At 37.0% G+C, this 131624-nt stretch overlaps 1 protein-coding gene across 1 annotated transcript; it reads left to right on the top strand.

The window, feature by feature from the left end:
• The first annotated feature begins 28223 nt into the window (after nt 1-28223).
• ADAM7 (ADAM metallopeptidase domain 7) lies at nt 28224-72146 on the top strand. The gene is made up of 21 exons (XM_007192792.2): nt 28224-28275; nt 29240-29343; nt 33501-33577; nt 39840-39918; nt 41279-41355; nt 42395-42587; nt 43876-43929; nt 47662-47730; nt 50657-50826; nt 53127-53211; nt 54640-54770; nt 55613-55787; nt 57226-57315; nt 58665-58860; nt 59267-59369; nt 60370-60556; nt 64728-64808; nt 65944-66022; nt 66548-66653; nt 67242-67341; nt 72144-72146. The coding sequence occupies exons 1-21, from the start codon at nt 28224-28226 to the stop codon at nt 72144-72146; spliced, it is 2211 nt and encodes a 736-aa protein (XP_007192854.2).
• Nucleotides 72147-131624: the final 59478 nt, after the last annotated feature.

Here is a 131624-nt window from a genome sequence, read left to right as displayed (position 1 = left end):
GCTTACTTCCCTGCAGGAGACTCTCTTCCAGGAAGGCTTTGGACAAGGAGCCGAGTTCCGGTGACAGGGAACAGACAGCAGATTTGCTCAGCCCAGCGGCCTTGGCGACACAGAGCAGGGTGGGAGGGGCTCTCCGAGGCCGGCTGATCGTCAGGACCTCCCGGGAGCAAGGACTTCTTGCCTTTCCCCATCTTTGCATCTCAGTCTAGTCCACTTTTCTCCCGCATCAGAGGGGCTGTGACCAGTGCACGTTGTTGAACAGAGTAGAGGACTCCAGGATCAGGGCGGGTGGACTTTACTCTGAAGTCTGGAAGCTTAGAGAGGGGCTCAGGCAGGGCCAGGACTTGTGGACTCAACGCCGGCTTTCGCAGTTGTGGACACTATTTAGGGTTTTACGCGCCCTCGTGTGGCCACAATATATATCGCAGCAGAGCCCAGGTCGAAATTCTCTGTTGACCTAGTAAATCCTCAGCGTTAACATGACCCTCAGAGAATGCCTTTACGACAGGCCTCGGAATGTGCTGGTGAAGTATATGTGACCATGCCACCGTGGCAGAGAGAAGAAACCCAGCTCCAAAGAGAATTACTTAGGACCTGTCCCTGACCTAAGTCCTACCTGTAGCCTTTACTACCGGTCCAATCTGCATTTCCTTCAAGTCATCTTAACAAAGTTGATCCCCTGGGGTTGAAAGCTGCACCCCTGGCCAAGCTTCATCCATTCAGTTCAATACAACAAACTGCTCTCTGGTTAACTGTTGAAATGAGGAAGTTGGTATCTTAGTTCTACTTTTGGTTTGAAACTGTACTGAGTTTTAAGAGTTTATAAGGACACTCTTCCTTATTCCCTTCAGATTTGACCAGTTTCCCACCTAAGAAGACTCTTTGAAGGAGCTCAGAGGACAGATGGGCATGCGTGCTCTGGAAATGGTCTCCTCCCAGCACTGCTAATGTACTGCACATACACAGATATTCACACACCAAGCTGACTGCACTGATTACCTGGGATAATTACCCACGGGGTTTACAGATTCCACGCAGCTGTCACTCAGAGCCTGGGCAGGGGGTATAAACCACAGGATTATTGTCCCTAGTCAGAAACACAAAAGGAAAGGTCAAATACTGAGGACACCCTGGTTTATTTCCCAGGGATACAAGGAAAAAAAAAAAAGAAACTAGATCAGAGGAAATCAGAGGTCTGAAGATTGTTCTGGCAGATTGCTTCTGCTCTGGCAGAGTGACATATGTCAGAGACTTCAAGCATTTGGGTTTCATTCCCAGACTCGCAGGCCCTAGAGGTAAGCTGGTTCATTCAGCCAAAAGGAACCCTGCTAAGCCCAGTTGGGCGGATGTTCCATTTAGTGAGCTTTCAGAAAGTTTAGGGCCAAGAGTAAACACTGAATCACTAGGATACATCCTCTATTCTGCCTAAGAATTAAAATTAGTCCAACCATGCTATCTCCTATCCAAGGGTTCATCAAACTTTTCCTTTCCCCTTCTACTCAAAAGGAAAGCTATCTTCTCATTAAATCCTACACAAGCTCCCTCCTTTCTCCTTAACCTTAGCCTAGAGACACAAGATGCAGGATGACCTGCTCCCTTGTTTTTCCTTGTTAATTCTACCTGGGACCTGAGACTTACCCCTCATTCCTTGCCTGTGGACCACAAATCTCTTGGATTATGGCTATCCATCTACTACCATTTTTGAGTGCTAATATTCTGGACACAAGTCCTTTGTCAGATATATGTATTACAAACATTCAGATAAGCCAGAATATGAATATATATATATATATATATATATATATATATATATCTCCCCATTGGGTATAGTGGAACTTGCCTTTTCATTATCTTAATGCTATCTTTCCAAGATTCAAAGTTTTTAATTTTAATGAAGGCTAATTTATGATTTTTTTAAATGTTTGTTGTTTACTCTACATTCGCACATCCTTCTTCCCTTAGGGTTGTTAAGATTTTCTCTTATGCTTTCTACCAGAATTTTTATTATTGTATTGATGGTTTTTACATTTAGCTCTATGATGAATTTCAAGTTAATTTTCATGCGTGGTGTTAGGTAAGGTCCAAAGTTCACTTTTTCCATATATATATATATGGCCTGTGGTTCCAGCACCATTTGTTGAAAAAAAAGTATCAGTTCCTCATTGAGTTTCCTTGATGCATTTGTAAAAACAAAAAGTCAATGGTTTTTATGTGAGAGCGTGTTTCTGGATTCTTTATTCTGTTTCATTGATCTATGTATCTAATCTATGACCTTGCTCAACTAAGTTATTCATTCTAACAGCTTTTTTTTTTTTTTTAAGATCAAATTTATAGAGAGAATGTTTTGCTTATCTCTTTTTAAATTTTATTTATTTATTTTATGGCTGTGTTAGGTCTTCGTTTCTGCACGAGGGCTTTCTCCAGTTGTGGCAAGTGGGGGCCCCTCTTCATCGCAGTGCGCGGGCCTCTCACTATCGCGGCCTCTCTTGTCGCGGAGCACAGGCCCCAGACGCACAGGCTCAGTAGTTGTGGCTCACGGGCCCAGCTGCTCCGCGGCATGTGGGATCTTTGGGACCAGGGCTCGAACCCGCGTCCCCTGCATTGGCAGGCGGACTCTCAACCACTGCACCACCAGGGAAGCCCCTAACAGCTTTTTATCCCCCCTAATTTAAATACTGCCTTTTCTTGTGGTATGTCGTCTAGAGGACTACAAATCCCAATGCTCTTCATTGATGTGTCACCTTATTTAGGATCTAGCAGCTATTCCTAAGTCAGTTTGTGCAGCCAGTTCAGTGACCGCCATTCAGTCTGGATGTGGCATGTGCGTTCTGTTCCACACCCTGGTGCCTCACTCTTTCCTAATGCTGCTATATGATGACTTCCTGTCCCGTACACATGCCCTCCCACCAAGAACCAGGCTGATACGACCATCACTCTGCCTTCCCCATCCTCCAAGTCAGTGGCATCATCTACATTTTGCTTTAGGCAACATTGCTAGCCCAGTAATTCAGAGACTGGAGATTCCAGCTTTTACCCTGGAGAGGGCTGTCTCCATGGGGGGGGGAAAAATCTCATATTCCATAATTGATAATTTAGGATTTGTATTTTTTTGCTTTATTTTTTTGTTGTCTATTTATTTGATTGTTTATGGCAATATTTCTTCCTTTTGTAGAATAAATAGAAGTACAGAAGAAATTGTAAATTTGAGGAAGATGGACTCATGTTTGGAATATGCCAGGATATTTTTCACAACTCAGCTACAAGAGGACATCTTTTTTGACCACAGTACATGTAGACCTCTTGTCTTACATAGGGATATCCACCCAAAAGGATGTGATGGTCTTCGCTAAAATGAGGGGCCCGGGATTGAGTGCAGAGATGTATTATATGAAAAACTAGGGGCTAATTTACTTTTTTTAAAAAAGGGAAATACAAACCAATATTCAATAGTAAAGTCTTCTCTAAGAATGTGAGCAAAGAAAGATAAAAGCTTCCGCTGAACACTGGGGGATAAAGTTTCTCATGGTCTGCTGCCAGGGTTGGGATGGTCATTGTGCGGAGATTGTTACCTGGCTTATTTTTCTTGTATTTATTGAACTCCTGTATTTATTGAACTCCTACTGTGGGCCAAGGGAAAAAAAAAAACAGCAGGCACTTGCTGCAGGCTCCTATTTCAGGCAGCAGAGAGACTTCTTTATTTCCCTCTTAACCACTCCAAAAATGCAAATGGAAAAGAGGGTACCACCTCCTGTGTCCATCAGCAAATACCAGGGCCCACCACCATCCTTCATCACCCCAGGCCCTGTGGCCTCGAAATTCTCAAAATTCTGATAATTTATAGCATCATGTTGTTTTCTTAAAGCATCAGCCAGCAGGTGTATTGACACTCGGTTGGCACCCTCCAGAATTAGGCTTTGCGCAAGGGAAACTGAACAGGGCAGATGTCTGGGAAACTGGGAAGCAGTGGCAGGGGTGTGAAACTCACCAGCCACTTGCAAATAGCATGTGGTTAGTGACCATACTTCCTTGGTGCTAAGGGTAACATCCTTTCACATTTTAACATTTATGAAGTTGGGATATTGCTTGTAGTATATATGGTTGTATATTTTTACACACGCACACGCACATTTGATGAGGTAGTGTTCTATTTTTCTCTTCAATAACTATAATTAAATCAATGCTGTAGTTTACCAGCATGTTACTTGCCAATGCGGGAATGCACTCATTACCATGTCAATTCTCACAATGTGTTAATGATACTAGTTGCCTGTATTTTAAAGCCATATGTCAAAGTGATTAGTGCCTTTCTCTTTTTCATTAAGAAAACTTACAGCATGCTTCTCTTTTATTAGGCAATTGTGACACCTGCTGTCAGAAACAAAGAACTTACTTTCCAATTCCTTGCTGGTCTTTCCTATGGAAAAGAGATAAATATTGCTAGAACATGAAAACTTCTAGGAGAAAATGAGCAAAGAACAGTTAATTTTTCCTGACCGTTGAAATTCCAGTATTAAGTAGGTAGCATTATGTGTTGAAATATTGTAAGCAGCCCAAAGCATGTCTCTGTGTCTCCCCCTTGTTTTTTCCTGAGGATCTGGTGATGAGTGATTTAGTGACCACCAGATGGACAAATATTTGCAGACATCTACCCATTCTTTGAGCAGGTAGATAGCACCCTTCTATAGTTTCTAGTTCCTTTTGTATGTTTGTTCCTATGTTTTGTTTTGAGCATTTTCTTTTCTTTTCTTTTAATTTTTATTGGAATTTAGTTTGCCCATGGGCTCTGTGGGTTAGGATTTCAACAGGGCACGGTGGGGAGAGCACTTTACCGTCTGGGGTCTCAGCTGGAAGTACTAGGAGTGACTAAATGCCTGGGTGTCAGAGCAATTGAGGCGATGTCACCCATGCATCTAGCGGTTGATGCTATGGGCAGAGACCTCTGTGCTCTATAGACTGGGACGCTTATCTGCTGCTTCCCCACAGCATGGTGAGTGAGCATTAGCACGCGGCAGGTCCTGGATCCAAAGGCAGCGTCCAGAACCAGGCAGAAGCTGCATGGCCTTTTCTGACACAGTCCCGGAGGTTGTATAGCACCACATGTGCTGTATTGTATTGCTTGCAAATGCACCCCTGTGGTCAGTCTAGATTCAAGAGGGGAGGTCCATGTTCAGAGAATCTGTGAACATGTTTTAAAACTATCGCATCTATTTAATTGTGTGCCCTGGCAGTTCATTTCTTAAAATCAATTAGTAGAGCACCATTGTATGGCTGTGCCATGCTTAGTGTAATCGATTTAACCTTTCATAGATATTTAGGTGGCTTCCAGTTTGTGGCTATTATGACTATAACTGCAATAAATATTTGTGTACAAGTCTTTCTACGGACATATATTTTTATTTCTCAGGAAAATACCGAGGATAAAATTACTAGGCCAGGGGCTTCCCTGGTGGCACAGTAGTTGAGAATCTGCCTGCTAATGCAGGGCACATGGGTTCGAGCCCTCGTCTGGGAAGATCCCACATGCCGCGGAGCAACTAGGCCCGTGAGCCACAATTACTGAGCCTGCGTCTGGAGCCTGTGCTCCGCAACAAGAGAGACCACGATAGTGAGAAGCCCGCGCACCGCGATGAAGAGTGGGCCCCGCTTGCCGCAACTAGAGAAAGCCCTCGCACAGAAACGAAGACCCAACACAGCCAAAAATAAATAAATAAATAAATAAAATTTAAAAGTGTTTAAAAAAAAATTACTAGGCCATATGGCAGTATATATTTAACACAAGAAAGTAACACAATGTTTTCTAGAATATTATGACTTTGTATCCCCATCAGTTTATATGTAAGAATTCAAGTTACTCCACATCTTCACCAACAGTTAGTATCATTCATCTTTTTAAATTTTAGCCATTCTGCTGCGTATGCAGCATTATCTCCATGTGATTTTAATTTGCATGTCCTTATTGACAAATGTTGTTGAACACATTTTTGTATGCTTATTGGCTATATCTATTTTTCTTGTGCAATGTGTGCGTTCAGATCACTTGTACATTTTTATTGTGTCGTGTATCCTATTATTGAGTGATAGTAATTCCTTATGTATCTGGACACAAGTTCTTTGTCAGATATACTTATTACAAATATTTCCTCCTAGGCTATCTATCTCTTGCCTTTTCATTTTCTTAAAGATTTATTTCCAAGATTAAAAGATTGTTGTTTTAGCATATATGTGAAACCTAGAAAAATGGTACAGATGAACTGGTTTGCAGGGCAAAAATAGAGACACAGATGTAGAGAACAAACGTATGGACACCAAGGGGGGAAAGTGGCGGGGTAGGGGTGGTGGTGTGATGAATTGGGAGACTGGGATTGACATATATACACTAATATGTATACAATGGATAACTAATAAGAACCTGCTGTATAAAAAAATAAATAAAATAAAATTCAAAAATTCAAAAAAAAAAGGATTGTTGTTTTACACTTGTGGTTGCCAAGGGGGACGGAGAGGCAGGGGAGGGCTGGACTGGGAGTTTGGGGTTAGCAGATACAAATTATATATAGGATAGATAAACAACAAGACCCTACTGTAGAGCACAGGGAACTTTATTCAATATCCTGTAATAAACCATAATGGAAAAGAATATGAAAAAGAATAGATATATATGTATAACTGAATCACTCTGCTGTATACCAGAAACCAACACAACATGCTAAATCAACTACACTTCAATAAAAAAAGGGTTTTATTTCTTTTTGTTTTTTTAAGAATTTATTTTTTAGAACAGTTTTAAGTTCTCAGCAAAATTGAGAGAAAGGGAGATTTCCGATATAGCCCCTGCCCCGACAGGCATATGCACATAGCCTCCTCAGTGTCCTAAACCAGAGTGGCATATCTGTTACAGCCGAGGAACCTACACTGACATGTCATTATCAACCAAAATCTACAGTTTACATTAGGGTTCAGTCTTGGTGCTGTACATTCTAAGGGTTTGGACAAATGTATAATGACATGTATCCATCATTATAGTATCTAACAGCATTTTCATTGCCTTAAAAATCCTCTGTGCTCTGCAGATCTTTTTCCTTCCTTGCCCCAACCCTTGATAACTACTGATCCTTTTAATTGTCTCCATAATTTTGCCTTGTTCAGAATATTGTATATAGAGTTAGAATCATATAGTAAGCACCCCTTTCAGGTTGGCTTCTTCACTTAGTAATATTCATTTAAGGTATTTTCATGTCTTGTCATGCTTGAGATCGCATTTCTTTTTAGCACTAAATAATATTCCATTGTCTGGATGTACCACAGTGTATTTATCCATTTACTACTAAAAAATAACTTGGTTGTTTCCAAGTTTTGGCAATTATGAATAAAAGAGCTATAAACACTCATGCATGTAGATTTTTGTGTGGACCTAAGTTTTCATCAACTTTGGGAAAGTAGTACAGAGGGCAAATGCTGTATTACATGGAAAGAGTATATTTAGTTTAGCAAGAAACCACCAAATCATCTTCTAAAGTGGTTGTACAATTTTGCATTCCCACCAACAATGAGTAACGGTTCCTGGCACTCCACATCCTCATCAGCACTTGGTATTCTCAGTGTTCTGGATTCTGGCCATTCTAATAGTTGTGCAGTGTTATCTCATTGTTGTTTTAACCTGTGTTTCCCTGATATATGGTATGGAGCATCTTTTCATATGCTTTTCTCCCATCTGTAGATAGTATTTGCTGAGGTGTCTGTGAAGGACTTTGGCCAATTTTTTAATTTGGTCATTTGTTTTCTTACTATTGAATTTTGAGTTCTTTGTATATTTTGGATAGCAGTCCTTTATCAGATGTGTCTTTTGCAAATATTTTTTCCCAGTCTGTGTCTTGTCTTCTCATTCTCTTTACATTGTCTTTTGCAAAACAGAAGTAAATTTTAATGAGGTCCAGCCTTACCTTAATACCTACATGTTGTTTAATGTCCACATATTTGGGGATTTTCTAGTTATCTTTCTGTTATTGATTTCTAGTGTGTGGTCCATGAGCAGATGTATGATTTCTATTCTGTTAAATTTGTTAAGGTGTGTTTTACAGCCCAGAATGCGGTCTATCTTGCTGAATGTTAGGCATGAGCTTGAGAAGAATGTATATTCTGCTGATGTTGGATGAAGTAGTCTATAGATGTCAACTCTATTTTGTTGATTGATAGTGCTGTTTATTTCAGCTATGTCTTAATTGGTTCTCTGCCTGCTGGATCTGTCCATTTCTGAGAGAGGAGTGTTGTGTCTCCAACTATCAACTATCAGGTGGATTTATCTATTTCTTCTTGCAGTTCTATCAGCCTTTGCAACACACTGTTGTTAGGTGCCTACACAGTAGGAATTGTATACCTTCTTGGAGAATTGACCCCTTTATCATAACGTAATACTCTTCTTTATCTGTGATAACGTTCATTGCTTTGAAGTCTGTTCTGTCTGAAATTAATATGGCTACTCCTACTTTCTTTTGATTAGTGTTAACATGGTATTTTTTCTCCATCCATTTACTTTTAAGCTATATATATCTTGTAGATGACAAGTGGATTTCTTGTAAATGACATATGCTTGGGTATTGTTTTTTGATCCGCTCTGACAATCTCAGTCTTTAAATTTTAATTGATAACATTTGGACCATTGACATTTTTTCCAGCTTTAATTTAACAAAATGACAAATAAAATTGTAATATATTTAAAATTCACAATGTGATGATATGATATACATATATATCATGAAATAATTCCCACAATCAAGTTAATTAGTACATCCATCACCTCACATAGGTACCTTTTTGTGTGGTGAGAATGCTTAAACCTACTCTCTTAGCAAATTTCAAGTAAATAATGCAGTATTATTAACAATAGTCACCATGCTGTACATTAGATCTTCAGAAATTATTCCTCTTATAATTGAGACATTTAAAATGATTATTGATATAGTTGGAATCATAGCTACCATACTTGTTTCTGGTTTTTCTTTTATTTTTTGCCATTGTTCTCTGTTCCTGTTTTTGTCTTCCATTCTTTTTCTGCCTTTTGAGATTTTTAATTGAGATTTTCATATAATTCCATTTTCTCTCCTTAGCACATTAGTTATATTACATTTCTTACTTTTTTTTTAGTCGTTGCCCTAGAATTTTTAATATACATATATAACTAATCCAGGTTCCCTTTTCACAAAACATTTTACCACTTCATAGGCAGTGTATTTTATAACAACAAAATAATTCTAATTTCTCACCAGTCCCATCCTGATTGCTACCATTCACTTCACACACAAACACACACACACACCATATATATATATATATATATCACACAACCATATATATGATATATACATAAGCATAACATAATTGAATACATTGTTGATAATATCATTTTGAACAAATTATTATCCACTAGATCAATTAAGAATAAGAACAATAAAACTTTTTATTTACCTTCAATTACTCCTCCTTCAATGCTCTTTCCTTATGTATATCTGAGTTTCTGACTTTATCATTTTCCTTCTTTCTGAAGAATTTCTTTTAACACATTTTGGAAGGCAGGTATACCAGCAAAAAAAGTCCTTCAGTTTTTTTTGTCTGAGAAAGTCTTTATTTCTTCTTCACTTTTAAAAAGTAATTATTCTGGGTATGGAATTCTAGGATAGTTGGTGTTTTCTCTCAATACTTTGAATATTTTACTCTACTCTTTTCTTTCTTGTATAATTTCTGAGGAGAAGTCAGATGTAATCTTATCTTTGCTCCTCTGTATGTAAAGGTGTTTTTCCTTTGGCTTCTTGAATTTTTTTTTTTTTTTTATCATTTCCACTTGCTTCAAGGTATTTTTTAAATTTTGTTTGTGATTTCTTATTTGATCATTGGTTGTTTAAGATTGTGTTGTTTAATTTTACTTTCCCTCTCTTTATGGGACTAAAATGATATACATATTAGAAATCTTGACCTTTTCCCATAAGTTGTTGAAATTTTGTTTATTTTTTTCAGTATTTGTACACTCTATGCTCCATTATAGACATTTTCTATTGTTATATCTTCAGGTTCACTGATCTTTCCCTTTCCATGCCTAATCTACTGTAAATCATAAGCAAAAATTTAAATTTTGAGACCAATTTTTTAATTTCTAATAATTCCTTTTTTGTACTCTTTATATAATTCATTTATCACTTCATTAACTTCGTTTTCTTTTAAATCTTTGAACATATTTCATATCAATGTTTTATTGTTCTAGTGGGCTAATTCCATTATTTCTGTGATTTCTAGTTCTTTTTTTATTGGTTGATCTTCTCCTGGTACTGGGTAATATTTTTCTCTATCATGTTTAGTAATTTTTATTGGATGCCAGGCATTTTCGATTTATACTGTTGAATTCTGGGCTTTGTTGTGTTCCTTTAAAGTGTACTGGGATTTTTTCCTTAATTTCTCTTTCTGATTGTTTGTTATTAGTGTATAGGAGTGCCAGAGATTTCTGTGCATTAATTTTGTATCCTGCAACCTTACCAAATTCATTGATTAGTTCTAGCAGTTTTCTAGTGACATCTTTAGGATTTTCTATGTATAATATCATGTCATAAGCAAACAGTGACAGTTTTACTTCTTCTTTTCCATTTTCCTCTCTGATTGCCGTGGTTAGGACTTCCAAAACTATGTTGAGTAAGAGTGACGAGAGTGGACATCCTTGTCTTCTTCCTGATCTTAGTGGAAATGCTTTCAGTTTTTCACCATTGAGAATGATGTTTGCTGTGGGTTTGTCATATATGGCCTTTATTATGTTGACGTAGGTTCCCTCTATATGCATTTTCTGGAGAGTTTTTATCATAAATGGGTGTTGAATTTTATCAAAAGCTTATTCTGCATCTATTCAGATGATCATATGGTTTTTATTCCTTAATTGGTTAATGTGATGTATCACATTAATTGACCTGCATATATTGAAGAATACTTGCATTCCTGGAATAAATCCCACTTGATCATGGTGTATGATCCTTTTAATGTGTTGTTGGATTCTGTTTGCTAGTATTTTGTTCAGGATTTTTGCATCTATGTTCATCAGTGATACAATACCTAGGAATAAACCTACCTAAGTAGGCAAAAGACTTTTACTCAGAAAACTAAAAACACTGATGAAAGAAATCAAAGATGACATAAACAAAAGAGAAATATACCATGTTCTTGGATTGGAAGAATCAATATTGTGAAAATGACTATACTACCCAGAGCAATCTACAGATTCAATGCAATCCTTATCAAACTACCAATGGCATTCTTCACAGAATTAGAAAAAAAAATTTACAATTTGTATGGAAACACAAAAGACCCCGAATAGACAAAGCAATCTTGAGAAAGAAAAAAGGAGCTGGAGGAATCAGGCTCCCTGACTTCAAACTGTATTACAAAGCTACAGTAATCAAGACAGTATGGTACTGGCACAAAAACAGAAATATAGATCAATGGTACAGGATAGAAAGCCAAGAGATAAATCCACACACATATGGTAACCTAATTTATGACAAAGGAAGCAAGAACATACAATGGAGAAAAGACAGCCTCTTCAATAAGTGGTATTGGGAAAACTGGACAGCTACATGTAAAAGAATGAAACTACCTAACACCATACACAAAAATAAACTCAAAATGGATTAAAGACCTAAATATAAGACTGGATACTATAAAACTCTTAGAGGAAAACATAGGAAAAACACTATTTGACATAAACCACAGCAAGATATTTTTTGACCCACCTCTTAGAGTAATGAAAGTAAAAACAAAAATGGGACCTAATGAAACGTAAAAGCTTTTGCACAGCAAAGGAAACCATAAACAGGACAAAAAGACAATGCTCAGAATGGGAGAAAATATTTGCAAATGAAGTAATGGACAAAGGATTAATCTCCAAAATACACAAACAGCTCATGGAGCTCAATATCAAAAAAGCAAACAACCCAATTAAAAAATGGTGGAAGACCTAAATAGACATTTCACCAAAGAAGACATACAGATGGCCAAGAAGCACATGAAAAGATGCTCAACATCACTCATTATTAGAGAAATGCAAATCAAAACTACAATGAGGTATCACCTCACACCAGTCAGAATGGCCATCATCAAAAAATCTACAAACAATAAATGCTGGAGAGGGTGTGGAGAAAAGGGAACCCTTTTGCACTGTTGGTGGGAACGTAAATTGATACAGACACTATGGAGAACAGTATGGAGGTTCCTTAAGAAACTAAAAATAGAGCTACCATATGACCCAGCAATCGCACTACTGGGCATATACCCTGAGAGAACCATAATTCAAAAGGACACATGTACCCCAATGTTCATTGCAGCACTATTTACAATAGCCAGGACATGGAAACAACCTAAATGTCCAATGATAGATGAATGGATAAAGAAGATGTGGTACATATATACAATGGAATATTACTCAACCATAAAAAGGAATGAAAGAGTGCCATTTGCAGAGACATGGATAGACCTAGAGTCTGTTATACAGAGTGAAGTAAGCCAGAAAGAGAAAAACAAATATCGTATATTAACGCATACGTGTGTAGAAAAATGGTGCAGATGAACATATTTGCAGGGCAGGAATAGAGATATAGATATAAAGAACGGACATGTGGACATGGGGGGGAAGGGGAGGGTGGGACGAATTGGGAGATTAGGTTTGACATAAATACACTACTATGTGTAAAATATATAGCTAGTGGGAACCCGCTGTATAGCTCAGGGAGCTCAGCTCGGTGCTCTGTGATGACCTAGGTGGGTGGGATGGCGGGTTGGGAGGGAGGTCCAAGAGGGAGGAGATGTGGGTGTGCATGTGGCTGATTCACTTCTTTGTGCAGCAGAAACTAACACAACATTGTAAAGCAATTTTACTCCAATAAAATAAATAAATAAATACAGTGTACTGGACTTCCCTCTGATAGTCTTTTCAGCATGGACTCTAGAACTTTTAGCATGGATCTAGAGTAGCCTTTTAGAGCATGAATCTAGCACTAGCTTAGCCTTACTACTAAGACGTGATCCCCTCTTACTCTACTGAATGTTCTGAGTGATGAACAAAGTCTCTCCATTCTGGTTCTGAATTTAGCTTTTAGAATTACTAGCTGAGCTTTTGTAATTGTTTGGTTTATTACTCCTCTGTAATTATTCTTTCTCCAGAAGTCGCTATTTTCCTGAATCACGAAGTTTTCTGTTACACACATGCACAAATCTTTGTTCATCCATACACTCAATGGACCCAATGTGCAGATTTCTGGAGCACTTTTTCTGCTACACTGATCTACAAATCCTATCTTCCTAAGGACTCTCCCACTCAATTGAACTCTCTCCTCAATTCAGCAGAACCATAGGCTATGTTTGTGTTTCCTCTTCTTGTGCTGCATTTCAGGTTGAAATCAAGGTTGCTGTGGGGCTTCCTTGTTTGTTTCCCTTATTTCAGGGAAGTCTGTTGTCTAATTTCTAAAAAAATCATTACATATAATTTGTCCTGTTTTCTGGTTGTCTATAGTATAAACCCAAATTTCAATACCCCCTAATGAGGAAATTGGAAATATTTGGACCTATTTTTTCTTATTCCATTCATCAGTTATCTGTGGATTTTGGAGAAAGGAACACCTAAGTTTAATTTGTCACCTTAACACCTATAGTTTCGAAACAGTGAAGAATAACATTTTAACCATAACATATGGATTTTGGATGCAGTTATCCTAACAAAACTTTGTTCTTATTGTAAAATATAAGAAAAATCCAATCCCTTTAAATAAACGCTAAATTCAAAGATAAAACGCATCATGAATTTATAAACATAAGTGTACCTCCCACTCACAGAAACTATTCCATGTATTCCATTTCTCATCACTAGATAAAAGGGCAGGAAGAAACTTATTTTAGAGCACTGTACATCGATCTCATGATTGAAATGCAATCATTTCCAGTTCTTGAAGTTCTTATTCAAACCAGAACTATATGTCTCTTTATTCACAGTGTTTTTCCATTCAATACAGGTATACTGCAAGTTCAGTTCCAGACCACTACAATAAAGTGAATATCAAAATAAAGCAAATCACATGAATTTTTTGATTTCCCAATGCATATAAAAGTTATGTTTACACTATACTGTAGTCTATTAAATGTGCAATAGCATTATATCCAAAAAAGTACATACCCTTATTAAAAATATTTTATTGCTGAAAAATGCTAACCATCATCTGAGACTTCAGTGAGTCATAGCAGTAACATCAAAGATCACTGACCACAGATCACCATAACAAATAGGATGAAAATGAAAAAGTTTGAAATATTGAGAGAATTACAAAATGTGACACAGAGACACGAAGTGAGCAAATGCTGTTGAAGAAATGGCACTGACAGACTTGCTTTATGCAGGATTGCCACAAACTTTCAATTTCTAAAAAAACACAATATCTATGAAGCACAATAAAATGAGGTATGCTTGTAAATATTTTTTGTTTGTTTTATGGGAATTCTACACGCCTGGTCTGCATGCCTTGGCCTGACCACTTATTCTTTCTAAACTTCACTATTCATAGCTTAAGACATAAGGATAATTTCTATTTTACTAACTTATGAGGTATGACCAGGATCACATGAGATAATCTATGAGGTGCCTATTTTTAGATGTACTGAGCTATAGATATGTCATACACACGTTTGTGAAGTCCCAATATCCTTGACATAAGCCATTATACTGTATGTGAGAATATTTATTTTACTAAGAAATTACTTTGATAGTGTACGTCCTGAGTCTCTTTTCCTGAAAAGCATTTGATTTTAACTATATGGAGAATTGGAACATTCACATGCATTTCATTAAGAAAATTAATGGGATCTCCAATTAGTATAGTCAAATATTTATTCATTATCCTCAGATTTAAATTAGATTTTTAAAAATCATATATCTCCCTTAATTGGTAACCCGCAGTAAAAAAAAAACCAAAAAAAAAAAAAACTAGTAAATATGAATATCAAAGCTTATTGCCTGGTCTCTCTCTCTCTTCTAATCTATCATCCTATCCATACCAACCTACTTATTCCTACACTGGGTAGTTAACAAAATTGTTAAGGTAACTAATAATGATACATAATACACAAAGATGAAAACATCAGTTTGAAGCAAGGAACAAAAAGTAAACCTCTGGGTTTTAAAATATTCATCTTTATTAATTTTGTCCTCAATGTGAATAAGAGGTGTTCTGGATCAGAGAGAGATTAGTTATTAGTATTTCCATAATAATAGCTGTATTGTTTCCTTTGCTCCACTCTTACCCCAAGACAATACAAAGAAAGCCAGATGGGAAAACTTATTTGAGTGGTCAGATACTCCCTAAGCAAGAAATGGAAAAAATTGGATTTTCTCAGCTGTCTCACGGCTGTCTTTCTCTCCAGTCCAAGAAGAAGACAGAAAAACCTTTGTTACTTAGAGACAGGATGGAAAAGTTTCTGAGTTCTTACTCTAATCTTCTGGAATATAAATATATCACTCCAAAGGCTAGAGATGCCCCAGACTTTCAGGCTTCGATGACCTATAGGTATATCTCCAAGGTCCCAGGTCTCATTTTCCATTGAAATGTTAACTCATACTTGTACCTATGGAATTAGATAAATGTCACTGGAGTTCTCTCACTCTCTATACTGGTGTATTATCTTCTCATGGCTTATTCTTAGGTCAGGGTACAAAATTTCTACAAGATTTATTCAGAAGATCCTTGATCTGCAGAAACACAAAAATATTTTCTCTATATTCCTCAGTCATACAATGGCAAGATCATAAAATTTATATGAACAGCAAAAGTAGGAGAAAGTAGCTCTAGGTTGAGTCCTTGAAATTTCTCTTTTAATAAATCCCAGAAATCAACTAATTTCCTAGTTAAGAGACTCTCTCTTTTGAGTAAAATACATATACATATAGTCCTGTGCATATACACACACAGAAGACAAGCAGAAAAAATCCATTATTTTCACTCAAAATAAGTGACTATATTTTGTTTTGTTTTTGTTTTACTTCCTCTTGGGAAATTAAAATAAGCTTCACAGAAATTAGAAAACCAAAATATTTTGTTGTAAAATAGAGAGAAAAACTCATTAGGTTGACTTAAATGCTCTTTTGATTTTACTTTTTCAGATAAAGGGCTTTTTGCCCAGGGCATGTTATTGAAGTCAGATTTCCTTATTAGGAACAGAGCATTTTAGAGCTAGAAGAACCCTTCAATATTTAACAACCCTAATGGATTCAGAGCTAATTTTAGAAAAAGTATGTCTAGGATACATATTGATTTGTAGTACTGACGAAGTTTGTGTTTCTTCAGAATTATATATTTCCAGTTACCTTTCTATGTTCTTATTATCCAGACGGGCTTTCTAACCGCTTTAAGTCATAAATCTTTTAAAATTATTATATCTTTTTAAAAATTTAATTTATTTTCTATTGGAGTATAGTTGATTTGCCATACTGTGTTAGTTTCACGTGTACAGCAAAGTGATTCAGCTATACATATATATATATATATATCTCCATTCTTTTTCAGATTTTTTTCCCATATAGATTATTACAGAATATTGAGTACAGTTCCCTGTGCTATACAGTAGGTCCTTGTTGATTATCTATTTTATATATAGTAGTGTGTATATGTTAATCCCAAACTCCTAATTATCCCTCCCCCCACCTTTCCCCTTTGGTAACCATAAGTTTGTTTTTGAAGCCTGTGAGTCTGTTTCTGTTTTGTAAATCATAAATGTTGACAGGAGGTAGATGCTTGGGATTTTTTAAAAAGGTATTGACCTTTATTAGAGTCAGTGTGATATCCTGAAAAGCACTGGCTTTCTAGAATATAGACTTGGTTGGAATCCTTACTCTGCCACTTACCATCTGTATGAAATTGGAAAGTGAGATTGGTTTACTCACCTATGAAATTACCCCCCATTAATAGATAAGGACACAGGATGTAGAGGCACTGGATGAAGTATGGTTACATGCTGCAAACTTCTGACAGTTTAACAGAGATATATAAATTGCTAGCTGTGTGTGTGAGACACAGTAAGCACTCAACCCATGGAAAATAATTTTAGATTTCTATAATAGAAATCATTTTTCCCTTTGTTCAATCTCAGATGGACCACCTAAACATCTCTGACTTTCCATAGCTCTATCTTCTTCAACAACAGGAGGGTAACTCAGGACACAGTTGGAAAACTTCTTGTGCATCTGAGGACTGCACTCTTTTGCATCACTTATACTGACATGATCATTTACACACTTTCAACAAAGAGTGGTGCCTTGGTGTCCAGGAAAAGAATGCCTAGAAACTTCATTATGAGATTAAATACTCTAAAAGACAAGTTTGGCTTTCTTTCAACAAAAAAGATAAAGTGTTATGTAACACAGTGAGCAAAACAAATTGTTCCATTTTTGTTTCTTCTTGCTTTTCTGTTTTTTACTATGTGTGTGTGTACATGTCTGTGTGTATTATGTGCAGTACTCTGTAACTTTGGCTATTTGAGAGGACTTCTATTCAACTCTTTTCTCCAGATTTCCATTTCAGTTCCTCTTAAGAGCTCTGATCAGTAAAATGTAATGCAGCAACCTCAATACTATTGAATATTTATCTCCTCAATGGTTCAAAACTTTAAAAACAAACAAAGGAAAAATACACTGACAAAAACAACATTGCCTAAGACAGGAGTTGGTATATATTTTCTGTAAGGGACTAGAAAGTAAGCAAGTATTTTAGGCTTTGTGGGTCATGTGGTCTCTGATGTAACAACTACTTCTCTGCAGTAGCCATAGACAATACATAAACAAATGGGTGTGGCTAAGTTTCAATAAAATTTTCTTTATAAAACTGGTGGCCCACAGACCATCATATCACAACCCCTGGCTCATAAAATACAATGGATGCAATTTTATTTCTTAATTTTGCAGAATATCACAGAGCAACCTTCCAAATAGTGGGTTACAAATCATTACATTTAATCTTCCACACTAAATACAGCTGGAATATCCTGTCTCTAGCAAGGAAAACTCCCAGGAATAAAATCCCTCCATCTGAGGGATAGGATTGAAACTTACCAATTTGACTGAAAACTAAATTAAGATAAAACTGATAAAATTCCTCTTCCTGATCAGTCAGAAGATCTAGTACAATCAACACCATTTTCTCCTTTCTCCACTACAATTCATCAAGCCAGATATCCTTATCATATGAGAAACAGGTCTGACAACATTTTTTCTGTGTTGAAAATTTTAACAGCTATTGTCTTCAGGATAAAGTATCATCCTGTTACTCTGGCAAACTGACCTCTTCATATTCCATCTTCAACCTACCTGGGAAGCCTTCTTTCATGGCACAATCCACCTCCCCAATCTCATTTAACATGTTCCATTGTTAACATCTCCATTGATCACCCAAATCAAAGGATCTGTCAGAGTTTTAGATATGAGTTGACTTCATCTAGATTGTTTTTAAACAATTTCATTTAATTTCATAGCAATACTCTCCTAGAGAGTTCATACCTTTGAGCAAGTCTCATTCCATTAATATCCAACTAATTTTTTTTTTTGTCCTGCTTAAAAGACTATTACAATTTCTACAAGAATGTATTACTCAGTTGAAGCAACTGAGAAAGTTCAACAAAGGAAATGGCAGAAGCAAAGATTAGAGGGGCTCAAACCATAACAACAAACAAAAGAGAAAAACATAACACAAAAACGAAACAAAAGCATACTTCCTCACTTCATAGGAAGAGAATGAGAGTAAATAGTTTTCTTGGGTGAATTCTTCTTAAGAATTAGGGAGAAATTAGTATGATTCTTAAAAGAAGAAACCAATGAAAAAAATTAAAACTCTCAATCTCAACTTTCTCTTCCTATTTCTGCTTCTAACCATGGATACTAGCAGGCAGCAGGACCATCACCAACAAAGCACTGTGGAAAGCAAAGGCTCAAAATACTCCCGACATATTTGCATGGCCCGTGACTGGAGTTTGAAACTGGAAGGGAATTTCAAACCTTATGCAGGGGCTGGTTACTTTGAAAGATTAAAAGAATTTTTTTTGAGATTATCACTACTGTAGGACTTCTCTGTTATGCTCAGAAGTGAGAGAGTAGGATAATGGGAACCTCACACATTGTCTAAGGGACTTGAGCATACACAAAGCTCCACCATTTGCTGATTATCCTTGAATGGGTGAATTTCCTTTTTGAGACTCAATTTTTTCATTTGTAAAATGGCTAAATTATTATTTAATTTAACTACCACATATTGTTAACACTGAACGAGCAAGTGACTGACAGAGTGAGTGCTCAGGGTATAAGTTTTACTTCACCAAGCCTTTAATTTCAAGGCTGAATCACGACTGTGCATTCTGAGTTAAGGAATATCCAGGTGCCAATATCCCTCCTTCCCTTAATGTTCTCTTTGTGAGGTGACAACTTTGGCCCCATGGGGAGCTTCTGGCACAGGTTTGAGGGCCATTCCCAGCCTCTGCTCCACGATTAATGAAGTGCTGCTGGTACAGGCACATCAAGATCAAGCTGTGCCAGAAGGTATTATTGTGGGTGAAAGCAATCTACAGAGTTTGAATGGGCAAACTGTAGAGATGGTATCACATTCTTTCCCATATTCAGAAGAAAGGCACGATCAATATCCAAGTTATTCAAAATATTACTATGACCCTGACTCCTAATACTTGATGGTCCATGAATAGCCCTTAGTCACAGGTGATTAGGGGGCTTTTAAGCAGCCTTAGGTTAGCTATACAGAGACCCAAAGAAGCTCAACTTTTCAGGAAAATGAGAATTATTGTGAAATTTTTGTTCAGTCCCAGTGAATCCACAATATTTATCATCTATTCTATAAAATGAGTGTAGCAATAATGTTATGATAAATTATAATCAACTTCTTACATTACTATTTATTGAGTACCAGCAACATGCAAGGTCTGGTACTGTTAGACTCCGCAGGTGACATGTGAATGCTCACCATGGTCTCTGTCTTCAAAGAGCGTGCACATATTTCAGAAGACAAAGTGAAAATTATAATAATAATTTCTATGACTGCAAATATTTGAGAGCAGTGATAGGCAGAGGGTAACTTCAGATATATCACTTTATTAAGATATAAACAAACAAACTTACTCAATACTGTGGATTCCACTATATCTAGTCTACCATAACAAGCAGAGAAGAAAGACTCACTCAAAGGTACTCACATACCAACATGCAGACTGTAGAGCAGAGCTAGGCAGAGTATTAGGAGTCAGGGGAAGGAAGGAGTAGTGCGTGCTATGGTGGGTAACAGGGGTAACAGAAGTTACATGAAGAATGTGGTACTAGATGTGTTGGGTTCAGGGAAGGTGGACAGGGGATGATGGCCCTTCACCACAGAGAGTGATTTATTATATTTGTCAAATTGGAGGTGAAGGGTGGCATGGAATGAAGCATATGATGAAGCCACAAAAGACTGACAAGTATACTCTGAGTTCTGTTTAATCAACCTTGAAAAAAGATGTTTCAGCTGAAATTGTAGGCAGATGAAAGGAGGGCCAACTGTGTAGGAGAACTCCCATAGGCGTGCTGATAAAAGGAGCAGGGGCACCAAGAACCGAACAGGACAACCAACCAAACGGTCACTTGGCTAAAAGTAAAGTCCTTACACCGTTTTGTTGATAATCTTAAAATATTGTGCAAACAGTGGCTAGATATGGTAACTTATGTCTCCTTACATTTGACCATCCATGCTACTAAGAAATCCTCTTCAGAAAGGCAGAAGAGGCCAGAATCTCAGTCATTCATTGGTAATATTCAGTTTCTTGAAAAGAAAATATAAGCTATATGGACAATATCCTGAAATAAATGGTTAATTTACACAAAAAGTTTATTGAGAGTCTGTTAAATGCAAGGAACAATCCTAAGCATTGGGGGTATAGTACCAAACAGAAAAAAAAAACTCTACATTACATTTTAGAACAGACAGAGGATGAAAAATAAATACATGAATAAAAGTCTTCATTTTACAGATACTAAGAAGCCTTCAGTCACCAAGTGGGAAGGGGGATACGGAGTGCTTAGATATTTGTTCAAAGAGGGGTGCAATCTAAACTAGAGTGAACAGAGAATGTCTTGGTGAAAAGGTACTGAGGAAAGAGCTAAAAGAGGTGAGGGAGGGAGCCATAGGGATGTTGCCTTGAAGTGACAATGGGCTAGCATGTCCATTCTGGGTACAGGGAGAAGGACAGAGTAGCGGAAGAGAGCTGAGGAGAAGAGCCAGTGATGAGGTCCAAGAGTAACAGGGCACCAGATCACGTAGGGACTTGTAAATCTCCACAGGGAATTTAGCTTCCACTCACCATTAGATGGCAAGCCACTGGAGGATACCAAAACAAAGGAATTCACATGGCATTGCTTCCATTTTAAGATGATCACTAGCTACTTTTGGAAAAGAGACTATGAGGGAGAGGCAAGGATAGAAATGGCGAAACCACTGGCCAGGAGGTTATTGTAATAACAGACGATTGTGGATTTGCTCAGAGTGGTAGCAGTGGAGGAGATGAGAAAAGATTAGATGCAGAGTATATTCTGAAAGAACAGCCACTGGGCTTCCTGAGAGATGGTGTATGGAATGTGAGAGAAAGAGAGGTGCCCAGGCCAACATCAAGGTCTTTGGCTTGAGTAGCTATTTTGATTGACAGCATTGTCATTTCCTGAGATGAGCGGGACGTGCGGAGGAGCAGTTTTGGGGATGAAAATCAGGAGTTTTGTTTCTGTGTATATTAAATTTGTTATGCTCACTAGACATTCGATACCAAACGGACAACTGGAGTCAAGGAAACAATTCTGGGACCTATGAATTTGGCAATCAACAGCAGCGCAATAGTTTTTAAGACATGTGATTTGTTGAGATCTCCAAGGGAATAAGTACAGACAGAAAAGAGAATAAGTTCAAAGAGTGAGCCCTGAGACCCTCCAATGTTTAAAGGTCTGGGATGTGTGGAGAAATGAGTGAATCAAAGTAAAAAAAAAAAAAAAGCATCTAATGAGAGAGAAAAAGCAGGGCTTCCTTTCCAGTAAGGATAGTGTATCAAAAAAAAAAAAAGAGAAAGAGGGTCAAATGACAAATCGAATATGACCAAGAAATGAAATTGGACTGAAAATTAACCACAAATTTAAAATATGGAGATCATTGGTGACCTTGATGAGTAATTTCAGTAGAGTAGTGGGTACAAAAGAGATTGTCTCTTGTCCCTGACTGGAGTGGCTTAAAGAGAGAATGAAGAACTAAGAACAGTGATTATAGATAACTCCTTGAGTGGATTTTGTTATAAAGGGATCAGAAAAATATCAAGGTTGCTGGAAGGGCATGAGAGATCAAGAGAGTTACTATAATTTGTTTAAAAATGAAAATTACAGCTTGTTGAGGAATGAAGGTGTGACATAGTTCTGTAGGAATTGGACTTATGGATAGGATCATGAATGCTACCACTTATGCAACTGGAGAAAATCTAATTGCATTTCATTTCATACCCTGTCACCACTTGGCTTTAAGTCTATGTTGTTTAAACATTTTGACCTTACCGAAGTTAGTGTATTCCCTAAAGCTCTTATGAAACGGTTAAATTGAAAGTGAGAAATAATGTCAACCCTTCAACAAAATTGAGTCGTATATATATTATGCACTATTCATTAATCTTATTAATCTACACAGTGATCTTGTGTAGGAAGCACTATTATCTTTAATTTGTCAAGAGGAAACCAAAACTCTAGGAATATTAAGTAATTTGTTCAATGTCACTAGTTAAGTAATGTGATTATCAGAATTAAGAGATGAAATTTCTATGCACTCTTTTTACTCCGGGTCTGCCATTCCCCAGGAATAACCTTGTCCTTTTGGGTAGCAGAGTGAGTCAATTTTTTTATGACTCTTGTTGCATTTATAACATGACATTTACTATGCATATTAATTTGTGGAAAGTAGCATAATGATAAAAATAAAACTCCAAACTTGTCATTATTCTATCAAGTCAAAATTTCTACTTACAGTGAAGAGGTCTTGGAAAAGGAGAAAAAAATTCAGTAAAAGCATGGAAACATAGCATCCTGATGTTAAAAAAAAATCTTAAATATCAAATAATCTGATATTCCCAATTTATAAATAAGGCACTGGGGCCCAGAAAATAAGTGATTTGTCAGAGGTAGCAAAATTAGTTACAGATGAACATAGAGTTCCTGATTTTGAATCTAGTGTTCTTTTCAATGCACTTAAAACACAATTAATGGGCTGAAACTAGCTTCTACAAAAAGAATTGCAAGTTCCCCTTAATGTGGTTTTGGAGTACTTTATAATGATATTTCTTTTAAAGTCAGACAGAAAATGCTAATCTTTATTCCAGTATTTCTGTGTGAAGTTTTTGCCATTTCTATTGTAATTTGAATAAGATTTTTTTTTATTCACTTCATTCTCTTCATTCACTTGAATTTACTGCCCCTTTTCTTCATGTTTCTCTTGGCAAAGGACATACAAGAATAAGCATTTTGAGTCTGCAGAGTGGGCCGCCTCTCGTTTCTGACTTAGAATATATTCTTTATCATCTGTCATGCTTCCTGGGCCTCCACTATTGTGAATTCACTCTGTTAAGTCCTTAAAAAGGGGTGAGGGATTGCTCTCTAAGTTGCTGGCTAGGAGAGAGGGAGCAGGATTGAGGGAAAGAAAGAGAGAAGGAAGCTCAGGAGGGCAAGCCTGAAGGGGTACCTGGATTGTGAGGGAGGTCAAAGGGAGAAAGTGGACATGCGCTTCACAAAGCTGGGAAGCCCCCAAGACACATACTCCTGCTTCACTACTTGTTAAAGGGTGATCCTAGTAATGATAAGGATTGGACACAAGAATCTACAACCTCCAAACCCCTCACTGAAACCAAGATGGCATTAGATTGGAGAACCTCCTACGAGAGGTTGCTTCACTAATTTGCAGGTAAGATATGAGGGGACAGAACATTCTCATATTTGTCTAATTTTTAAAATCTGCTTTTGTCTGATAAGCAGACTTCCCAGAGCCACTTTGACTGAAATCTGCTTCAGGGATCATTGTTTGTTTGTTTGTTTGTTTCTAAAGCTTTATATACTTTAGTGATGATGTTAATTTAAACACAGAAAGCTGTGACCTGAGAGTGAGAATAAATTATAAACTAGTTATAATATTGCACTATTCCACACTAGTCACTTGATAGAGTTTTATGAGAAAAAATAAAGTTTCTCTTCCCCTCAAAAAAAGCACTAGTGTATAATAAGAACATAGAGCCAAGCAGAAATTTTATTTTAATGTCTGCTTTTCACTTATTGATTATGGGTCATGAGTAAGTTCCAAAAATTTTTCTTCTTTGAAAGTTCTTGGCTGTTTCACCTGGATTAGCCATGGATAATGTCACATCTCTAATCTTATAGACATGCTAGAAAGTTAGCTCAGCCATAACTAAAGGCTCAGACAAATGTCTTTAAGCCTTATCATTTAACATGACACCATAAATAATTGGGATTCCACAATTGGTATTTTAAACATTATTTATTCTAGTTTCCACAATTTAGACTGTAATAAAGGCAAGCTCAATAATTGCAACCTATCACCCAATTTAAAATGCTCTCTTTAACTGTCACTGTGAATGAAGCTGCTAAGTTCCATTTGATATGGGGATGAGTATTTGTTTGGTGACGGGTCAGATATACTGAGTACGCCCATCAGTCTTCAACTATCTCTTGTAATGACCTGAAAGATTATCAGAAACTCTACTGGTAGAGATGATCATTTGGATTAAAGTTGTTTCAATTACGTTCAAAATTTTTAGAAACACACGTGGATGTAGCCAGATAATAATCATGTTGCAAATTAGGTTTATTTCATTCAACAAATTTATAATGAATACAGTGTGTATATGCAAGGCACTGCTAGATTTGTGGTACCAGAGTATGAAAAAGCCATTAGTTTGGTTGAGAACCACCTTGTTAGTGACTGTATATAACATTCCAAGAATCGAGCTCTGGGGATATGAGGTATTTAGATACTGGGGAGGGAAGGATGATGCAACAAATGAGACTAAGAAGAAGCAGTGAATAAGCATGGAGGAGATCCACAAATGAGCTAAACTCTTCAAAAGGTGAAAGTCATCAACAGTGTCAAAGATTGTAAAAGGTCAAGTTAGTGAAGATTGAGAATTGACCACTGGATTTGGCAAAGGTGCAGATCATCGGTAACACTGACAAGAAGTGTTTCATTGAGTAAAGGGTAAAAAGTCTGTTTGGAGTAATTTCAAGAGCAAATGGGGAGAGAGGAACTGTACATTCATCTTTCAAGAAGCTGTGCTATTAAAAGAAGTCAGGAATGGAGTAGTAGCTGGGTGGAAGGTAGGGTGATGTAAAAGAAGAAATGCTTTTTGAAAAGATATAAAAATGGCAGCATATTTGTATATATACTAATTGAGAGTATTCAGTCTCGAGAAAGAACTTGCCAGAATGATGATATTGGGGCTAGGGGACAAGAAGAAATGGAATCCAATATAGTAATGGTGGGTAGACCTTAGAGGAATGGGCAGTACATTTATAGAAACAAGAGAGAACTAGTCTCTTCTCTCTCTACATCTTGACGGTAATGTACATGTGATCATTGGAGAAGGTGAGATTTTTTTCTTCTGATGGCTTCTTTTTTCTCAACGAAGTAGAAAGAAAGCATGGTGATCAGCTGATACTAAGGGGAGATTTAGGGATTTGAGGTGAGAAGAAAGAGTATAAAATAGTCAGCTATGAACTGGAGAGTGAATAAACCAGGGAATGTAAGGTTGCCTGTCAGCACAGATTCATTTAATACGCACACCATCCCTATGAGGTACATGTTATTGATAATATTATACCTATTTTACAGACGAGAAAAAACAGAAGTAGAGAAATGTTTCATGTTTTGCCCAAAGCCACAGAGTTAAAAGGTGGAAGGCAATTTACCTTCTGAGGCTTTAAAGCCAAGTGAGTCTTACTCCTAGCACCAATAAAAAAAAATGACATGATCAGATTTGCATTTTGAAAAGATCACGCTTGTTGGAATATAGCCAAAGCAGTCTATGATATCCTGGACTAGGATGGAGACAGAAAAGTTGGAGAAAAGTGGATGGGATTTTTTAGAAGGTAAAATAAACATAGTTAGTGATGGACTGATTATGAGGGATAACCATGATGACTACTGGGTTTCAGACTTGCAATGAGGAATGGATGATGACATCATTAACTAAGAGAACAGGTTGGGGGAGCAGCACTTTAAGTTTTGTATCTATTGAGTTTGTAGGGGCTTTGAGCACTTCCAATGAAGGTGTTGAGTAGAGAGTTGGCTGTAAAGGTCTATCGCTCAGATGACTGGAAATATAAAGTGTGAGGCATACTGTAGAGAATTAAACCATAACTGAAGATGAGACGGATTTGGAACAAGTGTACAGTTAAGGGAAAAGAAGATACAGGATAATACCTTGAGGAACTCCATAATTTAAAGGTTGGGTAAAAGATACAACACTCAAGTTGCCAGAGAGCTAGAAAGAAATTAAGAAGATTATGCGTCAAGGTACTTCAATAGAATATTTCAAGGGGGAGGGTATGGTCAACAATGCCGAGAGGGCAAGTAGATGAGGAACCAAAGTATCCATTGGCTATAGAAATTGTGAAATCATCAGAGATATTAGTTAGCTATATCAGTAGAATAATAAAGGCAGTGCAAGTGGGATGTGTTAGGATGAGTTGGAGGTGAGGAAATTGGCACAAGAAATATAGATCAACTTTGTGAGAAGTTTAACTGAAAAGGGAATGAAAGAGGGTGATGGTGGAGGTATGTGGAATATAGGATTAAGAGTAGGATTTTGTGAAAGGGAGAGATTTTAGATTATTTAAATATCAAAAGAAAGCTTCCCATTATGGTAGATTGATTCCATTCATGGGAATATTATAGGGATAATCAATAATGTGAGATGGGGGAGGGGATAAAATCCCAGATAAGGGATTGTATTGCAAAGGGATCTCTCTTCTAATATAACAAGAGAACACATGCATATAGATAGGTTTGTACAGGTCTTCTGCACATTTGCCCATTAATGTTTTCTTTTTGTATTGATTTGAAAGAGCTCTATATTATAAGGATATGTGCCCTTACATTTTATTATATATGTTGCATACATTTCTGGAGTTTTTATTTGTCTTTTAATTGTAATTAATTTGTGATTTATGGCATAAATAAGTTTTCATAAATAAGTTTGGATGAAAGTGGTCAAAAGGTGCAAACTCCCAGTTATAATATAAATAAGTACTAGGGACGGAATGTACAACATGATGACTGTAGTGAACAGGGTTGTCTGGTATATCTGAAAGTTGTTAAGACAGCAGATCTTAAGAGCTCTCATCACAAGGAAAAATATTTTTTTTGGTATCTGTATGAGATGAATCATTTCATAACATATGATGTCAAATCATTATAATGTACACCTTAATCTTATACAGTGCTGTAGTCAATTACATCTCAATAAAACTTGGAAGAAAAAAAAGGAAGTTATTTCCCTTCATTTCCCCCTCTTGCCCCAGTGACTCTCTGGGTTCTTTTATCAGGATGGGGGGTGAAATATTCATTTTGATTGTGTTTCATTCAGTACTCTAAAGACCATTATCCTCATGTTCCTGGCCCAGGCCTTTATCTAGCTAGGAAAAAAAGTTCTCAATATTTCTGTCTAGTTTTTTTATCAAATTTTCCTTAACAGTTCTTACAAGTGCCTTTCAGCATAGAAAGACCTGCTTCAACCAAAGTTTATATAAAGATTCTTCAATAATTTTTTCCAAGTCATAGGTGATTTTTTTCACTTTTGAATTTTTAATACATCTGGAATCATATTTATATTAGGCATAAAGTAGGGATCTCTGCCCAGCCCACCTCCTCCACCACCACCATCTCAGTGGTTGCCTTTAATTAGTACATGACGTCCACTTTCTCGGTTTTAGCCTCAAGCACCTCACAAATTGTGAAACATGATCAAGGAACACTTCCTAGTGCTGGATCAAAACTGCCTGTCTATCTGCTAGGGTCTTCATCCTCACTGCGGAAGCAAGGACCAAAAACTGTGCATGTCTCTTCTCAAGCACATGTGCCCCACTTTTGCCAGAATCATTCAGAATGTTTCCCGGGAGTTTATTCTTCACAATTTTACTCATTTCTCAGATTAAAGGTATGTCATAATCTTTTTATGAGGGTTTTCTTATTATGCTATGAGGTAATGTCTCTCTCATCATTAAGTTTAAATTGTAAATGATAAAAACATTAATATCCATTGATGATTTTGCTGAGAACATAGCATAGGATTTGGACTAGATTATGGCTAATCTTGAGATTCTACAAGTCTATGAAATGCAGTATCACTCTTAAATACTCTGATGGACCATGAGAAGGAGGAAGGAGTGGATTTTACTGAATATCTGCAAGGCAGCAGACACTGTTAGCCATCAGCCACTTTGTATATTAGCATGCTTAAAATTCTATGTTATTATCTCCACTTCACAGGTAAAGAAATTGAGACTAATATCTACAGATCAGGAAGATTAGATATGCTACTTACAGTCATACTGCTAATAAACTAGTAAAACTTTGGTTCAAATAAGAGCAGATTCCAAAATCCTATACTCTTTTCTCTATACCTCTCTGTAGTGGGGTTGACAGGGCTCACCTGACAGATGACTACCAATTTGATAGGTAAAGCATAGAAGATTATCTCAGTATCTAAAATCCCTTTCACAGGGGAAAGCCTTGTATTAGCTATGAGAGTTAAGACTTCAAATGCAAATGTCCCATGGAGTTGAAATCACTAATTTACATTGAAACAGTCCAATCCAGTGGCTGGCTTGGACAGGTGGCAGAATCCAGAGACAGGCATGAGAAGAGTAAGATGACAAAGGTGACACCTGCAGAGCAAGGTGAAAAGACAGAAGAAGCTGAAGGACCCTACTTTCCAATTTTGCTTGTATTTTCCTAATTTAGAAATATCAGTCTCAATTTCCATATCCATAAGGTGGGGATGCTCTTGTCCATGACTGCTAACTGGGAGCAAGTGAACTCTGTGAGAATAATTCTGTTATCCAATTACTGTGGGTGAATGTTAATACCAAATATATTTCTGCCATTATGTTTCCTTTTAGAAAAGGTCATCCTTGGAGTAGAGGGTCAAGAACTGGTTTATCCTAAAAGGCTTCCTCTGATACAGAAGCAAGATATTTGGCACACCCATGAGGATGACATACAGGTACAGGCTTTGATTTAATAAAAAGATGCATTACTTTCACAGGCATAAAGAAAGCAACCTGTCTCCAATCAGAAGCAAACAAGGGAGGTGTCTTGATTTTTCTGAGGACTCTTATTCAGCTTACTGCCTGTGCTTGGTGGGTGGGAAATAGAGGTTGGGGGAGAAAGTAATCCCTTGACAGATTAGGAAACAACAAAGAATAAAGCTCAGGTTTTGTGGGGGGGACACATTTAAATTCTTCCAGTGTATGTGAGGAGTTCCACTAACAGCCTTCCAGGCTGATCTAAGGCAACCTCATTTGTTCTGAGCTGGTGCCAGTGGAATGTAATCTCCGAGCATTTTGCTTTCCCAGTGATCTAATATGCAGATTTATTTACCTCACAAATTCTACAGCAAACTTGGACAACTTTCACAGGAACACAAAGGCCTACTTAGCCTGTTGCTCAGAAGAGTGTTTGTTCAGGTGTTAAAATTTAAATACATTTAAAATTCATTCCAAAAATAATAAATATTTATGTAGAAAATATACAATACACCTAATGGGGAGGAAGCTTCAAAATTAGGTTCTTTTCAATGCCCACAATTATAAAAGACATTCAATGACTGTTTTTAGACAATTATTGTCAGGCATTTCCATTTTGAGCTTTAGGATTTTAATTTGGCCCACGGAGCATCCTGACTGTTGCTTTGCCCCAGCACTCCTTGAGAAAGCAGACCTTTCCCAATGGAATGACCTGTCTTCCCCCTACCATGAGAGGAGACAGCCTTCCAGGCTTTCACTTTTTAGGTTTCTCAGTCACAAGTAAGACACATTTCAACTTTCCAAATGGGAAACCTGAGGGACCAGTGGGACCACTGAGGCCTTTTTCCCATGGCTTGTGATGATAAACAAGCAAGTCTCCATCTACTGCCATTTGGAAATAATGTCTAACCATTTTTTCTCTAATGATCTCCTTGCAAATAGTTTGTCTCTTGATCTTCAATTCTTTTCTCACATTCTCAAACCTTTCACTGGTTGGACGTTGGTACTCAGCTAAGAGGTCAAAACCAAATCTCTATCACCCACTGTCCAAAGCTGATGGGTTCTTCTGGCCTCTATTGTCTTAAGACTTAATCCAGACTAATATGAAAATTTCCAATATGAATCTACAAGATGAGCCTGGACAGGGTAGGAAATATACAAAATGAGTTGGAAGCATCTTGTAGTTCTAGAAAGTAAGGAAGCTCTCAAACAAATGAAAAAACAAACCCAAACCCACATTGATGGGAATATGTCAAGAGAACACAGAGGCCAGCTGAAAGATCTCTCAGTGGCCAAAAGGACAATTTGAGCAACAAAGTCAATAACATGGTTTTGGACCATACAAAAGTATCAGTTAATATCCATGAGCCCACATTGATATAAATAAAAGATTGAACAAGTAAATTAATAAGGGAGAATAGACAAATCTCCCATAAGGAAGAATCAAAAATTGATGTAGAAACTCATCCCCCCAGGAGGTGGAGCATAGAGCCCTACCCTTTGAGCGTGGGCTGTGCATAGTGATTTCCTTCCAAAGAGTAGAAAGAATAATATGTAAGGAGGAAAAAGTATAACTTTACAGTGGAGAAAGCTCACAAATGCTACCTCGGCAAAGCGGTCCATGTTAACATCAGTAATAAGTCATGTTGACAGCACGTACTCTTTATATGATGTGATGAAAAATGGCACTTGATTTTGTTGTTTTCTATCAAGTCTCCATAACTCCAGTCTAAACATGAGAAAAACATCAGAAAAACCTAAATTGAGGGAAAGCCTACAAAAAACCTGACCAGTATTTGACCAGTATGCTTCAAAACTGTCAAGGTCATCAAAAATAACGGAAGTCTGAAAAACTATCACAATCTACAGGAGCCTAAGGAGAAATGACAACTAAATATAATGTGTCCTGGATGGAATCCTAAAACAGTAAAAGGACATTAGACAAAAACTATGAAATCTGGATAAATGTAGCCTTTAATTGATAATATCAATCTTGGTTCATTAGTTGGGACAAATATACCACAGTAATATAAGGTGTTAACAACGGGGAAATCTGAGTTGTGGGGTCCATGGGAATTTTCTATATTGTCTATCCAATGTTTATCTAAATCTAAAATGCTTCTAAAATTAAAATGAATTCAAAATTAAACAAAAATAAATATAATTCTAAAATTAAAAAGTGAAAATTCTGTTTATTGACAACAGAATGACAAGATGAAAAGCAGTATTATCACATTTAACAATATTAACAAGTTTCATAATATTAGCTAATATAAAATCCATATTCAAGCACTGAAATTTCAAAAAAGTCCCATTATAACATCTTGTTACACACACACACACACACACACACACCCTTATACATACAGTTATGTTGTAAGATGGGATTCAACCCTTCTTATTTGATTGAGCACCTAGTTTCTTGCCTGCCCATCTATGAATTCTGCATCTTTACAATAAAGTTCTAACTTTATACTAAACTTGTGATCAAAAAAGTCCTAACTAATGTGTTCCTCACATTCAACAAACACAAATCTCCCCTCTTCCTCCCTCAAAGCTGCCCCTCTTCAAAACACCCACCTTTCAGTGGTGACAAAGTTAAACAAACCAGAAACCTGGGGCAATCCTTGACTCTTCTCTTTTGCCTCCTCTATCAAGCAATCACTAAGCCTTGAAGATTTCAGTATGTAAATAGTCTTTGGAATCGTCTACTCATCACTATTCCTGCAGCCACTCCCCTGCTCAAATCACCTGTACACCATCAATAACCTGTAAATTCTTTTTCTGCCTACAGTCATGATTTCTGCTGATCCATTATCCATAGTAAGCAAGGCATCTAAAATACCAGGCCAACTTCTGCATTTTTCTGCCTAAACCTTTTGCTTCTCTTTGCTCTTAGGATAAAGTCCAAATCCTCTTAAGTGACTTAGTGGGCTGTACATGATTTGACTCTTTCCTAACTTTTCGTTTCTCATTTCTATTCAACTGACACTTGATTTTCTGGAAATATTAAACTTCTCTGTCCTTCAAATGTGTCAAGCCTCTTCCTACCTCAGGGCCTTTGCATGTGCTGTTCCTTGCCCCTGACCCCTCTTTTCAATATCTCTCACACAGTCGCTGCATTTCTCATATTATGATGCTTATAGTACCCAATTACATTTGCTTGATTTTTTCTTTGCCAAGCTGTGGCTTCCTTGAGGGCAGTGACCTATATCTTGTGCACCACTGTTGAATAAATGAATAAACAATAAACTAAAGAAATGTGCAAGATATATGACTAGTAACTGTGAATACTTAAAGAACCCTTATGAATCATAAAGAAATAAAATACCACAAAAGAAAATGGTGAAAGGACAAAAATTAGAAACTCATATGCAAATATATAAATAAACTAAACAAAAGGAAAATATAAATTCCAGTGGTCATCAAAGAGAACAATTTATCACAATAAGTTATCATTTCATTATTCAAAAGACTTTTATTAATGACAATACCTAAGGCAAGGAAACAAGAATCACTATTAATTTCTGATGAAATTCTAATTTTGAACTTCCTTTCTTCAAGGTTACCTGGCAGTATTTACCAAAAGCTTTACATTTTTTCCATGTTATTGAAAATGAAATTCTAACTGTAGTGAATACCCCAATGAAATTTCTAATATAGATGTAAATTAAATAAATTCACTTTTTCAAAAAATACTTACTGTAAGACAACATGTATTGGAATAGGAAATGCTCATGGTTATCATTTATTTTTATGTGAAAACGTAGACTATAAGACGGTATACACAAACTGTTAAAAATACATAAACAGAAGATCCAAGGTGGGTAGAACTACAAGGACATATAGTAACTTGTGTATCTCTGAATAAGGGGGAAATATGCATTTTTTTCATTTCATTTCATTTTACAACTAGAAGAAAAGCCCATCCAAAGTTTTAATTAAAAAATAACTTGAAAAGAAAATCCTCCATATAAATTCTGCTTTATCAGTATTTATTATTTTGCCTGAAAGGACTACTGGGTAGACTGTGAAAGATCTGTAATTTTCCCCTCCACCCACCCCTCTACCCACCACCAACACACACTAATAAATGAGCACACATTTAAATCACATGATGGATACTGTTTTTCAGGAAGCTTATGAAGAAGAATTGTTGTATGAACTAAGCCTAAATAGAAAAATCTTGATAATTCACCTTTTAAAATCAAGGTAAGTCCTATTATGATTCAATACCTTATAGATATATTAGTCTATAGTATTCTAGTTTTCATAAAAACTTCCGGGGAATTCTTCAAGTCCTTGTTATCTATACTAATCTGAATTCCTACTCCTCTAAAATAAGCCCATTTCACTTCAGCACCTTAATAACAATTACATACCCTGTTCTCCAGTTCCTAAATTACTCCCTATTTGGGGTACTTGGAGTATGCTTACTCTGAGAGTTCGTACATTACTTCTTTGTAAATCAGTGTAACAAAAGAAATTGGAAAACTGTAGTTTTTAAAGTGACTTCTAAGTTATTGAAAATAGATATCAAACCAGGTCCTGCTGGAGAGGAAGCTAAGGGCTGGGAAGAATTTAATTTATCAAGTTAATTGTCTGTAAGCTAAATAATTCTAGCACCTTTAACTTTCTTCTTTAGCTCTCTTCACAGCCTTTGCTGTTGTTGTTGAATTTCCACTGTGTTCCTTTGGGCCGTTCCCATACACAATAGCTCCGCCTCTCAGCCCCAGACATTGAAATTATAAAGAATTGTCAAACGTTAAGTAAAATCTAAGGATAACTCCATTGAAGAATTGGGACTCTGGCCTATTAGCTCAAAACAAACAGAAGTACAAAACAAATAAATAAACAAAAAAACCTCTCCTTCCACTCTGAGTTCCCCACTGGACAAATGTAAAGAAATATAAACCTAATAACACAATATATTGATAATTTGTTTAAAATCTGCATATTTTAACATTCTTAGGATGGAAGAAAGCTAACATTTATTGAGCAATTTCTGTTTGCCTTTCCTCAAATTTCTCTTTTAATCCCTACAATATCCATATGAAGCAGATATTGTTTTATTTCCATTTCACAGAGGAAGAATCATAGATTCACTGAAATAATAACTTGTCCAAGGTCACAATGCAGGTGATGAGGCGGATGCTCTAACTCAGACCTTCCTGCTTTCAAAATTACCCAATGCTGCCTATGCTTCAAGTAGCCAATCGTAATAGACTAGCCATTGTTTAATTCTGTTAATCAGCCTGCAGTGGTATATTATAGAATTGTAGACATGCAAAGCACTTAAATCTGATGTGATATCTCCAGTGGGCAACATTACCCTCATTCCCCCAGCTCTATGAAGTAAATGAGTTTAGTGCATACCACTGAGCCTCCCAAATCTGTGAATATTATTTATTCAGATGTTTTCATATAATATCGTAGCAAACAAAAATTTGATCTTATTAATTTTGATTTTTCTTTTTCTTTTTCTCCATCACCACTTTTTTCCCATATTTTCCCTATGAGTTTCATTTGGCTTGGTTTTAATCATAATGAATAATTATTGTATAACATGATGTTGAGTATTAGAGGTGAACCTTCATAGGTCAACCATGTCAAATCTGATTGTTTATTCATCCAGTGGAAACATTGACTGGGTCAACTTTGTTTTCACTATAACAAACCCATTAATAGGTGAAAAGTTACATTTGTATGTGTATGTGAGGCAAAAAAAACCCCATTAATTTAGAATATACTATACAGCCAAGTACTTAACTAAAACTTTTATATATGCTATTTCAAAATAACCACAAATATGACTGTATTCTACTTATTTGTGGTATCTCTCTCATTTTTACCAAGAGTTTATTAGAAAACAAATTTACACAGAGAGCAGAGTTGAATCTTATACTGACCACTCATATACCCATTAACATATACGTATACCCATAATCCCATCAAGACATACCAATACAAATATGCTCATTAACATTTCACTATATTTATTTTATATCATATTTCTTTGTCTATCCATTCCTCTATCATTCACCCATCCTCCATCTTATTTTTATGCATACCAAATTATATCGCAGACATTAGTATACTTCCTCCTAAGTACTTCAGCAAGCATATCATTGGAGTTTAATATGTGTTGACAGTTTTTCTTTCGATGTAAAATTTTCATGCAATGAAATGCACAAACCTTAAGTGTACATGCATTGAATTTTGACAAATGCACATACCTGTGTTACCCAAATTTCTATACAAATGAATTATAAAAGAACTGTCACTCAGAAAATTTCCTCCTGCTCCTTCCTAGTCAACTTCTCTCAAAACCTGTTCACAGAGGTTTTATTCATCATAGATTATTCTGTCCATTCTGGAAGTTTTTATAAGTAGATTTACACTGCACGTACCCTTTGTGTAAGGTTTCTTTATTTTAGCATTCCATAAACAGAGATTCATTCATGTAGTTCATGTATCAGAAGTATGGTTCTTTTACTTTCTGAGTACTACTCCATGATGTGTATGTGTATATATGTATGTGTGTGTGTGTGTGTGTGTGTACATATATATATGTATATATATACACACACACACACACACACATATATATACACATTACCATTTTTTTATCCATTCTATTGATGGAGACCTTGGCTGTTTCCAGTGTTTGGCTATCATGAGTAAAGCTTGAATGAGCATTCTTTTATAGTCTTTTTATAAATATATGTTTTCATTTCTCCTTGGTGAATGCCAAGGAGTGAAGTTTCTGGATCATAGGGTATGTATATGTTTAGTTTTATAAAAAATTGTCAGATCATTTTCCAAAATACTGCGAGCAATGTATGAGAATTCTAGTTGCTCCAAATCCTCTTCGTCATTTTGTGTTCTCACCCCTTTTTAATTTTAGTTATACTGGTGGGTTTGTGGTGAGATTTCATTTTGGATAAGTTTTCAGTTCCCTGCTGAAAACTTTTTTATGTGATTATTGACCATGTGTATATCTTTTGTAAAGTGTCTGTTTAAATATTTACCCATTTTTAATTGGGTTAATTGTCCTTTACTGAGTTGAAGATCTTCATATAATTTGGAGATTAGCCCTTTGTCAGATATATTTCTTATTAACTGTTTTCTCCATCCTGTTACTTTTTATATTCATTTTCTTAATATTCTTTTAAAAAGTAAAATTTATAATTTTGAAGAAATTTCAATTTACTAAATTTTCTAACGTTTTCATGGTTTTAGCTTTCAGTTTTGGTCTATTATCATCTTGAATTTGTGTTTGTGTTTGTGTGTGTGTGTGTGTGTGTGTAATTTGAAGGTGGGTCAAGGTTCTTGGTTTTGCATATACATAGCCAGCCTCTTCTGTTGAATTGCCTTTCTTTGGACTGGATAGCTTTTGCACCTTTGACCAAAAGCAAATGACTATTTCTGAGCTCTCTATTTTATCCTGTTCACCTGCTTTTCAATCCCCAAGTTATGACCACATTGTCTTGATTACTGCAGCTTTAAAGTAAGCCTAAAAGCCAGTGTGGGTAACTTCTCCAATTTTGCTCTTCTTTTGCAGAATTAAAAAAAATTCTAGATCCTTAGCATTTCTCTATAAAATTTAGAACTCACTTGTTAATTTTTATTTTTTAAAGAGCCTGCTAGAATTTTGGTTGTGATTTTACTGAATTTATACATGAATTTGAAAGAATTGATATCAATAATATTGAGTCTTCGTGTTGCATCTCTATATTAATTTAGATCTTCTTTAATTTCTATCCACAATTTTTTGTAGTTTATAGTGTACAGATCTCGTATGTCTTTGGTTAGATGTATTTCTACATATTTAATGCTTGCAATGCTCTTGTAAGCAGAACTGTTTTTTATTATTTCATTTTTCTATTGAGAGGTCTTAATCTATGGATTTATCTATTATTTCACAGATTACTTAGAGATTTTCATCAGCAAATATTGGCAGTTGTATATCTTTCTTTCTAGTCATTATTGCTTTTATTTCTATGCTTTATTGTAATGGCTAGGAACTCCAGTACAATTTGAGTAGAAATAGAAGAGTTGGCAATCTTACAGTATCCCTGATCTTAAGGGAAAAGTGATAAATATTGAATGATTAATATTATATTGCCAGTAGACTTGTCATTTGTGTACTTTATGAGATTAAGATAGCTCCCTGAGAAGTTTACTGAAAGCATATCTGCAACCATTGAAATGTCCATATGGTAATTTACACTGATTGATATTTGAATGTTAAATCATACTTGCATCCCCTTGATAAAACCCTCTTTGCTGTATACAGTTCACGAAGATTTTCTTAAGGATTTTGACACCACGTTAACAATAGATATTATTCTGCATTTTTAGTGTTTTGTGTGTGATGTCTTTGTCACATATTTAATATTAAGAGGTGAATTGGGAAGTGTTCTCAAAAATGAATTGGGAAGTGTTCTTTCTTCCTATATTTTCTGAAGAATGTTATTTTTAGATTGTTGAATAGAATTCACGAATGAAACCACCTGTGCCTTGAGGGTTTTTTTTGTGTGTATGTGTGGGGAGGAGGTTTTATGATTACAAATTCAATTTTATTGAGAGGGTTATTCCGATTTTCTATTTCATTTTATGTCAGTTTTAAACTGTAATTTACAAGGAAAATGTATATTTCATGTAAGTTGTCAAATTTTTGGTATAAAGTGTTTCATAATATTCTCTGATTATTCTTTTAATATCTGTGGTACCTTTAATGATAACCTTTTTATAATTTCTAATATTGGTAATCTGAGTTCTCCCTCTTTTTTTTTCTTGACAAATCTAAAGAGATTTATCAATTTGTTGATCTTTTCAAATAACCAACATTTGAATTTGTTTATTATTGCTATTGTCTGTTTATTTCACTGAATCCATCTATTATCTTTATTATTTAATTTGTTCTACTTATTTAGTGTTTACTCTTTTATGAAAACATTTCATCTTTCTGTCATAGTATTTAAAATATTTAAAACCATGACATTTCCTTCAAGCATTAATTTAGATGCATTTCAAACATCTTGATGTCTTTTATTTTTATTATCATTCCTTTCAAAATATTGTCTAATTTCTTTTAAGATTTCTTCTTTGATTCATGGATTATTTAAGAGTGGGTTATTTAATTTCCAATATTTGGTAGTTTTAGCATACCCTTTCTCAAGCTTTGTATGATATCATTTTTAAAAACATGTATTGCAATTTGTTTTATGGCCAAACCTATGTTCTAATTTGTTAAACATACCTTGAAAAGAATATGTATTTTGCAGTTACTGGGTGAAGTGCTCTATAAACAACAATTAGGACAAAGTGGTTGATAGGATTATTTAGATCTTCTATTTTTACTTATATTACTTGTTTATTTGTTCTGTCAACTGCTGAGGAAGGAATGTCAAAACATTCAATTATGATTTGGAATTGTTTACCTTTTCAATTTTTAAAATATTTTCTTCATGTGTTGGAAGCTTAGCTATTAGGCTATACACATGTACTATTATTTTTTCTTTATGGTGAATTTATTCTTTTATCACTATGTCATTATGGAATGCCCGTCTTTTTGGGAACTGTATTCTACCTGATATTAATACAGCTTAGCTCCGCATTCACATATTTACTGTTTCCATAATATACTATTTTTCATGCCAACCTACCTGTGTCTTAACATTTAAAATGTGTCTCTTGTAAGATTGCAAGTAGTTGGGTTCTGCCTTTTTAGTGAATTCTGACAATCTGATTTCTAATTGGAAAGTTTAATCCATTAACATTTAATGTTATGAATGATATGGTTGTATTTAATACTTAATTTCTGTTTGCCTCTGACTTTGTTCCTCTGGTTTTCTCTTCCTGCCTTTCTTTGGATATTTGAATTATTTGATTTCTTTTTTACTCTTATCTACTGGCTTTTTGTTTATTGTTTTTATAGTAATCTCTCTCTGCTTTAGTTTAAAGCTTTTGTTTTAGAGGTTATAATATTTACAGTTAATGTATAATTTTATGTAAAATGTAAAAACTTTGCAGTCATATTAAATCCATATCTATGTACATATGATACATATATCTTAATACATATTAACCCAACAGCTGTATATTTAAATAAAATATATATAGTGTATATATATTTATATATATGATACATATACATCACAATTTTTTTGCATTAATTTTGGCGCTTAAGGCAAGAAGATTTTTACTTAGATAATATTTTCTCTAGGTTCTTCTCAAAATGATGCCTTGCTAAAACTGCCAGAATCTTTTACCATCTTTACCAAACCATGAAATCTAGGTAGAAAGGCTTTTCATGTGACTCGGATTGATTTTGCTTATTTGCTTTTAGCTTAAGAGGATCTTGCTGAGAAGTGAAAGCATCCTAGAGCCTTCACTCTCACATAATAGGTTTTATATGCTAACTTTTTAGAATAAGTGAATCTCACTACCTCTCTGCCCTCTTTTCCAGGAAGTTCCTAGCCTCAGATTACAGTGAGACATACTACTCCACAAAAGGAGAGCAGATCACCAAGCATCCTCAGATCATGGTATCTTATGGGACCTTCCTATGTCTCTTCTCTGAAACTATTGTTTCCTCGTATGATTTTTAAACCCCATTCTAGCTTTACAAGCAGCTTCAGAAAGTGTTACATCAGAAATTACTCCTGCATTGACTACCATCACTGAATGATTCTAGAACATAAACTATGACACTCTGACCTCTAAAGGAGATTGATCACTACCTAACAAGCAAATCAATGACTGCTAATGTATTTTCCTTTACCACACTGACTTCTATGTACCCAAAATGGGGTTAAGTCTGGAGGAAGGGTAAAGCAGGACACCAGAGAAGTATAAGGTACCATGATGGAATAGTAATTAAGCTAAAGGATAAAACTTAAAGACATGAAACAAGTTTAAAACCTCCATCTAACTGACCCTTATGGGAGTCAAATCCTCTTGCCCTGTCCTTCTGATGCACCAACATTGAGTCCTCTCCTTCATTCTCCAAATGAATCTTTGTTCATTAATCATGAATATTATTCCAGTGGATATGAGTTCTATTTTTATATTTATTCCCCTTCACAGAACATGCCCACTGCAGCCTTCTAGCCAAGGATGACTTTATTCTCTTCTATTAAATGTATACTTTTAAACCATATTGCCTCTGTTTAAGGCAGCTGTCAACTATGAAATCTCAGTCATCATGCAATCTTTGTAAAACAGAACAGTAAGAAAATTGGGTAACATTCTTTTATACGGTGAGTGGTTGTTCGTCTGTGAGAGTCTGAGGTCCAGGACCCTGGAAAGTGTCACACATAGGCAGGAGTTGAACATAAGGAACTGATGGAAAGAGAAATTATTTGGTGGAATCACCATGGATGGAACACCCAGTAGGGAGTAATAAAGATACCAACTTGATCAAAGCAGAGAGGCAGGAGACAAAGGCATGAGGGGACCTGGTTGGAGAGTGAGACCTAATTTCTGCAATCATCAAAAATTTTGACTTTATTTCATAGGCAACTGGGGAAAATTTATAATAATAGCACAGGAGGGGTAGTTTGATAGGATTTTAAGATGGATTAAAAGAGTAATATTTCAAAGGAAAAGGGTCACATTTCTGAGGTTAGCATCAACTAATAGACTCTTAAATTTGTGAGAGAATAATTCATACACTGCTTCACACAAAGTAATCATGCAATTAAAATAAAAGTCTTCTAAAGTAGCTTCGAAATTTTCCAATGAAAGAATGAAATGAATGAATGCATGAATGAATGCATAAATGAACATAAGTGTAGTTTGTGAAAATGAAATAATGATGTATTGTGAACATAAAATATGTAGATATTAATATTTATATAATATCAATACATGTACTTATATCAATAGCCTCTTCATCTATTTTAGGATCACTGTTTTTACCAAGGATCCATCATACATGAATTTGATTCTGCTGCCAGTATCAGCACATGTAATGGTCTGAGGTATGCACCGTATCTATCTACCTTTATGAGTTTTCCTATGAATTTTCAAAGACATTCACTTCTCTTTTCTTTTTAAGACCTTTAAATAGAAAAATTAATGGAAAAAAGCTACTGTATATTTTCAGCATGAGGATCCACTCCAGCCCATTGTTTACATTCATTTTTGACAAAAAGATGTAAAACACAGCCCTAAGCAAGACAAGTTTTTCAGTATATGATCAAGGGATTCAGAGTTGGAAGGTGACTGGAACTCAACCAGCCTGTCCTCTCATGTTACAGATCAGGATACTAACATCAGAGACTTGCTCCTGAACATTCATTTTGCTGGTGGTTGAACTCCGTCCAAAAACCAGGCCTCCTAATTTCTAGGCCTGTGAATTCCCACTGCATCACACCACAACGCTTCACAGCTTTTTACTAAATTAGGCAGTGTTTCCAGACTCTGGAAAGTAAAAAATGTCAGAAGTAAAGCCTATATAAAGTTGTCTCTAGATCTTGGGCTCAAGGACAAAGGAAGAAGATGTGGGGAGGCAAAGAGTAGAAGAGCAAGAAACCTGTGTCTTCATTTTTGAGGATTTTACTTGAGTAGGTCCCAGTATTTTCAAGAATGAAAAACCCTTTAGTGACACAATTACCACATAATAGTGCCTGTACCTTCATATATTTACTCTGTAATTAATGAATGATGGACATGAAAATTCACAAAATTTTTGCAAGAACTCAGACTTGCCAGAGGTCCTCAACCTCCGGTGGGAATTGTTACTCTACCTATGCTTCAAAGGAGAGATTGGGCTGTTAAACTTCTGAAAATCCAGATGAGTTGACTCTTAGAAAAGTTACTGAGTCAAAGGTTACATGCCATCTCACCTCTTTGTCTCTCAGAATACCTGGCTACATGCTCACAAGAGGCCTTGACTCTGCAGTTTCCCTTTCTTAAAAAGGCAAACTCCATAAAGTGGAACAGATAAATATTGTGTAAGTAATGTGGTAGTAAAATGAAAGAGATCTTAAATAGACATTGTATTCCCAATTTCCACAGGGGGTTCTTCAGGGTGAGTGATCAAAGGTACCACATTGAACCAGTGAAATATTCAGATGAAGGAGAACATTTGGTGTTCAAATATAAACCCCAGATGCAGCAACCTGCCAATTATTCTTGTACAGAGCTCAATTTTACCAGGACAGCTGTTCCAAATGACAATACTAAATCCATGGAAGACTCCAAAATGGAAGTGAGTGCCTTATTTTTAAATTATCTTTATCCCAAGTCAAATGCCTCTTACTTTCTCACTGATCTCAAGAGAGAGATTATGAGCCCAATTAATGAAGTGTATAGGCTGCCTGAATCTGACTCTTCATTGTTTGAAATCTGAAATGTCAAACTTTTGTTTTTGTTATCTATACAGGAAGTGTTCATTCCCTACATCGAATCTCAGTTTGTCTCATCAATTTCTAAGAAGGGGGATATCTACAATCCTACATATAGATTTATAGTATTAGGGCTATAAGTGGTTGGAAAGAATGAAATTTACATCTTGAAATCTCTCTTAGATATTGTCTTTTCTTTCCTTGTCTTTCCAGCCACTTTTTTTGGAGGAGTTGTTGATGATAAGCCAGGTTATCCCCCTTTCATCAGGCCAAATATTCTAATTGTTAAGGTGGAATTTCTAGTAGAATGAAGGCACAATGATAGTCCTCCATATTTTAGGCTTTTCTATACTTGTTCATATCAACTTAAATCCCCTCTACATGTTAGCCTTTAAGATCTGTGAGTGTTTATCTTCTTCACATATCCATGGTGTAGATTGTGTCTGAAACTTACTAGATGCCTAATAGATGGGTTTTTTTGATTGAATAAATCAATAAATAAATGATTACTTAGTTCAGAAAAGAATGACAGTCAAATATTTGAACAATATGCCTCTGATTTATATTCAAGAGCATATGCATGTACCTCAATGCATGACACTGAAAGCTGAAAACTTAGAATTTCTTGGTATTGTGTTTTATAAAATAAAAGATCTATAATTAACAACTTTTATATGTTTCCTTGGAATTGACACTCCCACAAAGGGAGATAGGGAGATAGAAGAGGAGTAGAAGGAATACAGTCCCTCCTGTTGGCCAGTTATATGTCTTGCTCTCAACTGTAGATGGTCCTTTTTACATGAGCTTACTTAGTAAGCATTTACTTTGTAAATTAAAAAAAAAACCTAAATGTTAAAAACTGGATTCATGATCCTTTATTTATAATCCTTATTTTACCCGAAAGACTAAACAAAAAAAAAAAGGATAATAAAATATGGAATGTTGTTTCAGGTTTACTAGAATCTGATGCATAGAAGCACACATTTTAATAATATAGTGGGTTTTATTTACCTACATTTCTAGAATTATTAGATATACTCCTGCATGTCAACTTCCAATAATACTAACATTTCTTACCTTGAAAATTTTAGCTTAAAATGTTAAGATAAGAGACATTAACCATACTTCATTCAATTTTCCATAAATTTCCAGAGTATGGAAAAAGAAAAGTATATTGAACTGTTCATTGTTGCTGATGATAACATGGTAAGTTTTCAGATAAACATTTGCCCCCCATTCATTCTTATAAAACTATAGTTGTGATTTTTAACAAAGAGAAAGTAGTATTTTAATCAGAATTCCATTCCAGGTTCAATGTTCTGTTTTTAGCTTCCCCAAACAGACATATATAAGAGATGATAATGTCCTTTGGCAGCATAGCAGACTAAGCCAAAATAGAACCTCCCTCTGCATTATGAACATATGGAAATGATGAACAACTTCAAAAAACTGAAAATATGTCCACAATCTATAGTTGAGCTAAAAAAACACAGAAAATCTCCAAGTGCTAAAAATGAGGCAGAGAATCTCCATCAAAACAGTAACTAAAATTCAAAGGCATGGCGACACAACACACAGTATATAGAATATATTGCATAAGGCCCAGAGCCACAAAGGGCTGTCCCACCTCTGAAAGGGAACTGGAAAAGCTCTCTAGTGAAACTGCAAAGAGAAAGGAAATGTTTTGTTTGCCTGTCGCAATGGGCAGGGAAAATATTATGCATGGGAAAACAAAACCCTAAGCCTGTGTCCTGCACTGATATGGGGCATGACATACTTTTCTTTAGATACAGAAATGCTACGCCAAGCTTTCAACAAAAAGCTGATTAGAAATTCGGTAAACTGCTAGACTCCAAGTCAAAAATGCCCTATAATCATAATCCAAGGTAAAACTAATCACACAAGGAAGAGTCAACCAACATAATGAAAAGAAGAATGAGCTCTCCAAGAACTGCAAATCATCCAACGATATTTCAGATTATACACCTTACAGCAGAGTATAAAAAGATATAAAACAACAGCAACAAAAAACATGGTTACAGGGTAAGAAGGGTTTTTTTTTTACTTCTCTATTAGAAAATTTTAGGCTAAGCAGGGAAAAAATTCAACAAAAATAGAAAAGATTTGAACCACATAAATATAGGTTTGATCTAATCAATTGATGGATGTATACTGCAACCAGAAAAAAGACAATATGTATTCATTTCAAGTTCAAACAAAACATTTTCAAGAATTAAACTGACATTTTGCCACAAAGGAAGTAAAACAGATAGGAAAGATATATATGGAGAAGATCACCGCTTTTTTTTAACCACAACCAAATTGGAAGGTATAACAAAAAAATTGTTATACTAGACTACAAAAAGAAAATTGATTTGGAAGCTAAAGGAAAAATACATTGCCAAATATTAATTGACTAAAAAAGTCAAATCTGAAATTATGAAATATTTATAATAGCAAAAAGAAAACATTAGTTGAGATAAATTTTTCTAGATGCAGGTGGCATAACAGTAATTAGAAGGACATTTGTAGACAAACATTTATATTAAAAAAGAAAGAAATTTAATGAATTAAGAGTCTAACTGGAAAAGTTAGAACATAAACACAGAATAAAACCAAAAAAGAGAAGGAAAAATAAATTTAATAATGAGTAAAATTGATAAAAAGCACAAGACAAAAAGAAACAAAGTCAAATGCTAGTCCCTTGGAAAGATAAATGAAACAGAGGAACTTCTGACAATACTTATTAAGACAAAAATAGAAGTACAAATAAAATTAGAAATGAAAGAAAAACATAACTATAAATATAGGAAAGGTTATATATCATTAAAAAATATATGTACAACCTTGTGTCAATAAATTTATGAGCAGAAGAATGTAGTACAATGTTAAGAAGCTGACTTGAGAAGAAATAGGAAACTCCAAAAAGAATATAACAAAGTTTTAAAGTTAAATAAGTAGTCCACAATCTATTGACAAATAACTAGGCTCAGATGAGTTTAAAGACAAATTTTACCGAAATTTATTGTAACAGAAAACCCCATCTTTTATACACTGTTCTCAAGAACAGGAAAAATTCTTCACACATTTCATAGTTATTATAACGTTCATATTAGTTATCTACCGCTGTGTAACAAACTACCCAAAACTTAGTGTGGGTCATTTATACAGTTGCAGTAATCTGGTGGTTCCACTGGGCTGGCTGGCTGGTGTAACCCGGCCTTAGCCACTTGTCTGGTATATAGTGTTGGGTTTGGCCCATGTGTCCCCAGTAGGCAAGCCCGTGCTTCTGGTATTACAGCTGGGCATCAAAACATCATGAGAGAGACCAGGCTTCAATGTACAAGAGCTTTTCAAGCTTCTGCTTATAGGACACTTATTAATGTCTTATTAACTAAAGTCATATGGTCAAGTCTAGAATCAATGGTTGAGGGAACCACACATCGGTGCAAATACCCAGAAGAGTGACTCCTTAAGGGTCATTACCATAACAACCTATGATGACACTGATAACAAATCCGGACAAGAAAGTAAAATTATAAGCCAATTTCACTTACAAATACGACAGCAGATACCCTAAAAATATTTGTAAACCCAATCCAGCACATATCAAAAGAAAAAGTGTGCATAACAATGAAGGTTTATTCTAGTAATGCAATGGATTTGATAATTAAGAGGACATTTATGGGCCTATCAGGAATAGTTTCAGCAGAATAGTGGCATTTAAATCAATGAGTAGTAGGTTGAGGAGTGGGTAGGAAATGAAAATTAAAGGGATTCTAATGTAATATCTTTGGGGTATTCAGGTATTTAAGATAACAGGCGAGCAATGGAATGTTAACTATAGGATCATTGCAGCATTCAGAAAAGGCATTTTTTTTTATTATTATAAAAGAAGCTTGACCATTTGCATTTATCTCTATGGGATACCTTATGTTATTATTAAGTGTATTTTATTAGGTCTAAATTGATAATGTTGAGAACAAGTACAAATAGGGAATCCATTTGTAAGAAGAGAACAACATACAAAATAAGCTGGAGCAGGAAACTGCTTTGTCTTCTTAGCCTTTTCCTGGAGAGAAAGGAGGGGGAAACCACAACTTCTTGCCCCTCTCCATCATATCCCTGGCTCCAGGATGATCCTTGATTATATGCTCCTTAGTTTGTAGCCGCCATGGATACAGGAGTGCTGATAAAGTTGTTTTTTGCAATATAATGGTTGCTGTGGAGCTTTAATAAATTTTGCTATGAATATGGACTCTAAAGAACACTTATCAGTTGGTTTAATAAATCAACGTAATGTAATATATTTAATGTGAAGAGGGAGCAGAGTTATAAAGAAAACCTTAAAGTAGTGCCAAGGTGAAGCATGACTTTTGAAACTGTTATATCTAGTTATTTTATATAAAACATGTATTTCTGGGGCTTCCCTGGTGGCGCAGTGGTTGAGAATCTGCCTGCTAATGCAGGGGACACGGGTTCGAGCCCTGGTCTGGGAAGATCCCACATGCCACGGAGCAGCTGGGCCCGTGAGCCACAATTGCTGAGCCTGCGCGTCTGGAGCCTGTGCCCCGCGACGGGAGGGGCCGCGATAGAGAAAGGCCCGCGCACCGCGATGAAGAGCGGTCCCCGCACCGCGATGAAGAGTGGCCCCCGCTTGCCGCAACTGGAGAAAGCCCTCGCACGAACCGAAGACCCAACACAGCCAAAAATAAATAAATAAATAAATAAATAAATAAATAAATAAATAAGAAAATCCTTAAAAAAAAAAAACAAAAAAAACAAAAAAAAAACATGTATTTCTGCATAAGTTGCCCAGATTTTTTAGCTCTCTGGAAGGAAAGCCAATGAATTTTTTTCTTTGAAATATCTCATGATGTTGAATTTTTATTCAACTCCTATGATTACTGAATATTGATTTGATGTCTATATTTCCAGTATCACAGGAATAATCACCCTAACAAACTGAGGAATCGAGTTTGGGGAATGGTCAATTTTGTCAACATGGTAAGATTTGATACAGTCTGAATCAAGCCAAAAACACAAATGGAAAGAAACTTTTAGGACAGATCTCTGCTGGATTTTTGTAGTAATACTGATATTAAGACAGCCCAAAACATAACAGTTCACCAAGTAGTCTAGAAAAATTCCATTGAAAAAAAATCACAGCAACAAATGCATCACAGCTCTAAGTTTTTGGTTTTCTAAGTAAATGACACTTAATATTTACATAAGTTTCAAATATTGGTCACTATCACAAAATTTATAAAGCAATGTACAAAGATTTGAATATCCATCATGAGTAAATCAAATCCACTATTTTAAATCACTCTTCCATGACCTTTGCATAGCAAAAAGTCTTTCAAGTTATAATTTATTGCCCATGTTTAGACAGAGAAATCAGGGGAAATATTTCTGTAAAATTCACTAAAATGATTAATTCGTCTAACATGAAATGAACTAGAATCCTGTTAAAGAAGAAACACTGTGATTTATACACATCTTTTTAAAGCTGACTCCTTCCGACCAGCTCCATTACCAGGATAAAGAGGCCCCAAAGAAAGACATTGTAAGAAATTGCTCCTTTAAATCAGTGGTTTTTGCATTCACCAGTTGAAGGAGATTTGATCTTTTTCTAGTTTTTTACTAGAATGTTTGGGGCCTGAATCAGACCTGAGTGCACTGAATTTCCAGGTTAGATGAGGCCACCAGGTTTGCTCCGCAGATGGGGGAGGCCACGGGCTGAACTCTGTTCAAGTTCCACAGTTGAATGGGCTATGTAGCGTCTCACAGTGAGGGTCCCTGGTCAGACAGACTGAAGTCTATATTCAGCAATGAGTGAGGCTGCAAATTAAATTCCCTGCTTGGGCACAGCAGGAGCAGCAGCCCTGAAACTGGTAAAGCTCCTTGTTGTTTCCTTAACTCAAGCTGACCCCAAATTTCCCAGCTGAACAGGATTACTGGCTTTGCTTGCAAACTACTGGCTCTGTCTGCACTTCTCTCAGCTTGAGCACCACTGGGATGCACATCTTTCAGGTGTTCTCACCAGCCCTTCGGGTCAGATGGGGCTGGAAAACACTCTCCACTGTGCAAGGGGCTGTCTCATCCTGCATGGGCAGGATGTGGAGGAGTTGCTTCAGGGTACTCTCAATTTCCCAAACAGGATTGGAGAAGCTGAGAGCTACCATTAGCCTTGGATATAAATTAATCCCTTTCCTGGGCAGAGTGGGGAGCTCCCACACCCAGTACTGGCTTTGCTCTGGGGTGAGCTCAAGTGCTGCTTCTCCTGTTTCTTATATCTTGCAATTGTCTTTATTACTCCTCTAACACCGATCCAAATATAAGACTCTCTCTCTCTCCTTGGGGTCCCATCTCCAAAACTGTTACACATTGCTGAACTTTTACTAAAGATTTTCAGTTCAGACTGGGGGCTCATACCACAAACAATTTAAAGTAGCATAGTCTAAAAGTCCTTGACTCTTCCTGTCATATCTCTTCTTACTGGCCCTTTATCCTCCACACTCATTATTTCACTGCATCCTTTCTCACTTTACTTTCATGTCTTCACCTCTTTTGTCTCAGAAATTCCATAGTCCTTTCTCTGTTAAGAAGAGTGAACAAACTCTCTCAACAACTTTCCAAATATGTATATCCAAACCCATCCAAGCATGCTGTAGATAAAATATGGCTTTATTTTATAGGATATTTTCTCACTAGAAGAGAATACATCCATAGAATAACAAATATTGTTCCCATTTGCACTTGAATCCAGTTTTATGGACCTAAAGCCCACCCATGAATGTAGAGAATCCAAAGGTTAAAAAAATTATCTTGCTTGGTGGGACCTAATTCATAAGGTTTATTCCACAATACGATCAGAGCCAAAAGGAATGGACATCTAGTTAGGTTTGAGATCATGATTTAACTAAAGGTCTAACTTTATAAGAGTTTATGAGAACCATAGTTCTCACGGTTATGAAATGACTATGGGTCATGGTTATCATGTTGGTACATGAAATTCAATATATTCATATTATGCAGGTTAAGAAAAGTGAAAAATTAATACAAGGTTATTGTTATAGCAATGATGTGAATGTTAAACTTCTTAATAATCAGTTACATTCTCTATTAATATTGTTGAGTTGACCTCTCTATTTCTGTTTCTAACTTAGTGTTCATAGTTTATCATTCATTCTTCCTTTCAACCAACTTTGTACTGGCTGTTATGAAATATAAAATTGACATAATACATAGTTCTTCATCTCAAAATCATCATAATATTTCCTTAAACTCTTAAACTCTTTTGTCCTGGCATCAAAGTACCTATCAACTAGGTGTTTACAAAAGCAGATGGGAATAGGGGTAAGAAGCCTTGGGCTACAACTATTTCTGTCTGTTTTGAGGCTTTGAGCAATCCCCAATAAGATTTCTTACACAACAAAGTAGTTCCAAAAATCAAACATGGGGAACAAACATGAAAGCTAAGCTATTGGTTTTTGAAAACAGTATCAACTTTCTAATCTGCTACAGAACAAATTCATGACCTAACTAGAGAGATGAATAAAGAACATTCATTCCGTTATGTGCCACTGTTCATAAGTTCATATTTTCAGGTCAGGTATAATCTCAGAGCTTTAGTAAATTATTTATTTTAGACATATCCTGAGCCCAGTGTCTGTAAGGATTATAATAGTTCAAGGAGAATCAGGTGTTTTTAGTCAAGTTTCTTTGTTGGTCATGGCAATTCACCCAATATTCTGGACGATTCAACTCTATATTCTGTTTCAATACAACTGTTTGTAAAATGAGGTCTGAACTTTTGCTTATGTACTTCACACATTAAAATTTCTTTTTTTAATATAAAGGAATATAGTCATGATAAAGGATCCTTCTGCAACTTGACATTGTGAAAAATTATTTCTCCTTTGAACAGATTTATAAAACCTTGGACATTCAAGTGACATTAGTTGGCTTTGAAATATGGACAAATGGAGACAAAATAGATATAGATTCTAAAATAGAAACTACCTTACTACGTTTTTCGGCTTGGCAAGAAATAATCCTTAAAAAAAGGAAGAATTTTGATCACGTTATGTTACTCAGGTACGTCGCTGCTCTATTTTCCTGCATATCTTAGGTGGATTATTAAAAAATAAAACAAAACAAATAAACCAAAATACTTTTTAAAGCTGCTGATTTTTGGATAAAAGTCACAGGGATAAAAATGTTATGTGTAGCTATACAGAAAATTTCCAGATGAACTTGTAAATAACCTTTCTTCCTAATAATGATTAATATCAGAAAGGAAAACCTTGAAATATTCATGTTGCTGGGCAGAGCTGAAAATGTCATTAGGTAAGCAAAGCACCCTTAGAATCCATTTACTTTACTTATCAGCAGCCAATTTTAACTCTCTTCAGCCTTCCATGCTATGCCGTTTCAACACTGCACTTAAACCCACCTTTCTGAGAAAGCACTTCATTTCCTGGACATTTTCCCTCAACAGAGTGTGTGCATCCAGACCAGCTCTTCAAGAGCATCTATATTTAAGATAACAAATAATTAATCTGATAAATTAAACCTGCCACAGCTTTAATGTTCCTAAGTAAAGGGTTGGATTTTTCTGTAATACTAGGTCATTAATTCCTTAAAAGGGGGGCTAATCTTACCATTTTGTCATTCAAAAATACCTAGTACACTACTCAGCCTATAGGAAAATGATAAATTATGGTGGAACTGATCTGACTTCACCTCTGTGTTTCACATAGTCCTGTCATCATAAGGAATGTTAAATTAGGGAAGAACAACTTTGAAGCAGTGGAGTCTTTTAGCATCTCTTTTGATGTCCTTAAAGCTACTATATAAGAGCGGTATCCACTTTAACTATTTCATCTACCTATATTACCAGTATTTCTCCTAAGGGCTACAAACATAGCCTGCAAATATGCTTTCTATCGTTATCTAAATGTTAACTTTCAGTCTGAACTCAGAACTGTGAAGCTTCCAATGCCCATAGTCAGAGGTCAGGTTCAGCCCTTTGGCAGACTGATGAGTGAACCAGACCTCCAAATATCATTTCTGATTTTCATATCCAGGATGGTCCATAACACATATCTCCAGGGGAATAGTGGTTAGGTTCAGATATTCATGTACTACTGTGCCCCAAAATTATGGAGGTAAAGTAAAATATTATCATGACCTTCACAGCAGGCAAGATTAGCTCTTTTGCCTATTCCGTGGATGTATGTCTTAAAATACTTAATAAATTAGCCTAGGAAAATTAACCTGATATAAGTAGACAATCTTTTACTTCCATGTGTGTCTCTTATTCTGAGCAGTAGTTTCACACACCAATAGTATGTCTACAAATAGAGATATGGGGGAGTGCTAGTAAATGACTAACTGGGCATCATATTTAGAACTTCTCATGTTGGTTTCTTATATGTCTTCCCTCTATAGTCACATAGATCTAGAAGTGATTGGATACCGTATATGATATTATCATGGTGTGACTTTTGGTTTTCAGTGACCATGAGCAAAGTCAGAATCCAGATTGTGCTTTCTCTGGTGCTTCATCTCCATAGCTGATATTCTCCCAAGATCTCCAGAGTCTGGGAAGACCAGAATTCTAAGTTCTACCAGTATGCATAGTCAAATACTAAGACTTTAAAATGTAGGGACAGAAACATATCAGCAGTGAAGAAAGAAATATAGCATATCTCCTTGATCAAAAAAGTTAAACATGGAAAGGGGTCCTCTAGCCTGACTAGCTTTCTTGTATTTGAACCATCTCTATTATACTCTACGTATGGTCCTTCAGACTATGATAGTTCTTTTTAAAGTGGTCCAACTCTAAATGTTCTTCCTGAAAGCATATCAAAGTTGGCTCCCTTTAATATTCAAATCTACATCTGTCTTTTTAGATAATCCAGGAATAGACATGTTTTCACATGACAAGTGTTTGAAATGTTTGATTATAGTTATCAAATCCTCTATGAGTTTCTATGGTTAATTTTTTGTTTTAATTTTCAACCACGGCAAATTAATCGTGGTGTTGAGTCCATTCACTATGTTGCATTTTCCCCTCTGAACACTTTAAACTTTTTTGGTCTTTTAAGTGGTTTTATCCAAAGTTGAGTGTAGGGCAAACTAAAGTCAAGTCAAATGGACTCTGACCTTATTATTATTTTGGGGGGGAAAGTACTCTTTTATGATTTCAACTCAAGATTACATTGACTTTCTCCATGCCTCTAAAATACCACAGGTTTAAAATGAGCTTCATATCAACCAAGGTCATCCTCAATTCCAGAACTCCAGTGCCAAGGCACTAGCATTGGGGGGGCTCACTGCACTTCAGTGTTTGTGTTAACTGAACTATGAGTTTATTTATATCTTGTTTATAGTGGAAAGTGGCTCTACGCACATGCACAAGGAACTTCTTATCCAGGGGGTATATGCCTGCCCTATTATTCCTCCAGTGTCGTTAAGGTGGGCTGTGTTTTATTTATGTTATATTACTTAATCAAAATGCTTACCTTAGATTTCTGTAATCTTCTGTGTCCTATTGAAAGGGACCATGTATGCATCCTGTCATACATTCCCACCAAAATGTCATGATGAAACTGTCATGTTTCCGTTATTTAATGGGAAATGTTTTATTAAAAACTATAGATAAATAATGAAGATAAACCAGTGTTTTCCAGAGTTTATATGAACGTCATACATGAATTAACCTACAAAGATTAGGAAAGCTCTTTTGCATATTAAATATAGTTATTTATAAGGACATGTGATGTACATAAAACTTGATGGCTGGTTTAGCAAGTAAGGATAATTGTTCTTATGCGGAAAATATCATATCTAGATGGCTTCACCATTCACTTTCAGAAAGCCTAAGACCTACATACTGCTGACTCCCCTTGTTTATCTGATCTCTTCCCAAGTCACTACACTTCTAGTAAATGCTGCCCAAATAACACTATCTAAGATATTCTTTAAGATATCAAGGTTTGGGTTGATTTCCTGTAGTGTCTCTGCCTAATTGTTGTTATGCTTAAGTGAGTCTTGTAAGACCTTGAACTTAAAAGCCAGTACTTATTAAAATGACTACATGATTTATTATTCCTATGGTTCTTTTTATGATTATGCCTTTGCCCATGGTATTTCAGAAACAAAATTTTGCATAATAGAGTCAAATTAATCTAATATAGGCTGTCCACTCCAATTATGACATTATAACCCAACCAGGACACATTTTAAATGTCATATGAGTAAGATGAAATCACCAAATTAGGGGTGTTTTACTTTTACAGTAACCTGATATCCCACCCCTCTTTGGAAATTTAATTTTTTCATTAATATAGATATTAAAACATGAAATAGAACTAAGAACAGAGATAACTATCAACTCTGTGTTGGATTTTACATTACTGATCTTCTGACTTTTTTCATAGTAGTACCTGCCTCTTCATGATTGTATAACATTATTGCCTAATGTGAGACTATAAATTGGAAACCCGAAACTCACATATTTTTATTTTTACTCCCTTTGAATATCTAGTAATAGAAGACAATCAATAATGTTTATTTTATTGTGTAGGACTTTAATTAATAAATTTGAGCTATTTGTAAAAATGAGTCTATAGAAAACCAACAATGACTATTACTGCACCAAAAAAAAAAAAAAATTTCAAAGTGTTAGTGTTAGAGACATCCAAAAGGTTACTTGTCCAACCTCATTATATAACTGAAGAAACTAAGGTGCAAGAACGGAAGATAACTAAGTCCACGACCTCTTAGATAAAATACTGGTTAACCAGAAGCTAGAAACCAGCTCTCAACCACTAGTTCAAAGCTTTATGTACTGTGGTGAACTAGCTAATAGAAATTTCTAGTGCACATCTTTTTTGGCATCAGGGTCTTTTAGCTGACCTAAATGCAGCTGCAGGCAGAATGGCGCATCAGGTGGGGCATAACCTTGGGATGCGGCATGATGATTACCCATGTACCTGTACTTCGGGACAATGCGTGATGGATAGCGATGGAAGGTGAGGCTTAAACAACGTAGAGAATATATTTCAATATTGGGGGAGTGGCTTTGAGCAAAACTCAATATTGTAGGGACATATTGTTATCATCTGGAATTTTCCTACTATCTCCTGGGTAAGAACTCAGTAACTGATATCTAATTTTACATCATTATCTACATAATTAGTAATATTTTGGGGGGACCACAACATCCCACTCAAACGTCTCCAAGACTTTAAAAGTCCATCTGTATCCAATCATTGTATCAATAATAATGACAAGGCAGTCAAAACAAAAGGAAGATGGAAGGGAGGCAAGTTTCAGCTTAAAAAGAAATATGTCACATTCCTAAGATGTGTAAGAGCGTACTAAATATTAATAGTTTGTTTCAGAAAATGTTTATAGAGAACTACTTTGTGCCAGGCACTGTGTTAACTAGTGCTTATTTTTAAAAACTTTGAACACGAGTCAGTCCCTGTATTGAGAAGCTTGTATTCTTGCATGGATGGTAGGCAAATATATAGATTATTTCAAGTGGGACAAATAAAAAGTGATATGGGAACAGCAGGCACAATTGGTCTAAACCGTGGGCTTCAGGAAGGATATTCTGGCGGATGTATAGTCTGAGAATTTTCACTAAAATAGTATGTGTTGGCTGTGTTTCAATAAGACATTTCCTATAATAAAGAGCCCAGCTACTACTCTGCTGTAACAGTAAGACAAGAGTAAAAAAGGTAAATGGACCTTGAGTCCATCATTTACATATTTTTTTTGTTCTAAATTCTTCATACAACTTTCATAGCTGTTCTACCACTATGCATTGATATGATTGATCTTTATTTTTAACTCATCCTATTTCTAGCACTCCTGCACTAAAATTCAGTAAATGCAGCAAAACCCAGTACCAGCAATATCTCAAGGATTACAAGCCAACGTGCATGTTCAATATTCCATTTTCTGATAAGTTAAGTGATTATCCATATTGTGGAAACAAGAGGTTGGATGATGGAGAAGAGTGTGATTGTGGCCCTGTTCAGGTATTTGCAAATGATGTTGCCTTTACATTTACAAAGTGTAACCTCCGCTAGAACCTAGACAGGGATGTAGCCACTAATCAACCATGGTAATTCTTGTAAAGCTTTAAAAACTGTGCTTTAAAAAAAAATGGAAACAAATTGTTGGTGCAGCCTCAATGCAAGGTTTCTTACCAAGTCATGTAATGATCTTGCTGGAGATTCAAAGCATCACATTAGCCTGGTTTATACATTAATTGGCTCTTCTTGTGAGAAGGGCTCATAGGTGTCGTTAAGTCTGATCTCTCATGCACAGCAGGAATCTGTTCTACAAAATCCTTCACAGTCAGTCAATCGAGTTTTACTCAGGGTCTTATGAAGCTAGTCTATATCCCTGTTGACCAGTTCACATTATTAGAAAACTTAATTGAGCAGAAACCTTCTAAACTTACACATATTTATTGCAGTCTCTGGTACATTTAGAATAAGCCTTGGAGGCATATTTTAAATTAATTCTTATTCTGCTTTTCTCTAACATAGGAGCTTTTTCTTTCAAGAGCTCATCATATAGGTATGTGTCCTAGATAACGACTTCTCACATTATCAAGTGCTCATAAATCACCTGGGCATGTTGTTAAAATGTGGATTCTGATTCAGTAGGTCTGGAGTGGAACTGAGATCCTATTCCTACCAACCTGCAAGGTTGTCTAAGGCTGCTGGTCCAAGGAGCACATTTTAAGTAGCTATGCTCTAGACACTGCACAATTCAAAATTCATTCTGGCCATGAAGAGACTCCAAGATCAGAGCAGAGGCAGCGAATGTCCAGAGGTTACAGCTTCTATTTTTCAAATGTCTCAGATTAAATGGAAAGAGAATCCTAACTTTGGAAAGTGATGCTTTTGCCTATGTGCATTTTTTGAAATGGTTTTACAGTTTCATTCCAACACTTGAAGTACCTTACATGACAAGATGCAGACAATATTTTGCAGTTTTAACTTTGTTTCAGCAGATAGGGTCTAAGTGTCCATCCTGTTATTATTATCTAATGATGCATTTTGTTAAAAGTTCAGCCCGAAATATTTAGCATCTTGAGAAAAAAATAAAATCAGAAGTTGTATTATCTCACACCCAAGATTTAGCATGAGAAGCAGCAGGACTCTTCCAGAGAACAGAAGTCATCAGGAGAATGGAAGGTCACAAACTTTGGGCTTTGTATGCTACCAGTGAGAATCATTAGCTGTGGAGTACTGAACAGCACAAGGGAAGGAAACAAAGTAAAAGTCCCAAACACCAGTTGCAAGCAGTAGTCTTTGTATACATATCATAGCCAAGGACCATGCATTTGGATTTAACTCTGAAAACCAATTATGGCTAAATTACATAGAAGCACCACAAATTAACTCTTCAAACAGGAGCCAAACTACAAACCGCTTCTAATTTTTCATTTTTGATTATTGCCAGGAGTGCACTAATCCTTGCTGTGACGCACACAAATGTATGTTGAAGCCAGGATTTAGTTGTGCAGAAGGAGAATGCTGTGAATCTTGTCAGGTAAGATCCTTTGCTAGGACCGGGTTTCTCTGTTTTCAGTTTATTAAGTATACATAGAACCAAAGAGTCGTCTGGCCACTGAATGACCTTCCACCACTAATCCCAGGTTGGAGCTAAGATTGCTCATACCCAATACAGCCTCTTCTGAGATGCTCAGACTTCTAAATACTAAGCAGTGTTATGGTCTGGGGAGTGGAGAAGCAGGTAAGCAGTGCTTGGACTTTTAGGAGTGGAGTTATACGACTAACATTATCCTTGCTTTTTTTGTCGATCATTACCAACCTATTTCACCTCAGCTGAGGGGGAAAATGGCATCCCAACGACAGTGAACTGAAAGGGAAAAGGGTTATCCTGGAGTTGGAAAGTGATAGTGACCAGCAGCTGGAGATGTATTCCTAGGAAAGATGACCAGAAGTTCAAATGCCTCTGTCCAAGGGTTTACTGACACTTCTTTCACGCCACTGGATTGTGAACTGACAAAGGAAAGGAAGTGTGTTTTATTCATCTTCAAATCTTTCCAAAACCCAGCACAAATTAAATGCATACTGAATGGCTGAATGAGAGAGAATATTTCCATGTCGTGCCCTCCAGCAGTGAGAGGCTGGGTATTTTTTTAGTTCATCTGAAAAGATCTGATTTACTGGGAGTAGTGATTCCTCATTAGAGTCAGGCGTTCCCAGTTGTGCGTGTACGGTGGGGTGGGGTGTGAGAAAGGGATGTACTAAAGGGATGAAGAAGGAAAGATGAACAGAACATATGCTTCATGTCTCCATTTTATGTCCATTCCAACTCTTCCCAGTGCTGCTCTAATACCAAATTTCAAAAACACCAACTTGTCGTTCCTAAAATTACATAAAAACCAAGAATGCGGGCTTCCCTGGTGGTGCAGTGGTTGAGAATCTGCCTGCTAATGCAGGGGACACAGGTTCCAGCCCTGGTCTGGGAAGATCCCACATGCCACGGAGCAACTAGGCCCGTGAGCCACAACTACTGAGCCTGTGCGTCTGCAGCCTGTGCTCCGCAACAAGAGAGGCCGCGATAGTGAGAGGCCCGCGCACCGCGATGAAGAGTGGCCCCCGCTTGCCGCAACTAGGGAAAGCCCTCGCACAGAAACGAAGATCCAACACAGCCAAAAATTAATTAATTAATCAATTAATTAATTAATTAATTTTTAAAAAAACCCCAAGAATGCTAGTAATTCTCAGTGGAATGGAGAGGGAAGTCATGATCCATCCTTAAAACTTTTTTAGATAAATTAAATGGATCACTCTCCTTACTTCCTCCTACTTATTGAAACTTTCCTAACCTATGGGTGTCCAAGATTCAATCTCTTCGTTTTTCCTCAACAGTTGAAAAACGCAGCGTCTATATGCAGACCAGCAAAAGATGAGTGTGATTTTCCTGAGATGTGTACTGGCCACTCTTCCGGGTGTCCTAAGGACCAATTCCAAATAAATGGATTTCCTTGCAAGAATGCAAAAGGCTACTGTTTCGTGGGGAACTGTCCCACCCGGGATGATCAGTGCTCTGAATTGTTTGATAAAGGTGAGAGACAATTACAGTGAATGATTGATAAAGATAATAGCCGTTATTTCTGTTACTGTCCTTTAGGAATCTGGGGACAAGATTGGAGATAATGCCATTTGTGGCAGATATTACCTGGCACCTTTCTGAATAATACCTTTCATATTCATTGACTTTACCTCTAATATTAACTGACTAGCTCAGTATGTGGGTTAAGGTATGTTTGTTTCTTTTTTATATCCATAGTCCTTCCTAAAATATCCTCCTGAGGCAATAGGATAGTTTTTAAGTAATTTATTTGTCCCATTCTGCTTCACTGCTACCTGACACTGAAATTTCAATTATATTAGAAAAGTAAGGCATTTTATGATTTGTCATATTCATGCTTTCATTGTTTTACTTTTATCATACAGTTTTTGGGTCCCAGAGGCAAAAGACAGTTCTGATATCTGCTACAAGATGAATAAAATTGGAAATAAATTTGGATACTGCAAAAGCAAGAAACACATACTAATTCCTTGTGAAGAAAAGTAAGTGCCTTGTAAAGAAAAGTACGTGCCCTCTCAGAGTGTTTTGCAAAATCAGAACAGCTCTTGTTCTGACAGCTGCCAGCCTGTTTTTACTGAGGAGATTAGGAAGAAAGGGAAGCAAGAAGGGAGACAGCACACATCCCTGATGGAATTAACTGGCATTTATGTTCTGTATTTTGTAACTGAAAGTCATGGAATACAAGGAGGAAAGATGGGAAAGATTTAAAATTCTTAGGAAGAAAGGGAGGAAAAGAAGGTACAAAAAAAGAGAGAAAGAAGCAAACAGAAGGAGGGCAAAAATAAGTAGAAAAGGGAAGAAGAGGAAAAAAGAAGGAAAGCCATCAGAAGAAAGAAAGGTAGATGCTGAAGTTGAAGACAGAATGGGAGAATTGGATGTTAGATCTGATTTTTAAAAAGCATGTGCTGACTCCCACTTCTGGGTTTCTGACATTTGGCAAGGCTTTCTGTGTGCCCCAAAACAGGATTTGGACTGAAAACAACAATAATAAAAACCTAGAATCAAGTTCAACTTTGCTTCTAAATATAATCCTAAAAATGGGCAGTAGCTTAACTTCTCTCACTTCCAATTGCTGCCTAATCTGTAAAGAGGAGGTTATAATAATAGCAACTTCATAGATTTGTTGTGAGAATCAACTGATGTGCTCCACGCAAGAAAGAGTAAGAAGGAAATCTTAATATCCTGATTAAAGTTATGCTAATTCAAATTACTAATAAGAAATATTCTCCTGTAAACTTAGCTAATATTGCTTTATGAGAATTACATAGATATCATAAAGAAATACAATCATTTTACATCTTTGTCTACTCATCTCAGTTTCCAGGTTCAGGAAACAGGGTCCAACAGTTTACCCAGCCTCTCCTGGGCTCTGACAAGCCTGGTTTAGAAAAAAGTGACCAGGCCACTTCACTTCCAACCTAGTCTCTAAAGTTCTATTGTATTTCTGGTCCCAAGTGTGAGAATACTCTTCCTTTCCTTCAGAGATATCAGATGTGGAAAGATATTCTGCACAGGTGGGCAGCATTCTTCTGTCCTTGGAGAAGAAAAGATCTATCACCTTAAGAAGCCTCTGAAGCAGAATGCCACTGAATGCAAAACTTTTTTTTTATATCACGATTCTAAGGATTTTGGCCTGGTTGCTCCTGGAACAAAATGTGGAGATGGACTGGTAAGGAGAACGCCCTTTGTTTTATTAAAACTGCTTGTCCAGTCACTTAAAACTTCATTGGATCCTATAAATGGTTCCAGAGGGCTTATATACGAGAACACAGAAAAAAACTCTGCAGTATTTTTTTAATTGAGCAGAGTAGCAATAACACTATAGTAAATATTCATTTTGCTTAATATTTGTTATACAAATTATGAAAATATTATAAATGTGCTTAATTAGTGTCTTACAGTAGATGCTCAATAAAATTATAGACTGAATTTTTAAAATTTATTTGACTATGAAGTAGCCATAGAATCTTCATTTATTTTATTCATTCAGACATATTTACTGGGCATATACTATGGTGCCAGTGTCTGTGCAGGACACACTTGATGTAAAGATGAGTGTACTTGAGAATTTCGTAGATTAAATTAAGTGTATCACTACAATCCAACTCAGCTGTTTTCATGGTGATGTGATCAATGTGCACGAGTCCAAAGGAAGTGACTGACTTTACTTGTAGAACACAGAGTGGCATCTTCTGATGCCATTAAATGAGCGACATTTCAGCTTTGACTTTATGGACAACATTTTTCAACACACAGAAGATGAGAAAAGACTTTTTAAAAAGAAATATACCTACACTATACGCAAAGGTTCAAGTGTATGGCACAGACAGGTAGCTGACAGTTTCAGAGTGACTGGCGCTCCGAGTGAAATGGCAAAAAATTAAATTGAACAGGTAGAGTGAAGCCTGACTGGAAAGGCTTTATCACTCCAAGATGAAAACCTGAGAATGTAAACTAAAAAAAGCAGCCATCTCATCAAGGTTTATAAACACAAGAATATTTGAAAAACTATAACGCTGTAGAGAAAATCAGCAATTTTGAAGTTGAGCCGTTTCTGTGATACGCACCACCCCCCGACACTGCCATCCACAAGCATTACAGTACCATTCATATAATGAGATAGATAAATGAATTGGAAAGTAAAAATTCAGCATGTAAAAGCAGAACCAGAATTTAATAATTTCATAGAGACCTCTATTTCAAGTCCATAGATTTAATTATACAGTTTCCCATTAAAAGGACTAAATAAACATAAAAATGGCGAAGAGTTAATAGCTGTGAAAATTTGGGTATGTGTACCTACCCAAACTAGAAAGTTCAAGGACGTTCAGTAAGATAGAGTATACGCGGCATTGGTTTGAAGAAAATACCGAATAATTTTTTACTCACTTCAGGTAAGGAAAATCAGCCAGAGGTACAAAGCAAACATATGACATCCCCTTCATAGAATGGCAGGGATTCAGCCAAGAAATTGATAGGGGAGCAGTTGTTAAGGAACACTTCGCGATTGTGCAAACACATCACGACCATGTGCCACCACATAGAGTGCCTAATTCCTTCTAGAGAAATCTTAGTACAGAAGTGCACCACTCACAATGGTACCAATTCTTGAACCAATTCCTATTGAGGGAATCTATGCACAGCAAACACTAGTCTGTAGAGGTATCACAAAGACACTACTGACAGAATTTGTCATTTTCATATTTATTCTGAGATACTATTTTTTAGACTTGAGGAACTTTAAATGCCTAAAAACATTCTAGTTTCTCTTAGTAGTTATTCTTTCTGGGTAAATTTTAATTTGGCATGGGAAAAGAGGACAAACATATCCCATTACCCCTGGGTGCCCTTTTCCTTAGTTATACTACAGAACTTACAACATAGATAAGAAAAAAAGATGAAAAATAAAAGACGAGAGACGGTAAGAGAGAAAGATAGTAGACTGCAGAGAGAATGAGAGTAGAGGAGAGAAGAGAGGAAATTAGTTAATTCTTTCATTCTCTACCACAGAAGAATTGCTCAAAAACTGTCTCTGTAGTTATCTCTTTCTTAAACATACAGAACAGCAAAATCAAAATAAAATACATCTCAGTATTTTCCTTTAGTTGAGCCTGAAATACTTGAAGTGAGGTTTACATGGGTTTTAAAACAATGTTTCTCAGTGTTCAATCATGTATATAGAAAACCCATTCTATAAGCATAAGGAAAGAAGATAAACAACAGGCATAAGAGAATTCAGTATGGTGAACAAAGGAGACCAGTCTGAGATATCAAAGATGATAGTCTCCTATGAAACAGAAACGTTTTTAAAAAGAGGAAAATCCTTTAGAAATAAGTTAAATTTATATTTTATACTATTTAGAGGGATATTAAATCTATAAAAATGATATAATTTGAAATCAAGAAGCACTGCCTTCAAATTGCAAAATGAATCATGATTGCCTGTTTATATGCAATTTATGCAGTAAGCCACGGAATAGAAACTCCAGGAAAAAAAAAAGGAAATTGGAAGCTAAACTTCTTAACACAGAAAAATAAGATAAGGAAATTTTAAAAAATAAAAGAAAATGAATAAAAGCAAGAGAAACAGTGCTAAGAAACCTGATACAGTGTTAATAGGAATTCTAGATAAAGGAAACAGAATAGAGGTAAAAAGATGTAATTAAGGAAATAATACTCAAAAATGTCTCTGAGCTTAGGAATGCATAAAGTAAAAACTCAGTACCAGGAAAAAATCACAAAAATAAATGAGCATTTAGACTTACCTTCATATCATGAAGTCAACAATAAAGAAAATGTTCTATGAGCACAAAAGAAGGCAAGTATTATGTTTCAATAGGAAAAATTATCACGTTACCATCATATTTATCTCCAACAAAAAATGCCGGAAGATAACGCAGCAAAGTCCACAGAGTTTTGGGAAACAGAAATATGGTGACCCTAAAACCATATATATAACCAAGCTATTATTCTGAGTGTAAAGTAATAGAACAACACCCTCACAACCTTATGAGTAAGACAATATACAGTAAAATTAGACAGCATTTATTTTCTGAAAAGAAAAATAGTCAAGTACTCCAGCCAACTGGAAAATGAATTTAAATTGAAGTGATATCTGCACTTTCGTATTCACTGCAACATTATTCACAATAGCCAATGGAAACAATTTAATGTCCTTGGACAGGTGAATGGATAATGAAAATGTGATTATATATGTAAATATATATATACACATATATGTGACTTTATATATGTGTGTGTGTGTGTGTATATATATATATATATATATATATATATATATATATGAATATTATTTAGCCTTAAAAAATAGAAATCGTTTTTAACAACATGGATGAACTTGGAGATTTCACTTATGCTAAGCAAAATAAGCCAGACACAGAAAGACAAATACTGTATGATCTCACTTATATGTGGAATCTAAAAAAATTAAAGTCACAGAAGCAGGAAGGAGAATGATGGTTGCTGAGGATGAGGGGTAGGGAAAACAGAGAGACATTGGTTAAAGGGTACAAATTCTCTGTTATGAAATGAGTAAATTCTGGAGATCTAATGTAAAGCATGGTGACTATAGTTAATAATACCATAATGTGTACTTGAAATTTTCTGAGAAGTAGATCTTAGGTGTTATCACAAAAAAAGTAACTATTTGAGGTGACAGATGTGTTAATTAGGTTGTTTGTGGTCATCTCACAATGTATAAGAGTACCTAAAGTCATCACGATATACCCTTTAAATATATACAATTTTTAATTGTTAATTATACCTCAATAGAGTTGGAAAAACATTTCCAGATGTCAGCTTTTTTTCTAAAGAAACAGGTAAAAATAAAAATAACAGTCGACAAATAAATGAGCTAAGATAAGCCAGGCAATAACCACAAGCAACAAAACAGCAGTAATTTGGTCATAAAACTTACCCCAAAAGACGAGCATAATTTAAAACAAAAGTAATAAATATAAATAAGAAGATTAATTGATTTTGACAAAATGCTCAACCAGCAACTGTGAAATAAACAATCATGGATCCTTATCAAATCAGAAGAAAACCTTATAGAACTAATAGAAGAAATTGCTGCAATTACAATGGTGGAATCTTTGATAGATTAACATTTGAAGAATTAATAAGGACACAGACATTATAATAATTGTTTGTATACAACAGTATTTGAATGTGCAGTACACATTTCAAATAACCATCGAATATTTATAGACGATTTCTTCTTCCACAGAAGATTCTACATGTGGTTTTTCACAATAGAACAAATGATGCAAATTCTAAGAGCAAGTAATTCTAATTCATCTTGGTGACTTCATTTCTAGGTGTGCAGCAATGGTGAATGTGTGACTACTGCAAAGGCCTACAATTCAACCAATTGCTCCTCTCAGTGCAATGAAAATTCTGTAAGGTTTGACTCCTTTTAAAATTAGTATCTTACCAGTCATTTATTTACACAAGACTTCATTCCTGAGCCCATGTATAAGTGCAGGTGTGCACATGCACGTGTATGTATGTATGTATATATGTATGTATAGTGATTTTTAAATCAAATATGCATTTGGGATCCATTTTTTTCATGTATCATCAATAATATTGATCCAAAAGCCAAACCAAGTATTATACATAGATAATGCCAGTGTTGCAAGTATATGTCATCATTGGACAGGTAATCCAGAAACCCAGGAGCTTACGTATGAATGAAGTTTAAACCTGAAGTTTAACATTGGATCTATCATAATTTCACTTACAGTTAAATTACACCAATATCAACATTAGCCTAAAGCTTTTGAGAAAAACAATAGAAGCAATTTTTTTCACTCATTTAACACTGTTCAATACTAGCAGTACCTAGCAGTTTCCATGTGTGGGTAACATCTTTCCTAAGCCAAATTAATCAGTAACACGTATATAGAGTTGTACTCTTTCAATTATTTTACATATATATTAAATTTTAAAAGCTTCATAACAACATTAAAAGATAAGTACTATTCCTATGCCCACTTTTAGACATGGCGAACCAGTCACACTGATGGTATGTGCAAGGAAAAGCTGAGAATTCGATACAGAAAGAGTGTGTGTTCTTAACCATTACACAATGCTCTTTGATGAACTAAACATTATGCCATCACTTTTTTCCCATGTTAATATTATCTCACTGTTACTAAACCTAGTTAAGAGTCTCCTCTTTGGCTATGACATGTCCAGCTCTAGCCGGGGCTGTTCATTTAATAAGATTTATGGCTTCTGCAAAAATAAGTCAAACTATCTGGCTCACCTGGTTTTGAATTTGTCAGGATCATTCTCTTGTTCCAAGGTCATCTTCAAAGATAGCTGCTCCTTGTATTTCATTTGCTTATTTTTCCCAACGCTGATTTTGGTATGCAGTTTAGTTAATTAATCAATAAAAAGTTCATGAGTGTGTGGGTGTGCGTATTTTTGGGTGTGTGTGTTTGATGTAGAGCTGGCACTAAGCTAAATGAGCTGCAAAACACAACTTACGTCAGTCATTTGATGAATTATGATTTATGGCTCTTCCAGGTGGATGACGGTGAACTTGAGTGCCAGTGCGAGGCAGTACAGGCATCTGTGGAATGGGAGGAAACCTTAAATGTTACCAGTGAGCAACCTAGATTAATATAATATCTTGCATATATCAAAAGCCTCACCAGTGAGAATGCTTTTTGCTTATATGCTAAGTCTACTACACATATGTTGTATTTCTGTATGGATCTGTATGGTCTTCTTGGTACTTTGGATATTTAAATACCCAAGTTTGAATTTACCAAAATTTCTTTTTAGAATGAACGTATCTCCTTCTAGTTAAATTTGGATGAGTTCTTCTAAGAACCCATAACACAGTAAGGCCTTTTCTATAGTCAATAACTGACAATCCAACTTCTCCTGCTGACTGTGATTCCCTTAAACACAATGGAATCTTGGGTGGAGTGCTAATTGTTAATACAGATAATAATTTGTGCAATATTTTGGCCTTTTACTTTATTTAAAAAAATAACCGGAGGAGGGAGAATTAAAGCCCTTCAAGGAAGGAAGAAGCAGAATGGTTACAGCTCAGTTAAATGTTAATATTCCATTGTCCTAAAGTTGATGTCCTGGCTGAAGTTCATGTGTTTTAATGTTACAGATATCTCCATCCTGGTGGTTGTTCTCATCCTGGTTATTATTGGTGTCGTGGTTGTCATAGTATTAATTCGTTACAAAAAATGTATTAAGTTGAAGCAAGTTCAAAGGTATGTCTGTATTCTCTGTGTGTTGAAGGGGCCCATGACTGAGATTATGTAAGCTTTATGGCCATAGAGATGGGAGAAAAGTATAAGCCTCTTACTGAAGACCAAGTAAGAGTAGTAATAAGTCAAGCTTTTACACACTTTGCTCTCATTTAAATGTTTATCCCAGTGACTCCCAAACTTTGCTGCACACTGGAATCAAAAGGGATTTAGGATTGACAGACACAGACTACTATGTATAAAATAGATAACTAATGAGAACAGACTGTATAGCACAGGGAACTCTACTCAATGCTCTGTGGTGACCCAAATGGGAAGGAAATCCAAGGAAGAGGGGGTATTTGTATACGCGTGGCTGATTCACCTTGCTATACAGCAGAAACTAACACAACATTGTGAAGCAACTATACTCCAATTTTTTTTAAAAAAGGGATTTAAAAAAATACTAAATTTGATTCCTCCATCAGGTTTAATTGTTATAGAGTGTAACATGAGTATCAGTCTTTAAAAAATCTCCTAGATGATTTAATATTAACCACAGGCTTACCTCATACTTTAGCTGGTATCAACATTCAATTCCCTTCTTGGCAGCCCACCGAGAGAAACCCTAGGAGTGGAGAATAAAGGATACTTCGGTGATGAGCAGCAGACAAGGACTGAACCCATCTTACCTGATATTCACCCCCTACATGTAAGAAAATATCATTTGCACTAGTTAATCAATTTAAAAAGTAGTTGTATGTATGTTTGAAGTGGAACTATCCCTAAGCTAAGTGAGGTGGGAAATGCAGAATAGTCTAACATGATTCCACACCAATAACCTTCAGTTGACAGGTGGGGAAGGAGAGGATGGCAGGACTCAAACATACCAAGACACTATTTCAGAGCAGAATATATTGGTTAAATAAAATACTAATTTGTGCATGACTGGAAAAATGTACAAGCATAAACCATATTCTAGGATATAAAACAAGTCTTAATAAATTTAAAAGAATTGGGGTCATACAAAATATGTTCTCAAAATAAAATTCTATTAGAAATCAGTATCAGAAAAATACTGGGAAAAATCTTTTTCTCGTAAAAACTTTAAAATGTACAAGACTAAATGATAGTGTTAAGAGATAAATATTCGGGGGTAAAAGTATAATCACATGCAAGGAGGAGGTCATTATTTTAAGTTGGGAAAGTGGCTAATTTGGGGGGAGGAAGTGGGTGACAGTAATGATAGGAAACTTGAAATGGCAAAGTTTTATTCCTTAATCAGTGCAGTGATTGCAAGGATATTTACCTTAAATGGTTCATTAAGCCATGAATCTGTTTTGTGTGTGTTTTTTATCTCTATTGTATTTTCCCAAGAAATGACTAAAAATGAATAAGGGCAACAATGCCAATTATTAGTGGGGATATAGAGAGTAAAAACTCTCATAAAAGCTAATGAAACTTTAAATGGTACAACCAATAGGTAAAATTCATACTATACCCTAAACCTGATCATATACATTCCCTGTAATCCAGCAATTCCTGTCATTATGAACACACCAAAAAGAAATGTGTACATGTGTATATCGGAAAACATCAACAATAATGTTCCAACAGCATTATTTGCAAAAAGTGAAAATAATACGAATGTCCAATAACACTACAGAGAAGGAAAAATGAACAAACTACTGACATTTACAACATACTATTGTATGTGATATCTTACTATCACATACTCCTAGACAACACACCAAACCCAAAAGCAAACTGTATGATTCAACTTATATAAATTCAAACGGACAAAACTACTCTATGGTATTAGAAGTCAGGGTAGTCATACCACAGGGAAGATTTTCAGAGGGCACAGTAAAGTTTTATGTTTTGATCTGGGTGGGGTTCGGTTACCCATAGGTGCTCATTTTTAAAAATTCACCCACCTCATACTTTCTGTTTGTACATTTCTTTGTGTATCTTTTACATTAAAAGAAAAGTTTATTAAAATAACACCCATAGCAATATACGAAAACCTAATAAAAAAGCTGACAATCCTGTAAAAGTCCCTGCAAGCAGTGGCTTGTTCAGCACCTTTAACAACAGCTATGATTTCCAATGCATCTGACTCAGTAGGAAAAAAATAGATATATATATGAGTGCTGGTTAGGAAGCTACAAAAGCATTCCTTTTAAAAAAGTTAACCAGTGAAGAAAGAATTTGCGATAAGATTATACCGATGAAACTGCCCACTAGGACCTAAGTCTTGAAGGAAGTATGAACTGATCATTGTTACATGCAAACGCCAGTGAAAATATAATGGTGTTAGTATTTTTAAATTAGGATTTTTTTTTTTTTTTTTTTTGGTTAGTGGTAATCTTGCTCCACGGCGCCAGAGATTTTGAATGCTTTGCCCCAACTCTCCATGTCCCGTAAGCCCTGTGCTTTTTACTGCACAATATTACAGAACAAGCTCCCACCTTACCCCCAGGAACACATATATGACATTATAGTAGAAAGGCTTTTACTGAACTTCTCTTACTTATGTCTGCATAGTTACCCTTTCTCTGGTAATATGATGGTTTATCATTTTTATCCATTCATACATTTTATTATGCCAGTGGTGACCCAAATAAACAAGTCTTCATTGTCCACACAAATGACAGGAAAATATCGTGTAATAATTTTTTAAGCTTACACTGAGATTTTCTGATATGAAAACACAGGATGCTAACTAATATCAGGTTTAAATAAGAAACTGAATGTAAATGCACTTAGCACCGTGTTTGGTATATATTTAGCACTTAATATGTGTTAAATATCTACTATGCCTCATGCACTGTCTCAGTGACTTTCCTAATTATATTTTCTTTAAATTAATGTGCAAAACAGTTGCACTCCCAGAGAAAGGATTCAGGTGAAGTTAGCCTGAGCATGTGATCAATGATAGATAGTCACCAGAGGTTCAAATAGAGCCTGGGGCATATTTGTATTGAATACAAAATCCTTAAGGGCTTTTTGGATTTTTAGTTAAATGGGGGAACTTAGAAGAAGAGCTTAATAAATATTTGTTAAATATACGAATGAATTTAATTAACCATATAGCATAATATATTATAAATGTAGATTGTATAGGACAGTTTGGGTCCTTGAATCTCTTGTTTAGGTTTTTTTGTATTATTTGTCATAAAATTATATGAATAATAATGATTCAGCTGACTCCTGTTTGATACATTAGTTACCCATCAAAGGCCAGTTCTCAGCAAAATTGTGGTTTGGAAAAGATCTGTGTTTGGTGTCCTTTCCCAGTCACATTAATGATATTTGGTTAGCGTTTCTGTCTGGTACCCAGTGCCTCTCCTAGGTCCTGTTTCCACTGAACCATGCTGCCTGGTTGTATTAATGTCCACTGGGGGTTAAAAGAAAGCACTTCAAAAAGGGTAACACATATATACGGAATCTAAGAAAGAAAAAAAAAGGTCATGAAGAACCTAGGGGTAAGACGGGAATAAAGACACAGACCTACTAGAGAATGTACTTGAGGATATGGGGAGGGGGAAGGGTAAGCTGGGATGAAGTGAGAGAGTGGCATGGACATATATACTCTACCAAATGTAAAATAGATAGCTAGTGGGAAGCAGCCGCATAGCACAGGGAGATCAGCTCGGTGCTTTGTGACCACCTAGAGGGGTGGGATAGGGAGGGTAGGAGGGAGACGCAAGAGGGAGAGGATATTGGGACATATGTATATGTATAGCTGATTCACTCTGTTATAAAGCAGAAACTAACACACCATTGTAAAGCAATTATACTCCAATAAAGATGTTAAGAAAATTTAAAAAAGGGTAACTTTGGCCAGGCACATCTGCATTACAATAGTAAGTTCTGGAAATCCTCAAAGACCTCCAAGGTCCAAAGGGATGTGCCTGGTTGTGGAATTTCAGGCATGCAGACCATTAGAGACTCTAAGATTTGGAAACTAATAGACTGACCTTGAACTACTCATATCATAACATGTAAAGAAACTCCCACTCTTATATGTATGCCTGATTTACAGATAAGTTGTTAGACTCATCCATCACAAGAGAACAACCTAGGCAAGAACAGTGTCTCTGTGTGTTTCAATATTTGTACATTTACTAGGACTGTATTCTAGAGACGACTAGCAAGTGTATTTTGTAGGCTTGGAAAATAGTCATATTTGTTTGAGCCCTAACTGCAGGTTAAGAGTATCTCTCTTCATCAGCCAAGAACGGCAGAGTCCTTGGAGAGACTTCCAGCCAGTTTCTTGAGCCCGCACTGCATCACGCTGGCATGGTCGGTCCCCTGGCTCTTTTCTGTTGGTTGTGCTAGTCTGTGTCCATTTCACTGATAATCTTGGTGCCACTTAACCACTCTTTGGTTCCTTGAAAATTTCCAACAATATAACATGGCTCTCTGACTTGAGGCAGAAACAGGGACTTCCCACTTCTCAGCAGGGCTGGGATTAGGGTGATAAAGAGCACAGTGACCCTTGTAAGTACACAGTCAGATACTGTCATTATTTAAAATACTGACTGTGCTTATCATGAATTCTTGGGAATTAGTTCTGATTTTTTTTAAAACAACACATTAATGTATTATTTATTGTGATCACAGAGTTTGTTTGTACCCCTTAAATGTTGCTCCTGGGACAAATGCCTTGCTCACCTCGCCCTGGTCCCAGCCCTGGTTCTCAGGGGTCAAACCCAATGACAGCTTCCAGAGAGGCCTTGATCAGCAGAGGGCTTTCCACTAACTGAGGAGATGTCTTCCCTGAATAAATATTGATGAGAAAGAAACAAACTAGCTAAATCAGCCCACACATGCACGAGAGACACGGAGCCAAAAAAGAGATATTACCAGGTTTCTAAGAGCATCTGAACCACTGGAATCTTTATCTACACCTGTATCCTCAAGGTCACACAGAACACTTCTTATTCAGAACTGGGCACCGAAATCACCGAGATTCTCAACCACATCTTTGTAAACTCAGCAGTTCTCATTACGCATTGTTTAATGGCTAGAAGGATGTGATTAAGGTAGTGTTCAGTCCGCGGCTCCACGGAATCTGCCGGTCACACAAAAGGGTCTCAGAACGTGAGGCAGAGTCAGGGTGGCACGGAATGAGCGTATCTCCCCATGCCCTGCTCCACCAGCGCAGTCCCTTTTTATAAACTGGTTTTACTGGGATTTCAACTGAGATTTTTTTTGAATGAAAGCTCTAGTACTTGAAAAATGTTTGGCAATCTTCTTACCAAATATATTGTTGGAGAGAGTTACAACCAGGATAACAAGGAAACATGGTTTCTGATAAAACTTCACTTATCCTGAACTATCATTGCCTCACCCCAGCCCCATCTCCTCCATTCCCTAGCGATTTACAGTCTTAGATTTTTCATGGATCAAAAAGAGGTGGTCTGTGTATATATGTGCTCATGTGTATGTGTGCCTGTGTGTGAAATCTGGTTTGGTTCCTGACACAACAAAATGTGTTTATTATAGTAACCTGCAAATAAAGAGCCAAGAGGAATCGCAGATCCCAATCCAGGTGCCAAAGTGGTAGGTTCCCGTGACAGACGGCTCCCTCCTTTTTAAAATTTTCAAATGCTAGCCTCCTTTTGTGTTCTTTGTCTACTCATTGATTGGAGAGATCCTCTGTTCTTATCAAAAGATTAGGAGGGTTGAAATTGTTTCCCCTGATATGCTTAAATTTCTGATAATTCCGCAGTGCATGTTTTAGTCCAAGAGTTTTCAACCTGACTCAAGGAGCAAGCTAGAATTCAACAGTGTCAGAGTCTGAATACATTTTGGAAATAACAACAAAACAAAATTTCTTTCTCAAACTTTTCTTGGCTAGAGTATACATACCCATGGGTTCTCATGAGGTATTTTAAAGGACACAACAGTACTGGTAATCATATAAAAGGTATCCTTTCTAATGGAACAGTTTTTTTCATGATTACTTTGCCAAAGTTTTCACTTACAAATCAATAACTGACTATGCCCGAGGGATGATTTCACTTTTGAATTATTATGTCTAATGTCAGAAAATTTATCAAAAAATTGTGATTTTTGCCAAAGGGAGACTACATTTCAGAGTTTTTGTTTTCATTCCTTCATTCATCCGTTCAGTGACTTTTGCTGAGTCCCTACAATGTACTGGGTTAATGTGAAGCTTTCCCCCAGAAAGCATTCTTACTAGAAATACTGCCCAATACACTTTCCCTGTTGGGATGGAGAAGGAAAGACTTTTCTAATGGCCCTTCCACTCCTCAAGGATGAACCCGTCTCATACTGGGGAGTAGAAAGACATGCTCCTTAGTGCAAGCAAACTGGCTTCTTGTATTGAAAAATAAAATGATTTTCTTTCTTTTGTGATAGGCTTGTCGATTTTATAATAACTGTTTAATTAGCCATGGCTAAGGCAATCTGGGAAAATGTGAATAAATGAAGTACAACAGAATCCAGAAAGGTTACTGTAATTAGTAGCTATAAATGAAATATAACATGCTTATAGATTTTGCAGAAAACAATTTACTTTTAACCATCTCTTTTTATTTAGAGCTTGAAATTGGATATCCAGAATGGCTGTGCAAGGCTAGGCTGAGGATTCTGGATGCGAGATCTTCTTAACCTTCCCTAGATGTTTGCTACACATATTTCTGGTAGTTTTTCAAATGTTTTTTATCCAGACAGAAAACGGTGAAGAGAAACAACATCTTCTGTAATATTTACCTGTAGAATGGCATAGACATATGCTACCAAAAAAATCTACCATTTTTCAAATGCTCCTTAGCTTAATACAAAAATAGTCTTCTTGCTCTAGTATTTTCTTACAAAATATTAATCTAATTACTTAAAAAAAAAAGAGTCAAAACTTAGAGGATAGTAAATTACAATGCTGAGTCTAAGAAGTAAAACATCTCTTATAACAGGTTATTTCTTTGAGAACATAAAAGTACTTATCTTAATTTGAACCTGACATAATTACCATTAATTATGGTTTAAATAAACTTCTCTCCTGCAGAGATGCCAAGGAAATCAGTGCAGGAAACATCAGATTCCACTAGTTAATTAAAAGGTAGACAGTTGTCCCACTCAGTCCTAACAGTGAAAGAGGGAAAAGAATAGTCACTTTAACTACAAAAATCCTTCTTAAACTTCTGGTGGCAGCCAAAGAGTACATGAAATGCTCCTGGTAATTCTAAATGCCTAGAAGTTAATTCAAAATTCCTTATTTTTTAGAATTCCTTAAGAACGTGACAGAAAAGTCAGAGCATTACAAAAATTTCAGAAAATTGACTCCAGCAGAGAAGAAAGACAATTCCCACGATGGGTTTTGAGATCCTTACAATATACGGGTTTGAGCACTTCCTGTGCATTTTCTGCACTGTTTCCTTCCCTTCCGTTGGTTGACGGTGATGCGTGGGATTGTCCTGGGAATGATTTCAGCTCCTTCTTATGTGGGGGCTCCTCAAAGTGTTCTCATGTGTTCTCTATCTTCTTTTTTGTTAACTGCTAAAGCTATCTGCAATTATTCTTTCACTTACTGAAATAAAGTTTTCAAGGGCTAACTGCAAATTTTCTGATTCAATGAAATAAAGGCTGCGAATCAAAGAAGAAAGCTGGTGGTTCTTGGTGAATTTCTGTTGCTCTGCTGACTGGTAGATGGGAAGAGTGAGTGAAATCAGCAAAGGACAGCAGTGACTCAGCACTTTGTACCCAGTGTGCTTTCAAAAAGCATCTGTTTTTCTAATCAAAGCTATTCCTTTAAGAAACAAAACTGGCACCTTGGATGGGCAATGCATTCATGCACCAAGGGCATTTACCAGCCTGTGGTAATGAAATAAGGTTTCACAGTATATATTGATAGGTGTTATAGATTTAATTTGTCCCATTTTCCAGAGTGACATGAGTCTGGTCTTGGTAGGAGATACAGAGTCTGCCTCTGTGCTCCGGCCTCCACAAAAGTGCCTGTCTCCTGTGTGTCCTCCACAGGATAAGTTGGACACTTAAAAGAGATAATGAATACTTACCTGATTAAAATAAATCTTTATCTGTAAAAAAAAAAAAAAAAAAAGAAAGAAACAATACCGATAAAGGCATGCTTAATGCAAAATATACTAATTGAAATATTTTATGTAAATTTTTGAGAGAAGAGAAATTCCATATCATATACACTAGCCTCATTAAAGCAAACAATAATCCTCATGTCCAAGACAAATATCATATGATATTGCTTATGTGTGGAATCTAAAAAAAAAAATGGTACAAATGAACTTATTTACAAAACAAATAGTCACAGATGTAGAAAACAAACTTATGGTTGGGAGGGGAAGCGGGGGGAAGCAGGGGGCAGGGGGAGGGTTAAATTGGGAGACTGGGATTGAGATATACACACTACTATATATATAAAATAGATAACTAATAAGGACCTATTGTATAGCACAGGGAACTCTACTCAATACTCTGTAATGACCTATATGGGAAAAGAATCTAAAAAAGAGTGGATATATGTATATGTATAACTGACTCACTATGCTGTACACCTGAAACTAACACAACACTGTAAATCAACTATAAACAATTTTTTTAAAAAAGACAAAATGAAGGGATGTCCACATATCCATATTTGCCTGAACAATACACGTTGATGAACAATATACATTTTGGTGATATTCCCCTTTTAAAAGAATCATTTTCTTGATTTGTTGTTTTTTTTTTTATTGTTCCCATATCTCTTTCAGAAAACTCCCCTCATGGTGTCCTTTCCGAGGACGCCACTCATGTCCTCTGTCTTGGGCTCCACATTCAGCTAACTACCAATTTCTAGTGATTTTTTTTTTCAAATTTCTTCTCTCCAATTATAAATATGTCTGGAATTCCCTAAGTCCTCCTGCTTCATTGCTTCCTGCCTAGATAATCACTCTAGTCTTCTAATCTGCTTCCCTGTTTTTCAAATAACCCCAGGGGCCTTCTGACAATCAAGCCTCTTTTTAATTTCAGTTGGTATTCATCATGCTTGCCCATACTACTCAACCTGGGCCTTAGAGACTTTACCTACAGTCCTTTCAAATGCTGCCTCTCTCTGCCCTATTTCTTAGGGATCTTCTTCTTCCAATACTGTCTACAGATTAGGAAGCATTTTCACAGCTATCCCCTACTAGTGGGCCCCTTGTAGGTCCAGTTCTGTCCCTGGTTATGGAGCCAATTATGATTTCATAGCCTTGATATTTCTAGCTCTTGTCACCTCCCAGGGTTTGAATCCTTTCCCTTGAACCCACAAGCACTGACAGAACTCCTGGTGGGAATGGATGCACCTGCTAGACCTACTCCTGGTGGGAATGGACGTACCTGCTAGGCCCGCTCCTAGTGGGAATGGACACACCTGCTAGACCTACTGTCTGAGCACCTCCGCCTCCCACCTCAGCCCCGTGAATGCCTTGCTGCCCTACCATGAATAAATAACCCTTCCTGATGCTAGTACTTGCCTCAACTTAGACGGAGCTTGCTACGGGTCTGGGATGTTGTGTCTTGGGATGCTGGGCTGTGCTTAGAGCTGGGTCATGTGCCCTCTGCCCTGGACAGAGGCAGATTTATCGGCAAGCTCATGAAGCTGGGGCTTCAGGGCCCATCACATGCACTGCTCCTTCCAAGACCTTTTATCTAACTTTGTATTTACATTTTTTAAGGACATTCAGTGGGCTGGTTTGGGTTGGAGAGCAGGAACTCAAACGATTGATCAGCAAAAGTGCCGACAGAAAACAAATAGGACAAAGACGCATCTTAGTTAGGCTGAGGTTTAATCATAGGGAGGGCGAGAGTGGACTGACCTGAAATAGGAAGAGGTGGGTATGGGCATGAGAGAAGCATGGCAGGTTTGACAAGCCCCCCACACCATCCCACCCTGAGCTGGGGGGTGAGTACCCGAGAGACCGCCACAGAGGAAAATCCAAGGCATGAGTGAAACCCAGCTGAACTTTGACTATGCTCCCCAGCCCAGGCACAGATCAAGGGCAGAGGGCCAAAGGTATATCGGCTCCCAGAATTTGAGCAAAACCGCTGCCCAAACCTCTGACCAGTGAGTGATATAGAACCAGGGAAACCCATAGAAATCAGTAAAATATAAAAAGGAGTCACACTGAGCAGAGACCTTAGTGTCTGTACATTGCAGGGAGTGGAGGGCAGGTGGGGGACAGATTCTGCAGTTTAACTTCCCACAAATCACTTTAAAAAATTCTCCAAAAAAATAAATCAGAATCCGTATTTGTTATAATATATTGTCTAAATGCTACAGTGCCAAGGAATCTCAAGTATATTTTTACATCACTTCTGCCAGGAATGCAGTGATGGTGACCCAAATGAAAACAAAACAAAACCAGCATTCCCAATAGCATCCATTACAGTCCTGCCTCAGTATCTGTGGAGGATTGGCTCCAGGACCCCCCAAACAAAACTCCTCCCAAGCTCAAGTCTCTTACATAAAATGGCAAAGTATTTGCATATAACCTAAGCATATCCTCCCAGTATACTTTAAGTCATTTCTAGATTACTTATAATACCTAATACAATGAAAATAGTAGCTTTGTAAATAGTTGTAAATAAAATGTAAATGCTATGTAAATAGTGGCTGGGATGTGGCAAGTTCAAGTTTTGCTTTTTGGAACGTTCTGAATTTTTAAAAAAATATTTTTTCATCCTCAGTTGGTTGAATCCCTGCATGCAGAACTTATGATTACAGAGGGATGACTGTATTCTCAAATATCAAGCAGCTCCATATACCCAATTTGCCTTTTTCTCAAAGCATCTGTACTGACACGAGATTGTGGAATTTAAAAAAAAACACCCATTTTAGCACACACATGTGCTAAAACTGGGAAATATATTCTAAAGAAAGCTAATAACCTCCTTATAAACGTGCACATATGTGGCAGGTCTGTCTGTACCCGACAACCCATCAATGAAGTTCCTAGAATGGTCACTAGGTGGCGACATAGGAAACTAAATCTCCTGTGAGAGGGCAGCTTGCTGGACGATTTCATCCCTTTGTCAGACAACACCAGGCCGTCAAAATCATGACTTCAAATAAATTTACTAAGAAATGTGCTAAAGTCTTGTTCTTGATTTTTAAGGAGATAACTCTGTGAATTTAGCCAGACACAACTTCCTGTCTGCCAGGGTCGTGGGTTGAGGTAGAAAAATAGGGATCATATCACTGAACGAAAGGGGAGCTGGGCTGGCAGCCTGAAAGCTATGACTGGAGATTTTAAATTGGAAAGACAAATACTATTTACCTTCAGTTCTGAAATCCAGTCTTCTTGAAGCTGACCTGTCAATAGTCCCAAATAACCTAGTCTCCTGAAGTCTCCTGTGAGATTTTGCTTTTGTTTTTATATTTTGTATTATCTGTGTAGTTATTTTTTAGAAGGCCAGCAGATTAGCCACTTCTGCCGTGGAAACTTGAAGAGCTCCCCCTTTTCCAGGGACACCTAATGGATAGAAAACGTCAGGAAAAGCCACAGCCTGTGTGACTTACATGACTTTTTGGTGGACCCTTGATGACAACTGATCATCACCAAAGACAGAAATATTGATTAGACTCCTGAGCTTATTGGAAGCTTCCTGATCACTTTCTAACTGAAGGTCAGGCTTTTAAGAAACTCAAAAGCCATTCTGTAAGGAAGTGGCTGCCTCGTGGCCTTGACAGGATCCATTAACATCTTTCTCCAGGAAAAGCGGTAACCGTGAGCCATACGTAATGGATATTGATTGCTAAGGAAAGAAGATACGTATAACTTTAAACCTCAGGGGTCTCCAGGAATGAAAGACATAGAAAAAGATGTCTTCAGCGTCACCCGAGTGCTAGCTCAGAAGAAATTATGCCAGAGCTGTCTTAGAGAATCTTAGATAACGGAATGTAAAAGCCAGTGTTCTTGCCATGGATACCAGCATTTTGCTTCAAGGAGAGCAAATACAGCATTTACTGAGTGCACGCTATTTGTTAAGCATTATTCTAAGCACTTCATATGTATAATTTCATTTTAAAATTAAAACAGTTCTGAGCGAACTAATATTATTATTCTCATTTTACAGTTTGAGAAAATCAAGGTCAAAAGTCAAATAATCCACCGAAAGAGAGATAGCTGATTAAATTACACAGTCAGGGCATCAACCCAGGAAGTCTAACTCCAAAGAGTATGCTTTCAATCACTCCCACGCTGCTGCTGTAAATATAATTTTGATAGGGAAAAAGCAGAGGCCTCCTCCAAATTCAGACTCCTGGAAAGGAAATTAATATATCTCACACCCGTTCTCATTTTCCATCCACCAAACTTCCCAACCTTTGCAGCCACAGGGACAGTGATTCATGGGTTAACACAGCAAGGAGAGAAAAGGGAAGCCAGGCAGCAGTGACCTCCCGATTTAGCCGATTTACCCTAGTTGAGAAGCTGTTGTCCACAGACAGCTGTGTTTGGGGATACAGCTGAGGCTTTAATACCTTTTACCGTTCTCCTGGCCACTCCCTAGGGGGTGCTTGTGATCCTGGAATCTTTTCTGTGTTTTACAACTACTTCAGGTTCTGGACGATGCTCTCTCAACAGAACGGGACTCTCCCTGGGTGATGTTTTAGTTCAGTTTAGCATGCCTGGGAAACTGTCTGATGCTGCCTCCACCATCTGTGTTCAGGGAAGGAAAACCAGCAGAATTATTGACACTTAGCAGGTGATGGGCCAGGGGGGTGCAGGCATCAATAAAGAGGCAGAACCCTCTGATGAAGCCTTCTTCCTTGCTTTAATAAAAAAAAAAAATGCCCCAGATGGTCACCTTTCACAGGTAAGGAAAGAGAGGGTTTCTGTACTGCACCCTTTCAGACTCCAGGCATCTGCTAGACCTTTACACACTTCTCCTGGGATGTCCACTGCAAAGTTCTGTGACAACTATTATTTTATAGACAAGGAAACTAATGATAAGTGGTCCCCAGACATACAGCTGTAAATGGGCCTCAGAATAAAACCATGATTTGAACTGTTACCCATTCCAGTTTTGAGGCTGGAGTGGGTACCAGTCAGGCACCAATGTGACAACAACATAACAGGTTGCCGGTGAATGACCTAAGAGTTTATTCCTGGGGAACACGACTTTGATCTAGAAAGGGGTTGCCCAACGAAGTGCAGTGGGTGGGCCTGGGTTTTGGCCATAAAACAACAGATATCAATTTCATTTTTCATATCTTCTCCAGGTTCTTCAAAGTAATGATTAGAGGGAAGAAAATATTCAAAGGTCTGTCGTCATTCCAACAGGACTCAAAAAAAGGACTCGCTGGATAGAAAAACATGAATAATTTTAGGCAAATCCTCCAGCATTTAAAAATCATTCTCATCCCATATTTAAACTTTTCCATTCCCTCACTTTATCAGGATCAGCCTCTTGATATAAAAGTTTATGATGATGACCCGGGAAAGATGACATTTTTAAAAAAAAGAAGAAATTTGAGGTCCTGACTCTGGAACATGCTTCTTCAGGTCCACCCGGCAAAGTAGCTGGAGATTAGTTTTATCTCAGAAATGTGTGTGATGCTCTCTCTGAAGAGGGACTTAGAATAAGATATCATTATCTACTGCAGTCTTTAGGCTGCTGAGGGAAGGAAAAGAAATGATCTTCCGAGATTGGTTCAAGATGGCGGAGAAGAAGGACGTGCTCTCACTTCCTCTTGCGAGAGCACTGGAATCACAGCTAACTGCTGAACAATCATCGACAGGAAGACACTGGAACTCACCAGAAAAGATACCCCACATCCAAAGACAAAGGAGAAGCCACAATGAGACAGTAGGAGGGGCGCAATCACAATAAAATCAAAGCCCATAACCACAGGGTGGGTGACTCACAAACTGGAGAACACTTATACCACAGAAGTCCACCCACTGGAGTGAAGGTTCTGAGCCCCACGTCAGGCTTCCCAACCTGGGGGTCCAGCAACGGGAGGAGGAATTCCTAGAGAATTAGACTTTGAAGGCTAGTGGGATTTGATTGCAGGACTTTGACAGGACTGAGGGAAACAGACACTCCACTTTTGGAGGGCACACACAAAGTAGTGTGTGCATCGGGTCCAGGGGAAGGAGCAGTGACCCCATAGGACACTGACCTAAACCTACCTGCTAGAGTTGGAGGGTCTCCTGCAGAGGCAGGGGGTGGCTGTGTCTCACCACGGGGACAAGGACACTGGCAGCAGAAGTTCTGGAAAGTACTCCTTGGCGTGAGCCCACCCAGAGTCTGCCATTAGCCCCACCAAAGAGCCTGCGGAGGCTCCAGTGTTGGGTCACCTCAGGCCAAACAACCAACAGGGAGGGAACCCAGCCCCACCCATCAGCAGACAAGCAGATTACAGTTTTACTGAGCTCTGCCCACCAGAGCAACACCCAGCTCTACCCACCACCAGTCCCTCCCATCAGGAAGCATGCACAAGCCTCTTAGATAGCCTCATCCACCAGAGGGCAGACAGCAGAAGCAAGAAGAACTACAATCCTGCAGCTTGTGGAACAAAAACCACATTCACAGAAAGATAGACAAGATGAAAGGGCAGAGGGCTATGTACCAGATGAAGGAACAAGATAAAACCCCAGAAAAACAACTAAATGAAGTGGAGATAGGCAATCTTCCAGAAAAAGAATTCAGAATAATGATAGTGAAGATGATCCAGGACCTCAGAAAAGGAATGGAGGCAAAGATCGAGAAGATGCAAGAAATGTTTAACAAAGACCTAGAAGAATTAAAGAACAAACAAACAGAGAGGAACAATACAGTAACAAATGAAAAATACACTAGAAGAAATCAATAGCAGAATAACTGAGGCAGAAGAGCGGATAAGTGACCTGGAGGACAGAAAGGCGGAGTTCACTGCTGTGGAACAGAATAAAGAAAAAAGAATGAAAAGGAATGAAGACAGCCTAAAAGACTTCTGGGACAACATTAAATGCGACAAAATTTGCATTATAGGGGTCCTAGAAGAAGAAGAGAAAGAGAAAGGACCCAAGAAAATATCTGAAGAGATTATAGTCGAAAAATTCCCTAACATGGGAAAGGAAATAGCCACACAAGTCCAGGAAGCACAGAGAGTCCAATACAGGATAAACCCAAGAAGAAACACACCGAGACACATAGTAATCAAATTGGCAAAAATTAAAGACAAAGAAAAATTATTGAAAGCAGCAAGGGAAAAACGACAAATAACATACAAGGGAACTCCCATAAGGTTAACAGCTGATTTCTCAGCAGAAACTCTACAACCCAGAAGGGAGTGGCATGATATACTTAAAGTGATGAAAGGGAAGAACCTACAACCAAGATTACTCTACCCAGCAAGGATCTCATTCAGATTCGATGGAGAAATCAAAAGTTTTACAGACAAGCAAAAGCTAAAAGAATTCAGCACCACCAAACCAGCTTTACAACAAATGCTAAAGGAACTTCTCTAAGTGGGAAACACAAGAGAAGAAAAGTACCTACAAAAACAAACCCAAAACAATTAAGAAAATGGAACATACATATCGATAATTACCTTAAAGGTGAAAGGATTAAATGCTCCAACAAAAGACACAGGCTAGATGAATGGATACAAAAACAAGACCCATATATATGCTGTCTACAAGAGACCCACTTCAGACCTAGGGACACATACAGACTGAAAGTGAGGGGATGGAAAAAGATATTCCATGCAAATGGAAATCAAAAGAACGCTGGAGTAGCAATTTTCATATCAGACAAAACAGACTTTAAAAAAAGACTATTACAAGAGACAAAGAAGGACAGACACTACATAATGATCAAGGGATCAATCCAAGAAGAAGATAGAGCAATTATAAATATATATGCACCCAACATAGGAGCACCTCAATACATAAGGCAACTGCTAACAGCTATAAAAGAGGAAATCGACAGTAACACAATAATAGTGGGGGACATTAACACCTCACTTACACCAATGGACAGATCATCCAAACAGAAAATTAATAAGGAAACACAAGCTTTAAATGACACAACAGACCAGATAGATTTAATTGATACTTATAGGACATTCCATCCAAAAACAGCAGATTATACTTTCTTCTCAAGTGTGCATGAAACATTCTCCAAGATAGATCACATCTTGGGTCACAAATCAAGCCTCAGTAAATTTAAGAAAATTGAAATCATATCAAGCATCTTTTCTGACCACAATGCTATGAGATTAGAAATGAATTACAGGGAAAAAAACGTAAAAAACGCAAACACATGGAGGCTAAACAATATGTAACTAAATAACCAAGAGATCACTGAAGAAGTCAAAGAGGAAATCAAAAAATACCTAGACACAAATGACAATGAAAACACGACAATCCAAAACCTATTGGATGCAGCAAAAGCAGTTCTAAGAGGGAATTTTATAGCAATACAAACCTACCTCAAGAAACAAGAAAAATCTCAAACAAACAATCTAACCTTACACCTAAAGGAACTAGAGAAAGAAGAACAAACAAAACCCAGAGTTAGCAGAAGGAAAGAAATCATACTGATCAGAGCAGAAATAAATGAAATAGAAATAAAGAAAACAAAAGCAAAGATCAATAAAACTAAAGTTGGTTCTTTGAGAAGATAAAATTGATAAACCATTAGCCAGACTCATCAAGAACAAGAAGCAGAGGACTCAAATCAACAAAATTAGAAATGAAAAAGAAGTTACAACAGACACTGCAGAAATACAAAGCATCCTAAAAGACTACTACAAGCAACTCTATGCCAATAAAATGGACAACCTGGAAGAAATGGACAAATTCTTAGAAAGCTATAGCCTTCTAAGACTGAACCAGGAAGAAATAGAAAATATGAACAGACCAATCACAAGTAATGAAATTGAAACTGTGATTTAAAATCTTCCAACAAACAAAAGTCCAGGATCAGATGGCTTCACAGGTGAATTCTATCAAACATTTAGAGAAGAGCTAACTCCCATCCTTCTCAAACTCTTCCAAAAAATTGCAGAGGAAGGAACACTCCCAAACTCATTCTATGCGGCCACCATCACCCTGATACCAAAACTACGCAAAGATACTATAAAAAAAGAAAATTACAGACCAATATCACTGATGAATATAGATGCAAAAATCCTCAACAAAATACTAACAAAGAGAATGCAACAACACATTAAAAGGATCATACTCCATGATCAAGTGGGATTTATCCCAGGGATGCAAGGATTCTTCAACACATGGAAATCAATCAATGTGATACACCATATTAACAAATTGAAGAATAAAAACCATATGCTCATCTCAATAGGTGCAGAAAAAGCTTTTGACAAAGTTCAACACCCATTTATGATAAAAACTCTCCAGAAACTGGGCATAGATGGAACCTACCTCAACATAATAAAGGCCATATACAACAAACCCACAGCAAACATCATTCTCAATGGTGAAAAACTGAAAGCATTTCCTCTAAGATCAGGAACAAGACAAGGATGTCCCCTCTCACACTATTATTTTTTTTTTTTTTTTTTTTGACCACAACAAAAGCAACAATGATTGCAATTACCAAACATGAAACACACTCATACTATGTCATAATATTGACATTCAGTCCAGTAATCCTCCACTGTAACAGCTCCTTTACTTTGCAGTGAAAATTGATTTGTATATTCTTTGCCTCTGAGTCCTTGTGGGATTTTTTTTTTTTTAATTCAGACAGAAAGTCACAGAAATTATACTCATCCTCATCAGTTCACTCAGTCCCATGTAATTAATTTTTTTTTCATCTTGATCTTTTGTTAGCACTTTTATGAGTTCATCAGTTTTTCATTAGAGTTCTGAAAATGCTTATTCATTCAGTTCAGCAGTACAGTCAGTTACCAGAAACCTGTACTTGTCAGAGTCTTTTCCATGAATTTCTTGAAGATGAAACCCTTTTATAGGAACATATTTGCAAAATCATCAGAGTACACCCAGAACTGTCTGTAAATGACAAAAGACTTAAAAATGACCACGGTTAAAGATTTGATGAAAGTTCATAATAATGCAGTTGACAAGAAAATTAGTTATTTCTGAGATATACATTTTAAAGTAATAACTAGGATTATTACTTATAACATTATACCAGAACATATAAGATTTTTAGAAGTTTCCTGTAATGTCTGAAACATTTATATTAACATATTTCCATACATATTTCCATACAAATACAAGATTTTTAGAAATTTCATGTAATGTCTGAAACATTTATATTAACATATTTCCATACATATTTCCATACAAATGCAAATATAAGATTTTTAGAAATTTCATGTAATGTCTGAAACATTTATATTAACATATTTCCATACAAATAACCCAATGAAAGTTTAGTATTAGTTGTTTTGTTTGTTTTTTTATACTGCAGGTTCTTATTAGGCATCAGTTTTATACACATCAGTGTATACATGTCAATCCCAATCGCCCAATTCAGCACACCACCATCCCCACCTCACCGCAGTTTTCCCCCCTTGGTGTCCATATGTCCATTCTCTACATCTGTGTCTCAACTTCTGCCCTGCAAACTGGCTCATCTGTACCATTTTTCTAGGTTCCACATACATGCATTAATATACGATATTTGTTTTTCTCTTTCTGACTTACTTCACTCTGTATGACAGTCTCTAGATCCATCCACGTCTCAACAAATGACTCAATTTCGTTCCTTTTTATGGCTGAGTAATATTCCATTGTATATATGTACCACAACTTCTTTATCCATTCGTCTGTTGATGGGCATTTAGGTTGCTTCCATGACCTGGCTATTGTAAATAGTGCTGCAATGAACATTCGGGTGCATGTGTCTTTTTGAATTACGGTTTTCTCTGGGTATATGCCCAGTAGTGGGATTGCTGGGTCATATGGTAATTCTATTTTTAGTTTTTTAAGGAACCTCCATATTGTTCTCCATAGTGGCTGTATCAATTTACATTCCCACCAACAGTGCAAGAGGGTTCCCTTTTCTCCACACCCTCTCCAGCATTTGTTGTTTGTAGATTTTCTGATGATGCCCATTCTAACAGGAGTGAGGTGATACCTCATTGTAGTTTTGATTTGCATTTCTCTAATAATTAGTGATGTTGAGCATCTTTTCATGTGCTTCGTGGCCGTCTGTATGTCTTCTTTGGAGAAATGTCTATTTAGGTCTTCTGCCCATTTTTGGATTGGGGTGTTTGTTTCTTTGATATTGAGCTGAATGAGCTGTTTATATATTTTGGAGATTAATCCTTTGTCCGTTGATTCATTTGCAAATATTTTCTCCCATTCTGAGGGTTGTCTTTTCGTCTTGTTTATGGTTTCCTTTGCTGTGCAAAAGCTTTGAAGTTTCATTAGGTCCCATTTGTTTATTTTTGTTTTTATTTCTCTTACTCTAGGAGGTGGATCAAAAAAGATCTTGCTGTGATTGATGTCAAAGAGTGTTCTTCCTATGTTTTCCTCTAAGAGTTTTATAGTGTCCAGTCTTATATTTAGGTCTCTAATCCATTTTGAGTTTATTTTTGTGTATGGTGTTAGGGAGTATTCTAATTTCATTCTTTTACATGTAGCTGTCCAGTTTTCCCAGCACCACTTATTGAAGAGACTGTCTTTTCTCCATTGTATATCTTTGCCTCCTTTGTCATAGATTAGTTGACCATAGGTGCGTGGGTTAATCTCTGGGCTTTCTATCTTATTCCATTGATCTACGTTTCTGTTTTTGTGCCAGAACCATATTGTCTTGATTACTGTAGCTTTGTAGTATAGTCTGAAGTCAGGGAGTCTGATTCCTCCAGCTCCATTTTTTTGCCTCAAGACTGCTTTGGCTATTCGGGGTCTTTTGTGTCTCCATACAAATTTTAAGATGATTTGTTCTAGCTCCGTAAAAAATGCCATTGGTAATTTGATAGGGATTGCATTGAATCTGTAGATTGCTTTGGGTAGTATACTCATTTTCACAATGTTGATTCTTCCAATCCAAGAACATGGTATATCTCTCCATCTGTTGGTATCATCTTTAATTTCTTTCATCAGTGTCTTATAGTTTTCTGCATACAGGTCTTTTGTCTCCCTAGGTAGGTTTATTCCTAGGTATTTTATTCTTTTTGTTGCAATGGTAAATGGGAGTGTTTCCATAATTTCTCTTTCAGATTTTTCATCATTAGTGTATAGGAATGCAAGAGATTTCTGTGCATTAATTTTGTAACCTGCAACTTTACCATATTCATTAATTAGCTCTAGCAGTTTTCTGGTGGCAGTTTTAGGATTCTCTATGTATAGTATCATGTCATCCGCAAACAGTGACAGTTTTACTTCTTCTTTTCCAATTTGTATTCCTTTAATTTCTTTTTCTTCTCTGATTGCCGTGGCTAGGACTTCCAGAACTATGTTGAATAATAGTGGTGAGAGTGGACATCCTTGTCTCGTTCCTGATCTTAGAGGAAATGCTTTCAGTTTTTCACCATTGAGAATGATGTTTGCTGTGGGTTTGTCATATATGGCCTTTATTATGTTGAGGTAGGTTCCCTCTATGCCCACTTTCTGGAGAGTTTTTATCAGAAATGGGTGTTGAATTTTGTCAAAAGCTTTTTCTGCATCTATTGAGATGATCATATGGTTTTTCTTCTTCAATTTGTTAATATGGTGTATCACATTGATTGATTTGCGTATATTGAAGAATCCTTGCATCCCTGGGATAAATCCCACTTGATCGTGGTGTATGATCCTTTTAATGTGTTGTTGGATTCTGTTTGCTAGTATTTTGTTGAGGATTTTTGCATCTATATTCATCAGTGATATTGGTCTGTAATTTTCTTTTTTTGTAGTGTCTTTGTCTGGTTTTGGTATCAGGGTGATGGTGGCCTCATAGAATGAGTTTGGGAGAGTTCCTTCCTCTGCAATTTTTTGGAAGAGTTTGAGAAGTATGGGTGTTAGCTCTTCTCTAAATGTTTGATAGAATTCACCTGTGAAGCCATCTGGTCCTGGACTTTTGTTTGTTGGAAGATTTTTAATCACAGTTTCAATTTCATTACTTGTGATTGGTCTGTTCATATTTTCTGTTTCTTCCTGATTCAGTCTTGGAAGGTTATACCTTTCTAAGAATTTGTCCATTTCTTCCAGGTTGTCCATTTTATTGGCATAAAGTTGCTTGTAGTAGTCTCTTAGGATGTTTTGTATTTCTGCGGTGTCTGTTGTAACTTCTCCTTTTTCATTTCTGATTTTATTGATTTGAGTCCTCTCCCTCTTTTTCTTGATGAGTCTGGCTAATGGCTTATCAATTTTGTTTATCTTCTCAAAGAACCAACTTTTAGTTTTATTGATCTTTGCTATTGTTTTCTTTGTTTCTATTTCATTTATTTCTGCTCTGATCTTTATGATTTCTTTCCTTCTGCTAACTTTGGGTTTTGTTTGTTCTTCTTTCTCTAGTTTCTTTAGGTGTAAGGTTAGATTGTTTACTTGAGATTTTTCTTGTTTCTTTAGGTAGGCTTGTATAGCTATAAACTTCCCTCTTAGAACCGCTTTTGCTGCATCCCATAGGTTTTGGGTCGTCGTGTTTTCATTGTCATTTGTCTCTAGGTATTTTTTTATTTCCTGTTTGATTTCTTCAGTGATCTCTTGGTTATTTAGTAACGTATTGTTTAGCCTCCATCTGTTTGTCTTTTTTACGTTTTTTTCCCTGTAATTCATTTCTAATCTCATAGCGTTGTGGTCAGAAAAGATGCTTGATATGATTTCAATTTTCTTAAATTTACTGAGGCTTGATTTGTGACCCAAGATGTGATCTATCCTGGAGAATGTTCCGTGCGCACTTGAGAAGAACGTGTAATCTGCCGTTTTTGGATGGAATGTCCTATATATATCAATTAAATCTATCTGGTCTATTGTGTCATTTAAAGCTTCTGTTTCCTTATTTATTTTCATTTTGGATGATCTGTCCATTGGTGTAAGTGAGGTGTTAAAGTCCCCCACTATTATTGTGTTACTGTCGATTTCCTCTTTTATAGCTGTTAGCAGTTGCCTTATGTATTGAGGTGCTCCTATGTTGGGTGCATATATATTTATAATTGTTATATCTTCTTCTTGGATTGATCCCTGGATCATTATGTAGTGTCCTTCCTTGTCTCTTGTAACATTCTTTATTTTAAAGTCTATTTTATCTGATATGAGTATAGCTACTCCAGCTTTCTTTTGATTTCCATTTGCATGGAATATCTTTTTCCATCCCCTCACTTTCAGTCTGTATGTGTCCCTAGGTCTGAAGTGGGTCTCTTGTAGACAGCATATATATGGGTCTTGTTTTTGTATCCATTCAGCCAGTCTATGTCTTTTGGTTGGGGCATTTAATCCATTCACGTTTAAGGTAATTATCGATATGTATGTTCCTATGACCATTTTCTTAATTGTTTTGGGTTTGTTTTTGTAGGTCCTTTTCTTCTCTTGTGTTTCCCACTTAGAGAAGTTCCTTTAGCATTTGTTGTAGCGCTGGTTTGGTGGTGCTGAATTCTCTTAGCTTTTGCTTGTCTGTAAAGGTTTTGATTTCTCCATCAAATCTAAATGAGATCCTTGCTGGGTAGAGTAATCTTGGTTGTAGGTTCTTCCCTTTCATCACTTTAAGTATATCATGCCACTCCCTTCTGGCTTGCAGAGTTTCTGCTGAGAAATCAGCTGTTAACCTTATGGGAGTTCCCTTGTATGTTATTTGTCGTTTTTCCCTTGCTGCTTTCAGTAATTTTTCTTTGTCTTTAATTTTTGCCACTTTGATTACTATGTGTCTCGGCGTGTTTCTCCTTGGGTTTATTCTGTATGGGACTCTCTGCGCTTCCTGGACTTGGGTGGCTATTTCCTTTCCCATGTTAGGGAAGTTTTCGACTATAATCTCTTCAAATATTTTCTCTGGTCCTTTCTCTCTCTCTTCTCCTTCTGGGACCCCTATAATGCGAATGTTGTTGCGTTTAATGTTGTCCCAGAGGTCTCTTAGGCTGTCTTCATTTCTTTTCATTCTTTTTTCTTTAGTCTCTTCCGCAGCAGTGAATTCCACCATTCTGTCTTCCAGGTCACTTATCCGTTCTTCTGCCTCAGTTATTCTGCTATTGATTCCTTCTAGTGTAGTTTTCATTTCAGTTATTGTATTGGTCATCTCTGTTTGTTTGTTCTTTAATTCTTCTAGGTCTTTGTTAATCATTTCTTGCATCTTCTCAATCTTTGCCTCCATTCTTATTCCGAGGTCCTGGATCATCTTCATTATCATTATTCTGAATTCTTTGTCTGGAAGGTTGCCTATCTCCACTTCATTTAGTTGTTTTTCTGGGGTTTTTTCTTGTTCCTTCATCTGGTACACAGCCCTCTGCCTTTTCATCTTCTCTGTCTTTCTGTAACTGTGGTTTTTGGTCCACAGGCTGCAGGATTGTAGTTTTTCTTGCTTCTGTTGTCTGCCCTCTGGTGGTTGAGGCTATCTAAGAGGCTTGATGGGAGGCTCTGGTGGTGGGTAGAGCTGACTGTTGCTGTGGTGGTCAGAGCTCAGTAAAACCTTAATCCACTGGACTGTTGATGGGTGGGGCTGGGTTCCCTCCCTGTTGCGTTGTTTTGCCTGAGGCAACCTGACACTGGAGCCTACCCGTGCTCTTTGGTGGGGTTAATGGCAGACTCTGGGAGGGCTCACGCCAAGGAGAACTTCCCAGGACCTCTGCTGCCAGTGTCCTTATCCCCACGGTGAAACAGAGCCACCACTTGCCTCTGCAGGACACCCCCCAACACCAGCAGGTACGTCTGGTTCAGTCTCCCCCAGGGTCACTGCTCCTTCCCCTGGGTCCCGATGCACACATTACTTTGTGTGTGCCCTCCAAGAGTGGGGTCTCTGTTTCCCCCAGTCCTGTCACAGTCCTGCAATCAATTCCCACTAGACTTCAAAGTCTGATTCTCTAGGAATTCCTCCTCCCGCTGCCGGACCCCCAGGTTGGGAAGCCTGATGTGGGGCTCAAAACCTTCACTCCAGTGGGTGGACTTCTGTGGTATAAGTGTTCTCCAGTCTGTGAGTCACCCACCCAGCAGTTATGGGATTTGATTTTACTCTGATTGCGCCCCTCCTACCGTCTCACTGTGGCTTCTCCTCTGTCCTTGGACGTGGGGTATCCTCCTTGGTGAAGTCCAGGGTCTTCCTGTCAATGATTGTCCAGCAGCCAGTTGTGATTCTGGTGCTCTCGCAAGAGGGAGTGAGAGCACGTCCTTCTACTCCGCCATCTTGGTTAATCCTCTCACACTATTATTAAACATGGTTTTGGAAGTCCTAGCCATGGCAATCAGAGAAGAAAAAAAAAAATAAAAGGAATACAAATTGGAAAAGAAGAAGTAAAACTGTCACTGTTTGCAGATGACATGGCACTATACATAGAGAATCCTAAAGCTGCCACCAGAAAACTACTAGAACTAATCAATGAATTTGGTAATGTTGCAGGATACAAAATTAATGCACAGAAATCTCTTGCTTTCCTATACACTAGTTATGAAAAATCTGAAAGAGAAGTTAAGGAAACAGTCCCATTTACCACTGCAACAAAAAGAATAAAATACCTAGGAATAAACATACCTAGGGAGACAAAAGACCTGTATGCAGAAAACTATGACACTGGTGAAAGAAATTAAAGATGATACAAACAGATGGAGAGATATACCATGTTCTTGGATTGGAAGAATCAACATTGTGAAAATGACTCTACTACCCAAAGCAATCTACAGATTCAATGCAATCCCTATCAAATTACCAATGGCATTTTTTACGGAACTAGAACAAAATATCTTAAAATTTGTATGGAGACACAAAAGATCCCGAATAGTCAAAGCTGTCTTGAGGGAAAAAAACAGAGCTGGAGGAATCAGACTCCCTGACTTCAGACTATACTATAAAGCTACAGTAATCAAGACAAATGGTACTGGCACAAAAACAGAAATATAGATCAATGGAACAGGATAGAAAGCCCATAGATAAACCCACGTACCTATGGTCAACTAATCTATGACAAAGGAGGCAGAGATATACAGTGGAGAAAAGACAGTCTCTTCAATAAGTGGTGCTGGGAAAACTGGACAGCTACATGTAAAAGAATGAAATTAGGACACTCCCTAACACCATACACAAAAATAAACTCAAAATGGATTAGAGACCTAAATGTAAGACGGGACACTATAAAACTCAGAGGAAAACATAGGAAGAGCACTCTTTGACATAAATCACAGCAAGATTTTTTTCGATCCACCTCCTAGAGTAATGGAAACAAAAACAAAAATAAACAGATGGAACCTAATGAAACTTAAAAGCTTTTGCACAGCAAAGGAAACTACAAACAAGATGAAAAGACAACCCTCAGACTGGGAGAAAATATTTGCAAATGAATCAACGGACAAAGGGTTAATATCCAAAATATATAAACAGCTCATGCAGCTCAATTTTAAAAAAACAAACAACCCAATCCAAAAATGGGCAGAAGACCTAAATAGACATTTCTCCAAAGAAGACATACAGATGGCCAAGAAGCACATGAAAAGCTGCTCAACATCACTCATTATTAGAGAAATGCAAATCAAAACTACAATGATATATCACCTCACACCAGTTTGAATGGGCATCATCAGAAAATCTACAAGCAACAAATGCTGGAGAGGGTGTGCAGAAAAGGGTACCCTCTTGCACTGTTGGTGGGAATGTAAGTTGATGCAGCCACTATGGAGAACAGTATGGAGGTTCCTTAAAAAGCTAAAAATAGAACTACCATATGGCCCAGCAATCCCACTATTGGGCATATACCCTGAGAAAACCATAACTCAAAAAGAGTCATGTACCCCAATGTTCACTGCAGCTCTATTTACAATAGCCAGGACATGGCAGCAACCTAAGTGCCCATCGACAGATGAATGCATAAAGAAGATGTGGTACATATATACAATGGAATATTACTCAGTCAAAAAAAGGAACGAAATTGGGTCATTTGTAGAGACGTGGATGGATCTAGGGACTGTCATACAGAGTGAAGTAAGTCAGAAAGGGTAAAACAAATATCGTATATTAACGCATATATGTGGAACCTAAAAAAATGGTACAGATGAACCGGTTTGCAGGGCAGAAATTGAGACACAGATGTAGAGAACAAATGTATGGATACAAAGGGGGGAAAGTGGCAGGGGTGGTGGTGGTGGGGTGAATTGGGAGATTGGGATTGACATGTATCCATTAATATGTATAAAATGGATAACTAATAAGAACCTGCTGTATAAAAAAATCAATAAAATAAAATTCAAAAATTCAAAAAAAAAAAAAGAAATGGTCTTCCACGTAGCACACTGAGCACATTTGATGTCTCAGTACTGAGGCACTGCCAAGCAATTCAGAATAGAAATCAATTCATCCCATCTCATTAATGATGCTTTGGTGGTTTAACAGGTTTCTATGCTGAAAGTCTCACCAGCTGAACCCTCTGCCACTCAACATCCCACCTTCAGAACTGAATTATCAGACACAAGGCCAATGTAATGTCATACTCCTGCCTGGGTTCACTTGGATCTTCAACTGAGAGAACGCTCAGAAAGAAGAGTGAGAAATCTAAAAAAGAGTGGATATATATACATGTATAACTGACTCACTTTGTTGTACAGCAGAAACTAACAAAATATTGTAAAGCAACTATACTCCAATACAAATTAATTTTAAAAAAAGGAAAGACGAGTGATACAATGAACATCATTTCAGGATCACAGAACAGCCAAAATATGACCTTCTTCACTAGGAACTCCCCCACTCAGTGACACTTCTAAAAGCAAACAAGCAAAAACTAGAAACAGAGACCAATAATCCTTGTAAATTTCAGAGGGGAAAGAAATGGCATAAAAGTAACAAAATGAATCACAAATATGGATTGATAGCATTTAGGTTCTTCTTGTTTCATTATCCATTTACTTCATTATTCAACAAGGATTCATTGCACACTTGCTGTGTTGGAGGTATTGTTCTAGGGACATGAAGATATACAGGTGGATAAAGCTCTGCCCTAAGAAACCCAACTCTCACGGGAAAGCAAAACAGGCCTCTAAATGGATGGTCATAAAATAGTGTGATGAAAGGCACAAAGGAGGAAGGCAGTAGATGGGGTTGCCCAGGGGAAGGAAGAGGAGGTGTGTACTATTTGGCAGAGTGGAGAAGCCTTCAAAAAGGCATGTGAGTTTCCAGATATAAAGTACCCACCTTAAAAGTTACAGTGTAATATAGCTGATTCACTTTGTTATACAGCAGAAATTAACACAACATTGTGAAGCAATTATACTCCAATAAAGATGTTAAAAAGGACTTCCCTGTTGACACAGTGGTTAAGAATCCGCCTGCCAATGCAGGGGACGCGGGTTCGAGCCCTGATCTGGGAAGATCCCACATGCCACAGACCAACGAAGCCCGTGCACCACAACTACTGAGCCTGCGCTCTAGAGCCCACAAGCCATGATATTGAAGCCCGCGTGCTTAGAGCCCGTGCTCCGCAACAAGACAAGCCACAGCAATGAGAAGCCCGTGTGCAGCAACAAAGATCCAATGCAGCCAAAAATAAATTAATGAATTAACTAAAAAAAAAGTTATAGTGTAGTGAAATGTCAAATCACCAGTTTTAAAGAGAAGAACTCAAACCCTCAGAGGCAAGTTATAGGTTATAAAGAGGGGAATCAAAATCAGGGATATCATTATATTTCTCAATACTGTATAGGAGGTTAGGAGAAAATAGATCAATGCCTTCAAATACTGAGGAAAAATGTTTTTCAAACCGGAAGTCTAAACTCAGCTAAACTTCATAATCAAGTATGAAGGTAGAATAAACATTTTCACCATGCAAGCTTTCAAAATTTTAGCTATTATTCACCTACTGGAAGTTGGTAGAGGAGGTGCTCCAAAATGTAAGAGAATAAAAGAATAAAGAAGACAAGAGATTTGAGGAACAGATGATTCAACACAGCCGAAAAGCAAAGGAAATTTCCCAGATGTGGGTGGAGGGAGGTCCCAGGATGACTACTGTCCTAGGGAGTCCCAGAAAGTCACTGGTCAGATTGCAGAAAGGATAGAAAGCTCCAGAAGAGATGTCCCCAAGAGGAGATAAACAAAAACACAATAGTGGACCTGGCTGAGAACACAGTGCCTTTACCATCCTGAGATGTGGTTTCCAGTTCTTCTGGAGCAGTGGTTCTCAGTGAGGGTGGTTTTGTTCTTCCGGAGACATATGACAATGTCTGGAGACATTTTTGGTTGTTCCAACTAGCTGGAGGTGTTACTGGCATCTAGTAGAATGAGACCAGTGATGCATCTAAACATCCTACAATGCACAAGACAGCCTCCTGCCCTTTACCATCCCATCCAAGAATTATCAGACCAAATTATCAATAGATCCAAGGTAAAAAAAAAAACCCTGTCCTGGAGAGTTCAATACAAAAAAATTTTAATGGGGCTATTTGAAATCCAAGGAAGAAAATGTACAAGGAAAGAAATGTAATCACATATACTGTGCTGTTCAACTATGAGCGATATTTAAAACAACTGTGCTATACCTATTTTGGAAAGATTAGGAAACAAGTGGTAAGAAGAAGGAGGTAAAAGAGTGGTGAGTTTTTATCATTCTTAGATGGAAGATGGTAGAAAATTCCTAAAATTGACAAATGTACCAATGGAAACATAAGTGACTTATTTAGAAATATGGAGGTATCTGGTAGTGGAAATAACTTACAGTACAGGTTGTTTAGTGTAGAGTGAATGGGAAAGTATGGGGCAGAAGCTCCTGTCTTTCATTATAAATCTTGAATATTATTTGATATTTTAAACTATATGTATGTTTCATGAAAAAAAATACCTTTAATGGACATAAGGTCTCTGTTCATCCTGAGACCCAGTAATCTAATTAAGAAATTAGACTTCTGGTTCATGTAAATGAGTTAATAACTTAGACAATTTCGATGAAAATGTAATATTTTAATTTTCTGATTGAGACGCCAAAAGATGCAATTTTTCTGATCTTCACAATAAATTTTCCTTTATATTTCAAGTTGGTTTCCCCTAGTGGAGAATTCAGGCTGGGCAGACTAAAGGGAGTGTATGGAGGGGTTGATTCAGCAAGCACCAAGACGGTTCCATCAACATCCTGCCAGAGGGACAATGTAAAATTGCGATTAAGAGACATAATTGAGCCTGATCCAAAGAGACATGTGCAGAGTGGGTCCTTAAACTGCAATACAGGAAGCATCAAGAGCCCACATATTGAAAATCAACTGGAATTCGAGAGCTTGGCCATTTGGAGAGAATTGGCTGGAATGAGAAGACTAGGATGTGTCCTGGAATAACCAGAGAGGTGGGAGCCCATGACCACCACTAAGGTTGTGTAAATTCTCCATATACATCAGCATCTGTGAGTTCACCCAGTAAAGAGGATGGAGCAGAAAGAATGCCAGACTATCTCATGAAAGGAAGACTCAAAAACTGAACAAATACACAAAGGGTAAATTGTTCTTTTATTGTGAAATTCGATGCGTGACATCTGTAAACCACCCTAAATTAATGAAATAGAGGAGATTACCAGTCTTCAAGTGATCAAGTCAGAGCCCTGCTTTGCTGCAATACTGAAACAGCATCATTGGATGACAATGTCACTAGAAATCTGATTGACTTGACAAAGCATCCTGCTTTTGACTAAGAAGTCTAGCATTGAGGGCTTGTTTCTTCTGGGTAATGGGTTTACTTACCTCTTTGCTTTAAGGGGCACTGCTAACATAGGCCTGTTATAATCAAGTCTTCAATAATACACAAGGATTTTTTTAAGTGATTTACTATTTTAATTAGATGTGGTGGTGATTAAACTATCTTGCATTACACTACAGTACTTAGAAGATGACAGTGCAGTTTTCTTCTTATTACTGAGAATAATTTTTATTAGCAGATTCAGAGGATGCAGGCATGTATAAGTAGAGATGGTTTTTAAAAGAGGAATAGCTATGTCACAAGAAAAATATTAAAAATCCACTAAGCTAATGATGCTAATACTTGCATTCTTGTGGTTAAAATCCTTCTCTTTTTCATACCAAATTTTTCAGCTATGCATATTGTTCAGTATATAATTTTTCTCTTAATTACAGGAGGTACAAAGTTGCTCCTTAAGACAGTTGCATTTGGGCAAGATATCAGAAATAGAAGAACTACAAGTTTTGTTTTAGTTAGTTTCTTATAAAGCCAACGATAACCAAGGAAATTTTTGTATTTCTAATGGCAACCAGAGTAGGGTAGGAAGCTCAAGATATGGTCTGCAGTACACCCTGGTGCTGTGTGGGTTTTCATTGGTTTGGGAGGTAAGGATGTATCTGATAGGAAACAAAAGATAATTTAAATCATCCTTGTTATCAAGTCACTTATATCAGCTTGGGAATAAAGGCTAATTTGTCGAGAAAAAAATCCCGTGTTAAGTGTCAAGCACTCACCTCAGACAGAAGAGAAACACAGTGTGAACTACCTCACGTGTGAACGTGTATGGGTTTGAACCCCAAAGACCTTGCGAAAGACTGTCTTTCAGGCTCCAAACTTTGGCCATTGCAGGGAAGAGAAAGTAAAGGAGGCAAGGAGATGATTAAATTTCTCTTTATACGTTTGCATAATTTACTAGTTAAAAGCAAAAGAGATTACTTTTTGTAATTTAAAAAGAAATAATGTGTTTTTTAAGATAGATAAATGAGTCACGCCTAATTTCCCATCTCCATTCTCAGCATAGAAAATGGCTTGTCGATGTCCTAAACAGAGTCAGAACCAGAACAAATAATCTTCTGTAATAAGGGCATCGCATCCTCGGCCTCTGCTACCACAGAAGGCGGGTTGTTAAGTGCATTTTCAGCCCCACTGCCTACTCCTCTCCTAAGTAAAAAGCCACTCAGAGTTCCCCATCTACCCTGTGTGCTACTGGGGGAGAAGCAGTTAGGATGAAGATATTTGGTCATTCTTTACTTCAATGTGACTTCTATACTGAATATTTAATATGAGAGAGAAATCCTAGTTTTAAAAAAACTTGGGAGGACACTAAGTATACTTTAGATGCTTTACCATCTTTTTTTTTAACATATTTTTTGGAGTATAATTGCTTTGCAATGGTGTTTTAGTTTCTGCTTTATAACAAAGTGAATCAGCTATACATATACATATATCCCCATATCACCTACCATCTTTTTTTGACTTTCCTGAAACCCTAATCACACATTTTTCCAAAATAGCAAATTCTCTTCTTGCTACTCTTTTCATTGACATTCATCAATTACCCACATTTGAGTGCGGCATCTGTGATCTGCCTAGACCCTGTTGGCTACAACAACAAAATTCTGCTTAGTTTCATATGCAGAGGTGGGGAGAATATTCACCCTTTTTCCTGGTTTGGTGCCACATGCAATTACATGAGCCCTAAAACAGATCAGTTTCTATATAGTTAAGTCATGAAAATTTCATGAAACTCAGTTTCCTACGAACTTAGGAAACAGGCAAAAAGAAAAAAATTTAATAATTCTCTCCATCCTTCTCATTAGGCCCTGCTCCTATTCACAGCACCCCTTTCAGGCATAAAATATGGATACGAAGAGACATGGCTGATAGGGGCATGAGGAAGGATGGCTTGGCCTAGAGGGATTAACTTATCTAAGCAAGTCATTCTGAGTTCCAATATAGAAGCGTGCACGCTGAGGGGGTAGGGGAAGGTGTTAGCGGCAGAGGTACAAAATTCATAATTACAAAGGTTGGACTAATCAGGAAAGCTTTTATGGAGAAGATAAAACCAACTTGACCTTGATAGAGATGAAGGACTTGGGACTAGAGAGCTTGGAGTGCATTTCAGGGGTGGGTAACATTTATGTAAAGATAACGAGGTAGAACATTAAAAGACTGTGGGCAGCATGTGCTAAGGAGTAAGGGGAGATGGGGTTGAATGGGTCAACAAAGTCATTCAATAGAAGAGCTTGAAAGCTAGGTAGAAATATTTAAATTAAGACTCCACAAAAAGGGTACAAAGGAACTTATCTACAAAACAGAAATAGAGTCACAGATGTAGAAAACAAACTTATGGCTATCAGTGGGTAAGGGGGGGAGGGATGAATTGGGAGACTGGGATTGACACATACACACTATGAGATATAAAATAGATAACTAAAAAGGACCTACTGTATAGCACAGGGCACTCTACGCAATACTCTGTAATTGCCTATAAGGGAAAGGAATCTAAAAAAGAGTGGATATATGTATAGGTATAACTGATTCACTTTGTATACACAGGAAACTACCACAACACTGTAAATCAACTAGACTGCAATAAAAAATTTTTTAAAAAAGAAATATTTAAATTAGATGTAGTCAGCAATAGGAAAACATTAAAGTTATAAGCTAAACATGACCAGATCACTGGGAGGAATTGTTTCAGCAATTTGGGTTAATTTAATAGGATTTTGGAGTTGTGAAGGTGCTCTCCTCAGAATCACCATGTTAGACCTTCAGGAAGATGCGGGAACCAATAGAGCCAAGCCAATTCTTCTATAATGGCTCATTTGGAAATCCTGAAATCTTTATTTAAGAGAGTTATGGCGCTTTGCTAAATCTCTGCAAGGAGGAGAGGTGACAGATAAATAGGTCTAGTACACAATTCCGAGTTTGGAAACTGCAAAGCTGTCAAAGTGTCCAGAAACTCACCCAAAAGTGATTGACACACAGGAAAGTTTCCCTAATTTCCATTTCTTAAAAAATGAGTCAATAATTCTTTAGGTTTATGCTACATCTATTATGACACATTGTCTGATCTGCAGTCTAAAAGAAGCAATAGTGTAGAAAAGGGCAAAGAGATGAAAATGACCAGAATTGGCTGCAAGCAAAGTCAATTTATCATGGATGGACTCCGGTAAGATTACAGGTCATAAAATGGTCTATGCTTTTTGATCATCTAAATGGCTGCACATGACTTTTTCTTTATAATCTCATAGAGAAGAATAAGAAATACAAAATTAGTGGAGGGGGATAAAACCAACATGTTTCTGAACATTTAAGAAGGGTCGAGCTCTGTGCTATGTTCTTTGCATTTCCTCATTTACTATCAGTTTTATTAAGCCCAGGGGTGTTAAGTAGTTTTTTCAGGATCACACAGCACCAGGTTGTAAATTAGGATGCACCATCTTCAACAATCAATGACTTCCATGTGCTTCTCACCTGGTATAACTGAGCAGAAGTAGTTTGTTTGAATCTATATATGCTCAACCCAATAGATCTGATTTTTTTCTTCCAAGTATTTTCAACAGATGTGCTGCAGAGCTAAGACCCTGCCTGCTTGCAATCACTCTTATATCTCTCTGATCTGAATTAAGCCTCTAGTTAAAGAAGATCCACTCTCTATTCCTTTCCTGACACTTTCATTGGGTTTCCTTATTTTTTTTTGCTCCTTCATTTTGTGTTTGAAAAAAAAAGATTTGATGTCATTTATTCATTTATATTTTCATATATTTTAGCACCAGCTATATGCAAAACGTTCACAGGAACTAAAAGAAAAATAAAACTTCAATCCCTTATTCAAGGAGTTTTTTACAAAGACTTAAGGAATGGACAATTGTGGCAAGAAATATTATTGATCCTCTAAAATTGTATATGTATATTGAGTAATGTATGCTGAAAGTGACCCTGGAAAACATATCATGTTGAATTGATAAATTGTATGTTGTGAAGGATCTGAATGCCAGGTTTCAGGAAATTTAAAAATTTAGAAATTAAAAAATATAGAATTTAGAAACGGAAGATGCTTTTAAAATTACTCTGTTCCACTCTCTCATTTGTCAAAGAAGATGTTCAAGCCAAGAGAGTTTTTTCTTTTCTTTTCTTTGAAATTTTTCACTTTGTTGTAAAATCCTCAAGGTCTGGAATAACTCTATAAATGATACTGGTTAGAAAAATGTTGCTGCATCTACAGGTGACATTTCCCATTTGGAATAAGGTCATTTGTGCTTTACTCTTCAGTGACTGAGCCCACGGCTTTGCCAACAGCCGGTGCTCCAGAGACGGCTGAAACTAAATTCCCATCCTGGAAATGATAGAGGTAGGTTTCTTTCCTGCTCTAAAAGCTTATAGCTTTTCTTTAGCAGCTGGCCTATTTGTTGAGCTGTAGAAAAATCTCTCTTTCATGAAGGAATTTCATTTCACAGATTCAAAAAGCAGTTCAAGGCTATCAAAGGTCATTGGGCCATTTTCCTCATTTTTTTTCAGGTGAGGAAAGTGACACCCACAGAGACTGTGGGACTGGCTAGCTAGCAAGGAGGTGGAACTAGATCCCTCCACACTTAGCACGTGTCCAGGATTGCTTCCACTGTACCATGTTTCTTTGATACCTTCTCTAACGTAATTCCACCATCATTAATGAACTTGCAATGACCCATTATGGAGCAGTTTCAGGAAGAGTTCCACCTACTCATTCAATGTCATTCTGAGTCCACATGGATTTTTATTCCAAGCAGAGCAACTAGGATGAGAAAGAATGAGACTCCATCAGGGTTTCCTCTTCTTTTGTGGCAACTTTATTGAATGCACCACTTGCTAGCCTGTCTTCTATTGAACGCTGTTTGCTCTAGTGATTTAGCATTGAAAACATTAGGAAAATCTGTAAGATAGACATTCTGCTAGACACTTTGCCTGTTATCTCATTCAGTTCTCACATCTCGTATTTCTGAGGGGCTGTGTGTACGTATGTGTGCATGTGCATGGGTGTGCGTGATTACCTTTATTATGTAGATTACAAAACTGAAGCTCTGAGACATTAATCTGTCCAGGTCCCATACCTAGTGAGTGGCAAAGCTGGAAGTAAACCCTGGTCTCTCCAAACCCAAATCCATGCTCTTTTCACTGCACTAGTATCCTCACTGAATGCGTCCATTCTGCCCCTAAATTAAGTAAAAGTAATATTTGCTTCCATGCAAGGTTTACAATGAACAGAACTGCACTTGAATTTATATAGCATTTTGCCTTTCCCAAAGGTTTGGCATTCTTTTTTATTGCTTGCTCTATAGGGAAAATGTTTATAAGTGATTTTTGCAAGTCATGGTGGTTAAAAAAAAAAAAGCAAGGAGTAAGTGCCCTGAGTAGTAATGGTTCTGGCATTCTATGCCGTCAGACCCAAGGAAGGATTACAACTTTTAAAGTTCCCTGGGTTTTGTTAATGTCCTAGATTGATAAACCCATCAGTTTCAAATCCGGAATTGGTATAGGATTGATTGCCAGGGCCACTGCGGACCAGGTCTCTCTATTAAAAAGCAAAATGAAAAACATTACAAAGATAGATTTGGGAGTCACAGAGAACTCATGGTTGTGATTTGTGGAAGTCTTGTTACCACCACTGATATATCAATGACTCCATGTAATCTAATGAGCCATCATAAGCCTTAAATCACCTTACATTGCAAATCCACTGGGGTGGGTGAGCAGGAGACAGTGTCACCATGTCACAACACTTCTATGCAGTGGCCGATACAGTGACTGCTTTCCCACCCATTTCCTTTGGCGCTATTGATTAGACTGCATGAATTTACATAAACACAGCAGAGACAGTAGTCTGGTTTATACTGCAGTGACCTCTACTTAGAAACATCAATTCTCCAGAAACTCTAGCCTCATGGTTCCCGGAACTGAAAACTTGAGAATAGTATATTTAAGTAAAATCGAGGTGCTGCAAGGTTGAACTAAGATGTGGGAGTTAGTCTTCCCACCTACCTCCAGCTACAGAAATAGACTACGCAAGATGATTTAGATCATAAGTGGAAAGAAAAACAAGAAATGGAGTACTGATACAGGGACCTTACCAGCAGGCATGAAAATGGTGCAGCAACAAATTCTTCTGTGAAACATTGTGGCTAAAATCTATGGGGCTGGCACTTCCCTGGTGGCTCAACGGTTGAGAATCCGCCTGCCAATGCAGGGGACGCGGGTTCGAGCCCTGGTCTGGGAGGATCCCACATACCGCGGAGCAACGAGGCCAGTGCGCCACAACTACTGAGCCTACGCTCTAGAGCCTGTGCTGCGCAGCAAGAGAAGCCACTGCAATGAGAAGCCCGTGAACCGCAAGGAGAAGTCCATGCACCGCAACGAAGACTGGCCCCGCTCACTGCAACTAGAGAGTGCAGCAACAAAGACCCAATGGAGCCAAAAAATAAATAAATTTTCTAAAAACTCTACGGGGCTGCAACTCAAGTCTAAGGCAGGTGCTAGAAAAATCTGAACTTGCTCCTCGTTCTGCACTGATTGTTTTGGAGTAATATTAAGACACAAAATCTGAATTTGGGTACCTATTTCCACATCTGTAGTTTGGGGCATATATCTTTTTGACCTACTGGCATGTCTTATTCATGTAGAGCACAGCAGCATTTAATTCATAGATGACACTAAAGTTAGGTTTATTGAATAACTTAGGATTTGGTCTTCCGATTGCCTATAGCATGCGACATCATTAAGAGACAGCATAGTTTGGTGGTTAAGTGTATATAGATGGGACTCATAAACCCTGTGCTTGAATCTTAGCTACACTGCTTAACACATGTAAACCTGGTCGAGTTCAGAAATCTTTCTGGGTCTGATTTTCCTCAAGTGTAAAATATAACAGTACCCATCTCATGAGGAAAGGAGCTAATACATGTAAAGAAATTAGGACATATCCTGCACATAGAAAATGTTAGTACAGGGCTTCCCTGGTGGCGCAGTGGTTGAGAATCTGCCTGCCAATGAAGGGGACACGGGTTCGGGCCCTGGTCTGGGAGGATCCCACATGCCGCGGAGCAACTAGGCCCGTGAGCCACAATTACTGAGCCTGCGCGTCTGGAGCCTGTGCCCCGCAACAAGAGAGGCCACGACAGTGAGAGGCCCGCACACCATGATGAAGAGTGGCCCCCGCTTGCCGCAACTAGAGAAAGCCCTCGCACAGAAACGAAGACCCAACACAGCCATAAAAAAAAAAAAGAAAGAAAGAAAATGTTAGTACATGTCAGCAATATTACCGTGTTAAAAATAGCTTCATTAGCTCTATGAGTCCTTTATTCTATTTATAATTTCTATTAAAGGTATTTATGAATACCAAAATGCCCAGTGAAGAGCAAGGGAAAGTGAAGGCAATGATGAATAATCAAAGAGCAAGAATAAACATCTTACACATCCCAGATTCCCCAGGTTGCTGTCATGTCCTAGAGTACAAACAAATCAAAGCATTTTAACAACGCGCTTTCATAAAATACAATGCATTACTCATTAACTCAGGAATGTGAAAATGAAAGGCATCTTCTTACAACTGGGAAAGAGGACTAGAGGGCAGGTTTGCTATCTAATTCCCTTGTTTGAATTCAGTATTACTGTTTGCATTCTTTCTCTGGGCATAAGATGTTTATCATAAACTTTGTCTTTGAGGCCGTTAATTTGCTGGCTCTTCCTCCACATGTATATACTCATAACAGTCCCACTGGGGAAGCACTGTCTCAGATTCTACATCTTATGCATGACTTAGAGGTTTACACGTTCCACTGAATTATTTCCAAAGGAATAAGGCAATAAAATTTCTAATTTTGTCCTTAAAACACATAAGTAATCTATTTACAATGAGACCTCCTTGAATGAACAGGGTTGAAACCCTTTACAAGATCATGATCCTGAGCCCCTTCTGCCCTAGTTATGCAGTCCTAACTATAGCTCGTGGGCCTATCATGTGAAGACTCTGGGCCAAGTTAGACGAAACCAGAGAGATCTACAAGGAAACTGGCTGCCACTTTGGGGCTCAAGTATTGGTCTTACTTCATCAAGCCCAGGGTCTGTTTTTTCTGTAGTTATTCACAAGCAGCTGCTTGTAAATTGTGCTGCAGTCTTGCATTAACCTCTACTATCAGTTTGCAGACTACGGGCCTGGGCTTCTGTCTCTGTTTCCTGATTTTCACTCCAGTTCCTGATGGCATTGGAAATTGAAGCTGGAGCCCAACTGAAGTATGTAGGACTCTGACACACAACTGAAGCCTCACTGGCATTTACTTTGGGGAGTAGATTTGCTTTCTCTACCTCCTTTGTTGGTTTCTATTTTGTTCTAAGGCAAATGGACCACCTGCACTCATAATGTCGATTTCACTTGACTAGGTGTATCCCCACTATTTAGAAGCTCTCCTTATTTTGCACCATCCATCAGATCAGATTCTCTTGTGTTTAAATGACAACTCAGATCAAAAGATAATTAATGTCGCTTGTAGATAAACTCATCCAGATTTATGTGTGCTCGCAGAGATTAGTATTACATTTGGGTCTCTTAGTTTTGGTCCAGTGTGTGTCTACTTACTCTGCTCCTCACTGAGCAGCTGTAGGTGATTTATCATGCCCCACGGCAGAGCCTCTTGTAGCCATGCTTCATTAAACATTAGAATTAGATATAAACACATGTATATATGTGTCTATGTGTGTGTATGTTTACACATATATGTATGTATACACATATACAGTCTGGGTCACTATTTTCTCATGAATTCATATGCCAAATCCACTTTTAAGTCCTTTACTCATTCAATAAATATTATTTGAGCAACTGCATCATGCCAGGTACTAGAAAATAGAGGAAGAACTAAAGATTAAGGAGATATGGTCCAACACAAGAAGAAATAGAAAATCTGGATAATCTTATGTATCTTAAAATATTAAAACTATAGTTAAAAAAAAAACAAACAAATCTTCCCACAAAGCAAACCTCAGGTCTAGAAGCTATACCAATGAGTTCTATCAAATATTTGGTAATTAATTGTGTTAATTCTATACAAATTCTTCCAGTGAATACCAGAATTCTTCCACTGAATAGCAAAATGAAAACTTTTCCCCAGTTTATTTTATGAGAGGAGGATAACCCTGATGCCAAAACTTGAAAAGGATATTAAAAAAATGACAGATCAGGGGCTTCCCTGGTGGCGCAGTGGTTGAGAATCTGCCTGCCAACGCAGGGGACACGGGTTCGAGCCCTGGTCTGGGAGGATCCCACATGCCGCGGAACAACTGGGCCCGTGAGCCACAACTATTGAGCCTGCGCGTCTGGAGCCTGTGCTCCTCAACAAGAGAGGCCGCGACAGTGAGAGGCCCGCGCACCGCGATGAAGAGTGGCCCCCGCTTGCCGCAACTAGAGAAAGCCCTTGCACAGAAACGAAGACCCAACACAGCCAAAAATAAATAAATTAATTAATTAATTAATTTTTTAAAAAATGACAGATCAATCATGAATAGAGTTGCAAAATTCAAAAGCAAAATAGATTCAAATAAAATTAATCCGTATATAAAAAGGATAATACATCACAATAAAGTTGGGTTTATTCCAGAAAGAAAAGTTTGATTTAACATTAAAACTTAATATAAATCATCATATTAACAGACTAAAGAAGAAAAATTACACAATCATCTTGATTTATACAGAACATCATTTGATGAAATTTAGCATCCATTTATGGCAAAAATTCTTAGCAAAGTAGCAATAGAAGGATGTTTATTAATCTGATTTAAGGCATCTACAAAAAACCTACAGCAAAATGTATCCTTAATGGTGAGAAATATGAAGCTTTACCTCTGAAATCAGGAATGAGGCAAGAACACATCTTATCATTAATTTTATTTAACATTGTATTAGATGTCTTGGCTAGCACATTAAGGCAAGTAAAAAAAAAAATATGAAGATAGAGAGGAAGCAATATTATTCATTGGTAATGTGGTTTTTTATTGTTGAATAAACAACAAAATCTGCAGACTAAGTGTTCCAATTACTAAGTGGATTTAACAAGGTCACGAGATACAAGATCACAGTGCAAATGTAAATTGTATTTCATTATACTATCTAAAAACAATTAGAAAATGAAATTTTGAAAAACCATACCATTTACAATACCATCAAAAATTGTAAACTTAGGAATAAATCTAACAAAATACGTGCAAAAACCTCTACACAAAAAAATGATAAAACATTCTTGAGAGAAATTAAGAAAAGTTTAATAAATGGAGAGAGAGACATATCATGTTCATAGTCTTCAAAAAGAAGAATGCATATTTTAAGATATACATTCTTTCTAAACTGATCTAGAGATCTGATAGAATCCCAGATCCTTGAGTGTGTGTGTGTGTGTGTGTGTGTGTGTGTGTGTGTGTGTGTGTGTAAGTATATGGAAAATAGCAAGCTGATTTTAAGTAGTGTTTTGCATCTGGAAATGCAAAGGATTGGAAATGGCTCAGATCAACTTGAAGAAGAGCGAAATTGGAGAACTTATACTTCCAGGTATTAAGAATTTTATAAAGCCACAGTAATTAAGGCAGTGTTAGCAGACATCAAGATTTTTTATAAAGCTACAAAAATTAAGACAGTCTGTAAATATAGATAAACAGGAAAAAACAGTAACACAAAAAATGAAGGGTTCAAAAGCAGACCCACACATATACTGACACATGTCAGAGCAGTGGCAAAGGGTAGTCTTTCTCTGAATGCTGCTGTGTCTTTTGATAGCCTTCTGGGAAAAGATGAACATCTACCTCTATCTCACTCCATATACAAAAATCAATTGTTGGTGGATGGTGACCTAATTTTGAAATAATAGAGAAGATAATGTACAAGAATGTCTTTATAATATTGAGGAAGAGAAAGTTGCCCTTATGCAGGAGACACACATGCACGTGTGCGCGCACACACACACACACACACACAAACATCATTAATGGTAAAGGAAAAGACGGATGAATGGAATAAAATTAGCAATTTCTGGTCATCAATATATACCATTAGAAATGTCAAAATACAAGCCACAAAATGGGAGAAGATACTTGAAAAACATAAAGTTTAAGAGCATTTGCAGCACAAATTAATAAATGACTCCTGCTTATCAATTAGCATATAGACAGATAATTGGATAGAATATCAGGCAAGAATGCTAAAGAGGCATTCACCAATGAGGATAACCAAATCACCAAACAGCAACAGACACATGGCAAAGGTGCTCAACCTCATTAGTCATCAAAGAAATACAAATTGCAACGAAATACCACTTGCTCTCCAGAATGACTAATATGAAAAGACTGATAAAAAAATGTTGGCGAAGAGACAGAACAACCGAAACTCTCATATACACTGCTGGTGAGAATGTAAATTGGTATAATTATTTTGGAAAACCCTTCAGCAGTCTGCTAAAGATATATCAGTGTGTGTGTGTGTGTGTGTGTGTGTGTGTGTGTGTGTGCATTTTAAGATCCAGAAATAACACTCCCTAGTTTATGTCCAAAAGAAATACATGCATACATGCATCTGAAAACATGTACAAGGATGTCATAGCAGTATTATTTTTAATTTCAAGTGATTGAATAACAGAATATATTAAATATATTGTGGTGTAGTCATACAATAGAATACTACAGAGGAATGAAAAATATGGTTTACTGCTACATGCAGTATTATAGATGAATTCACAGGCATAATTTTGAGTAAAAGAAACCAAACACAGAAGAGCGTATGCTAGATGATTGTGTTTATGTAAAGGGAAAAACCAGGAAAAACTAAGTGGGAATAGTAGTAAGAGTGCCATGTGGGATGCAGATAATGTTCTATTGCAATTGCTCTGTGAAAAGAAATTTTCATATTTAATATCTGTGCACTTATTTGAATGTACATTATGTTGTAATTACCTGTTATTAAAACATTAAAATATGGTCCCTGCAGCTAAGATCCTTGCGAACTTAATGTGGGGACTAAAGATTCACAAATAATACATGATCTTTCCCTTTCTCATTTATCCACCTTCATTCTAGTAATATTTTCCTGTGGGTCACTAATGCCAAAATCTGTAGCTGTAGCCCTGACACTGCTACCCTGCTGTCAACCAGACTTGAGGCAATGTGATCCCTTGAGCACTTCCTCATCTCATCCCACAATTCTGTTCTTTCTAAAATCACTGAGTCCATCTTCTCCTCCCGTGTCTGACAATTCTGCTTGACATCCTCCTGCCTTTTCTTGGACAATTGTAGTGACCACCTAATTGACCTTCACAAAGGCATTTTATACATATTGCAAATATAATCCCTTCAAGACTATAAATATGATGATGCCATTCTTTGGTTCAAAAATGTCAACATTCTTCAATTGCTTACTGATTGAAACCAAGGCCTCTGAACCACATGGTGTTACTATCTATTTTTGTTTCCTTTGTTCATAATATTTCCTCTGCCAAGAATGTCTTTCTTACCAACTGCAGACCTAAGTTAAAACGTTCTACAATGTCCAATTCAAATGCCACCTCTTCCATGAAATTTGTTCCTTAATTCCTTCCTGATTCAACTTCTCCCTCCTTTCCAAGATCATCACTTTACTTCTATAGCTCTGGTGTGCATCTATCAATTTTCGCCTTACATAAAGGGCCGAATTTGCATAAAAATGCTAAATGCGTAATTGGAAAGCATGAGTTTGAATGCTACCTTTGCCACTTACTAGCTGTGTGATTTGGGGCAAGTCATTTAACTTGAGCCTCCATGTCTTTTTTTGTCAAGATATGAGAGATGCATAAGACTTTCCAAGACCCATCACAATATAACCCTTATCATCAAATAAAAGCCTTTCACATCTCTAGGGAGTCTTGGGAGTCAAATAAAAGATAATTTGTTAGGCGACCTCTAGGATCTCTCCAAGTTTCATGAACCTCTCCATGTTTTACAGATATTTGTGTACATTTTCCTACCCTCTGCAGCGCTGCAAGCTCCTAGAAGATGGTGTTTGTGATTTACTCATTTTTACTCCCTTAGCCCAAGTATAGTACCTTATATACTATACATGCTCAAGAAATATTTGAGTAAATCATGAAAAAGAACCATATATTGACAGGAAGGTATCTTACATAGAGAGTTAGGTAACTAAGGAATTTGATTCGGAATGGTCAAAGATGCTGTAATCAATGATAACATCACAATCTAAACCTAAGTGTCGTGTCTCAGAGTCCGAGATGATAATAACTTGATAGTTCATCCAATCACAGATAAAATAGTGAAAGGAACTCTAGTGATCATCTAATTCAAGCATGTCATTTTATACATGAGTTCCCTCAAGTGCTGAAATGCTTTTCCCACTTAATGTAACAAGAAAGCTACAGCTAGAAGCAAGGTTTTCTCTCTTCTCTAGAGATTTCTTCAGCGTTTCTCATTGCTTTCCTCTGGAAGTTCTGTTGTTAGGCAACTGTGAGCTCTTTCAGCCACTTAAGTTTTAAGTGCATTTTATAAAATCTCTCTGCTTGACAGATCTGAATGATGGTGGAGTTTAGTAGGGAAAACGAAAGAGCCTGGAAATGGCCAGTTTGTGAGCTTATGGCAGCTAAACCCAATCCATTTCCCCAACTGGAAGGTGGGACTGTCCTGCCTGTTGGGAATAATGAGCAGGGTAATGGCATTACAACATCAAGCACTCAGCGTCCACACATGCCCTGGGAAAGCTGACTGAAGCACTCACATCTCTTTCAAGGGCAGTGAATATTAATCTCAGTATGTCCTTCTAGAATACAGATTTTACGTAAAATTACATTTTTAAATTATTTTCTTTAAGAGGATTTTCACTTGGGATGTTCTGTATTTAATCTGATTTTTATAGCAACTCAAAGCAGTACAGAGACCTTTCTCTCTCACCTGATTATTTTCAACTTTCCCTGGAAAATTGCCCTGGGATCCCTTCTGGCCCACTGCTGAACTCTGGTTCTCTTAGTTTCCTTGGCTGCTTGACCAAGGCAGCAAGGGGAAATTGAAGCTGATTCTATAACTGGATTCAGCACTGCTGCTCTTATTTGTTTGCAATGCACCACAAAAATCTCTTCCAAGCAGAGCTAGCCTTAATTCTGGTAATGTTTTCATTCCTGTATTTCTTAATGTATAATATACTTCCATTTTGACATGTGGGCCACGTATTTAAGAGGATGCAGTCTGTTGTTCTTCAGAGCCTTGGAAATGATGAACAGATTGTATCCAATTACTACTCTCCTGACAACTCTTTTGCCCAAGAGGCAAACTCTGGACATACTACTTTTAACAAAAACTGATAATTGTGGGGTTTTTTAAGATCTTAATCTAACCCTGCCAATGATTAGTCACCTATTAAGTTACAGGTGATAAAAGAGCTAAGGCTATTTTTATACTTAAAAGTATTTGAAAGTGTCCAAGTGACATATACATTTTATTGAATAAATTCTTGAATCATTTGTAATAAAACATGTTAGAATTACAACTTATAATCATTTAGTTTTATGTAGTACTTTTCAGAATATAAAGTATTTTATTTTTGAAGTTCATAATGACCCTGGGAGGTAGACAGCTCTGTAAAGGTAAGCATCAGCTGCAGTTTATACAGATGAGAGAACTGAGACTCGGAGAGGTAACATGACTTGCCCAAAAGCATTCCATGGAAATGCTGGGACCTGAAACCAAGACTTATAACTTCAAATCCACTACTGTACTAATAATGCTTCTCTTTGTCAAGAGTCAGTAAACTATACTTATTGAGCTGTTTATCCCATCCTCTGCTTGTTAGAAAGCAGCGATAATTCTAATTATCTAATACTAATACTAAAAGTAGCTAATACTTTTGGAAGCCTGTCACATAGGCCCTATGATTATCCTCTTTTTACTGATGAGAAAACTCAGGCAAAGACAAGTTAAGTAACTTGCCAAATTTCACATACTTAAGAGGGAAAGTGAAGATTCAGACCTAGGCCAGTTGGTGACTCCTAAACACCCCTGGTTTGATGTAACACGTATAAGGCAGCTAGCTAGAAATAAGGGGCGGGGGGACTATGCAAACTCACGGGTTCATCCTGCCACCCCAAGGTCATTATGCTGGTATTAAATCCCTGAAAGCTTCAAGCAAATACGGTGCCAGGTTTATGAAGGAAAGGGCATTGTAAGCTATCAAGACTATGCAGCTAAAGAATATTAAATTCAAGCACTGGAGGTCTGAGAACACAGCTGAAGATGGGGGTAGAGTAGAGGAATGGCCCTTCCACCAAGTGTTGATTGGGACACTTGTCTATTTTAGAGCACAATCCTGCTCTAAAATATTCCTACATCTTTTTTTTTCCCCAGTGACATAGATTGAAAAAAACATGGTAGTTAGGATGATCATACCTCCCAGTTTGCCCAGGTCATTTCTGTTTTATGCCTTTTGTTTCAGAGAAACTATTAACAGTACGCCTTTCACTCTCAAAAGCTTCCCAATTTGGGTAGTACATTATGTGGTAAGAAACCTGTAGTTTCTGAGCTACCAAAGACTTTGAATTAGTGGAAAAACCTACATTTTGTTATAAAATTGACAAGTGTGGTTTCTAGTTACTAGCTGTTTTAGTTTGATGAAATTAAGGATGTTATTTCAGTCTCATATCTTTCATTTGCAAAATAGGGATACCAATATAAATCTTGCACAGTTATTATGAGGATTAAGTAATGGAAAATCACTGGCTGCCAGTAGAAGTTTGTTCCCATTCTTCACTTCTGGTATCTTATGCATATTTAACACTTAACTGCATACTGACCATTATATCTTCCCATATATGCTTCTTCTCTTCCAAATTAGAGAAGTTCCTCAGTAGATATAATAAGATGTTAAATCATTGAATGTCCCAAGCATTCAATATGTGTCTGTGTACATTCTCTTTGTGTAATAAATGTTTGTTGATAGTGGATTTGTCTATTAATTGATCTTACTGAAATATTTAAACATCAATAAGATACAATAGTATCATGGAATCGATATTGATACCAGAAAGTCATTCATTTAATAGAAGAGAAAACTGACACCCAAAGAAGAACAAATTTTACCCTCTTGGGCATAAGCAAAACAATTCTGACAGTTATAACACTTCTTTCATCTTACTAGGGTATCCCTTAGCAAGCAACAGTAAAAATATTTTACAAGAGTGGGATGCGTTGAAGTCTTTTCCCATGTATTATCTCTTTTTGATCCCCAACTCAACACTCATTATTTCCATTTTGCACATGAGAAAACAGTACATACCTCGTTAAGGAAGTATAAAGTATAGCATGGTCTTAAAATGAATCAGGCTCTCTGTTAGAGATAAGTTCCTTAAAGAAACATTGCATTGTATCTTAAGGCACTGACATGGTTTAACTACAGAGAAAGTCAGTTCCAAATCAAAGTTTGCATAAATATATATTTGCACAGATCTTAATAAGCCGATATGCATAGAATTCTGGGACTTTTGACTGTAGGGCTGGGAAGGAGAGTAAGACACAGTGGCTAGCTTGAGACAAAATGCCAAAGTCTTACTAGAAGGAGCTGACCTTGCAACTGAGGTCCGCTGAAGAGGTAATCAGGCAGCTCCAAGCATAGTGAAATAGTGAAACAAGACTCAATTATGAGTATCTAAGTGATCAGTGTTGAGGAATAGAATCAGGTAGGGAGGACATAGTATGGGGAAATCAAAAGGGAGAGGGGCAGGACTCTTGGAAATCAAGTAAACTGTTTTTGTGGTTCTAGGAAATTTCCTCATTGAGCAGAATTCAAGATTGAGCCCCTAGAGGAGATAGGAATTCTGCTTCTCTTATTAGCACTCATTACATTTTATAGTAAGGTCTTGTTAAATACCTATCTCCACTCAAAATGGATTAAAGACCTAAATGTAAGGCCAGACACTATCAAACTCTTAGAGGAAAACATAGGCAGAACACTCTATGACATACATCACAGCAAGATTCTTTTTGACCCAGCTCCCAGAGAAATGGAAATAAGAACACAAATAAACAAATGGGACCTAATGAAACTTAAAAGCTTTTGCACTGCAAAGGAAACCATAAACAAGACCAAAAGACAACCCTCAGAATGGGAGAAAATATTTGCAAATGAAGCAACTGACAAAAGATTAATCTCCAAGATTTACAAGCAGCTCATGCAGCTCAATAACAAAAAAACGAACAACCCAATCCAAAAATGGGCAGAAGACCTAAATAGACATTTCTCCAAAGAAGATATACAGATTGCCAACAGACACATGAAAGAATGCTCAACATCATTAATCATTAGAGAAATGCAAATCAAAACTACAATGAGATATCATCTCACACCGGTCAGAATGGCCATCATCAAAAAATCTAGAAACAATAAATGCTGGAGAGGGTGTGGAGGAAAGGGAACACTCTTGCACTGTTGGTGGGAATGTAAATTGATACAGCCACTATGGAGAACACTATGGAGGTTCCTGAAAAAACTACAAATAGAACTACCATACGACCCAGCAATCCCACTACTGGGCATATACCCTGAGAAAACCATAGTTCAAAAAGAGTCATGTACCAAAATGTTCATTGCAGCTCTATTTACAATAGCCAGGACATGGAAGCAACTTAAATGTCCATCGACAGATGGATGGATAAAGAAGATGTGGCACATATATACAAAGAATATTACTCAGCCATAAAAAGAAATGAAATGGAGATATTTGTAATGAGGTGGATGGAGTTAGAGTCTGTCATACAGAGTGAAGTAAGTCAGAAAGAGAAAAACAAATACAGTATGCTAACACATATATACGGAATCTAAGGAAAAAAAAAAAAAAAAAGGCCATGAAGAACCTAGTGGCAAGACGGGAATAAAGACACAGACCTAGCAGAGAATGGACTTGAGGATATGGGGAGGGGGTGGGGTGAGATGTGACAGGGTGAGAGAGTGTCATGGACATATATACACTACCAAACGTAAAATAGATAGCTAGTGGGAAGCAGCCTCATAGCACAGGGAGATCAGCTTGGTGCTTTGTGACCACCTAGAGGGGTGGGATGGGGAGGGGGGGAGGGAGGGAGATGCAAGAGGGAAGAGATATGGGAACATATGTATATGTATAACTGATTCACTGTGTTATAAAGCAGAAACTAACACACCATTGTAAAGCAATTATACTTCAATAAAGATGTTTAAAAAAAAAAAAAAGTTATCATCCAGGGCTTCCCTGGTGGCGCAGGGGATAAGAATCTGCCTGCCAGTGCAGGGGACACGGGTTCGATCCCTGGTCTGGGAAGATCCCACATGCCGCAGAGCAACTAAGGCCGTGAGCCACAACTACTGACCCTGCGCTCTAGAGCCCGCGTGCCACAACTACTGAAGCCCGCGTGCCTACAGCCCATGGTCCGCAACAAGAGAAGCCACCGCAATAAGAAGCCCCCTCTCGCCGCAGCTAGAGAAAGGTCAGGTGCAGCGACAAAGAACCAACACAGCCATTAAAAAAAAAAAAAAAAAAAAAAAAGTTGTCACCATTACCCACTGGATGAGACTGACCATAAGCTGACTTTTGGGAAAGTGTGAATGAAGAGTTTCCTAAAATCCACCACCACAGTAACCAGGGTGCAATCTCAGGAAGGCAGATCTGGAATGTGGCTCTATCTGAGAAAGAGGCAACTAAACACTGGAGTCCGGTTCTCACACCGGGATGAGCATACCAACCATGGTGGAAACTTGCCTGCACAAGGGCCTGAGCTGCACCCCAGCCCTAGGGAATTGGTCTCTGGGGAGGGTTCTACAAGTCAATCTGTGGTTTACAAAATTTCCAGAGACTTTTATGTGCACCAAAGCTAAGCACCTCTGGCTTGGAGGTAGAAGAAAGGAGCTGGGGGTTTTGGCTCCAGGTCACAGGCAGTCACATCCCGCTTAGGAACTCTAGGATTTTTACGGCAGTGAGTGAAGAAAAGGGGAAATCCAAGAGAAGTGGTGATCGGACAGGAGCAAATATGCAACATGCTCATGAAGTCTTTTGCATATATTTTTCATCAGAACCCATTCTTATAAAATATACATGTCTCTCCAAAGACTGCTCTTGCCATGCTGCTGGGCTTTTTCCTTATTTTCACAGAAATATTTTCACTTTGTCCAATATTTTTTCACTGAATTACGATAAAAATATGATTTATCTCTAATTAAAAAAAATAAAACCAGGAAAGGGCAAGAAGAAAAAAAAAAAAACCTATCTCCTCAATAGACTGTAAACTCTGTGAAGGTAGGGGAAATCTCACCTTGTTCCTGCTGTAATCCAGTACCTAGCTGGCACATTGTAATTATTCAATAAATATTTGTTGCAAAAATACACGAATTGAAAAGCTACATAGAACAAGAGAATCTTAATTATGGAGACTAGATAGAATAGAATTAAAAAAAAAAAACCACACTTCAGATAGAAACTAACAATTCAGGGAGAGAAAACTCTAACATGGAAATCAAGTTGGGGTCCTAGGGGCCAGCCTGAAATTCTGGTAGTGGTGTGCACTTACCTCCACATACAAAGTCCAAGGTCAACTTGGCAGAAAAAGAGACTCCATGGGACAACTGAAATTCAGACTGAAGTATATGACTTAATCCCAAATCTAACCAGAGAGGAGCAACTGCCATTGACAACCTCTCTTCTTATTAGGGCTGGCTAAGAGAACACAAGGCTGGCTGCCAATGGATCAAGCACTGGAGAGTCACAAAGGCATTAGGGTATTTGTCCTTGCATTAGGTCATTTAAAATAGACATTTCTGGCAGACTCTGTAAAGTCTACATATTGGCTTCATTGTTTATTGCAATTTGATGGAAAGCTGGGTATTGATTTTTTAAATAAAAGCAAGAAATACTTGGAAAGATTTTGATCATTTCCATTAACTTTATTAGGACTATAACAAATCATCTCACTCAAGATTAGAGCATTTGTGTAGAGAAGACAGAGTCCTGCATTAAATTTGTTTTGTCCCATGCTCTGCCTCTCACTAGGCAAGTGTAGTATGTTACCTAAAAGTACTTCTAAAGATGTTTCTGGGGCTTCCCTGGCGGTGCAGTGGTTGAGAATCTGCCTGCCAATGCAGGGGACACGGGTCCGAGCCCTGGTCTGGGAAGATCCCACATGCCGCGGAGCAACTAGGCCCGTGAGCCACAACTACTGAGCCTGCACGTCTGGAGCCTGTGCTCCGCAACGGAAGAGGCCACGACAGTGAGAGGCCCGCGCACCGCGGTGAAGAGTGGCCCCCGCTTGCTGCAACTAGGGAAAGCCCTCGCACAGAAACGAAGACCCAACACAGCCATAAATAAATAAATAAATTTTAAAGATGTTTCTGTTTCTAACTTGTTACTTTGTTTTAATGTAAATAATTCTGCTTAGAAAAGACCATTTGATTATTTGTTCTGAGGTGAATTAAAGACTTCAGGAAATATCTAAACTATTCAATATGCATTTGGATCTGTTAACAACATTTTCTTCATTTCCCATTTGAACATCTTTTTCTATAAATAGTAAAATGTAGCATTTAAGGATAATTCAGGCTCAGCTATGAGTTGAGTTGGGATAAGTGCAGTATGAGGTGAAGCTGAGACATGGTCAGATCAAGACCAATGGTACTAACTCTGGTATACTTAACTCTGCATCTTAGAACTTAGAGAAGGGTCTGAAGTGGAGTTTACATGCTCAGAAACTGGATGAAAGAATGAATGAAAAAATGAAAGAGTGAATGAACTAACTAATCTTGAAGGATATGTACGCAAATTAGCTGCCCAGCGGTCCAAAATAAGGCCCAAAGAGAGCAAGACAAATAGGTTACTATTAGCCATGATAACATGGAATCAGGTCAAGCCCACGGTTCACAAGAGTCCCCATACTTTGAGAGGGTAGCACAGCTCATTCTTGAGGAAAGGCAGGTACCAGCAACAATAGCTAGGTTAAAGGTTAAGGCTAATTTTATCATGGAACTGCAATAGTTGAACAGGAAGACAAGACATAGCCATTTAGAACAAAGAGGTACACCTAAGAGGTAAAGCTGAAGGCTGTATCCCTGTGACATTCAGAGGTTCAAGGTTCATCAGAGGTGAAACAGATAAATGACAAGAAAATTAATTCAATATCCATTAATTCAGAAGTTGGAGGCTGTCAATATACTTCTTTCTGTCTTGATGAGGATTGGTTAGAGACTTAGAGCGTAGTTAAGCCACGAGTAAAATGTTTCAGCATCTCATGACAGAGCAGGAATGAGTAAAGTAGGAGGTGATACCAGAAAATTCCTGCTAAGAGCAAAATTTTCTTAGTTATCATCCAGAATGAATAAGTTTCACCCAGAGTAAAGGGGAGATGGTAAAGAAGATGTCAAGGTGGAAGGATCTATGCAACTTCTTGAAATCCCTATAACTATTTGTGAACTAGGTTCCATTTCTTCTAGTTTTACAGACAAGTAATCTGAAGCTCATATAATTTAAAGAGCTTATCTGAAATTATAATACAGAAAGTGATAGAGCTAGGGGTCAAATCTATATCTTTTCCAAAATTGTTATACCTTCAGCCATCTTAAAACTCAGAGGAACTAAGTCTGTGACCTGTAAAAGAGACAGAAGACTCAGGTCTTCTCTTCTGGAGTGAACTTTCTTAATCCTATTAGCTATTAAGAATTATGGTCATTTTCAGGTACTTACTCCCAAGTTCTGACTCAGACCATCACTATATTAACCAGTCTTCAAATGTTTATTGTGCTAGGTTCTGAGCGGGACATAAAAAATTGTAACTCCTACATCTTGACCTCATAGAATTTACAATCTAATTGACAACAGGAGATAAAAATGGTTAGATAACAATGTGCTAGGTCACAATACTAGTATAGAACTGTCATGAAACAGGACAGAAGCACTATGTGAGGGGTCAAGATATGGGGTAAGAATAGTTAGAACTGCTTTAAATAGAAGAAATGGGATTTTACTTTTGCCTAAAGGATCAGTGGGATTAGGAAGAGAGATGATGGGAAAGGCTTTCCTATAACAGAGAACAGCAAGTATCTATCTGCTCATGATAAACATGACATGAGCCTCTTACCCCTGGATCTCTTTAAAGCTGCTCCTATACCTTAGCTGCATTCAACATTCTTTTTCCACATACATAGATTTCTACGCCCCTCTCCAGCAACTAAACCAAGAGTAATCCCCAACTTGCCAAAGATAAATGTATAAGAAAGTATAATCCATGGAAAATATTGGATATTTTGGAAGCCACGGGGTTTGATACACATAGAAGACCATCCGTTTGTGATTCTCTTTGCTCTTTTTTTTCTAGCGTGCAAATAGAGATATTATGATTCAGCAAAAAAGGAAATTAAGGTTCCTTTTTTTAAATCAAATTGACCATTAGCATTGTGATATGTTTTTAATGGAGATAAGTGGCATTTGCTTCTTTAACCATATGTTATATCACACAGAATGTCTTTAGTATCAAGAGTTAGCTCCAACACTGCATCATGTAGGATTTATAAACACAAGGGTTAAAGTATTAGAAACTATCTTTAAGCAACTTGGAAAGTGAACAGCCAATGAAACACTCTTTGGATGAGGTAATGCTGTTTGCTTGTACTTCATTGGTTGAGTCTAAAATTCCTGTTTCCAGGAGTTGAAGGATAAGTTTCTCTGCAACCAGAAAGAAATGGAGAGTCTCCAATTGCTTATATAAGATATTTTATGATCACTCAATAAAAGCAAGTCCCTCCTCAACTTGCCAATAGCTTCCTGTGAATTATTTCCCAACAACACTTGCACATAAAGTCAACTGCAGGGATTTTTGCTGGGTCCAAAAGAAAACCTACATAAGATATTAAGAAATGCAGTTAAATGCTCATTGACTATATTTGTGTGCTATGGTGCAAAGAATACTGCAACCTTCCTCTCACCTTTGCAACCCTGTGCTGCTACTTACTACATCTAGAATGTAGTTTCTTCTATTCTTTTCTTTTTTGGGGAGGGGAACTTTGGATTTCTTAGCTCACAATGGTAATAACTGTGCTAGTCCAGCCTACTTCATAGAATTTTTGCATGCAAGGACATCTAATTAAATACTGTATGTGCAAGAGTTCTAAAAGACATAAATGTCTACCTCAACTTCCAGACTTGCCTATCATTTTAAGGAAGACAATATTGATGATTTCTCATTTTTGAGGCAATATTAGCACCCTTTATAAGCAAGCACAGAAAGCCTCTTGGCTAGAAGTGGTACTTTCATATGTTGAAGAATCCCCGGAGCTGAGAAAGCTGTCTGCGCTTTAATGCTAGAGAGAAAGATGCAGACTTTCTTTGGACAGAGTTCTATCCAAGCTGCTTTGAGGCTCAATTATCTAATTAGAAACCACTTTTACCTTTGTGAAATACAGAAAAGTTGTCTGGGACACTGGGACACTTAACTTCCATCTTCAAATCCACTAGGGTTTGAGGCAAGTAGCCCACCTTCATGTTACAATGTCTAACCATCTAGGTGCACGACCCACTGCATAGGTACATCTACAGCTTTAAGTCTCTTACTATCTTGGCAAGAAAAAATGCAACAGATTCCTTTTTGAAGAGACAGTGCTGGTTATAGATTTTTAACACATTCAAAAGCAAACTCCTGATATCCTTACTACCCAACTCCCACCTTCCAAAATCACCACTCCTCCTATCTTAGTAAGTGGTAATCTTAGTCTTCATGTTGTTAAGACAAAACGCCATGGAAGCATTCTTCTTTCCTTTTTTTTCCCCTTCATCCAACTGTGAATCTATCAGCAAATCCTGCAGGCCTATCTTCAAAATATATCCACAATCCAGCCCAGTGTTTGACTACACTGCTGGTCAAAATTGCTGTCATTTTTCCTCTGGATTATTGCAGTCACCTCCTAACTCTTTTCTTTGCTTATGGCTTTGTCCTCATAAAGTCTATAGTTCACACAACTATTTGAGTGATTGTTTTTAAAAAGAAGACAGCTATGTCACTCCTCTCCTCCAAACCCTCCAATGGTCCCATCTTACTCAAAAATAAAAGGCAGAGGCTTTACAATGATCTGGCCCTACCACCTCCTGTCTGCCTCCTCTCTCTTATCACTGACCCCTTCAGCTCCTTGAATAATTCAACCCTTCCACCTCACTTTTGCACGGGGTATTTGTACAGGTTTTGTACAGGATGATCTCTCTCTCTCTCTCTCTCTCCAGATTTTTCCTCTATTCCTTTTCAGAGGTCTTTTTCAGACCACTCCATATAAAATAACACCTTCTCCATAAACCCTATCTTTTTTACATTGCTATGTTTTTTTACATTGCTATATTTTTCTCCATGTTTCTTATCACCATCTGGTAGACTTTATATTTTCTTGTTTATTGCCATTCTCTTGCACTACAAAATAAACTCCATGAGGACAAGAGCTTGGTCTGGATTTTTCTCCCATATTCTCCCATATTCAGCCACTAGCAGTAAGTGCTAAAAAAAATATTTAACAAAGTACTCGGCAAAGGTACTGTTTAATATGTGATTCGAGGTAGGCATGAAATATTTTAATATTTAAGAAACACTGAAGTGCAACTATGAAGTATTAAGATTGTTCCTAAAAATACTGCAATTTATATGTTCCTGGAAGAGACTTCCAGCATTTAATCAGTGTCAATACCATTGGAATAGTGTACAGCTGCTTAAGGATATTATATTGATTTGGCAAATATGGAAAAGTAGCATACAACGAATGCTTAGAATTCCTCAGACACTGGGTAATTTTCTTTTGTTAGCATTTTTATCTCATTTAGAGAATTTCAGTGGTCAATAATTATTTAGATGTACATATTCTTTTGCATTCTTTATAAAACCAGTCTTTCATATGTTTAAGTGTGAACATATGTTCACATATGCTGAGATATTAAAAATGGTATTATCCTGGATATAGAGAGACAAATTCTGACATACAAGTAAGTTACTCTCTAGACAAGAATTAACCATCATGTAGGTTGGGAAGAACATATTTAATCAGTTCTGTAGACTTTAGAAAAGGGTCTGGAAGACTCAGCATACCTCTCAGAGATCCTCATTTATGTGCAGAGCATAGCAATCTCATAGGGAACAACATGGCATATGTTAAAGAAAAATTTATTCTGACCCTAGTTAAAATGTTAAGGAAGATTTTATTCAGGACTATTGCAATAGATTTCAAGACTATCCCAATAGAGGAAATAGATAAGGCTCAATCCTGAATACAAAAAGATAGCTGGGGATTTATAGCCAAAGAGCAGACCTAGGGGTCAGTGGGTAGAAAATTGCTAAGAGAAGACATGAAGGGTAGGGAGGTTTTGGCTAAACTTAGCAGGATTCTTGCTAAAACTGAACTAGGCAGACCAAAATCAGGACCCAAGGACAATGCCTAGTCGCAAAAAGAGCTCAGAGGAGCCTGACTAAAGTTTGGGGAGAGAGTCTTTGTCACATAAAAGGTTTTCTCAAGAGCCCATTTGAAGTCCCTTTGTCTCCAAATATCAATAATTAAATAAGAATCACCCATTGTTTAATTCAACAGTATTCATCCACTGAGCTTGCTCTAGGCACTGTGCTAAATAAGGAGGGAATAAATTTGAATATGATGCAATCCTGACCTGGGAGCTGCCACTCTAGTGGGGAAATCAAGGTGTTAAGTTAATAATTACAATGTAATAGAGCACATGCTTTATTAAAGGGGTAAAGCATTCCTGCTATGGAAACACAGGGGTGGGAAGGGAATTAATGCTAAGTAAGAGAGAAAAGAACACGGATCAAGAAAGTCTTCTCAGAAGAAGATTCTTTTGGATTAGATCCAGAAGGAAGTGGAGGCACTGACCAGTTAGAAAAAAAAGATTGGCTTTTCAAGGCAAAAGCAACAACACTTACACAGGTACATACAGAAACATACGATATCAAAAGTAACAGCTCAAAAAAAAAAAAGAAAAAAAAAAAGTAACAGCTCACTGATAAATGGAGGAAGAGGCTAGAAGCAGCATTGGGAGGCCGGAGAGAAACAGAAATAGATAAGGCTGGTAGTCACCTGGAGCCAGACTGTGAAAAGACATTGTCCTTGAATACTTCATGGACTTGGGCTTGACCTTTGATGATGGGAGGGGAGAGAAAGTCAAATTTGTAATTTAGAAAGATTTCTCTGGCACGAGTGGAAGAGGATAGATTGGAATAGGAACAGGCCAAATAGAGGTCAACTAACTTGGTAGGTCAGATCCTAGGAGAGAAAATACTGAAGATCTCAAGGAGAGATAATGGGTCTGGAAAGGAAACTAGAGATTTTAGAGAAGACAGATTTCTATTAGTAATCTAATATAAAGTATAAGGAAAAGTTAGAACTTAATAATGGCTCCCAGATTTCTGGGTTGGGTGTTTGCGAAGATAGTGGTGGTATTAACAAATGTAAGGAGTACAAAAAGCAAGAGCAAGTTGTCTGTGGGATATAGAGAGATTTGCTTTGAAAACGTTCAATTTAAGGTGCTTGAGAGTCCAAATCTAGATGTCCAGTATGCAGATCTGTGTGTGGGTTTGCAGCACAGGAGGAGGTGGAAGTTGAGAAAGGAATTTGCAAATCACTGTAATAGAAACGGAAGTTTGAAACACTGGAGAAGGAAAGGGGATACAGGAAGAACAGCAGGTAAGGAGGCAAGTGGAAAATGGAACCATGATGCACTAATGCTTAAGAGAAAGCCTGGTGTGTCCAATAAAAAAAGCATGTTTTATGTTATATAAACTCAACTGTTCTTAAAGAAGGCATATTATATTAATGAGAAAAGCCTTGTTTTGAGAGCACATTGATAGGTCTGGGTAAGCAAATTTAGGCTATGCAAGTTTGCTGAATTACTCTGCACGTTAAAAAGAAAAGAACTGAAATTCTTTAGAGAAAAATTGGGGAAAAGAGAACAAAAAGGAAAGGCAGGATGCTTAGAGAGATCAGAGGGATACACCTTGGCAGGAACTTTAGGAAAAAAATATGCTGTAAAGAGATTGAAGTTCTATGTTCAGCTTTAAGTTCTCATCCTCAAATGAAAACTTCAGTAAGTCCGCAGTCCACTGATGTCTTTATGCCTGTGGATTCACTGGCAGGGGGTATGGGGGGTGCTAGTCAGTTCTCAAAGATCTATTGATTTCCACTTTTGCCTACTTAGTACAATTAAAAGACGATACATAAAATAGAGGAGGCCATGAGAGACTAGGCCTTAAGAACTGACCAAAAAATATTGCGTGGAGGGTTCCCCGTTTCTCACAGGGACAGGAATGTTCCAGTTGACCTTTGTGTTACATAGTATAGACATATATAAATGATACATATGAATAAAATATACACTGGATTCAGCTGGCCAGCTATGTAATCTTTGCCAAGTTGCCAATATTTACCCATATATCAACTCTCTTATACATGTTCCCATACTCACATATCAAATTCAAATTCAAAATGATACTCTCATTGAGATGCTTAGCATGAACCATCATATTTGTCTATATATTTCACTACCTTTCTACATTCATTACTATGTATACATGCAAAATGTTGCTTCATTGTACATCCCAAAATAATACAGAAAGAATATATATATATATACATATATATATATATACACTCTTCTTAAAGCTACATATCAACCTCTGATTTTAGAAAATGACAATTTTAATTTTATGAGAGTTTTGTGATTAGGCAAATCATGCAAAACAGAAAAAAGAAGCTTAAAAACATTTCCAGGATACCAAAAAGTTAATCAGAAAGGCTTTTCTATACAGGTCAACACAGCAAAGCAAACCTTAAATGTATTCTTCAGACAGACTCCTGTCAAGTTTTCATGCTGCCCTATGAGTCCCAGAGGACGCCCTTATTCATGCTGCAGATACTGCAGAGATGTGGGTGTGGTTTCTAATACAGAAGCTGACTGTCTATGAATATTCATAGACACACTCTAGCTAAAACCCTCTGATGGTTTTCTGGGAACAGTTAAAATAGAAACAGTAAATTTTCTACAGCTAACCAGACACAGTTAGTTAAGGAAGGATGCTGAGTTCTTGGGAAATGAAAGTATAGCACCCCACTCCAAAGAGCAAATCTCCTCTGAATCAGCCTCCCCTGAGTTATGGGGGGCATGTGACTTGAAATGAATTGGTAAGAAACAAGAAGCACAATTCAGACAGCTACAAAGCAATAGAATCCCATTCTTTCTTAAGATGGTGTCTATAATTGGATATTTCTGGATCCCCAGGAAGGGTTTCAAAATTCAGATAGCCTCAAACTTATTTATTTTGGCAAAATTGTGCACCTAAAGGTATCGTTTTTCCCCTAATCATGAGCTGATCTTTGTACAAATTGGGAAAGATACAAAGCTGTACAAAGAAAGCCCAAATGCTTTTAATCCCCTACACAAAATTAAAATTATGAACACCGTTAACACAATAGACTATTATTTATTTATCATATATAAATTCCTTTATGCAAATTTTTAACCTGTCTACTTATCTATCTAATCTACCTGTATACACATATACACAATCTTTTCTAAGACTTTTTGAAGAGCAGTGTTAGGTTCACAGCAAAATTGAGGGGAAGGTACAGAGAGTTCCCACATACACCCTGCCTCCACACATGCATAGTCTCCCCCACTATCAACATCCCCACCAGAGTGGTACATTTGTTTAAACTGATGAACCTATGGTGACATATCATAATCATCCAAAGTCCATAGCTTACATTGGAGTTCACTCTTTGGTGTTGTACATTTTATGGGTTTGGTCAACTGCATAATAGCATGTATCCTTCACTACAGTATCATACAGAATATTTTCACTGGCCTAAGAATCCTCTGTGCTTCACCTATTCATCTCTCCACACTCACAACCCCTGGCAACCACTGATCCTTTTACCATCCACATAGTTTTGCCTTGTCCAGAATGTCATGTAGTTGGAATCATACAGTATGAAGCCTTTTCAGATTGGCTTCTTTCACTCAGTAATATGCGTTTAAGTTTCTTCCATGTCATTTCATGCTTGATAACTCACTACCTTTTAGTACTGAGTAATATTCCATTGTCTGGATGTACCCCTATACATTTATCTATTTATCTACTGAAGAACATCTTGGGTGCTTCCAAATTTTAGCAATGATGAATAAAGCTGCTATAAACATCTGTCTGTGTGCAGGTTCTTGCATAAACATAAGTTTCAACTCTGGGCAGATACCAAGGAGTGCAGTTGCTGAATCCTACGCTAAGAGGATATTTAGTTTTGTAAACAAACAAACAAAAAACCCACCAAACTGTTTTCCAAAGTGGCTGTGACATTTTACACTCCCACGAGCAATGAATGAGAGTTCCCACCACTTCACATTCCTCACCAGCATTAGGGATGGTCAGTGTTCCAGACTTTGGCCATCCTGATAGATGGGTAATGGTATTTTTTTTTAATTTGCATTTCTCTCATGAGATATGATGTGGAGTATCTTTTCATATGCTTATTTTCCATCTGTACCTCTTCTTTTGTGAAGTGTCTGTTTAGATCTTTGGCCCATTTTTAATTGGGTTGTTTGTTTTCTTATTGTTGACTTTTAGGAGTTTTTTGTATATTTTTGGATAACAGTCTTTTATCAAATATGTCTTTTGCAAATATCAATATTTTCTCCTAGTCTGTGTCTTGTCTTATTATTCTCTTGACTTTGTCTTTCCCATAGCAGAAGTTTTTTTTTTTTTTTTTTTAAATTTATGGCTGTGTTGGGTCTTCGTTTCCGCGCGAGGGCCTTCTCCAGTTGCGGAGAGTGGGGGCCACTCTTCATCGCGGTGCGCGGGCCTCTCACTGTCGCGGCCTCTCTTGTTGAGGAGCACAGGCTCCAGACGCGCAGGCTCAGTAATTGTGGCTCACGGGCTCAGCTGCTCCGCGGCATGTGGGATCCTCCCAGACCAGGGCTCGAACCCGCGTTCCCTGCACTGGCAGGCAGGTTCTCAACCACTGCGCCACCAGGGAAGCCCCAGAAGTTTTTATTTTAATCAAGTTCAGCTTATCAATTATTTCTTTCATGGGTTGTGCCTTTGTTGTTATATCTAAAAGTCATCATCATACTCAAGGTCATCTATATTTTGGCCTATGTTATCTTTTAGAAGTTTCGTAGTTTTACATTTTACAGTTCAATTTGTTATCCATTTTAAATTAATTTTTTTGTACTCATAACCTTCTTTATTACATGTGCTTCTTTCAAGTACTTCTCTAAATGCATTACAGAATGACTATCACATCTATTCCCTGAAATAACATTATTTTGAGTTAATTTCTATGAGGAGTATAAGTTCTATACCTAGATTTCATTATTTTGCAGGTGGATGTTTCAGTACCATTTGTTGAACAGATTATCTTTGTTCTGTCATATTGCTTTGCTCCTTTGTCAAATATCAGTTGACTATATTCATGTGGATCTATTTCTGGGCTCTCTATTCTCTTTCAATGATCTATTTGTCTATTCTTTTGCCAATACCACACTCTCTTGATTACTGTAGGTTTACAGTAAGTCTTGAATTTGGGCAGTGTCAGTGTCAGTCCTCCAACTTTGTTCTTCTCTTTCAATATTGTGTTGGCTATTCTGGCACAATATATTTAAATGTATATTTTATATATCTAAATAGATTAGTATCTTACTATATACTGTTGATCTCTTTTCACATTATATGAAGGTCATTCTCCCAAATCTTTAGCAATGATCTCAAAATTCCACATTATGGATATACTATCATATATTTAAACAACCTTTAATCGTTAGATATTAAGTACTTTCCAATTTTTGCTATCATAAATTAGAATATAATAAATATTCTTGTATGTAAGTCTTTGTGGACCTCTTTGATGATTTCCTATGAATAAAGTTCTTGATTAGAATTAGCCAGGAGAAACTTCCCAAAATTTTGGAAAATTTATCAGAATTTTTACTCATAAATGAACATTTCTTCTTTCCCCACATATTCACCACCGTTAATAATAATGATGATTATGGTCATGGTCATGATAGCAAGAAACTTTAATCTGCATTCTTTGATTGCTAGGGAAGCCAAACATCCTTTATGATTATTTCCTCTCTCCCTCCCTCTTTCCTTCCTCCTCCTTTTCTTCCTCTCTTCTTTCCTTCTATTTTTTTTTCTATATTTTAGTAATGGTCGTATTATATCCTCTCTCTCTCTTTCTATCATTATCAGGTATAGTTTTCAGGAATATGTATTTTTTTGTTAAATGAATTGGAAAAATTTTTCATTTTTTTTCTTCTTCTCTCACATGATTTATTTGTCATGGACATTAAATCTTCTTGGAAGTTCAAAGTAAAAGTGGACCTGGAATTATCTGTTGGGACTATAGTATTTTTCAGATGTAATTTTTCTAACCAAAAAAAAAAAAAAAGTCCCCTTTTGCCATATCCATGGTCAACTCATTTTTTCTATTTTTTAAGCCCATGGAAGTCATAAAATTTTATGAGACAACTGTACATTTCTCTTTCAAGACAGATGTGTCAGAGAGTTTTATATATTTGATTATTTATTAAAAACTCCTTTTGTTTCATTAGTTATATACTCTTTTTATACTCTTAACTTTGTGAAGTTTTTTCTATACCTCTTTTTAAAATGGATTACAAAAATTTTTATACTCCAGTTAATCAGTAAAGACCAGTACTTCATTTCTTGGGGCGTTATCAATTCTTTAATCCATAAATGGTCTTCTTTTTCCCATTTAAGGCTTTTGTTGTGGAATTATTTATCTGTAAACTGATACTGTGTGTACTTTGCTTTAGTATTTTATAAATTATTCTTGGTCTAAAAATATTCTCTTCATTTTACTGATGATAATACCATCTAACCTTATTTTAGAAGAGTATGTATTGGATAACAGGGCTGTTCTTTGTTTTTGTTATCCACTCTATAGGGATAATCAGAGTATCTTGATTGAATATTTTACCATAACTCATGTTTGGTCTTTCTTTTTCCATTTTGTCTTTTGCCTCTTTTGCTCTTTTAGCTAAGCTTTTATTTTTTTAACATCTTTATTGGAGCATAATTGCTTTACAATGGTGTGTTAGTTTCTGCTTTATAACAAAGTGAATCAGCTATACATATACATATGTCCCCATATCTCTTCCATCTTGCGTCTCACTCCCTCTCACCCTCACCATCCCACCCCTCCAGGCAGTCACAAAGCACTGAGCTGATCTTCCTGTGCCATGCGGCTGCCTCCCACCAGCTATCCATTCCACGTTTGGTAGTGTATATGTGTCCATGCCACTCTCTCACTTTGTCCCAGCCTACCCCTACCCCTCCCTGTATCCTCAAGTCCATTCTCTAGTAGGTCTGTGTCTTTATTCCCGTCTTGCCCCTAGGCTCTTCATGACCTTTTTATTTTTTTTTATTCCATATATATGTGTTAGCATACGGTATTTGTTTTTCTCTTTCTGCCTTACTTCACTCTGTATGACAGACTCTAGGTCCATCCACCTCACTACAAATAACTCAATTTCGTTTCTTTTTATGGCTGAGTAATATTCCATTGTATATATGTGCCACATCTTCTTTATCCACTCATCTGTTGATGGACACGTAGGTTGTTTCCATGTCCTGACTATTGTAAATAGAGCTGCAATGAACATTTTGGTACATGACTCTTTCTGAATTATGGTTTTCTCAGGGTAGATGCCCAGTAGTGGGATTGCTGGGTCATATGGTAGTTCTATTTTTAGTTTTTTAAGGAACCTCCACACTGTTCTCCATAGTGGCTGTATCAATTTACATTTCCACCAACAGTGCAAGACGGTTCCCTTTTCTCCACACCCTCTTCAGCATTTATTGTTTGTAGATTTTCTGATGATGGCCATTCTGACCGGTGTGAGATGATATCTCATTGTAGTTTTGATTTGTATTTCTCTAATGATTAATGATGTTGAGCATTCTTTCATGTGTTTGTTGGCAATCTGTATATCTTCTTTGGAGAAATGTCTATTTAGGTCTTCTGCCCATTTTTGCACTGGGTTGTTTGTTTTTTTGATATTGAGCTGCATGAGCTGCTTGCAAATTTTGGAGATTAATCCTTTGTCAGTTGCTTCATTTGCAAACATTTTCTCCCATTCTGAGGGTTGTCTTTTTGTCTTGTTTATGGTTTCCTTTGCTGTGCAAAAGTTCTTAAGTTTCATTAGGTCCCATTTGCTTATTTTGATTTTTATTTCCATTTCTCTAGGAGGTGGGTCAAAAAGGATCTTGCTGTGATTTATGTCATAGAGTGTTCTGCCTATGTTTTCCTCTAAGAGTTTGATAGTGTCTGGCCTTATATTTAGGTCTTTAATCCATTTTGAGTTTATTTTTGTGTATGGTATTAGGGAGTGTTCTAATTTCATTCTTTTACATGTAGCAGTCCAGTTTTCCCAGCACCACTTACTGAAGAGACTGTCTTTTCTCCACTGTATATTCTTGCCTCCTTTATCAAAGATAAGGTGACCATATGTGCGTGGGTTTATCTCTGGGCTTTCTATCCTGTTCCATTGATCTATATTTCTGTTTTTCTGCCAGTACCATACTGTCTTGCTTACTGTAGCTTTGTAGTATAGTCTGAAGTCAGGGAGCATGATTCCTCCAGCTCTGTTTTTCTTTCTCAAGATTGCTTTGGCTATTCGGGGTCTTTTGTATTTCCATAAAAATTGTGAAATTTTTTGTTCTAGTTCTGTGAAAAATGCCAGTGGTAGTTTGATAGGGATTGCATTGAATCTGTAGATTGCTTTGGGTAGTAGAGTCATTTTCACAATGTTGATTCTTCCAATCCAAGAACATGGTATATCTCTCCATCTATTTGTATCATCTTTAATTTCTTTCATCAGTGTCTTATAGCTTTCTGCATACAGGTCTTTTGTCTCCTTAGGTAGGTTTATTCCTAGATATTTTATTCTTTTTGTTGCAATAGTAAATAGGAGTGTTTTCTTAACTTCACTTTCAGATTTTTCATCATTAGTGTATAGGAATGCAATAGATTTCTGTGCATTAATTTTGTATCCTGCTACTTTACCAAATTCATTGATTAGCTCTAGTAGGTTTCTGGTATCATCTTTAGGATTCTCTATGTATAGTATCATGTCATCTGCAAACAGTGACAGCTTTACTTTTCTTTTCCAATTTGGATTCCTTTTGTTTATTTTTCTTCTCTGATTTCTGTGGCTAGGACTTCCAAAACTATGTTAAATAATAGTGGTGAGAGTGGGAAACCTTGTCTTGTTCCTGATCTTAGTGGAAATGGTTTCAGTTTCTCACCACTGAATACGATGTTGGCTGTGGGTTTGTCATATATGGCCTTTATTATGTTCAGGAAAGTTCCCTCTATGCCTACTTTCTGGCGGGTTTTTATCATAAATGGGTGTTGAATTTTGTCGAAAGCTTTCTCTGCATCTATGAGCATATGGTTTTTCTCCTTCAATTTGTTAATATGGTGTATCACATTGATTGATTTGCGTATATTGAAGAATCCTTGCATTCCTGCGATAAACCTCACTTGATCACGGTGTATGATCCTTTTAATGTGCTCTTGGATTCTGTTTGCTAGTATTTTGTTGCAGATTTTTGCATCTATGTTCATCAGTGATATTGGCCTGTGGTTTTCTTTCTTTGTGACATCTTTGTCTGGTTTTGGTATCAGGGTGATGGTGGCCTCGTAGCATGAGTTTGGGAGTGTTCCTCCCTCTGCTATATTTTGGAAGAGTTTGAGGAGGATAGGTGTTAGCTCTTCTCTAAATGTTTGATAGAATTTGCCTGTGAAGCCATCTGGTCCTGGGCTTTTGTTTGTTGGAAGATTTTTAATCACAGTTTCAATTTCAGTGCTTGTGATTGGTCTGTTCATATTTTCTATTTTTTTAGCTAAGCTTTCTTATTTGGTTTGGCTTTCTCCAATAATTTGGGAAACTTATACCTATTTTTGCATTTTGTGTCTGGTTAACTCAAACTTTTAAAACTATCCAAGAAATTTATTTCTGTAATAATTAGAGTCAGGAATGGGAAAACATTAACTGTCTTTCATGTCAAAGGGAAATAAATTATTTTCTATTTTCTATGCTTTTGGTGCTATTTTCTTGGATTTTAGACCTACTGTTTGCTTGGATTTCTCTTTGTTACCAGATT

Source organism: Balaenoptera acutorostrata, chromosome 6 (genome assembly GCF_949987535.1).
Source record: "Balaenoptera acutorostrata chromosome 6, mBalAcu1.1, whole genome shotgun sequence".
Classification (NCBI taxonomy): domain Eukaryota; kingdom Metazoa; phylum Chordata; class Mammalia; order Artiodactyla; family Balaenopteridae; genus Balaenoptera; species Balaenoptera acutorostrata.
Note: the sequence above shows the minus strand (reverse complement) of the source record. Positions and strands in the feature narration are given on the sequence as shown.

Coding starts and splice junctions, on each gene's coding strand:
- ADAM7 (XM_007192792.2), top strand. CDS start 28,224: ATGTTTCCCGGGAGTTTATTCTTCACAATTTTACTCATTTCTCAGATT. Junction 42,588..43,875: donor TGGAAGACTCCAAAATGGAA/GTGAGTGCCTTA, acceptor ATAAATTTCCAG/AGTATGGAAAAAGAAAAGTA. Junction 60,557..64,727: donor CAAAATGTGGAGATGGACTG/GTAAGGAGAACG, acceptor CTTCATTTCTAG/GTGTGCAGCAATGGTGAATG.